Below are 107,029 nucleotides of genomic sequence, written 5' to 3'. Positions count from 1 at the left end.
CACGTCTGTAAACTTAGGGTCGTATTCATAGACATTCTTAGTGCATGCTTTCGGTGGATGATCAGCGAACTAACGTTTTTCGTATTCATAAACCAGTGTCAGCGATATATGATATGATATGATACGAATCCTGTTTAGCACGCTCGTAGCGCGAGCTAGCGAAATGTCTATGAATAGCACCCTAAGGCTTTAGAGCAGAGCTATCCCTACAAAAATTTGAAAATATTTCCCATCATTGTGATAGAGAGGAAGAATTATCAATTAAACGCTAGGCCTACACTATGATAAACGCGTCCTTGCATGGGCTCTTTAACTCCTGCATGGTTCAATGCGGTCTGCCTTTGCCGTCCACCTACAAAGAATGAGTAAAAACTCGAATATTTGATAAACCAAACTTGAGACACTCCGCAAGATGGGAGAGCTTTGCATACTGACTATAGCGTCAGGTGTTCAATAGCAATATACATCCATTTTGAATCTTGCGTACACTACTTTTAACACTTGAATATAAGTAATTGATTAACTAGCGGACTTACTCGTGTTAATTATGTAAGTTTGTGCGGCTTACAGCTGTTTCGGTGCTTCATCACACCATCCTCAGAGCCTACTATACAAGAAATACATCACACTAACATATGAAAACAAAAGCGCACATAAGATCGCTTCTTCATTCAGAAAGCAGACATACAACATAGCATACAGAACAGAAAACACACTACAAAGACATCTCAACACACAAAAAACACAAACAAATAAATACAACCACACAGGTGTATACAAACTCACATGTAATAGCTGCGACAAGTTCTACATACGACAGACAGGCAGATCATTCCAAACATGCTACAAAGAACACATTAAAGCAATAACCAGAGGACACAATACATCTACATACGCCGATCACATAACCAATGCTAACCACACATACAATAACATAAATGCGGACATGGAAATCCTACACATACAACCCAAGAACCAAAAACTCAACACACTAGAACAATACGAAATATACAAACACACTAAAACACACCCCGATCAAATTCTCAACACACAGATCAATTTCAGTACACACACACTATTTGACTCCACTTTTCAACACCTTTCAACAATCAAATGCGCCCACATAACAGGCAGAGAAGTTCGAGTTGATGCCGAGATCTAGTAGGGTCTGAGGATGGTGTGATGAAGCACCGAAACAGCTGTAAGCCGCACAAACTTACATAATTAACACGAGTAAGTCCGCTAGTTAATCAATTACTTAGCAATATATAATTTCTGTTTTTCGTAACCAGTTATGCTCGACTCTAATATAGAATTTTTGTTACGGATTATATTTCGTTATTGTGTATAGATTTCTTTTATCTAGTAAATGTATGAACAAGTCACCATACAGGTTGCAAAAATGAACTCACAGATTTTTTTGTAACACATTGTAGCTCAAGATACCTGACCTTTTCTTGATGTGTGTGTCAACACAACTTTCATTCTTGTTGAAAAAAAAAAGCTGAAAGACAAATTTATATGAAGGAGGTAAAGGAATATGAGAGAAACAAAGTATTTTGTTGTAAATATTGTAAAATGTATTTACATCAGCAGTAGAGAAGAAAAATTATCTTTCAGAAGTTCTCACTTGAGAAAATACTGTAACAATATAAGATCTCACCCATGTTTCATGAAATATGATTCTTTAAAAGTGCATGTAATAAAAATGATGCAGTAAGGACGTTGATTGAAGCCAAAGTCTTCATAAGAATTCACTTATAATATTGGCACTCAAGTTGCAGGAGAATTAAAAATCACTTGTGGATGAGCATTATTTTTGGTGAATAACTCCCGCCGATGGATGAATAGAGATGAGGAATAACACGTGATGTAATAGCAGGCAAATGAGAGGTAAAACTGGATGGCTTTCATGTCTTCTTAAAATTAGCTTGCATTGCGTCAATTGTTATCTTCTGGCAATTAATTATGCCATTTGTAGTGTCTCAGAATTGAAACCGAGTGGTCTCACACACACGCACACAACAGACTATTTCACTTCATGTTACATGTTTCTCCTTTACTTTCAGTAGGAACATTAGTGAATAATTTTTACAATTGTTTACATTGTGTGTCTAATGCAACATGTGTGATCTTCAAGTTCTGAGTTCTTTTTTAAGTTATTTAGTGTAAATTACGCTGTTAAGGGGAGTTTTTTTAATAACAGTGAAATATTGATCTAATGAAAGATATGTAGCAACATTTAATTAATCAAAACTTTTTTGTGTCTTTGTATCTAATGTTAGTACGAATTTTTTAATTGCATATCTTAATAAACTAGGTATCTCCAGTTCTACACACAGGGTGCTCTAACAACTGAGCTACGCCAAGGCTCAATTCACAGCACCGGATCGAATCTTTCTCCTTTGGTATTTTCCCTTGGTGGCCTTACTCCATATTCGACATACCGTACATATTGACACATTAAGTGCTATCGATTGGGTCTCGGCATAGCTCAGTGGTTAGACCATTCAGTGCATAGAACTGAGGGTTCCGGGTTCGATCCCTGGCATCAGAGCGAATTTGTCTCTATTAATAACCAATGGTAACCATAACAGATAATTCTGTAGGACCAAAAAATTAATCTTTACGTAGGTATCCATAGGGTTTTTTTGTCTTAAAAGAGATACTAGATGCACCATCATTATAATTTCGTCATAGATATTATTATTATTATTAATTCTTTGCACAATTATTTATCTCGATAAAATATTTACTCTCCAAACTTTGCATTTGTTTTCACTTTGTACGTCTGAAAATAAAATATTGTCTTTTTATGATAAAGTTATTGTAATAAAACTGATAACTCAATTAACATCAATGTACTAATCCTCTGGTTTTTGTCATTTTTACCAAAGCAAATATTGTGACGTATGGTTCAGAGCGTATTTGGTAAATCGTGTATAGAAAACAAAAGGTGAACAAGATAATGTGTAGGACACACAAATATGTGCCCATAATTGGTATTTATGTGAATTTTAAGTAATAACACAAATCTGTATCTTTGTTACAATATACAAATTAATACAGCGAATTTTAAAAGTTTGCAATTTAAGCATTGTATTGCAGAACAACAAATATTTAATGCTTTCATAATCAGATTGATCAGGGCACTAGAAGGAAGCGAGTATTTTGAACTAATCTTCGGCATCTTCAGCCCTGGGATATAACCCTGATATTAATTTAATAAGAGCTCAAAGAAGCCTATTGCCATTCTCTTTTCTTTTTCTTGGGTTCGAACTTTCCTTCTTCTTTATATAACTAGTATCTCTTCTGATTTGTAGAGCACCTTAGTAATGTACTGGTACCATGTGAATTTGAACTATTTTATGTACACCTGTGCCACTATTTAGGCCTACAATGTGGTTAAACAATCGTGCTAAATTTATTCTGTATTCATATGAATATGATAAAGATTTTAAACAAAAACATACACCATCATAAGAATTTCTCCCCCTTTTCAGCAGTAATTTACAATTGTTTCCAGTAAAAACTGAAGATACTGAATCTGCACTTAAATCAACACTAAGTCATGTAGGTTTAGAAACATGCCATTATGTGTTTTGGTATATTTTACTAAATTTAAGATTATAGATATATTTTTAAAAGATTGCTCTATTATTAGAATACTCATGTTTTAAAATGTAAGGCAGTAACAGAAAAACAATATAAATTTGACGTTAAAGACGAGGCATATCACAAAAACAATTTAGGCACTCATGGAAATATTAATGCTTTAAAACTGCGTATTACGAATGAAAAAAAATATTAATTTAACATCCATGAGCTACTAAGAAATTACAAAATACTTAATACTGGCATTTCTCATACTTTGCTCATATTAAAAGTGGAATAAATGTAAACTTGTAGAAAAAAAAAACAATAATAAAGAGTGTGGCAAAACATCCTCCCTAATTTAAAGTTTAAATAAAGAACAGATGGATCAAATTAAGGAAACTGTATTAATATGAATTGTATCTAAACAGTGGGAAATTTAGGTTTACATGTGTTGCCATAGCGATATGAAATGACATGCGCAAAACAACAAGAATTGAATAGGATATTGAATACACGGAATTGACATTCAATTATTACAAATTGTAATCTGTAACGAATTCCAACTATGCCGTGGACGGGTGGAGAACGTGCTTACGCTGTGGTATCGTTTCTGGTAAGTGGTAATTCCGTTGTCGCTGCTCAGATGTTTCCCGGACGCTTAATTTCTTCACGTGGCGACGTCCCCTGGCCAGCACGATCACCAGACCTTGCACCCTGCGATTTTTTTCTATGGGGGCAACTTAAGGCTGAGATGTTCAAACATCGGCCGAGGACTTTGCCAGACCTAAGAAATGCAATACAGGAAGAAATTGGTCTTATTCCTCAAGAAATGCTAGTTAGAGTGATGCAGAATTTCCGAAGTCGCATTCAACAATGCATTGATAGTGAAGGACACCACTTGAGAGACAAGTTATTCAAAAAATGAAAAATTCCCACTGTTAAGATACCATTCATATTAATATAGTTTCCTTATTTTGATCCATCTGTTTTTTATTTAAACTTTAAATTAGGGAGGATGTTTTGCCGCACCCTTTATAATTATTACTAAGTAGAGTCCAGAATTTCCCCCACATAATAATAATCATCACATTGCTATGTTTTTTAAAGCTATGCTTCATTAATATTTACAGTGCAACAGCGCTTGACAGAAAGTAGAATTCTGCAATTTGGTTACGAAATAGAGTTGTTGCAAATTTCATAGGTACTGGTACTTATATTTTCTCTATAATGTGAACGCACTTTGTACATTAGTGAAATGTATGCAACACTCTAATATTTCATCTTCCTGCAAATATTTTATGCTAAAAATTCTGATGAATTTGTAACTTCCAAATTTCTGACTACCGGTATATCATTAATTATAATCGAAAGATTTATAATCCTAATACGGAATGTTTACGTAAGCTTTCCTATGTAACAAGCACAATAAATGTAGAATTCAAAAAGCGTGTTGGAATAGAAATTTAATGCAAAGTCATATGGCATTAATATTAATCAATACTTCTTGTTACATTTTAGTAGTAATTATGAGAATTTTCAATCATATTTACTATTACCTATGTGAATAGTAATTTAGACATAAGTTTCAAGCTTGTTTGTTTATATAAATGACAAAAAAATAACCTAGTATAGCCTACCCTCATAGTTGCAGAAACCTGTAATTTGTAGTAAATCTTATTATAATTACAATGAATAAAAATTGAAGTCGCATAAGCATTGGTCCAGAGTAGTAAATATTTGAGTTTGATATTACAGTTGAAAGAGACATATTAAAAGTTGCAGCTTAAGCTATTCAAATTATTTATATAAAATGAACACGAGCCAAATTTTAATTACTTAACAATTTGCTTTGTTTATGTGCTTCATTCATTAATTAATTGCATGTTTACGAAAAAAGTGTCTCATTAATACTTCTTGTACAAAGCTGCTTGAAATGTACTGCTTCTCTGCTTGAATGCATTTACTATTCTTTATGTTTCCTTAAAACACGAAGGTTGTATTGCTTAAGGTTTGCAAATGCATATTTGCTTGATAATCCAAACATCTTAAAAATACTTTACCGGTACCTACATTGAAATGTCTACCTTCATCACCTTGTACACAGAAAATGGTGTAAATTATCAAAGTCTGAAAGCATTATTGATATTTATTACATTAAAATGATGCAAGGAATAGTCATTTACAAATAGAATAATTGTTTTTCAACATTATGCATATTTTTATATCAGTATTACGACCATAGGTCTGCATCGGACGTTTTCGCTCGAGCGCTAAGTAGTTCATAGTATAATCTGATAGGTAGCGCACATGCATGATGGGTAAAATTGTCGCGAGCGATAAATCCTCGAACGATATAAGCCGAGCGTTAGACATTCGTTCTTGTTACAGTGATGAACTGTATAGTAACATCATGGATGTTTATCATTTCAAAACTTGCTTTAAAATGTAATATAAATGTTGTAGGTAAATGCTTTTTTTTCCCCCCCACACAGGAGTGATTTTGTTTTTACCACATCTGTGTTATTGGATGTAAATGTAATCATTACAAACGGAGAACACAATCACGATAATGCAAGAACCGTATCAAGTTTTCTAGTAATAATAATAATCTCTTATAATTATTAGTGTATCAATCTTTGCGTCTGTAACAGTTGTGCAGCATGATTATTCGTTTTATTATATTTTCTGTGACGTTATCTCTGTACTAATATTGTTATTAATCTACTGCTATATCAATAATATTTTGTAAAACGTTTCTACATTGTCACAGAATATAGGCGGAACACTATGTATGGATCATAATACTATATATGTGGTAAATCAAATATTGAATAATTGTTAATTAGCAATAATAAATGTATATCGAAATTTTTCATACTATTTTATTTATAATTTCATGTTACTGTTTTGGTACGTTCCATTAGACTGTTCTATTAAATGTTTGTCATAAACGCAGAAAATAAAGCCTTATTTTTACCGTATCAGCAAAACATATGTGTATCTTATCTGTCGCCTTTCATACAAGATAAGACTTGTCGGTGAGATGACCTTGTACTGTGCTTCTATTTATTACGAGCGTATCACGACCGATCTTATCTCATTCGAGGGTGCGACACTCGACCGAGTTCAAGCAAGCAATTTAACTCTAGTGCACCACTCTGATTACGACACATTTTAAAATTAAATACGAATAATTGCATTAAAGACCTATCCAGTTCATTTCTGAATTACATACGCTATTCTCAAATATCCTTATAAATTACAGCAGGTTGCGAAAGCCTTAAAATGACCTCTAGCTTTATGAATACATACCAGTACGCATAAAGAAAAAAAAAAGGAAATAGTATTTAAGACACTACATTGCTTTTAATTATAGTGTGATATAAAATGCAATCAGGCACGAGCAGACAAGATGACCTGAAAATTTGGCAGCTTCCTATTTATTCACTTTGATTTGAGGCTCGTTTATGCTCTTTCTAAAAGCAACAATTCACAAACCAATGTTGATTATTATGCTGGGAGTATTAAGATTTATTCTCTCCAATAGTACTCTTATATAAAGCTCTACCACTGCCTAATCCTTTTTCCTTGCTGACATGTGTAGTATAGCTTTCCAGACTGCTTAAAATTCAACTGTATACTTTATTATTTAGGCACTACGAAATATAGAAAGGAATAAGCACTATGGATGCAATTATATTTACTGGTTTACTCCCTTTAAGAGTGCTAAACCAGCTACGTAGTATTGGTAATGATTTGCAGTTATTTCTGCATTTCTACATCTATTGTATAATTTATAATATTGTAAACTTTTTATTGATTATGTGAGTAAAATTTCAATTCCTAAGCTAAAATGTTTCTATCACCTTCAATGGTGGTGCTACAAAGTATACAGCTTAAATATTTTCAGTTTCAGAAATTTTGATAAATGCTATTTGAGATATTCTATTTTGAAAGGCAAGTGTTGGATTAAAGATACAGACTAGCACAAATTGTGCAATTTCAAAATAATCTGTCAACTGTTGCAGGTAATTAAAACTATTGTAGAATATTAAACATTATTTCAATTCTTTCAATGAAGATATTTTTCTTTTAATTCATGATTGCTAATATTTTGAAAGCTGTCTCTGTTTCTATTAGTACGAGAAGAACTTAAAATGAAGAATTACAGCTACAATGTTTTACACAGCATAGCATGCGACTGTTTTTAAGGTTAACTTTATTGTGTTGTGATAAAGTGGCATTAGCAACATTTTCATATCTAGACAGAGATGCGTTACAGCAATAGCAATATATTTTAAGATATTGTGATGTAGACGTATCTATTTAATAAAAATATAGATTAATTACCATAAGGCAAGTCATAAATATTATATTAACACGATTAAAATTTTGTAGTTAAACATTATTACAGCAGAATCCCTCTTATCAGGCCAATTCCAGATACGAGATTTTGCCAGATAAGTGAATAAATACCTGTATATACAAAAAAAAAAAAAAAAAAAAAAAAAAAAAAAAGTTCGTATTTCATGGTGCCAAATGTTGAAACTACAGTCATGTGAAGCTTATTTTACTATCACGTGCTCACAAGTGAATAAATATAAAAACTGTGTGCATTTTCCTTATTAAAAACACATCACACAACACAAATATACACTAATTTTAGGTTCGAATATTCACTGAAAATTAAAGTTCGTGCGAACTTCCTACTATGCCAACATTGAATGCCCGAACATAAGTAAATAAACATAAAAATTGTGTGGATTTTCCTTATTAAAACACATCACACAACACAAATAATACATTCATTTTAGGTTCGAATATTCACTGAAAATTAAAGCTCGTGCGAACTTCCTAATGTGGCAACATTGACGGCCTGAACACAACTAACTAAACATAACTAAATAAACATAAACATTGTGTGGATTTTCCTTATTAAAACACATCACACAACACAAATAATACATTCATTTTAGGTTCGAATATTCACTGAAAATTAAAGTTTGTGCAAACTTCCTAATGTGGCAACATTGACGGCCTGAACACAACTAACTAAACATAACTAAATAAACATACAAATTTTGTGGATTTTCCTTATTAAAACACACCACACAACACAAATAATACATTCATTTTAGGTTCGAATATTCACTGAAAATTAAAGCTCGTGCGAACTTCCTAATGTGGCAACATTGACGGCCTGAACACAACTAACTAAACATAACTAAATAAACATAAACATTGTGTGGATTTTCCTTATTAAAACACATCACACAACACAAATAATACTCTAATTTTAGGTTCGAATATTCACTGAAAATTAAAGTTTGTGCAAACTTCCTAATGTGGCAACATTGACGGCCTGAACACAACTAACTAAACATAACTAAATAAACATACAAATTTTGTGGATTTTCCTTATTAAAACACATCACACAACACAAATAATACATTCATTTTAGGTTCGAATATTCACTGAAAATTAAAGCTCGTGCGAACTTCCTAATGTGGCAACACTGATGGCCCAGACTGTGGCAATCTGGCAGTTTTAAACTTTTTTTTTAGCCTAGCCAAAAGTGCCATTGTTTTGGTATTGCCGGTTATTTGGGTGCCGGTTACGAGGGATTTTACTGTAGGCCTACATTATGAACTTTGTGTTTTATTTTGTAATATTTAAATTTTATGTGATAATTAAAATTTTGCACTCAAAGATAAGTTCTATTGTTCCTATTCTTCTAGTATTGAAGAAAGAGAGCCACCTTTCAAAATAGGAGTGTAACTGAAGATTAGCTTTTATTTTTTATAAAAGAATGAGATTTTGATTGTTAAATTCCAAGATTTAATTTTTTTCTTTTAGTAAGTTTTATAAGTAATCATCTACATCCAGATCAGAAAAGGCAAGAATCCCTTACATACTCCTTGATAGGAAGATTTTATACCTATGAACTATATTCGCAAATTTTCACTCTAAGCTCTGTCGTAATTTGTTGTTTAAGTGTTCTGTACTAGGACCAATACGCTACTGTTAACTTGGATTGAGATTCGAGAATTAAAAGTCTATATTAATTAGTATTAAATTGGAAGATTTAAATCCTAAGGTATTTCTAACACTATTGTTAAAATTTAAATGTATTTCAAGTTGTAATATTTGAGAATATTATAATAATTGTTTATTGTATTACTATAAAGATATTAAGAGAGATCAAATACCCACTACATGACTAGAATTGACTTCAGTTAATAACTGAGATATATCACTATTCATCTTGAAATTTGAAGCAGTAATTTTGATAAAAATATCACACATGTTCCGTTCTTACATCTTCTTAAAACCATTTCATGGGTGCGTCACTATTACCTAAAGAATGACCTCACTTTCACAGAAACTGAGATCCAATGATGAAAATAATAAAATATGTGTTATTAGATGCAATTTTTTTTTACATCTCCATAGTGGAAAATCCTGCTATCATTTAAGGAAATTTTGGATTAGGTATCGTACTAAAAATTTGATTCTTCATTGTTCGGTAGACACTTTTAACACTTGTATAATCACTGATTAACAATATAATATTAACATAGTAGAGAAGTTTTTATTAATCAGTAAAAATTTGGGAATTGAGTAATCTGTAAAATATTTATGTAAATAATTTTTCTCCGCAACTAAACCAATTGTACTACACAGACAATGTGTACTGTATATTTTGGGCTTGGTTTATGTTAAATAGTAATATTGCTTATTTGAATCCCATATGTACAGTTATTACGATTTCGAAACAAGAATTGTATGTACATTTTTAAACTATCACAGATAAATACAGATGCTTATATTATGAACGTGTGATGGAGTATGAAATTCACCATATTGACGTTTTTTTGTAACTTAAAAACCATCACTTCTCATTGCACATTGTAGTGGTTTTATAATACTCATATAATTTTCGTTTTTGTGGTTAATTGCAGTATTTGAGTGCAGCAGTATTGTTAAAGAAAATGGTAATCAGCTAATATCTTTATTGGAATTTTCAATGAAGTAGATTATATTGTTAGCAGAGTATAATTCCAAGTATTTTCATTGTGATAAATGGTGTATATGGATCTAAACACAGAACAATTTTGACACGGACAAGAAAAAGTGGTAAAATTTTTCAAAGCATTCTCTCAATCAAGGATTGGGTTTTTGTATGTCTTGTGAATTTCTCCGAGTCCCTTAATGAATAGTACAATCACTCAACTTATTCTGTACGAACATAAGAAATATTATGCAAATCTAATCTTTCAGGTAAGGTTTCCTGTAAAGCAGAGTTGAATAATTTCAAGGGAAAAATTGTTCCGGGGCCGGGTATCGATCCCGGGACCTCTGGTTAAATGTACCAGCGCTCTGCCAACTGAGCTACCCGGGAACTCTACCCGACACCGTCTCAACACCGCGCTGGTACGTTCAACCAGAGGTCCCGGGATCGATACCCGGCCCCGGAACAATTTTTCCCTTGAAATTATAAGAAATATTATTTTTTTTTGTAGTATATTTGGTATTCTTGTGTTGAAAGAAATTCAATAACCAACACAGTCTTTTTCAGTCCTTTGTAAGAAACTTCATTTCTTATACTGTTCCACTACAATTTTATCCTTTCCAGAATAATTATTTTACAGTTCTGTGCCATAATGTCATGGTCTAAGACCCAAATCATCATCCTTAGAACTTAAATTATAGAACGCATGCTTGTTCGAATGCTCACGGAGGAAGGAATTTTTTCACGAAATTTCGGCCAGTGTGTGAGATTGTTGCAGCTATGATAGGTACAAAATTCAGTTACAGAAACCAGCTACATCGGCTTGGAAGATCATCATGCTAACCACATGAGACCTCCGTTTTTTTAGGTTATTGTTCACCTCTGCTGAGGCATGTGAACGTAAGGCCATTCAGCCGGCTGGTTGGCTTTGACCCTTCATGGGCTGTCATTCCATGGATTTTATTTTTTAATCAGAATTATTTTGTACATAATAGTCCACAGCACTAATAACGTTTTTAGTATTTTCATCACTGTAAAGTTCCACTTTGGTGTAATGTCATTGGTTATTTCCATGCCCTGCCTTGGAAAGTACATGAATAACTTGGTCCAAATTATATAATGAAAGACAACCAAGGCTAGGGCATGGAGTAAAACTCGAAATATTTTGAGGCGGTAAGAAACTCAATGAAGTCAGGCAGCCCCAAATTGTTTCCACAGTATATATTACCGGTATATTATTTGTCAATATAGTAGTTACTATCCCAATTCAAGTGCACTGTGATAAATCGTAGTGCAGTTTAAAGTCTTGTATATTTGCAACGTATATGTTATATAAATATTGAAGTAGGTCCAACCATCAGTTCTCCTACTTATTAAACTATTTTTTACGAACCAACATACCTTTCAATAATAACCCAATGCTTCAGGTAATGAAAATATATATTAAGAAGGTAAGCACTGAATTCCCCTTCGTTAAATATGTTCATCACCTCCTTGCTCGCATAGTTTTGTACTAGGCTGGTAGTAACAAATGTGCATATTTTGTGTAATAATGTGTTGTTAAATGTGATAAAATTCATATTTGTGGCGTTTACACGTATCAAGTGTACAACAAGGGATCTGTGAGTCAAAGACCAGAGTTCACAACAAGCTGCAAGATGCAAAAGAAAGTAAATAAAATTATATTATAGGCTAACACAATTTTGTAATCATACATCCAAATTTTCAGTATAATTCCAGTAATGCATGATCCTTAATTAAAAAAAAATAAATTCTTAAGCAAGTTCTGCTGTATTAATAATTACACTATCGGTAATGGAACTGCAATAAACGGTACAAATAACAAAAGGAGGAACTGGGTATGGATTACATCATTAATAGCATTAAATACTATGTCAGTGAACTTCAGAGTGATGTAGATTGAATCTGAATTCTAAAAACAGGCAAGAGTATGAATCTCTTCACAAATTTTTCTTCCAAGATGCCCTAAGACAAAGTTTTATAACTCTTGATACAATCTCGCAGATCTCATCTGTGTTCAAAATATTATTTTCCACTCCCACTGCCGTAAGTATGCTATTATTAGCTTGTTTTTACCGTGATAGTGTTGGTTTCTATTGACAACGGGACATGTCACATTCCCTCTCTACAGTGGCGTATGCAGGATTCTGTCAAAGGGAGAGTCATTATTAAAATTGTTTACAATTTATACTATCAGTATTTAAAACGTTGTATATTATTATTATTATTATTATTATTATTATTATTATTATTATCATCAGCTGAATTTTTATAGGGGGATGTGAAACTAGTTCCGGGAAGAATGTTCGCAACTACATCGTCACACTGTGGCTGCGAAGGAACATTAACCAATGTGAAATTTTCAATAACCTCGCGAGAATCACTATGCGATGTTTTGCTAAAAAATTGTAAAATTGAGCTTTGCGGTAGTTAAGATGTATCAAAGAACCAGGAACAACAATTTGAAGTTTATATTATAAGAACTGTCAAATGTACAAAACGTTAAACGGACATGTCACAAAGTCAGAACTCTAACGAACTGGTGAATACTGCTCTTAAAATGAATTTAAAAACGACAATGCACAATATTTAACAACATCTGCACTGCAGAACTGTCAAAACAATATTTTCAATATGGTTCACAACAAGTTAAATTTCATATTTTGTCGGCTTCATTTTATTACAAGGTCGGTACTAGGCAGTTGGTCTCTCTATAATAAAGATTACATTGTTACAACTCGAACGTGACACAGCACCAAGTATAGATTATATAGAAGGAGGGGTAGGAGGACTATGCCTTATGTCGATGTAGATTTTGTTACTCTGACAATGAAAAATTAGAAAAAGGGAAACGTTTTCGAATAAAAAAATACTCAAATCTAAATATCGGTGACTAACTACCAAACAGGCAATTTTACAAGGAAAAAAACAGAGTTTCAGAGTCAATTTAAACTTAGATTCTTGCTTCCCTTGTAAAATTTCCTTCTTGACAGATAGCAGGTTTACACTCTAAGCCAACGATTTTTTTTTTAAGTTCAAGAAGGAGGGTCTAAATCCGGTAACACCCCACTCCTTGCATACGCCCCTACTTCTTTAGGAAAGTCATCAATCAATCTTCTTAATGATCCAGCTAAGTGAAGATATGTTTCATTCAACAGTAACATAGCAACAAATACAACTCGACGACCAACAGATCGGATATTAAATCATGTAAAATGAAGAAATATATTTTTATGAGGCCTACATAAAATGCGGGAGTGGAAAAAACATTATAGCCTATGCAATTCGTGAATTAAGTAGAATTTACTAGCAATCTTGGACTTCTTAATTACAATCCTCGCTATCGTTCAGGCGCAATACCATCCTCGACTAGTAAATACTAATTACCTCTCTTAATACATAAACAACTATTTTTGTTGTAGTAGGCTAATTGTAATTGTAAACTGTCTGTTATATTATAAAGAGTTCTTAATTTTTTAATAGATGTTATTACTGTCCATCTGAATGGTTATGTCGCATCCTCATTTTTACCTCTCCCATTTATGTTGGCCCTTCTTTAAAGGCTTCTGGCTGGCCAGTCTTAGCTATTTCCTGAAAACATTTGCTGTTCGGAATTGGACGTCTACGTAATATTATACAACTGTTTAAAATAATTTAAAGAAAAGGATCCCGTTAAGTAATTAACTGTCACAGTGTCACGTGATTTCTCCCATTCTGTTGACCATGAGACATAACCACTCGAATGGACAGCAGACGATTATTTTTGATAGTAGGCTAGTACGAGAAAAATAGAGGTTAGAAGATGTTGCGAAAAGGATAATCTTTCGAGGCCAGTGAGCGTTACTGCAGCAACGTAAGTAACATATTTCTCTTTTCAGACCAAGCGTTTCAGTACACTTTGATGGTGTTCAAAGGAAGAGTATTGTGAAACGTGAACTTATCGAGATATATGTTATCCTGCACATCTTCCTTTTCGCTTAGGACTTAAAAACTCATTGTAGTTCATACATTATTACTGTATGTCAATTGGACATACTGTGACTGTGACTGAAAATAGTTAATATAGATTAAAGTTATAGGAAGAATCAAGATTAAGAACTTCATGAGATCATGGTGCAGAATTTATACAGCATATCAACTTGCACTGGCGAAGAACGTTTATGTCATAATAGTAAACTATATTAATTTATGTGTCTTTTACACTTTCTTAATGAGTAATACACTAATCCTACCTTTTTTAAATATCGTTCTTAAGAAACATACTTAGGAACGAAACTTCATAAAAGTTACGTAGGACGTCAGAAATATTTCATTTTAATAGACCTGAGGGAAAGAAAATATCTCAAGTATTTGACTCACAATCCCTGAATCTTTGATAAATGAATAAAAATGATGAAAATGGAAATTTTTATAGTCCATGATACTGACCAATAAGTACAAATTATACTGATTTATCCTTACCTTAAGATCATTGAAGCAGTTTAAGGGTTCATTTACGCAAACTTGACATGACTCAAGAGCGAGTTGAAGAATAAATCTTTGCTTATATTGAGACGGTTCCTCGTATAGGATAAGGAGATTTTCATTAGATTAGTATTTCGTGTTAATATTCTCATATGGATAGTAAGAAGCATGGACGTGTAAGTTAGTTTCAAAATCTGAGACGGAAGTAACAGGTGGACAGGAAGGCCGAACCCAAGCTAGGGGGACAGGAAACATGTGTCCAGGCGTGGAGTTGACTGATGAGGGAATGTATGGACTTTGCCTGCGGGTGGTCAGTAAGATGACGCCAAGCCAGGTTCCAAAAGAGATGATCTGGTATATGTCAGAGAATGGTCAGGACGCCGGAAGTAGGAGATGTTCTAGTTAACGAACAATTTTTGAAGAACGCGTCTTAAGTGACGTAAGTGTAATCATGGCCAATCAGGATTCTTAATAGAGACACGTGATATATAGATAGGAGGGCGAAATTCTATGTTTGGTGGTTGAAAGTAGGGGATAGATTTGGCAGATAGACAGAAGGCAGATAGACAGTGTTCGGAGAGGTCGAACTCCACATATTCTCGGCAAACCTAACTCGGAAGTATAACAATTTACGGACTTAGAATTTTTTAGTGGGTGTAATAAGAAGTCGTGTGTTGCATTATTATTATAAGTCTGAATTCTTTCCTCTCATCACGTTATCAACTGTCCGTTATATTACTGGTGTTTTATAGTACAAAATATATAATTACGTGAATTCAGAAATTAGTATACCAACTTGCGGGAAGTGAGAGCGAGATATTATACACTTGGACGCGCATTTCTGCTAATCTGAAACGAACACTTAATAATAATAATAAACGTTTTCATAGTTCTTACCAACAACTTCTGGTGTGCGCCTACATCATTTCAACCTACGAGCACGTCTCCCAAACCCCATGTCCCGACCGTTTTGCAGCTGACCTGGGAACCTCATCCTCTACCGAAGTAATCTCGAGGAGGCTGGCGCCCAAATTAATCAGTGTACGTAATTAATTATTGAGATCGACGTGCATCCTCGAGATACTTTCCATATTTCGGAGCTGGCAGCCGAGGGCGACGACGACTGTTACATATTTTGGCGTCCCAACGTCGGGCTCGAGATGGCAACAATGACCACGGCGGGGATCGACGCGAGAGCCGACAGCCGACGCAGGGTTAATGCGGCTCGAGATGGCAACAATGACCACGGCGGGGATCGACGCGAGAGCAGACAGCCGACGCAGGGTTAATGCGGCTGATGGCAACAATGATCGCAGCGGGGATCGACGCGAGAGCCGACAGCCGACGCAGCGTTAGTAGAGCAGCTTGCAGTGTCATGCAGTGTCAACGACCGACGGCCACAACACCGTGCAGACCCGAAACAGCTGAGAACAATGATGGACGGTGGGGGAGACGATCAACCAGGCGTACCCTTGAAGACGTCGATACGTAAGCATAAATGGCTTCATTTCAATTGTTGTGTCCATATATATGTACATGTGTGTAATTCATTTTGGTAGGGTTTATTTTGTTTTTGAGTTTAAGGGGAATTGTTGAAGATATATTATATATTACATGTTGCTAAGGAGCCAGACTAGAAGTAAAAAAAAAAATGGAGACTACAGCAGGGACGAGTACTAGCCAAGATAAAGAAAGTTCGCGAGGTTCGGACAATGTCATGTCGAATAATGTGTTAGAGCGGATATTGGAGCAGATGAATCAGATGAGGAACGAAATGATAGAAACTAGTAATAATTTGAAGAGTGAGATGGCTGAGAATAGTAGCAGGCTAGAGAGCCAGTTCGGTAATTTGAAGAGTGAGATGGGTAATTTGAAGAGTGAGATGGCTGAGAATAGTAGCAGGCTAGAGAGCCATAGTAGCAGGCTAGAGAGCCATAGTAGCAGGCTAGAGAGCCAGTTCGGTAATTTGAAGAGTGAGATGGCTGAGAATAGTAGCAGGCTAGAGAGCCAGTTCGGTAATTTGAAGAGTGAGATGGCTGAGAATAGTAGTAGGCTAGAGAGCCAGTTAATGGAAAGTTCTGACGTATATCAAGAGCAAATTGGTCAATTAAGAAATATAATGAACGAGAGATCTAATAGATTGGGAAATATGATAGAAGAGAGCTATAATAGATTGGGAAATGTACTAGCCGAGAACAATGATGAAGTGGAAAGTAAATTAATTGAGGATATTAGTGAATTGGATAATAAGATAGCTGAGAATAGTAATGAAGTGGAAAGTAAATTAATTGTGGATATTAGTGAATTGGATAATAAGATAGCCGAGAATAGTGATGAAGTGGAAAGTAAATTAATTGAGGATACTAGTGAATTGGATAATAAGATAGCCGAGAATAGTAATGAAGTGGAAAGTAAATTAATTGAGGATATTAGTGAATTGAATAATAAGGTAGCCGAGAATAGTAATGAAGTGAGAAGTAAATTAGCTGTGGATATTGATGAATTGGGAGATAATCTAGATGAAAATTGTAATGTATTGGATAATAAATTAGAAGAGAATATTGATGAATTGAATAATATGGTAGCCGAGAATAGTAATGAAGTGGAAATTGAATTAGCTGTGAATATTAATGAGTTGAAAGAGAAACTAGATGAAAATAGTACTGAACTGAAAGATAAGTTAGCTGAGATTATTAATGGATTGAATAATAAGAAAGCAGGAAATAGTAATGGAGTGGAGAGTAAATTAGCTGAGGATATTAATGAGAATATTGGGGAATTGAATATTAAGGTAGCCGGAAATAATAATGAGGTGGAAAGTAAAATAAATATGGATATTAATGGATTGGACGATAATCTCGATGAGAATAGTAATGAATCGGAGCATAGGTTAACCGAGAATAGTATCAGTCTAGAGAGCCAGGTGTTAGAAAATTATAGAGCATTCAAGGAGCAAGTAAATAGAGTAATCGAAAAGTTTGATGTTTTTGGGACCGATACTGGACTTGTGAAAACCATCACAAACATGGGGCGGAGGGCAGAAGAAGCCTTCCCACCCCATAGAGGGTACAAAAGCAATGACCATAATGACGGTTGGAGCAGGGATCGGCCACACAGTGCTGGCGGTCATGGTTTACAACCCTACAATAATGACACGCGGTATTTTGTGAACCGATTTTCTAACAATAGGAAGCGGTACTGCAACGATCAAAGAAGTGAATATAGGAAGGGCTATTGGAGGCCTCATTTTTCTGCAGGAGGAGAAAAAGTTAAGTGGAAGCATGCTGGTAGATTTAATGTGAGGAGAAGTGTGTCTCCACGTGTAAACTGTCAATTTAAGAATGGCACAATGACATATGAGGAAGGCCGCAGACGATCCCATTCGGAGAATGACGATCCGATTCATGATAGACATCCAGGCGACGTACCAGGTTAATAAACGAGAATTTGTGTAAAGTTGAAAATAATATGATTTTAATTATAAGAAAAATAAGAATGTGTTTGTTTTGTGCATGTAGTATTTGAGCGGTATAAGCAACTAGAACCAAGAACTAATGTCAGTGCTGAAAATTTTAACCTTGTGAAAATTTTGTTACTTTTGTTTTCTTTTTGCCACCTTCAGAATTAGTTGTTTTTGTGTGTTTTCTTATAAGATCATGCGATAAGTAGTATTCCCTGTGGCAGTAATTTAAAGATGATATTAATAAGAATTAATAATGATTAATAATAATGATAGAATATTTTTTTTAATTAACTTCATTTATGTTCATTCATTTGTAGAGGTTGAATGATTCGATTTGAATATGTATCCATTTTTTGGAATCAATATTAAGTGCCAGACCCTCATTTTTAGTTCGAGACATAAAGTTGTCCTCTATATTGAGGGGACGTTATTCGAGATGTGTATTCGAGGTTGCAGCTTGTGAATGAGATATGATAAATAGAGTCAGTTAGTATTTCAGAAGTATTATGTATCGTTTGGTATAATTTTGATTCTGGTTAATAATTATTTCGGTTTTATGAATGTAAATGTGTTTTCAAGGCTGAAGCTAATGTATGAAGTATGATATAAAGGGTTAATTGGTATTTTAAAATGTAGTGTGTATTGTTTAGTGTATTTTTTTTTTATTGTGGTTCATAATTCTTATTTCTATGTTATAAGTATAAGTATGTATCAAGGAACCGATCATGAATGTGAGTGAGAGAGCGCCATTGTATTCGGATGTGCCCTGAATGTTACGATTGGATGCTGTATATATGTCAGGTAGAAGTCAGTTAAACTGACGTGTGAGGTGTAAGCAGGCGTGAGGTGTGTATATAGATTCATACATGTGAATAGTTGTAAATATGTAATAATTGTAAGTGTAAATTTGTACATTGTTTATAAGCATAGCAAAAGGTGTATCCAAGTGTGACTAATTAGGGGACACCGGAGACTAGTAGCGAAGGTATTATTTTGGGGCGTCTCATAACAACAAATATTCCCTTGGGAATATTCTTTGTTATGAGAGGGCATTTGAGACGGTTCCTCGTATAGGATAAGGAGATTTTCATTAGATTAGTATTTCGTGTTAATATTCTCATATGGATAGTAAGAAGCATGGACGTGTAAGTTAGTTTCAAAATCTGAGACGGAAGTAACAGGTGGACAGGAAGGCCGAACCCAAGCTAGGGGGACAGGAAACATGTGTCCAGGCGTGGAGTTGACTGATGAGGGAATGTATGGACTTTGCCTGCGGGTGGTCAGTAAGATGACGCCAAGCCAGGTTCCAAAAGAGATGATCTGGTATATGTCAGAGAATGGTCAGGACGCCGGAAGTAGGAGATGTTCTAGTTAACGAACAATTTTTGAAGAACGCGTCTTAAGTGACGTAAGTGTAATCATGGCCAATCAGGATTCTTAATAGAGACACGTGATATATAGATAGGAGGGCGAAATTCTATGTTTGGTGGTTGAAAGTAGGGGATAGATTTGGCAGATAGACAGAAGGCAGATAGACAGTGTTCGGAGAGGTCGAACTCCACATATTCTCGGCAAACCTAACTCGGAAGTATAACAATTTACGGACTTAGAATTTTTTAGTGGGTGTAATAAGAAGTCGTGTGTTGCATTATTATTATAAGTCTGAATTCTTTCCTCTCATCACGTTATCAACTGTCCGTTATATTACTGGTGTTTTATAGTACAAAATATATAATTACGTGAATTCAGAAATTAGTATACCAACTTGCGGGAAGTGAGAGCGAGATATTATACACTTGGACGCGCATTTCTGCTAATCTGAAACGAACACTTAATAATAATAATAAACGTTTTCATAGTTCTTACCAACAACTTCTGGTGTGCGCCTACATCATTTCAACCTACGAGCACGTCTCCCAAACCCCATGTCCCGACCGTTTTGCAGCTGACCTGGGAACCTCATCCTCTACCGAAGTAATCTCGAGGAGGCTGGCGCCCAAATTAATCAGTGTACGTAATTAATTATTGAGATCGACGTGCATCCTCGAGATACTTTCCATATTTCGGAGCTGGCAGCCGAGGGCGACGACGACGGTTACAATATTTAAATATGAATACCATGAACACAAAATGTAATATTAAACTACCAAAAAAGTATAAAAGTATCGGTGTATTTGGTTTAGCAATGTTCTATTTTCGCACTTCAACTTCGGACATGTGCATTATGCACTGCCTGCTGGATTGTGGCATTATGTGCAATGAACAAAATCAGATGTCATAGCCCTCATACTTCATATCAGAGCCACCTGTTGTTCTATTTATATCCGCAAGGGAAGAGATAATAAAATCATATGTCACAGATAATATCTTACCTTGACAATGAACAGGAGAATAAAAATCTGATCACATTATCGTAATATGTTTTTTATGTTTCAACAATTGGATTATGAATTTAGAGATTTCCAACAGAAACAAAAATACAGTGAAAGTTCGGTACAGAATATTTATTTACCCGAGGCAGTATCTATACTTATGCTCTTAAGTTATTTTATTTCGAAACTGGGTTTTCGAAAATTAAGCTATGTTTGCATAAATGAATCCTTCTAGTTTTTATTGCTTATCTTTATTATTTCACCAGTATAATCAGCAATAATAATATTCGTAAGGAAATGATCAGTAAAACAAACGTAATGTTTCTGGACCATAAAATTCATGAAATTTCCACTGATCAATATTCTCTTTATTGACGTTTTTTTCCGTAAACACGAGCACTGCATATTTGAACCGTCACTGCGTTCAGAAGGACGCGGTGGTTTTGTAGAGACCCGTATATCCACATAGCCGCGCCCTGAGGGCTGGCAGAAGTAACGCTGCGGACGACAGATTCTCCAGGAAGTTGGAACACTCACACAGGAGGAGGTACATCTTGTCACCACTAGAAATGGACTTGTGTAGAGTGATGCGTCGTAAACCTGCTGACTTCGGCAAATAGCGGTACAGCATTCTAGCTCCTGAAAGTTTAGAAATGACCAAATGTACATGATGAAGCATTTCATTTATCAACGAAAATTACGGAGGATTGTGTTGGAACGTGGGTGAAAAAAGAATGATGTTGAAGCTGATCAGGAAGAGAAAAAGGAATTTGTTGAGTCACTGACCGAGAAGAAACATCATGTGTTGATCTGAATGAGGGGTTGGAAAGCAATGGTGGATCATTAATGATTAGGTGATGGGTTTAGACTTTTTCCATTGCTGGTTGTTACAATCAAAAAATTAAGACACAACGTTTCGAAGGGTGGTTCTCCCTTCGTCTTCAGGTGGAAGGAAGGAGAGAAAGGAAAAAAACCTACTGTTGGGATCGTTACGTACAGCTATTCTGTATGACTGATCCCTTCCTTCCACCTGAAGACGAAGGGAGAACCACCCTTCGAAACGTTGTGTCTTAATTTTTTGATTGTGACAACCAGCAATGGAAAAAAAGTCCAAACCCCTCACCTAATCATTAAGAAACATCGTACTGAAGGATGCAATGGAAGGAATGGTGAACGGGAGAAAAATTCGGGGCAGAAAAAGATATCTGATAGCAGACGACATTAGGTATATAGATTATATGCAAAAACTAAGAGGAAGGCAGAAAGATTGGAAAATGCTGTTTTTGCAGTAAAGACCTGCCGTTGGGCGGAAAACTATGAATGAATTAATTCATTTAAACTAAAACAAATACCGTTGGTACCTAGAGCGTCGCTTTTCCACGCTGGCAACCCGAGTTCGAATTCCAGCGAGTCCACGTGGACTTTGTGGTTGACAAAGATGGTGCCTGATCGTAAATATTCGCGGAGTAATCCCGTTTCCCCTACCGGCAATCCACCATTGCTTCACTAATCACAATACGGCGCTATATAGTTCGTCTCCCATGGCACACCGAGGACAACGTTTTCGGTGGCAAAAAGAACTAATGCTTCGCTTTCTAGATGCACGTGCGTCGTCCACTACCGTAAATATCCAATGATACTTAATTTTGTAGCCTCCTGGGTCCAAGTACAGTCTCTCATTATTATTATTATTATTATTATTATTATTATTATTATTATTATTAGACTATTATTATTATTATTAAGGTCCTTACGAAAATATTTGGGGCTAAGCGGGATGAAGTTACAGGAGAATGGAGAAAGTTACACAACGCAGAACTGCACGCATTGTATTCTTCACCTGACATAATAAGGAACATTAAATCCAGACGTTTGAGATAGGCAGGGCATGTAGCACGTATGGGTGAATCCAGAAATGCATATAGATTGTTAGTTGGGAGACCGGAGGGAAAAAGACCTTTGGGGAGGCCGAGACGTAGATGGGAGGATAATATTAAAATGGATTTGAGGGAGGTGGGATATGATGATAGGGACTGGATTAATCTTGCTCAGGATAGGGACCGATGGCGGGCTTGTGTGAGGGCGGTAATGAACCTCCGGGTTCCTTAAAAGCCGTAAGTAAGTAATTATTATTATTATATTATTATTATTATTATTATTATTATTATTATTATTATTATTATTAGCCTACTAAATCAAGAAGAGGCAGCTAAGGTCAGGTGATGAGCTACAACGGAAATTGGTTGAAGATAGGTAAAATGGGAGAAGTTACAGAAGACTTCTCATTCAACTCTAGAGACCCCACTTTGTTTCTCGGAGTAGCCTATAAACTGGTACTACTGTCCGACCGAGTGGTTATGTTGCATCTAGATTTTCCCCACTAGTTTCTTCTAGCTCTTCTGTAAATGTTAGTGGCTGAGCTGTTGCTGTTAGGCTCTTTCCTGAAAATATTTGCTGTTAGGAATTAGAAGTCTACGTAATATTACTCAATTGTTTAAAGAAAAGAGCCCAATAACATAAGTAACTGTCACGTGACTGCGACATACTCACCTGTCCAGTACAGCCAGTTCTTCTCGAACTTCTCCCCGTCGTCTCCCTCGAACACTTTGTACACAGATATGATGTAGCCCGTGGTCGTGGAATGGGGGCGCTTGGAGCTGGGGTCGAGCGGGGGCCTCGCGATGGTGGCCACTTCGTTGAACAGGTCCAGCGTGTGCGCGGCCGTGTACCTCAGGTTGCGGGGGTCAAACTTGCGCAGCGATGCGGCACGAAGATTGCGGAAAAAGTCTACAGGATCCGTCTGGCTCGTGTTGATCACGTAGTAAGAGATGAAAGGAAACTGCGCTGTAAAATTACAACAAAGTATCCATGGAAACCTCATTTACAAATCTGTATATTAACAAAGATTTATTTCTTTTGTGTGTAAGATAAATTTAGTTTAATCCCTGGTCACATATGTAACAGATTGATCAGCTTAATGCACTTTAAAGGCAACCAGCTTTTGTCAGTATCACTATGCTGCCATCTAGCGACGCAAAAGAAATCATGTTATAAGGCTGCTGTTACACTATCAAAGTTCTTTGACAAAGAATATGATAAAATATAATATCAAAGATCTTTGATAAAAAATAGGATTTGGGGTATATTACACTACATAAAGTCTTTTATAAAAGATTTGATGAAAGATAACCTAAAATTAGGAAAAAAAGCTCTCCTAACGTTTATTTCACAACAGTTAATACGTGTTCCGAGGATTTGTTGATACTAATATTTACGCGTTAAGTTTATAACATCATGAATTAAGAACAGTATTATGCTTGTTTAGCTACAATTAGTTCAATTATTACAATATGCATGTTACTGAAAAAAAAAAACGCCTGTGGGTTAAACCGTGGATTGCAAAACGCGGTAAGAGAGGTAGGGGAGAGTCGGGTAGTATCGGACAGTGCGTTTCTTTCATCTAGCACCATATGGTAGTACCTGAATGACATGGTTACATTTCTCTATGCGACATCACAGAAACGTAACCATGTCAATCAGGTACTATCATCGTGTGGTTGATGAAAGAAACTCACTGTCCGATATTATCCGCTGTCCGATACTACCCGACTCTCCCCTATACCTATTCCTCAGAACTTATTCAAAGAGCTACAATGCGAAGACTTGAAAAGTTACACAAATTATTATTATTATTATTATTATTATTATTATTATTATTATTATTATTATTATACAAATTATTTATTTACAACATTTCATTTCCTTCATACTCCGATATCAGAATTTTTGTGGTAGCAACAGTCCAATTATACTCGTATTTGCGTTTCGCCATATTTGTTTCAAGGTATAGAAATCTTTTATCAAAGATACCAAGATGCACTTACATTTTATAAAAGATCTTTTATCAAATAAACTTTTATAAAAGAAAACCCATTACATTATCATATATTTTACATAACGGTTAGCGCGTCTGGCCGCGAAACCAGGCGGCCCGGGTTCGATTCCCGGGCGGGACAAGTTACCTGGTTGAGGTTTTATTCCGGGGGTTTTCCTGAACCCAATATGAGCAAATGCTGGGTAACTTTCGGTGTTGGACCCCGGACTCATTTCACCGGCATTATCACCTTCATCTCATTCAGACGCTAAATAACCTTAGATGTTGATAAAGCGTCGTAAAATAACCTATTAAATAACTTCCATCTAACGGTCGTTATCAAAAATGCCTTTTCGACGGTGGAGGCTCTAGTGGTTGTTCTCATTTTATGTTGCCATTTCATTATTTATTTTCCAATAAATTCTTATCGTATCGATAGCTACCACATCTTGTTGCAGACCATTAAATTTTTTTTAAATTTTATTATGCATATTTCTAACATTAATTTGCATTCTTTTTTGTTCATTTGAATTGATTAGGATGCCGACATTTTAAATCCAAGATTTGGACGGTTATCAATATGATGATACTACTTATCACTGCATTTAATCGAAACATTTCAATATTTCCCATCATGAGCAGACAAATGTCATGTTTATCGCTCTTCTGCGGATTGAATTTATATACCTACCGGTGCAATGCCTATTATTATAGTCGCGACGCTGTTATTGCCGGCGTAACTCCTCCTCTTTGCTTACACGTTAGAAAGTGAAGGCTCTATAAAGTGTAAATAAGTAGTATCGTTCGCCATTTTTGTTCTTTCGTTGCCGAGCTACCAGCCGAGGAATCTATTTGCCACACCGTTAAACATTATCATATCTCCTATGATAATAAATCAAACGCACTGTAATTGAGCAAATAATTGAGCGGCAAATAACGTCCTCGTGGGCTTTCTGCGAACGCCAACGAAAGAGCCAAAATGGCGGACGTTTATATTAAGTATTTATCGAGCCTTAGGAAATGCATAACGCCATCAGACGCACACGTTTAAATGTAGCCGACCTGCAACGTGATTGGCTGCCGGAAATAAGAGCGACGGGACTATACATGTAGGCCTAAAAAAAAAAAAAAAAAAAAAAAAAAAAAAAAAAAAAAAAAAAAAAGACGAAGGATAACAGGGTTTTGGAAACGTGTATTTCCGTGAAAATATGGAAATCGATTTTTATGCGGCATCATGATTTTTTCTCTTTATATTTCGTAAAATGAGTAAATTAAAGAAGAAATATGGAAAAATAATACCGAACAATACTGTTCTGTTTCAATGAAGTTAGTAGCACTTCGGTCTACATAACAGGTTTGAAAGACACATAAAGAAGTACAGTACCATTCTTCTCCATGTTGGCCAACAGCATTCCTTCCATCGCTGTCTTTGCAGACCCCACCTCTGTAAGGAGATCGCTGGCTGCAGTCTTTTGTTGTGCCAGCGGTCGAGCCAATGGCGATTCGAGAACGGGTTCAATGGGCTCCATAGGAGTCATTAGATGCAACAACACACACAGCTTGGGATCATCCACCTCCAACACGTTGAGGAAGCTGGGACCCTTTTCTGCTAGCGGCATCTGTAACAATCAACACGTTCTGAAGCGAATTTATTTGAGTCAGTGTTTAGTACAGCGAGTTAAAACAAAATTACATATTTAATGTGACTATTACACTTCTACTACGTCATACTACTTTTGACCAATAAAACAGTACGGAACGACGTGTTTCAACCAATAATGGCTACTTATCACTAATGTTTGTTTATTTTTGTCACCTTCCTAGCATTTGTTTCTTTGCAACACTGATTGCACTTTCAAACCTTCTAAAATGATTCGTGTTTATTTCATCATCCTTAATTAGAACTGTTTTATCATTTATCTTGTTTATATTATTTAGGTTATGTTATAGCTTCTCTGTATGAGATTGTTTAATATATTATTGAAGTACAGTAAAATGCAACTGTTTTAATAAAAATGAAACAATCAACAAAGCCTTCTTGACTAGTAATCGTCCATAGAGTTCCATGAAGATTGTATAGTTGGCACAACTGGTAACAAGAGAACAGCTGATCATAAATACTACCATCTAGCGGAATATTTGTAATGATGCGATGGTACAATAATACATTTTCAAGACGCTTTAGTATTTTAGTAGGTCAATTAATATTTTATTGTATTAGAATACTTCATTTCTTCTGTCTTTAAATACTTTTTTTTTCTAATCGTGTAATAGTCAATTAAATCCCACTCGAGTTTTGATTTTCTCTAGATAAAACCTTTAGTGAGATTATTGTAGGCCTAGTTAAAAATTAATGACAATGTGGGAAAACATCCACGATCCTAAAATAGGGAAAAGAGCATATAATGCTGTAAAAATATCTCTTATTGCAAATAAAAATGGGTAGAACTGAAAAAAATGTGAAATAACAGTATAAATTCGGTTCCGTGCAGGTACAGTCAATTAGAACCTAGATTCCTTTTTTTTTTTTAAATAATTTTTAGATCGATGAGCGCATTTAGCGCTATACAGACCGCTTCTAAATTAAATACAAATACATTGTATAATACTGAATTGAGGGCAGACTAGATTGGGCTCTTCAGTGAACAAAAATTGTTAATAGGTGATATACATAGGTTGATGTGATGATAAATTTTGATTACAATATTAGGTACATGGGAAGTCGTTAATTAAAAGGTACACCATTTTATTTTATTTTAATAATAACAATAATAATAATTATTGTTATTTTTATTTACTATTTATTTATTGATATTTGTGCGCTGGTCAATAGGCACTGGCCAATTATAGACCAGCACATTAATACAATAAAAACAAATAATATAATTGCTATAGCTTAAATACAGATAATATTAATAGTGATATATTTAAATTATAGTGTTAAAGCTTAAATACAGATACAATATTAATAAACATTAAAATGATCAGTCTTGAATTAATAAAGAACCATAACATGCCAAAATTTACAGATTATATAACGCAATTAAATTATTTATCAATTATTAGTCACTATCATACATTAAATGGATCGAAATCACAACAATGCATATTGGCATTTTTTTATGCATCCAGAGACCGGAGATAGAGATTCAGAATTTCTAGTATAGAAAATTTTGTGAACTTTAAATTCTTTAGTAGGAATACGAAAGCTGAAATAATAATAATAATAATAATAATAATAATAATAATAATAATAATAAGAAGAAGAAGAAGAAGAAGAAGAAGAAAGAATGGAGGAAGTTGCACAACGCAGAACTGCATTGTATTCTTCACCTGACATAATTAGGAATATTAAATCCAGACGTTTGAGATGGGCAGGGCATGTAGCATGTATGGGCGAATCCAAAAATGCATATAGAGTGTTAGTTGGAAGACAGGAGGGAAAAATACCTTTAGGAAGGCCAAGACGTAGATGGGAGGATAATATTAAAATGGATTTGAGGGAGGTGAGATATGATGATAGAGAATGGATTAATCTTGCACAGGACAGGAACCGATGGCGAGCTTATATGAGGGCGGCAATGAACCTGCGAGTTCCTTAAAAGCCATTTGTAAATAAATAAATCAATTAATAATAATAATAATAATAATAATAATAATAATAATAATAATAATAATAATAATAATAATAGGGGCACAGATCTTTACATCCCTGCACCTCTTAATTCCGGCCACATATAGGGCTATCGGTTATATTAAATTAATTATTTATGTATAATTTTATATTTGACGTACGAGATAGAGGCACTATTTTAATATAAAATGTTAAAGTGAAATATATTCAAAATTAATTTTAACGATTCTCTTTTAATTTAATGCAAAATGCCATAGGTATTTTAATACCAAAACTTCTCTTTCACATACATAGTTTTGTATTTATTTTAATATACTCGTATGGGGACTAATTTCTCAAGTTTCTCACATCCAAAGGAAATGTTATTAGAATAACAACAAATAATAAGATAAAGTAAACAATTACGGATTTTTACGATATTCTGCCAACGACGGAAATTGAAGTTCTTTTTGAAAGAAAGCAAAAATCTAAGATTATAACCATTCAAAATGTTTCCGCAGTCATACTCGTATATCTTTCTATGGTTTTAAAAGCTCGAAGAATCTACCTCACAGGGAACAGAGCCAATTGAGATATCAACTGAAACTGTCAAAATGTCAGATAAAAGGAAGAAAAATATGGAAAAGCTTTGGCACGAGTTCTCACGTTTTAGATTGTTTGGATCCACAGAACGATCCATTCTGTCCTTTTTACGTAATAGAGAGATTTAGAGGTTTGATGTGTCACCAAAATTGACACTAAATTACACAAACGTGGCGTGTTACATAGGTTTCAATGCTCTATTCCGCGTTTGAAAGCTGCAGTGATAAGGGAAGTACATCTGTCCCCAATAGTCTGAATGGAGGCCAGGGATGAACAACTATTTTAAGAGAATGACACCGTCAACTGTTACTAATTCGCAGCCATGCGCCAGGCCAGGTGTTCCAGCGTGTCACGCAGTCTATCGTGTGCTACACTGAAGTCGACTTTTGATACAGGATCAACGAAAACGAATTCACTCACTGCACAAGCGCAGTGATTGTATTCAGAATATGTACAACTTATTTACATACTCTTAGAGTAAATTTAACCCAATTTAAGAGGACACTATGGTCAAATACTTACTTACTTACTTACAAATGGCTTTTAAGGAACCCGAAGGTTCATTTCCACCCTCACATAAGCCCGCCAGCGGTCCCTATCCTGTGCAAGATTAATCCAGTCTCTATCATCATACCCCACCTCCCTCAAATCAAATCTCAAATCCTTATTCCTTTGCTGTGGTCGTGCCAGAGAATCAGTCCTATTCCGAGGCTTATTATAGGGATACGTAACAAGCTGTTTTTTACGGTGATGGGTTGTTAGCCCTTCGCCCAACCCCCAAGCTGGAGGACCACCCCTTATCGGCTGTCCACGACTGCTTATTCAATATATTCGCAGCTACCCTCCATATCTGGAGGCCGTCTCTTCTACACTATGGTCAAATAGTGTCCGTGGCCCTTAAAATTAAAAATATCTGATTCTGATTTAGGCTACATAAGCTACATTCATTTCCTTACAACTGTAGCCTATACGCCAAATAGCGCGCGCTGGAATAACAATGGCTGATTTTTCGGCATTTCCAGCGCAAAGAATTGCGGTACTCTGGATATCCACGGACTCTGAATCCTAGTGAGTTCCAGCGCTATCTTCTGGTTTCTTCTTGTGGTGAGATGTGTTCATGATTGTACCGAAAAAGGTGTGTGTTCTGAAATTAAATTCATTGTCGAGGATGTGCTGTGATGTGTTTTTGTGTGTCTGTAAATTTCATATTTTTCTAGCGTGCCGAGTTTCTAGTTTTTTAGCAAAATAATAATAATAATAATAATAATAATAATAATAATAATAATAATAATAATAATAATAATAATAATAATAATAATTGACGTTTATTGTTACACATATTAATGTTATGACGTCTTCTAAGGAAAAAAAAAAACAAAACCACTCATAGTGAGTCTGGAATTTTACAATAAAAGAATGGATGAGATATCACGTCAAGGTACTGTAGATTAAAACTTTCATTTCAGGAGTCGAATAAGCGTACCTCATATTCTAGAAGATCAATTTCCACAATAAGCAGAATTCGTAAGGACAGCGTAATATGTGGAGAACGCTATTCAACTACTCCTGGAAAATGAAGAAACCGTTCTGAACACAGAAATGTGCATTGCGATGAATTCTACAAAAGAGTGATCAGGAATGTGATTCATGACTCCTATCATGGAGTGCTCTAACGTTAAGGCGAATAATAATGTTCAGGGAAAGGATTTATATGTAAATACATATTTACTTATAAAGCTAATATAATTTATATTTTGCATTATCTTTATGTTTCACAATGTGTAGGGTTGAAAAATCCTACTTTTATTTTCCATATTTTTCCATATTTTAGAGTTTAGTACATATTTTCGTTAATTTCCATATATTTTCCATATTTCATATAAAACAGTCCATATTATATTAGGTTTAACAATAAAACAAAACAAAATTCCATTAACTTTTAAAAATACATTTCAACAATAGAGATTTAAACACATGTTCAGTAATCCCTTTAACATCAGAGTTATTTGAAAATTAGCAGTCCTATCAACAATGGGAAAGTAAGTTACAAAACTGTATTAATTTAATTTAAAATTTTTAACAGACTTCAGTTGTGCAGCTCAACAGTTAAATGCCAGTCAGAGTACACATAGGTTCAGTTTTGTAAATCATACTATAAAGACGGTAAATATGCCAAAAGTACGTCATTCAGTCAATTTAAAATCAAAACTAACAAGTTACATTTCAGAATTTAAAGAAGATGGTTTATCAACTGACAATAAAATATTATTTTGTAATTTGTGTCAGTGTGCAGTATCATCTACACAAAAGTTCCTGGTGCAACAACACATTACAACTAGTAAACATCAGGCCAACAAACAACTAAATTCCAAGCAGAGACAATTGTTTTTAACACAACCAACAACATCGAATGTAAGATCTGAGTTTAACATCGACCTGTGCCGTTCTCTCATCTCTGCTGATATTCCTCTCTACAAACTAAAGAATAAGGTCTTCAGGGAATTCCTTGAAAAATATACTCAACATACAATCCCGGATGAGTCAACACTTAGGAAGACGTATGCTCCATCCATCTACGATGAGACAATACAGAAGATAAGAGATGAAATTAAAGATAGTTCAATTTGGGTTTCCATTGATGAGACTCCCGACAAAGAAGGTAGACTTGTTGGTAATGTAGTTATCGGTTTGTTAAGTGAACAATATTCTGAACGAATTCTTTTACATTGTGATGTTCTAGAAAAGTGCAATAACAAAACTATAGTTAAACTGTTCAACGAAGCTATGGGTATCCTGTGGCCAAAGGGTATTATGTACGATAATGTGTTATTCTTTATTAGCGATGCTGCCCCTTATATGGTCAAAGCTGGACAAGCATTATCTGTTGTATATCCTAAATTGACTCATTTTACTTGTGTGGCGCATGCATTTCATCGTGTGGCAGAAGTGATCAGAGACAATTTCCCTAAAGTAGATTTGTTGATTTCATCAGTGAAAAAAGTATTTCTCAAAGCTCCCAGTAGAGTTAACGTGTTGAAAGAAATGTACCCTGAAATTCCATTGCCACCAAAGCCAATTTTAACTAGATGGGGTACATGGCTAGAAGCAGTTGAATATTATGCCGAACATATAGACTCTATTAACAATGTTCTCCTTGCATTGGACTCTGAAGATGCAGTCTCAATTGATACTGCGAAAACAGTTACCTGTGACATAAGTGTGAAGAATGACTTAGCTCACATTCAGCATACATTTTCATGAATCATAAAAACGCTCAAAAGTCTCCAAAATAGGCACCTTTCACTATCTGAAAGTTTTGAAATTATAAATAGTACTGTGGAACAACTGAATCGTGGTAGAGGTAAAGTTGCAGATGCAGTAAGAGCTAAGGTGGACACTGTACTTTCAAAAAACCCTGGATATGAAGAACTACAAAAGGTTGTTGCTGTGATGAGTGGTGAATCAACAGTGAAGATTAACTTGGACTTATCCCCAGCAGACATTGTGAAATTGAATTATGTACCAGTTACTTCTTGTGACGTCGAACGCTCTTTTAGTCAGTATAAATCTATCCTCAGAGACAATAGAAGAAGATTCACTTTTCAGCACTTGAAAGAAATGTTTGTAACCTATTGTTATGGTAACAGACAATAAAAATTGTGTTTTGTTGAAACTACATTGGAAGATAAGGTACGTCCATTATATTTTTTGTTTAGTTTGATTAAAATGTACCAATATTTAACGTACATAGTCATTTTTTTATAATTTTAAGTCCATATTTAATTCCATATTTTGGTAAAAATCCATATTTAATTCCATATTTTGGTAAAAATAACTACATATATATTTACATATTTCATATATTTTTAGTCCATATAAATCCGTTCCCTGATAATGTTATAGTTAGGAAATAGATTACTTACTTACAAATGGCTTTTAGAGAACCCGGAGGTTCATTGCCGCTCTCACATAAGCCCACAATCTGTCCCTATCATGTGCAAGATAAATCCGGTCTCTATCATCATATCCCATCTCCGTCAAATCTATTTTAATATTATCCTCCCATCATGTCTCGGTCTCCCTAAAGGTCTTTTTCCCTCCGGCCGGCCTCCCAACTAACACTCTATATGCATTTCTGGATTCCCCATAGGTGCTACATGCCTTACCCATCTCAAACGTCTGCATTTAGTGTTCTTAATTATGTTAGGCGAAGAATACAATGCGTGTAGTTCTCCGTTGTGTAACTTTCTCCATTCTCCTATAACTTCATCCCTCTTAGCCCCAAATATTTTCCTAAGTACCTTATTCTTAAACACTCTTAGCCTCTGTTTCTCCCTGAAAGTGAGAGTCCAAGTTTCACAACCATACAGAACAACCGGTAATATAACTGTTTTTATAAATTCTAACTTTCAATTTTTCTAAGAACAGACTGGATGACAAAAGCTTCTAAACCTAATAATAACAGGCATTTCCCACATTTATTCTGCACCGAGTGTCATTTATATTTGTTACTGTTGCTCCAATATATTTGAATTTTTCCACCTTTTCAAACGATAAATCAATTTTTATATTTTGATTTCGTGCTATGTTCTGGTCACGAGACATAAACATATACTTTGTCTTTTCGGGATTTACTTCCAAACCTATCTCTTTATTTGCTCCAAGTAAAATTCCCGTGTTTTCCCTAATCGTTTGTGGATTTTCTCCTAACATATTCACGTCATCCGCATAAACAAGCAGCTGAAGTGAACCATTGAATTCCAAACCCCCTCTGTTATCGTGGACTTTCCTTACGGCATATTCTAGAGCGAAGTTAAAATGTAAAGGTGATAGTGCATCTTCTTGCTTTAGCCCGCAGTGAACTGGAAAAGCATCAGACAGAAGCTGGCCTATACGGACTCTGCTGTACATTTCACTGAGATAAATTTTAATTAATCGAACTAGTTTCTTGGAAATATCAAATTCAGTAAGAATATTATATAAAACTTCTCTCTTAACTACTTAAGTCATATGCCTTTTAAAAATCTATGAATAACTGATGTACTGTGCCCTTATACTCCCAGTTTTTCTCCAATATCTGTCGAATACAAAAAAATCTGATCAATTGTCGATTTATTGCGCCTAAAACCACACTGATGATCCCCAATAATTTCATCTACATATGGAAAGGAAATAGGTTACACATGGAAAAATGCAATAATTGAGCCGTTCAGAGCAAAAGTGGTGTAAGTCAAAATTGAGTAATGAGGTTTAAAGTAAAAATTCTGTAAAATACAGCGCAAAGTAGCAATTAATATGGCCTTCTTGCTATCCACTGACTACTAATAGTTTAAATAAATTGAATATTAATTGCTACTTTGCGTTGTATTTTACAGAATGTTTACTTTAACCCTCATTACCCATTTTTACTTACACCACTTATGCACTGAACGGCTCAATTACTGAAGGATCCACTGGAAGGAATGGTGAATGGGAGAAAAGTTTGGGGCAAAAGAAGATATCAGATAACAGACAACATTAAGATATATGGATCATATGCGGAGACTGAGAGGAAAGCAGAAAATAGGAAAGATTGGAGAATGCTGGATTTGTAGTGAAAGACCTGCTCTTGGGAAGAAAACTGTGAATGAATGAATGAATGAATGAATGAATGAATGAATAGAAAAGTGTTAATTGAGAAACTATGTTATCGTAGCTTCCGTTAACGTTAAAAGTGCTCCACGCTCGTTGAGTATACAACAACCGTTGTTCATGAAAAATATTGATAAAATTTATCTACTTTTTGTATGCATCCGTGTACATGACAATGATAAAGGCCTAGTGCGGGCTGCATATCTCCACTCTTGCCAGCTCGACTGCTAATATGTAATAAAGACAGTAATTACATCAACACACAATGCCTGGATTATAAATAGTAGTAAATTAGCACCAAGTAGGTTATCTGAGACGGATGTTTTGTTTATACACACACACACACACACACACACACACACTTACTGAATTATGTATGACAACACTCACACAAACAATAACATTTGCATGAAATGCAAAAATATTCATGTCATAAAAACTGAAACCATAAAATTCGGCCCAGACAGAGCTCGAGGGTCGAACGGCTTTCCCGTAAACGGCATTGAAGTTAACCCCCCACAGATTCTACCAGATTTATGAGGAAGGATTTCTCAGAGTACTTCGGTTTTGTTGTTTTTGCTTCCTTTTTGAGATAAAAACTGATTTATATAAAACATGTCACAGCGTGTTTTGGAAAAGCCATTGGATTAATTCCCAATATTCTCAGTCAATTTACGAGAGCAGTGTATTATGATAACACTGGTCTACAGTGATTTTGCTACTGAACAAAAACAAATGTACCAACCCTAATTTGAGTGTGCTGATTACAGGTCTGAAGTCCGTTTTTTTTCTATCACGTCGCAATTTTAAAATAATAACATTTTTAATTTTTAATTATGATGTGTGACACTACGTTCAGGTCAGAACTGAATGTTCTTGAACTCGAAGCTTGGGGCACATTTGTACTAGTGTCAACTAGGTTTTCAGGAAATTATCGGGCTGATAATAATTATGCTGAGTTAGTATATAACATGCTTACAACATTTCAGAATCTAGGTTGTTGCATGTCTTTAAAAATGCATTTTCTTCATTCATCAAATCTCGGCGCTGTAAGTGACGAACATGGTGAGAGGTTCCATCAGGACTTACCAACGATGGAATCCAGGTACCAGGGTCAATACGGTCCGAGCATGATGGGTGATTTCTGCTGGTTCCTACAGCGATCAATCACATGCCAACATAACGGAAAATCAAAGGTCTCAAGCACTTTTAACAGAGTTTTTAGTGCTTACTATATATTGTAATAATAATAATAATAATAATAATAATAATAATAGGCCTAATAATAATAATAGGAATAATAATAATAATAATAATAATAATAATAACCCTTGACGCTACAGCCCGTGAAGAGCCTAAACAGACCAGCCGGCTGCTGGCTTCACGCCCACATGTCGAAGCAGAGGTGGACGATCATCCAACCAGAATGGAGGTATCGTGTGGTTAGCACGATGATCCCCCCAGCCGTTATAGCTGGCATTCGCAAGCGGATTTCGCTACCTATCGTAGCTCACCAAGTGCATCACGATGCTGGGTGGGCACCGGTCCCATACACTGGCCGAAATTTCATGAGAAAATTTCTTTCCCCATGAGGACTCGAACCAGCGCGCATTCCGTAACGCGAGTCCTAGGCAGGTTATATATTGTAAGCGTATTTAAAATATTATAATATAACAATTTGCAAAGAATATATAAACTAAACTCAATTTATATCTCTAACTTTACTGTACAAGTAGGCTATATAACCTACTGAATAGTAAGATTTATAATTAACGTTACAGTTCTATAACTCAAAAACCTGACGTGCTGTGATAAATCTGATTACAGATCTGGAATCATCGCATCACTTTCAGTATAGAGCACTTGAAATTTCCTCAGTAGCAAACAAGTTTTTTTTTCTTCTTTGTAGACCAGTATAATATTGAAAGAATTTTAGTTTTGTGCTTTAATTTAAATGTGCGGAAATTTGATCCGAACAAATGTAACATTTTAAAATTCCTATAGAACAAAAATTTACATTTGTTCGGAAAAAATTTCTGCACATTTAAAGAACAAAACTAAAATTCTTTCAATCATTTATTATCATAATACATTGCTTTCCCAAAACACGGATTGAAATATTTGATATAAAAAATTTTTATCTCAAAAAGGAAGCAAAAAAAAAAAAAAAAAGAGCAAAATTGTATTAAACTTTTTTGTTTGAAATATCTCAAAGAATAACACCATGGAACTAATGATATCACTTACAGTTTATTATGTATAAAATTAGTACTGTATTTACATTATAGGTTGACAGAGGCCTACGATTTATAATCCGGGACTCTCCCTAAGAGTACCAGATGGATCGCTTTATTCACTCGAAACAATGAGTCACGTCCCTTTGACCTTCGCTCAATGGAAGCTAAAATTCGTAAGTGGCTTTTACCAGGACCTCAGACAAGTTTTCCTGGCCGCTCTCCAACCAAGCGGGTTACTCCAAACGGTGTTTCTGTATCAGGAAAGACGCTAATGATATAATCGATATTGAAAATGCAACCAGTTTCTAGTTTACGTGACAGTTATTCTCAAAAGCATTGTCACCACACTCAGAAAAATGTAGATCTACTTAGTTTTAAAGGATTTCTGATTCTATTTAAAAAGTAGGGCATCTTGCAGGAGAATGTTCGGAAAGGATGCAGGTGGCAGTGGAAAACCGCTTGGATCTGGTTCTGTTTCTTTTAACGCGTCACAGATTTCTTTTAGCTTTTCGTTAATTCTCTAGCCACCCACTACAACAAAAGCCAAAAACAATATAAAACAAAGTAATAACGTAAATAATTAGACAAAAAGAATATATGTTGCAACGAGGCAAAAATTGACTATTCTCATATGTTTATCAAAAACATCACTTCTTGTTTCCTAATTAATTAACTATTTTAATCTAACAAGTAAACGTTCTGATGGGGGCAGATAAAAAAGTTAATTTTTTTTTTCTTCCACCATGTTAATAATGTCAAAAGAAGTGCTTATACAAATTTTGGCCACTCGACCGCAATTACGAGTGCCGTAAAAAAATAAATTCGCCAGGGGCCGTTAACAGAAAGAAAAAACACAATTTCATTGGACAAATGTATTAGAACGGACACAGCTTGTTGAGCTATTTTTCAACACATTTTCCATCGGAATTGAGACATTTCTCATATCATAGGATCGACAGAGAGAGGTGCAGACGCAGTCAAACCACAGTCTACTATATACAGTCGCGAAGCTTGAGGTGATTTTTTGCAAATCTCGTGATAAAGCGCTCCAAGCGGTTAGCAACTAGAAACAATAGACTGTCCACGGTCGACTTTGGACTGTGTCGTATTTCCATCGAGTGCTAGCTTGTTGCGTATTTCACATTGATGCTTGTGAAATGTTCGTTATTGGTTGTAAAGAAAATGTTAATGGCTAAAATATAATAATTGGAATAATAATATTTTACTAGAGACGTAGAAAAATTAAGTTTGTTTTAATGAAATTTATTGATCACGTTTTATTTTCAATTCTGGTGGGATTATTATTGCTTAGGCCTACTTTTTTTTTTCAAAGGTTATGTTTTTAATTATAGCTGTTAATTTTGTTGTTATTTTTATTTGTTACTTTACTAGAGACGTAGAAAAAGTCTGTTACAATAAAATTTATTGATCACGTGTTATTTCCAATTCTGGTGTGATTATTATTGCTTAACCTCATCCCAATTTGTTAACTACGTAGCCTACACTACAAGTACCGGTACACGTAAGTTACTCCATTAATTCATATTTCCATTATTATTGTTGTAAAGGGAAATGCAAATTAATATTTATTGGTTTCATAGTTAATTATCGCTATAATCTTGAATGAGTGAAACGATTATAGTAAATTTCAGTTCGTTTTGCACAAACAAAAATAATATTAACCTATTTCTTGCAGGTATCTTCGAGTTTATGGTGGAATTTAATATACTTTATTAAAATAATAAAATTAACTTTATGCATTTAATATTTCAATAAGGGAAGGAAGGTGTTAATTTTTCCAAAAGAACACAAAGAAAGTGTAACATATTTTGTCGTCTACTAGGAGAGAGATCTGCGATGATGGGGCGATAGTAGCGATCCTAGTGGTGGGCAACTACCCAAGTTTGCATTTTTACTACATATTGAGCTTCGCGACTGTATATAGTAGACTGCGGTCAAACGCTGGTTCCGATCTGAGGCGGCTGACTTCTACGACACAAAAATTGATCCCATGGCATGAAAAACGTCTCAATTCCAGTGGGGGATATGTTAACAAATAGCGCAACAATTGTTGTATCTGTTTCAATAAATATTTCCATGAAATTGTGCTTTTTTCTATAAACGACCCCAAGGAAAATCACGTTCTGGACGGCCTCGTAATTGCGGCCGAGTCGGCAAAATTTGTATAAGCACTTCTTTTGACATTATTAACATAGAGGAAGAAAAAAAATTAACTTTTTTATCTGCCCCCATCAGAACGTTTGCTTGTAAGTACGGCACTAAAATCAACGGTAAATATAAGCCTATAATTTTTAGAAGCTAAATTTACTTAGTAAAACTTTAACAGTAGTCCCCTGTCTTGTCAAAGAATCTTTATAAAACCCACACCCCATCTCCACCAGGGGTATAGGCAAAGGGGGGAGGTTACCGGATTAGTCACCGGCATAGCTCAGTCGGCTAAGTTGCGTTCGGGCACGGGTTCGATTCCCACTTGGACTGATAACCTGGTTGGGTTTTTCCGAGGTTTTTCCCAACCATAAAGCAAATGTCAGGTAATATGGCGAATCCTCGGCCTCATCTCACAAAATATCATCTCGCTATCACCAATACCATCGACGCTAAATAACCTCGTAGTTGATACAGCGTCGTTAAATAACCAAGTAAAAAAAAGTTACCGGATTTGAACCTCATTGAAAATACATATTGAGACATAAAAATAGGGGAATCCTACAAAAAACCTTTCTGGTTTCGAACACATGTAATTTACATTCTATGAATCTGAGGGGCATGAAAATATACCAATGGAAAGAGAAACCCAAAAAGTTTAGTCCTTACCTTAAAGATGTTCAATGTGTCCCCTTTGGTAACACGGCACACTTAAAGCCTATAGTCAAGTTCCACGTACTGTCGGTGACTCAGGAGAAGACGAGAGCGGACTGAGGAGGAATGGATGTGAACAGATAACGTACGACAACACGTGCAATATTTGTACTGCAGTAAGCGGAAACATTAGGTCTCCTTCTGTTCAACTTAACTTTAATTTCCATACGCATTTTTACTCATGTTTCCTGCACGAATAATAACCTGGCTACTGGGATGCTTATCTGAGCGATGTTTATAATAGTCAACAGCGATAGTCAAGAAGGTCACATTCTTTCCGCTCGTCTTCTCCTGAGTAACGGACAGTAGGTACGCAGGTTTTCCGACCCCCAGATTCTGAGGTTATGTCTGTTCACCTTACCAGAAAGATGAAAAGTGGTTTCGTCAGAAAACACCGTTTTCAATTAAAGTCTTCATACTTATGCAAAAAATTTCTTCGTAGCATTTTGTCCTCTGATTTTAGGGTTTGCAGCAACTGTACTCGATACGGATGAAACCGCAACCGCTTGCGAAGAATCTTGCCTTAAAATCAGTGTACCATTTACGGGTTGTAGGTCCACTGGGTGGATCTGCACCAAACTTTGTTCGGTAATGTCGTTGCACATTAATAACCGACTGGTTCACATGAAAATCAAGCTTTTCTGTCCTATAAAGCAGCCATTTCGCCTCAACAATGAACAAATTTGTTTATATGCGCTATTATGAGGCAGTGTGACCAACTAGGAAAACAATGTTGTCGTAACTAAACGTTTTGAGTTTCTCTTTCCATTGGCGCTATTTTCATGCACTTCAGATTCATAAACGTAAATTACACGTGTTCAAAACCGGAAAGGTCTTTTGTAGGAGACCTTTATTTATCCATAATCATTTTCCCTTATCTAATTTTTCACTGGTCAGAGTAACAAAATCTACATCGACCTAGTCCTACCCCTCCTTCAATACAACCCCTGTGTTTGGTGCTGCGGCATGTTCGAAATATAACAATGCTATCTTTATTATATACAGACGTACCGTCTAGTGCCGACCTTGTAATAAAACGAAGCCGAAACAATATCAAATTTAACTTGTTGTGAAACATATTGAACAGGCTGTTTTGACAGTTCTGCTGTGCAGATGTTAAATTTTGTGTATTGTCGATTTTAAACTTATTTTAAGAGCGGTATTCACTCGTTCGTTAATTTTAGTTCTGACTTTATCGTGAAACGTTTAACATTTTGCGCATTTGACAGTCATATTTTAATAATAATAATAATAATAATAATAATAATAATAATAATAATGATAATAATGGGAATAATAACAATGAGAATAATAATGGGAATGATAATAATAATAATAATAATGGGAATGATAATAATGAGAATGATAATAATAATAATAATGAGAATAATAATGAGAATGATAATGGGAATGATAATAATAATAATGGGAATAATAACAATGATAATAATAATGGGATTGATAATAATAATGAGAATGATAATGGGAATGATAATAATAATGGGAATGATAAGAATGAGAATAATGGGAATGATAACAATGAGAATAATAATGGGAATGATAATAATAATGGGAATGATAATAATAATGAGAATGATGATAATAATAATAATAATAATAATGAGAATAATAACAATGATAATAATAATGGGATTGATAATAATAATGAGAATGATAATGGGAATGATAATAATAATGGGAATGATAAGAATGAGAATAATGGGAATGATAACAATGAGAATAATAATGGGAATGATAATAATAATGGGAATGATAATAATAATGAGAATGATAATAATAATAATAATAATAATAATAATAATAATAATAATAATAATGAGAATAATAATAGGAATGATAATAATAATGACAATGATAATGGGAATGATAATAATAATGAGAATGATAATGGGAATGATAATAATAATGATAATGGGAATGATAATAATAATGAGAATGATAATAATAATAATGATAATAATAATGGGAATGATAATAATAATGGGAATGATAATAATAATGAGAATGATAATGGAATGATAATAATAATGGGAATGATAATAATAATGAGAATGATAATAATAATGAGAATGATAATAATAATAACAATAATTTATTTATTTATTATTAATATTTGTGTGCTGAACAACAGCCAGAGGCCAATTATAGTTCAGCACAATACACAAACAGAAGATATAAAGGTGCAAAAATATATAAATGATATCTTAAAACAAGAAAAAAAATACGTAAATAAAGCTGAGAACATGAACAGTAAATATTAATCATCAAAATGAAACTATATTTTAAAAGGATCTAAATCGTGCCCATGAAAATTGGCATATTTTATGCATCTACAGACTGGAGAAAGTGATTTTGAATTTCTGTTATACATTTTTTTTTGAAATCTTAAATCCTTTGTAGGAATACGAAGGCTGATATTGTTTACGATAGACTCACAATCAATATCACCCTTGATAACTTTGCAAAAAAATTGATAATCAAGATTTTGACGTCTAGAATAAAGGCTACAAGAGTTAAAATATTTACAGTAAGTCTCATAATTAAAGTCAGAGGAATTGGGTATGAATCGAAAAGCACATAAGGAAATAAATTTTCTTTGAATATTTTCCAATTTCACCGAATCAGTTGAAGTAATAATAATAATAATAATAATAATAATAATAATAATAATAATAATAATAATAATAATAATAATAATATAGAACATTTAAAATACCGATAATGTAAATTGTAAATAATTTAAATAATGATCCCCCTCTCTTGGCAAAATTCTACGTAAGCCACTATTCTCACCATATTTTTTTTGTAACAGGAAGTTCCAGATCGATAAAAGAGTTGGGATTTCATCACTTTTTTGATTATGTTGACACTTCAAACATTGTTATGAAAAAAGGTTAATTTAACTTTGATAGTATAATACATGCAACCTCTCCCCTACTCCCACGCCTTGCTTGAAGTCTTCAAAGATGGTACACGTCACGAAATAATTTTTGGACTCATAGTACATTCGTTCGGTATTTTATTAATAAGCCTTGTGTTTGTAAGGTAAATCTACTTTTGACAAGACAAGTTGAAAAATGTTCCGTATTTACGTAACTGTTTGATTTTCATTTCCATTTTAAAACGGCCCACAGACGGAACGAAATATTGTAGGTTACGTCGTACTAGAAGTTGGACATAAATCATTTTACTAGGTATAGGAAGGAAGAAAAGTAATTCATTCATTTACGTACACTAGGAAATATCGCTATTTTGAGTTTGATAATTTTCATTAGGTTTTTGTTTAATCAAAATACAGTACTGTGTTAACAATAAGTGTTTTTACTCACGAACTGAGCTATTCATTCGGACGTATTCATTATGCAGTGTATATTATACTGTGTACAGCACATTAGCGTACAATATAGAGAATGAAGTTAAATTGCAAATAATAATCATAATATGGATATTTAAACACATTTTTGATACAGGCTTCAGTTCTTTTGTGCATATTATCGCACTATAGACTACTACACCTAATTCCAATTACCAGTTTCGTCCTTCTTACTAGTAACTCATGTTGAAATAATTCTGTACCTACTCTATAAAAGAGTATCTTACGTATTGTAAATTCAATCTTCACTTCTGCCCGATCCGAAAAGATAAAATTACTCAGACATGCTATCTACTGTCCGTCCAAGTGGTTTTGTTGCAGGGTCGTAGAAAGGAGGGAAATCACGTGACAGTTAATTACTTAACGAGGCCCTCTTATTTAAGTTATTTTAAACAGTTGTATAATATTACGTAGACGTCCAATTCCTAACAGAAATTAATGTTTTCAGAAAAGAGCTAAGACAGCCCAGCCATTAGCTTTTACAGAGGGGCGAGTAGAAGCGGGTGAGGGAAACCGGGATTCGACGTAGGCTAATGAACGACAGTACCTGTGCGAAAATATGATTCAATATTGAAAACTCTTTCGTCACTGGAAAACGCGAACATATTTCTGGAATGTACTATACTCACTAACTCGGTAGTGTTTACTATGACTGTAAGGCGACTTTGACTGCATACGCGGCCTTGGTTTTGTTGGAAGTTTACTAGTAGAGGGGGTGGGAGTGAGGTGCATTCAAAAACTCAGGTACAATAAAAATTGAAGTAAAAACAAAATGATGTCTCTGTATGCTTCAAAACATGTTTCTTCACGTGTTTTATTCGGAAACGTGCTTGTCCACGTGTTTTACTTGCTAACTTAATAAAACAATTCAGTAATTTGTTACGTTAAGCTACTCTAGGGGAAGATTCTGCATAATCCATTGGAAACTTACGTCATGCTACTGTGTTGTCACAGAGGTTGATGGGAACAGACCTGCAATAAATATTGATGAAGGTCAGAGTGGACAAAGAGTCCCCGTGCACGCTACTGGGCAGAGCATTAAAATTCTGTTGTTACTGACAGCACTCGTGGAAATAGAAGAACAAATCTGAACTCAAAGGCAAAGGCAGATTAGGAAATTGCTTTGAGTGGACTAACGTGTACCGTCTACAACGTACATTATTTAACGAGGACGTTAAGTCTACACTGGTGTGTGATTAAATGTGAAGGAGAAAGCAATTGAAATCGCAGACACGAAAGTGATATGTTTAAAATTAAAACAAATTCTGATCAAATACAATACGATTAAAAGTTCAATGGCCGCCCAGAAGAAAGCTCTTTGGGAGTTTACCACATGAGAAAACCGAAGTGCTGGAATCGTTGATCTCAATCCCTGCGGTGAGTGAGTGGTCACATAGCTGGCCTATCACGCAGACGGCCAGGGTTCGACTCCCGGTTAGGTGTGGGATTTTTCATTGACACTTGTGGCGGACAAGGTCGCAACTTGGGGTTTTTCTCGGGGTTCTCCCGTATTTCCCCATATTAGGTATTTACATCATTCCATCTTGATGTGGAGTGTGGCATTGTATGGGGCAGAAACATGGACATTACGACGAAGTGAAGAGAAGCGACTAGAAGCATTTGAAATGTGGATATGGATGGGTCAATAGTGATAAGGGAATTCTTACAAAAGAGCTGTATTTTCCAACGGTCTATGATCGTAATAAATGTAAAGTAATAACGCCAAATTTCGTACTGACACAGTTTTTGACTGGGCATGGAAAATTCGGGGAATACTTAAATAGATTCCATATTAAAGACGATGCAACTTGCATTTGTGGGGAGGAAGCTCAAGATGTCAAACCTGTATTATATGATTGTCCAGTCTTTTGCCGTGAAAGATACGAGCTTGAGTTGTTACTGAACACTCTAAATTATACATTTACCAAACCGTTAACCAATATACTTACCAACTCCAAATCATATAAGTATTTCATGTCCTTCTTGAATAGAATATTCGTGAAACTGTACAATGTTAAATTATTCCGGGGGGGGGGGAAATCGTATTAGTTCTAATCAACTATAATGAAACTGTAAGTCTTCAATTTCGCATACTATAATATTGTACTATTGGTTTTAATTTTTATTTTAATTAGGCATTTGATTTCTAATTTTGAGCCATTATTGCCAATTGTTGTTATTAATAATCAGGGAAAGGATTTATATGTAAATACATATTTACTTATAAAGCTAATATAATTTATATTTTGCATTATCTTTATGTTTCACAATGTGTAGGGTTGAAAAATCCTACTTTTATTTTCCATATTTTTCCATATTTTAGAGTTTAGTACATATTTTCGTTAATTTCCATATATTTTCCATATTTCATATAAAACAGTCCATATTATATTAGGTTTAACAATAAAACAAAACAAAATTCCATTAACTTTTAAAAATACATTTCAACAATAGAGATTTAAACACATGTTCAGTAATCCCTTTAACATCAGAGTTATTTGAAAATTAGCAGTCCTATCAACAATGGGAAAGTAAGTTACAAAACTGTATTAATTTAATTTAAAATTTTTAACAGACTTCAGTTGTGCAGCTCAACAGTTAAATGCCAGTCAGAGTACACATAGGTTCAGTTTTGTAAATCATACTATAAAGACGGTAAATATGCCAAAAGTACGTCATTCAGTCAATTTAAAATCAAAACTAACAAGTTACATTTCAGAATTTAAAGAAGATGGTTTATCAACTGACAATAAAATATTATTTTGTAATTTGTGTCAGTGTGCAGTATCATCTACACAAAAGTTCCTGGTGCAACAACACATTACAACTAGTAAACATCAGGCCAACAAACAACTAAATTCCAAGCAGAGACAATTGTTTTTAACACAACCAACAACATCGAATGTAAGATCTGAGTTTAACATCGACCTGTGCCGTTCTCTCATCTCTGCTGATATTCCTCTCTACAAACTAAAGAATAAGGTCTTCAGGGAATTCCTTGAAAAATATACTCAACATACAATCCCGGATGAGTCAACACTTAGGAAGACGTATGCTCCATCCATCTACGATGAGACAATACAGAAGATAAGAGATGAAATTAAAGATAGTTCAATTTGGGTTTCCATTGATGAGACTCCCGACAAAGAAGGTAGACTTGTTGGTAATGTAGTTATCGGTTTGTTAAGTGAACAATATTCTGAACGAATTCTTTTACATTGTGATGTTCTAGAAAAGTGCAATAACAAAACTATAGTTAAACTGTTCAACGAAGCTATGGGTATCCTGTGGCCAAAGGGTATTATGTACGATAATGTGTTATTCTTTATTAGCGATGCTGCCCCTTATATGGTCAAAGCTGGACAAGCATTATCTGTTGTATATCCTAAATTGACTCATTTTACTTGTGTGGCGCATGCATTTCATCGTGTGGCAGAAGTGGTCAGAGACAATTTCCCTAAAGTAGATTTGTTGATTTCATCAGTGAAAAAAGTATTTCTCAAAGCTCCCAGTAGAGTTAACGTGTTGAAAGAAATGTACCCTGAAATTCCATTGCCACCAAAGCCAATTTTAACTAGATGGGGTACATGGCTAGAAGCAGTTGAATATTATGCCGAACATATAGACTCTATTAACAATGTTCTCCTTGCATTGGACTCTGAAGATGCAGTCTCAATTGATACTGCGAAAACAGTTACCTGTGACATAAGTGTGAAGAATGACTTAGCTCACATTCAGCATACATTTTCATGCATCATAAAAACGCTCAAAAGTCTCCAAAATAGGCACCTTTCACTATCTGAAAGTTTTGAAATTATAAATAGTACTGTGGAACAACTGAATCGTGGTAGAGGTAAAGTTGCAGATGCAGTAAGAGCTAAGGTGGACACTGTACTTTCAAAAAACCCTGGATATGAAGAACTACAAAAGGTTGTTGCTGTGATGAGTGGTGAATCAACAGTGAAGATTAACTTGGACTTATCCCCAGCAGACATTGTGAAATTGAATTATGTACCAGTTACTTCTTGTGACGTCGAACGCTCTTTTAGTCAGTATAAATCTATCCTCAGAGACAATAGAAGAAGATTCACTTTTCAGCACTTGAAAGAAATGTTTGTAACCTATTGTTATGGTAACAGACAATAAAAATTGTGTTTTGTTGAAACTACATTGGAAGATAAGGTACGTCCATTATATTTTTTGTTTAGTTTGATTAAAATGTACCAATATTTAACGTACATAGTCATTTTTTTATAATTTTAAGTCCATATTTAATTCCATATTTTGGTAAAAATCCATATTTAATTCCATATTTTGGTAAAAATAACTACATATATATTTACATATTTCATATATTTTTAGTCCATATAAATCCGTTCCCTGTTAATAATGTATTTAATTCGTAAATTTTAAGCCATCTCTTAGTATAGCTATTTATTGCTTCTAAAATAATATGTTTAATAGCTATTATATATATATATATATATATATATATATATATATATATATATATATATTTCTTGCTATAACCATTAGATATAAATATAGAGACATGCCTTGAGGCTTTATGAAATGATCCATTCTTTCATTAAGGTTCATTCTTGTACATAATTCATGTGAATTGTAACCTTGACCACAATTTTGTATTATAATTTTATTATTGCTTATAAAATATGTATTTTGATACCAACTATAATCCTAATATACCTCAGGGTGAAATAGGGTTTATTTAATTGGATAATAAAAAAAATGTGAATATGGAGAAGAATGGAGCGTGTGAAATGGACAGACAGAATAAGAAACGAAGCTGTGTTGGAAAGGGTGATGAAGAAAGAATGATGCTGAAACTGATCAGAAAGAGGAAAACGAATTGGTTGGGTCATTGGCTAAGATGAAACTGCCTTTTGAAGGATGAAATGGAAGAAATGGTGAACGGGAGAAGAGTTCGGGGCTGAAGATATCAGATGATAGACGACATTACGATACGTAGATCATATGAGGCAAAGAGGAAGGCAGAAAATAGGAGAGACTGGAAAATGCTGGGTTTGCAGTGAAAGACCTGCCCTTAAGCACAACACTATGGATGAATGAATCATTCCGGCAACATATAATCATTCCTATAGGATTCCCCGATCGCCGGCTGGCGACGCACGGAGGGGGCTGGTCTATGACGAGGAGGGTTGCAGCGAACCTTAGTGTAGTCAGCCGAAGCGGGTTGGGGAATGTGCCTAGCTTGAAAGTTAGCGCAATAGATCGGTGCTGAGCCATAATGCCCCCCTCCCGTAAATTCCATTTCATTCCATTCCATCGCTGATCGCAGGAAGATGCACATAAATAAATCTACGAGATCTGACAACGTAATCGGAAAGTATTGCGACGGTGTAAAACCCTTTCCACTTCTCGTTCTACAAAGGAATTTTACAATGTCACATTTGATCGGATCAAATTTCTTTACATTTAAAGGACAAAACTAAAATTCCTTCACTAATTTATTGTCATAATACATCGCTCTCTTAAGTTGACTGAGCATATTGGGAATTAAATCAATGGCTTTCCCAAAACACGTTATGAAGTGTTTCATAGAAAACAATTTTTATCTCGAAAAGGAAGCAAAAACGAGCAAAATTGTATTAAAAGTTTGTATTTGAAATATATCAAAGAATAACCCCCTGAAATTAATGACATTACTTATGATTCACTCTGTATAGTTAGAGACTGATGTTGAATCAATTGCCAATGCCATTCAATATTGAATTTCGTTGATTTTATGAAACCTAGGCCTACACTAATCTTCGACGATGTCATTGATGTCCATTATATTCACCAAAGTTTTCTACAGAATTATCTAATATTCTTTAGTAGGTCTATTGATATAAATTGGAAATTTATTTTTTGAAGAGGTGGAAAAATTCAAATGCCTGGGAGCAACAGTAACAAATATAAATGATACTCGGGAGGAAATTAAACACAGAATAAATATGGGAAATGCCTATTATTATTCGGTTGAGAAGCTTTTATCATCCACTCTGCTGTCAAAATATCTGAAAGTTAGAATTTATAAAACAGTTACATTCCGGTTGTTCTTTATGGTTGTGAAACTTGGACTCTCACTTTGAGAGAGGAACGTAGGTTAAGGGTGTTTGAGAATAAGGTGCTTAGGAAAATATTTGGGGCTAAGAGGGATGAAGTTACAGGAGAATGGAGAAAGTTACTTAACACAGAACTGCACGCATTGTATTCTTCACCTGACATAATTAGGAATATTAAATCCAGACGTTTGAGCTGGGCAGGGCATGTAGCACGTATGGGCGAATCCAGAAATGCATATAGAGTGTTAGTTGGGAGACTGGAGGGAAAAAGACCTTTGGGGAGGCCGAGACGTAGGTGGGAGCGTAATATTAAAATGGATTTGAGGGAGGTGGGATATGATGATAGAGACTGGATTAATCTTGCTCAGGATAGGGACCAATGGCGGGCTTATGTGAGGGCGGCAATGAACCTCCGGGTTCCTTAAAAGCCATTTGTAAGTAAGTAAGTAAGTAAGTAAGGTCTATTGATATTTAATTAGTTTTTTCTTTCTCCTGAAAAAATATGCTCTGTACTGTCACATAGGAGGTTTCATAGAATCAACGATAGTTTTGTTGCTGAATGAAAATGGGATACACAATTACAGTGCATTATTTATTTAACTCTGAATGGTACAGTTTACAACCGCACTTTTGACTTTCCAGAACAGGCATCCACCATAAATCAAAGCGGCAAAGTTTATGGTGTGAACTTTTATATTCGTCAAGCGGTTAAGTTACGACATAAACAACTATTTTGGTTGCAGTCAAAGGAAAGCAGAATTAGGTATAAAGTAATTTATCTCTCCTGTTCTAGGCCAGGAGAGCTTGACGCATATAGTTCAGGATCAATGGAAACAAGAAAGGTGTGCGGTGGGTCCTTACTGCTAATTAGTGTTATTCTTGTTGACCGCCCAGCTGCCTTGACATCCTGACCTACTTAATAAAATGATTTAGCGGCGGTGTTACGCGTTGGCTTCAGTACTGGACACCCGAGTTTGATACCCAACGTCGGCACTCCTATGAAATAATTTAAAATAGCCCATGTCCAATTATTCATAATTTTTTCTTATTCTTTAAATCGTAATAACATTTTACCACATTATCGATGTAGGGAAGAAGTGGGTATATTGAGACAGGGAGAACAGTAAGACTTTTTTATTAGATGGTAAATTTTGATGTTGAAATGTTTGTAACAGTGGAGTTGTATGTTGCATGAGTAAAGTAACAGTATTTTCATACTCGATTTGATTTTAGTTATAAAGGTGAGTGATGAAAAAATAATTCGTAATTTTTCACTCTAGAAGTAAAATTTTGGCTTGCGTTTAATGAAAGTTATATTGGACATACAAATTAAATAGAAATATGAATGTTTTGTTACCTAATACTATGGTATTTGACGTTATGTTTGGTAAAGTTTCGTGTTTCTTGTTTTGATTTTGAAGTGATGTCGCCATTTTTAAACGAACTATACGTAAAGGGAACAGTGAGACATGCCATTACAGGGTACACTGAGACGTCTCACTGTTCCCATTTACCAATGATTTGCAAAAATAAACTGTAACTATATTACATTTACCGGTAACTAACATTAAAAATGAACATACTAGTAACCAATTTAGGAATTATAGCTTAAAATAATGGCTACATTGCATTTTAATGGTTTCTAAAACAAATTATTCACAAAATTTAAGAAAATATTAAAAAACAATAAAGAATTAAATTAAATTCTTATAATTATAAGCTTTGTTGTCACCAAAAATTCATTTTATTTTTTCGCAAAAGTTTGAAAAGTCATGGAAAATTCACTTTTCCAAATGTTCCAGATGTTTCAATGGTTTCGAAGTCAAACATCAAAATGATTCTAAATAAGTCTACAGAATATGGCAAGATAAAGAGACAGCAAGCTTTCTTTTCTTTTGAAATAAATGTAAATCATTTAAATGTCCGTTAATAGACACTGTGGTGTCTCACTGTACCCCCCTGAATGGGAACAGTGAGACATTTGCATTTTTTTTGACAAACACGCATTGTATATTATGTCCTTTATCTATTAACATTTCTGTTTATGTATTATTGTACTCCATGTTTTATTGTATTGCACTTGATTTTAAAAATACTTGAAATTTCACTTGCATACATGTCTTAATATTTTGTGTCTCACTGTACCCACTACTGCCCTAAATAGCGCCGAGAATGTATTAATTAGAGCAGTTAATAAATAATAGGTTTATTAAGTTTTTATTTACGACACATTAGCTAGGTTCCCGTTATTGCATAAACTGCATGCGCTTCGCCGTTTACCTTTTTAACTTGGTTATTTAACGACGCTGCATCAACTACATGGTTACTTAATGTCGATCGGATTGGTGATAGCGATATGATATTTGGCGAGATGAGGCCGAGGATTCGCTATAGATTACCCGACATTCGCCTGACGGTTGGGGAAAACCTCGGAAAAATCCAACCAGGTAATCAGCCCAAGCGGGAATCGAACTCGCGCCCGAGCGCAATTCCAATCGGCAGGCAAGCGCCTTAGCCGACTGAGCTACGCCTTGAAACTGTGAAAATTGGTCAGAATCATCATAATAATAATCATAATAAGCAACAGATCATCATTATCCTCATCACAAATTACACCCTAAGATGTTTCTATTACGTGTCTAACTGCTGCCTTCATTTTATGGCAGCTAGCCTACTTCTTCGTTTCTTCGTCATTGTAGGAGGTGTTCTGGGCATCTGATCTACCATTGCTTAGTCTTCACAAGTGCTCTGGGCATCCTGTCATTGCTCATTCTTCACAAGTTCTCTGGGCATCCTGTCATTGCTCATTCTTCACAAGTGCTTTAGGCATCCTGTCATTGCTCATTCTTCACAAGTTCTCTGGGCATCCTGTTATTGCTCATTCTTCACAAGTGCTTTGGGCATCCTGTCATTGCTCATTCTTCACAAGTGCTTTGGGCATCCTGTCATTGCTCATTCTTCACAAGTGCTTTGGGCATCCTGTCATTGCTCATTCTTCACATGTGCTTTGGGCATCCTGTCATTGCTCATTCTTCACAAGTGCTTTGGGCATCCTGTCATTGCTCATTCTTCACAAGTGCTTTGGGCATCCTGTCATTGCTCATTCTTCACAAGTGCTTTGGGCATCCTGTCATTGCTCATTCTTCACAAGTGCTTTGGGCATCCTGTTATTGCTCATTCTTCACAAGTGCTTTGGGCATCCTGTCATTGCTCATTCTTCACAAGTGCTTTGGTCATCCTCTTATTGCTCATTCTTCACAAGTGCTTTGGGCATCCTGTTATTGCTCATTCTTCACAAGTGCTTTGGGCATCCTGTCATTGCTCATTCTTCACAAGTGCTTTGGGCATCCTGTTATTGCTCATTCTTCACAAGTGCTTTGGGCATCCTGTTATTGCTCATTCTTCACAAGTGCTTTGGGCATCCTGTTATTGCTCATTCTTCACAAGTGCTTTGGGCATCCTGTTATTGCTCATTCTTCACAAGTGCTTTGGGCATCCTGTTATTGCTCATTCTTCACAAGTGCTTTGGTCATCCTCTTATTGCTCATTCTTCACAAGTGCTTTGGGCATCCTGTCATTGCTCATTCTTCACAAGTGCTTTGGGCATCCTGTCATTGCTCATTCTTCACAAGTGCTTTGGGCATCCTGTTATTGCTCATTCTTCACAAGTGCTTTGGGCATCCTGTCATTGCTCATTCTTCACAAGTGCTTTGGTCATCCTCTTATTGCTCATTCTTCACAAGTGCTTTGGGCATCCTGTCATTGCTCATTCTTCACAAGTGCTTTGGGCATCCTGTCATTGCTCATTCTTCACAAGTGCTTTGGGCATCCTGTTATTGCTCATTCTTCACAAGTGCTTTGGGCATCCTGTCATTGCTCATTCTTCACAAGTGCTTTGGGCATCCTGTCATTGCTCATTCTTCACAAGTGCTTTGGGCATCCTGTTATTGCTCATTCTTCACAAGTGCTTTGGTCATCCTCTTATTGCTCATTCTTCACAAGTGCTTTGGGCATCCTGTCATTGCTCATTCTTCACAAGTGCTTTGGGCATCCTGTCATTGCTCATTCTTCACAAGTGCTTTGGGCATCCTGTTATTGCTCATTCTTCACAAGTGCTTTGGGCATCCTGTCATTGCTCATTCTTCACAAGTGCTTTGGTCATCCTCTTATTGCTCATTCTTCACAAGTGCTTTGGGCATCCTGTTATTGCTCATTCTTCACAAGTGCTTTGGGCATCCTGTCATTGCTCATTCTTCACAAGTGCTTTGGGCATCCTGTTATTGCTCATTCTTCACAAGTGCTTTGGGCATCCTGTTATTGCTCATTCTTCACAAGTGCTTTGGGCATCCTGTTATTGCTCATTCTTCACAAGTGCTTTGGGCATCCTGTTATTGCTCATTCTTCACAAGTGCTTTGGTCATCCTCTTATTGCTCATTCTTCACAAGTGCTTTGGGCATCCTGTCATTGCTCATTCTTCACAAGTGCTTTGGGCATCCTGTCATTGCTCATTCTTCACAAGTGCTTTGGGCATCCTGTTATTGCTCATTCTTCACAAGTGCTTTGGGCATCCTGTCATTGCTCATTCTTCACAAGTGCTTTGGTCATCCTCTTATTGCTCATTCTTCACAAGTGCTTTGGGCATCCTGTCATTGCTCATTCTTCACAAGTGCTTTGGGCATCCTGTCATTGCTCATTCTTCACATGTGCTTTGGGCATCCTGTCATTGCTCATTCTTCACAAGTGTTTGGGCATCCTGTTATTGCTCAAAAGCGAGACGGAAATATGCATAGGCTATAATGTCAAGTTATTATTATTATTATTATTATTATTATTATTAATAGGGTCTATTACATGTAAGAACTGTAACTGGTAAAACAGGTGTTAATATTATTTCCAGATTTAATCATGATTTACTGCCTATTTTTCGTTATTCTGTAAATGTTAATGATTTCAATAAATATTAAATTTACATATTACCTATATGAATTATTTAATAATTAATTTTGCTTGATGTCTATTCAATTGGCAACGTATTATTTAACCTATTCTGTGGTCAGGTATATCGTAACATAATCAGATATAATTAAAATCTGATTTCGCACGAAATTATGCGTTATTGTATATCTGTAATTTCCATAGTAACAGGAGTAATTAATTTGGAGTCCAGAATCGATTCGCACCTACAACGTATTGCATGCCAATTACAATCCTGGCCGTTCAAACTATAATCATCTGCATATTAATCATACTGGAAATTACATTTCTTGCAGATTCTTTCTCTCAATAATTTGGTCAACAGAGTCCTATAATATACTATAAACATATTCAGAAACATTTTTCTTAACGTAATAATAAATTTGATTACCTATATGCGGTCACTTTGAATTATTTTTGTAACATTAACAATTCATAAGAAACCTATTTGGTTGGATCCCCTGTAGTAACGTCACAAGAGAGTGTGAGATTTGCCGATAAATCCACGACCGAAGCGAGTGGATTTATTTGGGAGACCTCAGATCTCGAGTGACATTTATTAGGACTATTTCGTGAACAAAATAAAAATAAAAATGTAAATAATATATACCTAAAATTCGCTCACAAAATGTTAATAATTATATATTAATGAATACTTAACCTATTCAGACATTGCGAAGTCGAAATAGATGAATAACGATTACTGCAATAAAGAAATTGAATGTTATTCAGTAATGCCAATTGAGAAAAACGAAATACAGCTTTAAAATGTGTTAATTACAAGTACTACGCTTTTCTCTTGTTGTTATAACAGAAATACGTTTTCATTATCTGCTGAAATCATAATTTAATTTAAACATTTTATAGTATAATACAAAGAACCTAATTAATACATTAATTAAGTCAACAATTGTTATGAAGGAGTGCCATTTTGTTTAGACACAATGGACCTGGAATTAGAAGATGAAGATGTAGATGTGGAAGAGGATTGCCGATTGTATTATCTCTGACATACTCATTGTATCACTACATTATGACCGTATAGGCATACCAGCGAATAGGGATTATAAAGAATGGACACTGAGCGAATTTTCCTGTATTTTGTTTCTCTGTGCGTCAGCGTATAGTTCCAATTTCAAGCGCTAGAGGTTAGTGTAATCGAGCATACGCTAAGATAATAATTGAGAATAGAGTTGAGACACAGGATCCAAACATCGCCTACCTTACTGCATAATCCAATAACGCTTTGCTTCAAATAAATTCAAGTTAACAGCTTTTCCTTATTTCTCAGTGACAAACTAGTTGTAATAATAATATTTTATATTTCAGATATCATAAATTATATTATAAAAAATATAATACATTATAAAATTAAGTATCGAATTCGTTTAATATTTGTGTATAATATAATATAGGTATATGGTTTTACTTCTCGTAAGAGTTTTGTTTTTCCATTTTCAGTGCTATCAAATCATTACATATGTTAATTGTTGTTGGGGTCAACGTCTCAACTCTCATTATAAAGGAACTCTAGAGTCTAGACATTACAGTTAATTACGGATTTATTATTTTATGGATCCAATTTATTTTATTTGAGTACATAATGCACCTAGATGTATTAATTATATGTGTTATATTTCCGCTGTGTCGACTGCTAGCTGGTGTGATGTCAGCGCCAACTCTAGGGAGAAAGCAGAATCTGATGCTTTAGCTGGCTTGAAGGTCACTGATATCAGTCCGGCTACATCAAAGGTACCGACGCGAAGTGTCCATACTTCATTATCTATACGCTGGGCATACCTCGTGAAATTCAGGCTTTAAAACACACTGCTAGGTTTGAGCCCGCGATCCTCCCACCCGATGACTAGCACTAGACCACCGAGGACGACCGAATCGCGTCTAGAATGACTTTTCATCACAGGCTAGTATATACAGTCGCGAAGCTCAATACATAGTAAATATGCAAACATTAGGTAGTTGCTCACCACTAGGATCGCTAATATCGCCTCATTACAGGCAATGCAAAATAGTACCGTCACAGTCTATTGTTTCTAGCACCCTCAAAACTCAAGCTTCGTGACTGTATATAGCAGACTGTGTTTTCATGCTGCAATGTTTTTCAATTTAATGAGTTCGTTGCTTCTCGCATTATCAAAACACACGTAGTACATTTTTTGGCACCCACAAGTATGTCATAACCGTTCTAGTCTATTGGGCGGGGTCCAATTTTGGAAAAAGGGGATGAAGGTATGCATAAAAATCTCAACGAACTTCGTTGAAATTGGCAATCATTGTTGGATTGAAAAGTAGTAATGGTAATAAAGCAACAAATTTTATAGGGTGAAACGCTTCATAGTCTACCTTGTCGTGTTATGATGTATAATTATTACAACGTAAGCAACATTTAGCAATATTCGGCAAACTTACAACTGGCAGAAGTTCCTGGCACAATACTAACTAGCAGTCGACGCGCTCTCGAGATCACTTCCGCTTCCGCTTCTATTGTCAATTAACAGCAGGGACATATCAACATTAAGTTCAACGTATGATTTATTTTGGGAATTGCGTTAACTAATTTCATTAACGCATACCTGCTGGAATTCGGAGAGTCTTTGGAAAAATTATAATGCACTCAACCTGAACTGAAGAACAAATACAGTAGCCTATATGCTATTTTTATAATATAATGTACAGAGACCGGAAATTTAGGCATTATGAATCACTAAAATAGGCAGGCAAAAACGCATTATAAAGCTAAGATGCTCAATAAAAGGCAATTACAAAAACCTTGCACTTTCTACAAAAGGATTTCGGCAGCAAGAAAAGCTTTACATAAGTCGAATGCAAATTGAGATTTTCGACTCGATGTTGCAATTACTGTTGGAAGCAAAGAAATCTTCTTCCCAGTAGCCTTGGAAAGTGCATTTTGTGTTTGGTTGTACTGATATGTTGCGATATGACATATTTAGCTGGCTACAACAACGTCGCAATGAAAACTGAAAGAAAAATAACCGTTAAAAATAACGTTACACCCGCACTCATTGTTGCCTTGTCAAATAAACACAAGCGATAATTAAAACGCTTACTGTTATGCATTTCTACACGGCAGCACTCATTGTTGCAAAGAGAATATGAACTGACTGAAAGACAATAATATACATTCGGTGAAGTCACTTTCATTGTAGCGGTTATAGAAATAAATTAAAATATAACTGTAGGCAATTTTTAATAATAAATTAATAAATAATAGATAAATAATCAAATAAAGGCAAAAAAGCATTTATTTTATAAATTAGGAATTTATATTAAAAAAGGCAGAAAAGGGCAACATAAAACTGACGTTTCAATCACAAAGGTATAATTCGTACAGATTTACTTTCAAAATGAAGATGGATTTAACACATTTAAAAAGGCATTCTGCCAAAGTTCTGGTCTCTGATTTAAATAGAATGAAAAATACATTTCGGGAAAGCATTAAAATATAACACATTATACATAGGATTGAATATCAAAATAGAAAACACTCGTAATTTGTAAAGCATTGTCCACAACTAAACCTAAATAAAATATAGTCTAATAGTGAAATAAATAATGAATAAAATGTCAAACTTTTGGGAAGAAATTTATGATGTTTCTTATAACAGCTACGAGACGGATACTTCCTTACGGCTTTTAAGAAACCCGTAAGTTCATTGCCGCCCTCACATAAGCCCGCCATTGGTCCCTATTCTGAGCAAGATTAATCAGTCTCTACAATCATATCCCACCTCACTCAAATCCATTTTAATATTATCCTGCCATCTATGTCTCGGCCTCCCCAAAGGTATTTTTTTCCCCCTCTGGTCTCCCAACTAACACTCTATATGCATTTCTGGATTCTCCCATACGTGCTACATGCCCTGCCCATCTCGAACGTCTGGATTTAATGTTCCTAGTGATGTCAGGTGAATAATGCAATGCGTGCAGTTCTGCGTTGTGTAACTTTCTGCATTCTCCTGTAACTTCATCCCTCTTAGCCTCAAATATTTTCCTAAGCACCTTATTATCAAACACCCTTAACCTCTGTTCCTCTGTCAAAGTGAGAGTCCAAGTTTCACAACCATAAAGAACAACCGTAAGAGACGGATTTTATGAGAAATTTGAGGGTTTTTTAATCATACTTATAAATAACATTGCTCAATCATGTTTACTAACACTTTTTACACGACTTTAAATTTTTAAATACCGTAGACTTACAGTATATCGATGGAAGGCCTTTCGATTTCTAATTTTTTGGTTTATGTACAGGTAGATAATCACGACAATGTTCCTTAACGAATCCGCAATTCTGGATTGATACATATTCATTCATTCAGTCATTCATAGTGTTCTGCCCAAGGGCAGATCTTTCATTGCAAACCCAGCATATACAAGGTGAACCGTAAGTAATATAATTAATTCCAGGGGGTTATTCTTTGAGATATTTTAAAAAAAGTTTAATATAATTCTGCCCGTTACTGCTTTAAAGAATTTTAGTTATGTCCTCTAAATGTGCAGAAATTTGATCCTAACAAATGTAACATTTTAAAATTTCTTTTCACAACGAAAAGCTATCGCTGTTAGTTCGGTTATGACCAGTTTATGGTCGTATTACAGACCTACCAACTTTTCTGCATAGCCTAAATACGAGAGTCTCTCGCAATCAGTCCACCACTTTCGCTCCTACGTATTGATACAATAATCTCTGGAATTTAAAGGTGACTTTCAATTGTTTTCGTCCTATTGTTTATTTTAGTTAGTTATTTAACGACGTTGTATCCACTACTGGGTTATTTAGCGCCGATGGAATTGGTGATAGCGAGATGGTATTTGGCGAGATGAGGCCGAGGATTCGCCATAGATTACGTGATATTCCCCTTACGGTTGGGGAAAACATCGGAAAAAAATCGAACCAGGTAATCAACCTACGCGGGAATCGAACCCACGCCCCAGCGAAACTCCGGATCAGGAGGCACCATTGCTGTCACTACCGAGAAAACCTGTCTAACAGTCGCTAAGTTCATTACAAATCTCAAAATAGCTATTAGAGATCTAAACTCTACAGTTCACCCGTTTTGAAGGCAGCTGTTTTCGACATATTTTTGTTTTAGTCACTGAAAATGCAGTACACATTAAATCAACGGCTCTTCCTTGTGAAGCAATACTGGATTACGAATTCAATTACAGCTACTCAAAGGGCATACCAGAGAGAATTTGGTGTTCGTAATCCCCTTCAAAGAAACACAATACTGGGACTGGTAAACAAATTGGAAACAACTGGATCTCTAAAAGAATAATTATTTTGATGACAATAAATACACAGAATAAAGAATAAACATATGCACATCAATTGACAGGGAATCAAAAACTCCTACTTAATATGACGTTAAAAACTGGTCATTAAGTGAATTTACAGCCGAATAAATAAATCATTTTCAACATTTGCTATAGAGGTTAGTAATCTCCCAAAGATACTCTACATTTGAGGTATAACAAATTGTGGCTAGCATCATTCGTTTTGAAATAAAGAAAGAAAAAATTGTGTTAAAGAGCATTTCACGTTAAGAAAAAGCATTGGTTTTATGGGCCTTGCCTAGTACATTGTAGGAGCTATAGGTGTTTCTATGGCAACTGGTCATTTGATGGAACAGCCCCATATGCTCAATGCTTTTTTCTTAACGTGAAATCCTCTTTAGTTCTATATAAATTACTCTGTATGTAAATCTACGACAGTTACTTCCTTTCCGAAAGAGCTAGAAGCGTATATCGTCTTTTACCGGAATTGAAGCCACGAACATTGGATATATTGACAAATACTGTACACTGGTGGCCATAATTCTGGAAACTTTTTTTTTGTACTGAATTATTATAACATTTGTATTAATTCACGGATTTATACAATTGAAAATGTTATTCATGACTGATCCGTTAACTTTGGGGTTGTAATAAAGATATTATATTAAATCCTGAATATTTTAACAATAAATAATCATTACTATGTATTATGTTCTTGTCGTTTAAGATCTAAATATTAATTTCAGATTTCATTATAATTTCCCATTATTTACAGTAATAAAAACTGGTCCATTGTTGATTTTAAGATTATTGTTGATCAGTAGAAGCATTGTTGAGCACTGTTGGCATAAAATATGGACATTATTAGTTTGTTTCTATCATTAGTCTGACTTAAGATTTTGTTAGGTTAACACCTGATTGCTTTACAACAAATTTTATTGATCCTTTTATCACAATGGCTCCACGAAAGGATTGGAAACGTTCTAGGGCAGTCACACTTCGAGAAGAGGGCTATACATTCAAGGAAATTGCAAGGAAATTTGGTAAAGGTGCTACAGTGTCCGGCGTCCAGAAGGTATGGCAGAAGTACAAATCCACAAAATCTTGTAAAACAACACCTAGGACTGGTAGAAAACCTAAAGTAAGTCCAAGAGATGTGAGACAGATTTGTCGATTAATAATAATTAATACAGGAAATAATGAGAAATAATAATGAAATCTGAAATTAATATTTAGCTCTTCCCATAATTAACGGATCAGTCACGAGTAACATTTTCGATTGTATAAATCTGTGAATCAATGCAGATGTTATAATAATTCAATACAAAAACAAAAAGTTTCCAGAATTATGGCCACCAGTGTAACCACTCGACCACCAAGGATGACTATGACGAAAATGGAGCAATAACTGAATTATGGTGGAAAGAGGACATGCAAAGCTAAGATAACGCTATCTCAGAGATAACATGTTCAATACAAATCTTACAGAATCTGACTGGAATCGAATCCTTATTCCTTAGTCAGATAGTCAGCTGACTGAGCTATGGCTTTATCTACCTTTAACTACTGCAAGCCGTCTTAAACTAATACAAAGATTCCCTGAAAGCTGTTAATATCGAACGCAAGTTATTTTTATGCTTCCGATCAATAGTGTATAACTTATAACCTTTATGGTTCTAAGCCAACTGACTGAGTAAGGTTTAAAGCTACGGTTTGGCTACGGCGATCTTCGCTGGGATTCTGTCCCGTTGATTTGAATGTGCATGGTTTCTTTACGGCGATGAACGTCAACGAACGTCGCTGGGCTCGACGAACATCGGCGGCGTTTGCCTTGGAGGCAAAAACCTGGCGATCATCGCCGAGAAACCAACTGTAAAATTACAGTAGGTCATGAATTAAATCATTTAATAACATGTGATTTATACATCATACATACCATAATGGCGGTAAAACAGAAATCTTTCTGCATTTTCTGCACTAATGAAGATGAGATATTAATTGATTAAGCACAAATCCCTGTTCGACATTAGCCAAAAAGAATAACCAACGTAAACAATAACAAATCTATATTTTGCAACAACCAGAACTGTTAATACAATTGAGTAAAGTGATTCATAATTGAAGGATACATACACGATGTGGCAGATTTAGCTACTGAAGCAAAAGTTAGAGTGTGAAATAGTAAGTGAAGTCGAATTCCGAGCAAAGGAGAGAAGTGCAAAACCTCCTCACATTATTTCTTTTATTTGTAACATGCCCTAAATAAATGCTCCTAAATGAAAAAAATAACATTGTAAAAAGTAAAAATAAAGTGTTTACATAATTGGTTTTTACCGTAAAGTTATACTTATCTTTCAGCTGGGCTTTTTGTTTGTGAATAAATTTTGTGGATAATTTTACAATATCACTTTCAATTGAATTTAAGACAAAATGAAATTGTTCGGAAGAAAGTCTGAAATATTCCTTAAAATTGGTGGGTTCATTTTCAAGATGTCTTAATACCAGTGAATTAAAAGACCCCTCTGTATATCTATTTCTAAACATGACATTAACTGCCGGTACTTTAAAGATCCGTACTTGTTTTTCAAGGCAAAACTTATATTATAACGTTATCATATTGTCATCCACCTTATCACTGAGGGACAGAGTTCCAAACGAAGTGCTACAAAAGATGGCAGCAATTGACGATCCACCACTGCAAGCCACCAACATCAAATGGAAGTGGGGAGGCCATGTTGCACGACTTAGAGACGGAAGATGGACGCAGAAAGTCACACTATGGGATCCCCGCATTGGCAAGAGATCACCCGGAAGACCACGACGAAGATGGGCCGACCTCTTCAGTGAACGAGTAGGAAGCCATTGGTCAAGCAGAGCAAGACATAGGGAAGACTGGAAAAACATAAGACAAGCGAACGGCGACTAAAACAAGTGCGACAGAAACAAGCGAACAACACCAAAGTGTGCAGAATGTGAACCAAGTGAACAATTCCACTCTTACGCGGAGTAGCTCACCGCGTGAGACAAATAGAGCTCTCCCTCTATAGCAGGAGGCCTTTGCCCTTAACGGGACATTTTTTAGGCTAATCATTTCATTTCATTTCATCATTTCATTGTCATCCACATATATTATCAGCTGATCAGGCATAGTCAACTATATAAAACAATTTACTATCCATCTACGAAGTTCGCCGGTAAAGAAACCACTCTCTGACGATGACCGCTGGCGATTCCAATCGTCGGCGATGTTCGTTCGACGAACATCGTCGTAGCCAAACCGTAGCTTTAGAGGACTGGGCAGTCGAACGTCCGAGTTTGCAGCCCGGCGCGAACCAGCTGATTTCACTGGATTGTATCTTTAGTTTAGATCACGGAGAGGCGACCGTAATGTTGTCTAAAATAAGCCAAGGCTGTCCTAAACGCTGCTCTACAATCCTTGTCACCGTCAAGTTCCGCGCCAAAATAACTGCATGTAGCAAAACTTGTCAACACAGAACATTACCAAGACAGATTACCGAAGTCGACAAAATCGTATTCAGCTTCATTTGTAACGTATAAAATATTTAAATTTGCTATTGAAGGTAGGATCAAGTAGGGCTACTATGATACAATAAAAAAAGTTGGGCTAATCTGATACAGACTTTAAAATGTACCAAAATCTAAGGTTAAAAATGTTTAAAACCGTGATTATGGAAGTATATTTTATGTTCTATAAGGAGAAATATTGAACACAATTAAAAATAATCGTTATTAGACTAATAAAAGCATTTAAATGAAGGTAGATTTATATGTTTAAAACTTTGATATAGTGCTCGATTACTTTTGTTACTGCTCTTGAATAAATAAAGATAAAGATATGATAATTTTAAAAATTTCCTTTTATTCAGAATAGTGTCAGCTTATAGCATACATATTTTTTATTAGGATACAGGACAGAGAAACTGCTAATTTATATTAAGTACTAGTCGTACCCGTGCGCTCCGCTGCACCCGTTAGAAATAAATATAAAGTAATTACATAATTACAATATGACGTTTGATCCAGGGAACATTCGTGTTTGATAGAAGGATAAATCGTTTAATATGTTACTTAATTTAAATTGCATCCAAATAATTAAAATGCGATCATTTTGGTCCAGAGACACTCATTTGGTGCAATGACAATTCCTTTAACATGTTTCTTAATTTTTATTACATGCAACCATAGTTTAATGAACATTGACATCATTTAGATTTAATGTGTATACTTTATTTTACTTGTTATAGGTTTCCATTGAATTATGGTAATAACTTAATTTTAACCCTTGTTTTCTACGTATTCAGTAAATGGCGCTTGGCCCACTATGGTTCTGAACCCTTCAAATAACTTAAATTATATTATATTATATAATATTACATATTATACTATATTATATTATATTACATATTATATTATATTATATTATATTATATTATATTATATTATATCAGAAGTTACTGTAATAACATTGTATCATTATGTCCATCTAGAGAAACTACATTTTCAAATGGTGAAATAATAATTAATTATACAAATCGGTTAATTTAGCTTCCGATATTATTTCATACAAACATATAAACATTCTCTGTAGGCTATGTTTCATAGCTTTCGATTGTTGCTGACCAAGGCCCCTTATAGACGAAGTCATTTGTTTTTTAATTCATTACACGGCCTTAGATGGCAGTTATTTTAATTTTAAAACTCATTTATCTCATGAAATATCAGTCCTATCAAAATTTTTTGAGGAATAAAACTTATCGCAAATTATGTGTAAAGAAACTTTTGTTATGTAACATTTAAAAAAAAAAATCAATAATAAGCGAGATATTTCGATGTATTTAATTCAGGCCCCCTTATAACCCCCCTTTTAAATAATGTATTTTGAATGCCATATAGCGTAAAATCTAAGTTACAACGAACTTAATTTATATTCCAATTTTCATCGAAATCCGTTCAGCCATTATCGCGTGAAAAGGTAACAAACATACAGACAGACGTACAAACAAAAATTTCAAAAAAGCGATTTTCGGTTTCAGGGTGGTTAATTATATATGTTAGGACCAATTATTTTTGGAAAATCGAAAATTACCAGAAAAATTTCGGCTACAGATTTATTATTAGTATAGATTAATTCAAGGTATCACTGCAGTCAGCCAAACTTTTACGAAACCACCTATATGGACTCTAATCCAGTGTACTGGAAAAACTAACGCAACATTATCTTTTTTCTTTCTCTTATTAGCTTTCATTGCTTCTTTACTTGTAACATTTTTTATTCTGTAAATTGCCATTGTTTGTTTGTTTGTTTGTTTGTGTACTTGTTTACTTTTTTCCGTACTCTGTTATCTTTCATCATTTATATTGTTTTGTATGCTTTGTCTAATGGCAGCCTCTAATTTGAGGGAGCTCAATAAAATAAAAAAAAATAATGTCTTAACCCTTAAATTGACAAAACTTCATTTTTCACACTACTTTATTAAACCTTGTCGGACTGTAAAGAAAACAACTATCGCAATGTCCATATTTTATAGGTTATACAATATTATAGTATTGTGAAATTTTAATTTTCCTACCAATTTTTTTCTATTGTTCTATTAAAATTATAGCATATATCATATTAACTTGTTGTATCCTATAGGATACTTTGTCAATTTAAGGGTTAACAGGCCTATTTGCCAAAAAGGTTGCCATAAAAATAAAAATGATGCAAATGTACAAAAACGTCATATTGTTGTCTTCGTGGCTAACGGAAACACAGGCTACGGCGCGACGTCACATTCTTAGTCATAACATGGCCAACATTGAACAAATTTATATATAAATGCACGTTTAACAGGAGTTTAATATAGCAATTCCTTTGTTTTATAGAACTTTGAACATGTATTTATATTATGCGGTTGTCAAGATGGCCATGACTAGATCATGATAATCACGTGACAGCGATTCGTGCCGAAGACTACATTTGCTAGCCGACAAGCAGGAAATTCATCATGTGGCGGTGACGATGACTGAACAATGACAGATGGAAGTACAGAGTCATCATTTTATTTTTACTAACATTTTTAATATTAACCTTGCTATACCTTTAGAGAACCGGAAACACAGTTTGCTACCCCCCTTCCACGACTGGAGTTCGATGATACTGGCGTAAAACACAAAGAAATGATTTTACTGGGTATAGGAGGGAAGAAAAGTAGTTCATCCATTTACGTAAACTAGGAAATATCGCGATTTTGAGTTCGATTATTTTCATTAGGTTTTTGTTTAAACAAAATCAGTACTGTATTAACAATAAGTGTTTTTACTCAAGAACTGAGTTATCCATGCGAACGTATTCATTATGCAGTATATATTATACTGTCTACAGCACATTAGCGTACAATATAGAGAATGAAGTTAAATTGAAAAATAATCATAATATGGATATTTAAACACATTTTTTAAAATGGTGGCCGTTCATTTCGATACAGGCATATTATCGCACTATAGACTATTTCATCTAATTCCAATTACCAGTTTCGTCCTTCGTACTAGTAACTCATGTTCAAATAATTCTGTACCTACTCTATAAAAGAGTACCTTACGTACTGTAAATTCAATCTTCACTTCTGCCCGACCCGCACAGATAAAATTACTCAGACATGCTATCTACTGTCCGTCCAAGTGGTTATGCCGCAGGATCGTAGAAAGGGGGGAAATCACGTGACAGTTAATTACTTAACGAGGCCCTTTTATTTAAGTTATTTTAGACAGTTGTATAACATTACGTAAACGTCCAATTCCTAACAGAAAATTAATGTTTTCAGAAAAGAGCTAAGACAGCCCAGCTGTTACAGAGGGTCGAGTAGAAGCAGGTGGGGGAAATCGGGATGCGACGTAGGCAAACGGACAGTACCTGTGCGAAAATATGATTCAATATTGAAAGCTTTTTCGTCACTGGAAAACGCGAACATATTTCTGGAACGTACTATACTCACTAACTCAGTGCTGTTTAATATATGCGGCCTTGGTTCTGTGAGGAGGACAGTTGGAACTTCATTAGTAGAAGGGGTGGGAGTGAAGTACATTCAAAAACTCAGGTACAATAAAAATTGAAGTAAAAATAAAATGATGTCCTGTAGTATTTCGTAAAATATGCCTCAACATAATCTTCGCCTGCCATACATTTTTTTCCGGACTCGTTGGAATTTGATCACGAGCCTCGGGCTTGGAAAGCCGGTTCTCTGATCGAGATAACGATGCTCCATCATGAAGTATGAAAATATCCCGCATGGTGCGATAAGCAATGAGGCATTAAAATGCACTTCCAATGAAAACAATTTCACTTCAGTCAAGAGATTCATAACGAGAAACAAAGCGTTTGTTCAATTTTAATTCGCACTAATTTGAGTGCTGCAATGCGGCGTAGCGTTACTAATTATTAAACTTCGATCAATGTCAATATTGAGAGAACGTGCATAAAACTGGGTCGAGAACAATCCATTCGCAATAGTCCATGTTAAGTGTTCTCTCTCAATCGTAATTATAAGTCAATTGTATTTTTATAACCTTTTTATCTAGCTCTATGTATTGCGATGTTCAATTTCATTTATCACATAGTACGTATATATACTAAGTAAATAATAAAAATTTTTAGACATAAAATACGATTTCACCATTGCAATTTCAAAAACAGCGTCATGGGCCAAAAGAAGAAATAACAATTAATTCTACTTTATCTCTATATTAGTGACCATGTAATGGTGGAGAAGTAAAAATTTCATAATGAGGAAATATTTTAAAGAAGTAAAAAAGTTACAAAAAGATTAAGCGACCCTGCCAGGATTCGAACCTGGAATCTTCTGATCCGTAGTCAGACGCGTTATCCGTTGCGCCACAGGGCCACGGAGTCAAACGTCCACTAAGTACGTGTGATATTGATGGAACTGCATCGGCCGGCGGCCTAGGAATAATTTGCTGTTAAAGCACATAACTATTTCTAATACTTGGTAAATCGTTATTTTATAATTTATATTTATATTTATTAAAAATATAGAATGGACAGATCCAGGATTTCAAGACAAATTCATTACTTTCCTCATGTCAACACGAGAAAGGCTGATGAATGACGATATTGAAAGTGAAGGCATAATAATATGACGATAGTTAAATGTACTTACATGATAGTAATCGGTTTTATGATTACTCCAGGATTTACTTCGAACTTCGCTGGGAGGGGAACTAAATTTGATAATATTATTATTAATTTATACTAAGAAATTCTGAGGAAAGTTCAAGAAAATATTTCGTCAGATAAATGTATTCTGTATCTCTACAACATCTAGCGTACGTAAGAATAAATAAATGTTTATTTTTTTTAGTAGGTTATTTTACGACGCTTTATGAACATCTTAGGTTATTTAGCGTCTGAACGAGATGAAGGTGATACTGCCGGTGAAGTGAGTCCGGGGTCCAACACCGAAAGTTACCCAGCATTTGCTCATATTGGGTTGAGGGAAAACCCCGGAAAAAACTCAACCAGGTAACTTGTCCCGACTGGGAATCGAACCCGGGCCACCTGGTTTCGCAATATATGTTTATCTTAGGTGAATATCCCACATTAAGTACCATAACAACGGTCAGCGCGTCTGGCTGCGAAACCAGGTGGCCCGGGTTCGAGTCCCGGTCGGGGCAAGTTACCTGGTTAAGGTTTTTTCCGGGGTTTTCCCGCAACCCAATACAAGCAAATGCTGGGTAACTTTCGGTGTTGGACCCCGGACTCATTTCACCGGGATTATTACCTTCATATCATTCAGACGCTAAATAACCTAGATGTTGATACAGCGTCGTAAAATAACCCCAAAAAATGCATAGTTCATACATGCGATCTCTTCTGTCCACTTGAGCATCTTCCATAAAAACTTCAGATATTTGTACAGTACGTAGATCCTAACCAATTTGGAAATTACGATTAAGAAAAAGTCTCTTATTTATCAGAGATCGAATCCGCTGTCTATAAACAAAATCAATGGATATTTCAGTGGTTGTGAAGCCGGATATTAATGAAACTGTATAAATTGCAAACATTGCTTGCTCCATTCCCTCATTCAAGCATCGAGTTGTCAGAATGTGTGGTTGCTTGGCAATTGCAACACGCATTACACATGTCTTGTACCTAATTGTCGGTCGGAGCGACATGATTATAGCAACGTAATAGAACTAGGCCTATTACTTTTTCATAGATCATTGCCGTGGTAATGACTGCAGCATTTCTACCTCATCTTTACAGGATATTGTAGATACTGGTTTACACAGTACCTATACGGTGGAAATAAGGTAACATTCAAACCCTATGATACGTTGAAAGAAATTTGTAACATTAACTGGTAATGCTTCGAGTTATCGAAAATTCGAGATATAGAAAATATTCAAACGAGAGGGCGAACCCTAGCTCTGCAGCTATGATAATTTTTTTACGCTGACCCCAAACTAGACGCATTCCCAACTCACACTATATACCAGCTGGGGAATTTCCTAATACCCAGTACTCGTTAAATAGGTCGTTTTTATGTTTAACATATTTAGTATAACTTGTTGCTTGTGGGCCAACAGAAACCCCGACCTCCACCCGTAAGAGCGCCAGTCCTTATATACCCGTCAGTCAAGGCCTTCTGACAAATAAAGCAATTGACAATAGATATATCAGTCGTGACAACCTCATAAAATATCCTATCAATTGAATAATCGATCTTGCTACGTACAACATAATTATATTATATTATTACATTATCACCTTTGGGTTGAAGGTACGAGTTACATTTTATAATGTGTTCTTTCTTGTTTTAGGGGGCTCTGCCCCCTAAAAACCCCTGTTGGGGACTTAGTCCCCAAACCCTCATACAATTAATTTATAGTAGTCTAATAAACCGGTCCATCACCTTTGGGTTGAAGGTACGAGTTATATTTTATGATGTGTTCTTTCTTGCTTTAGGGGTCTCCGCCCCCTAAAAACCCCTGTTGGGGATTTGGTCCCCAAACCTTCGTGCAATTAATTTATAGTAATTAACCGGTCCATCCCATTTGAGTTTAAGGTACGAGTTACATTTTATAATGTATTCTTTCTTGTTTTATGGGGCTTCGCCCCCCTACCCCTGTTGGGGACTTGGTCCCCAAACCTTCGTGCAATTACCTCATCTTTACAGGATATTGTAGATACTGGTTTACACAGTACCTATACGGTGGAAATAAGGTAACATTCAAACACTATGATACGTTGAAAGAAATTTGTAACATTAACTGGTAATGCTTCGAGTTATCGAAAATTCGAGATATAGAAAATATTCAAACGAGAGGGCGAACCCTAGCTCTGCAGCTATGATAATTTTTTACTCTGACCCCAAACTAGACGCATTCCCAATTCACACTACATACCAGCTGACTACACTAATGTCCGCTAAGTATCCAGGTTTCATCCCTAGACTAATTCTTCCGTACCTCACCAGCCGGCAATCGGGGAAAGCTAAGGAACAATAACGGAACAGAGATGGGATGAAGCGATGTTTGTGCCTAACGTGGGGAAACGGAAGAACTCCGGAAAACCCCAATTGCGACCCTGTCCGTCACAGTATTATTACGTATATATTTTCCAATGAAAGATCCTATCGTAACCGGGACTCGAACTCGGACAGCCTGAATGACAGCCACCGCAGGGAGTTTATAATTTTTAAGTTATCACTAACCCTACCAGATAGTTTACAGAGAATTTTGCAGGAATCAGACGATTTAGAGAGACTAGGTGCAAAAGAAGACAAAAGTGTGTAGGAGCGACATGTCTGATCCAGAAAACCTTTGACGGTGTAACTCTACGTGTACAAGAGCTTTAAATAAAGCTATTTATTTTATTTTTATTTTTGATGTAATAACATTAATTTAAAACACTGTACGCCTATTAGTCTTGGACCAAATTATAACTCGAAATACAGCCTGAATTTTCTATATTTCCTGTTATTAAGTTAAAAAAATAATTAATCAATTGGCTTGCCTGCCGATCCGGAGTTATGCTCGGGCGTGGGTTCAATTATCACTTGGGTTGATTATCTGGTTGGGTCTCTTCCGAGGTTTTCCCTAACCATAAGGCGAATGTCAGGTAATCTATGGCGAATCCTTGCCCTCACCTCGCCAAATACCATCTCGTTATCACGAAAACCCATCGACGCTAAATAACCCAGTAGTTTATACAGCATCGTTAAATAAACAACTAAAAATAAAAAAAAATAAAGATCTACTTACTTACTTACTTACAAATGGCTTTTAAGGAAACCGAAGGTTCATTGCCGCCCTCACATAAGCCCGCGATCGGTCCCTATCCTGTGCAAGATTAATCCAGTCTCTATCATCATACCCCACCTCCCTCAAATCCATTTTAATATTATCCTCCCATCTACGTCTCGGCCTCCCTAAAGGTCTTTTTCCCTCCGGTCTCCCAACTAACACTCTACATGCATTTCTGGATTCGCCCATGCGTGCTACATGCCCTGCCCATCTCAATCGTCTGGATTTAATGTTCCTAATTATGTCAGGTGAAGGATACAATGCGTGCAGTTCTGCGTTGTGTAACTTTCTCCATTCTCCTGTAACTTCATCCCTCTTAGCCCCAAATATTTTCCTAAGCACCTTATTCTCAAACACCCTGAACCTATGTTCCTCTCTCAGAGTGAGAGTCCAAGTTTCACAACCATAAAGAACAACCGGTAATATAACTGTTTTATAAATTCTAACTTTCAGATTTTTGGACAGCAGACTGGATGATAAGAGCTTCTCAACCGAATAATAACACGCTTTTCCCATATTTATTCTGCATTTAATTTCCTCCCGAGTGGCATTTATATTTGTTACTGTTGCTCCAAGATATTTGAATTTTTCCACCTCTTCTAAGGATAAATCTCCAATTTTTATATTTCCATTTCGTACAATATTCTGGTCACGAGACATAATCATATACTTCGTCTTTTCAGGATTTACTTCCAAACCGATCGCTTTACTTGCTTCAAGTAAAATTTCCGTGTTTTCCCTAATCGTTTGTGGATTTTCTCCTAACATATTCACGTCATCCGCATAGACAAGAAGCTGATGTAACCCGTTCAATTCCAAACCCTGCCTGTTATCCTGAACTTTCCTAATGGCATATTCTAGAGCGAAGTTAAAAAGTAAAGGTGATAGTGCATCTCCCTGCTTTAGCCCGCAGTGAATTGGAAAAGCATCAGATAGAAACTGACCTATACGGACTCTGCTGTATGTTTCACTGAGACACATTTTAATTAATCGAACTAGTTTCTTGGGAATACCAAATTCAATAAGAATATCATATAATACTTCCCTCTTAACCGAGTCATATGCCTTTTTGAAGTCTATGAATAACTGATATACTGTACCCTTATACTCCCATTTTTCTCCATTATCTGCCGAATACAAAAAATCTGATCAATAGTCGATCTATTACGCCGAAAACCGCACTGATGATCTCCAATAATTTCATCTACGTACGGAGTTAATAATAAAGATCTACTTATAAATTATATTTAAATTCATTCTATGTATACAGTTTTTATGTTCTTATTTTTTCTTTTGTTTTTTTTTTATATTTCTATGTATTGGCTACTGTATTTATTGTAGTAGATGGAACTACACTGGAACACGAGTTTTGCTCATAAGGGTGTTCCTGACTTCTTATGCTAACATTTAATTTAATATAAATAAATATTAAATATAAAATAGATAAAAACAATATTATATCATTCAAATAAGAATAATTTAACGACAATGTTGACTCACTGGACAAGAGATTCTTTTGCGATTATCTTGCATGCCACATTACGGAAAAATATAGCAACGCCGCTTAACGGCAATATTTTAAATCTGGTGCACTGTTCTTGAGGCAATTTATTCCGTATTACATACGTACATTGATATCTAAATTCAGTTTTCATTGATAACAATTCTTCCTTGTTCGAGTAGAACATAAACTATTAGCCAATAATATAATTCTATTGAAGATCACATTCAATACAAGATACATGTACACGAATGCAAAATGTATTATAATCATATTAATTATTAATTATATTTCACAGTATAACTTACATTTTATTTGGGATGGGGATAGGATGAAAAGAATACAATAGAATATACAGAGTGTCCCAAATTGATGTATACACATTTTGAAACACTATTTCTCAGCAACGAGATGGAACAGAAATACAATTTTTGCGGTTTTGTATTCCTTAAGCTCGTACATTTTCGAAATGACCCCTTTCTGCCACAGTACACTCTCAACAATGACATACAACAGAGCGACATACCAACTGGATTGTTCCTAATGGAATATCATTACAGGCATGTTCAATCTGAACTCTCAATTCCTCCAGTGTTAGTGGTTTTGTGGCATACACTGTGTCCTTTAGAGTTCGCCATAGGTAGAAGTCTGGAGGGGTTAAATCCGGAGATCGAGGTGGGAACTCCGCGGCACTTCCACTTCGTCCTATCCATCTCTGGGTCGTCCTAATTTAGTGCGTGGACAAGTCTCGGAATGTAAGGCTTCCATTTTTGAGCTTGCAAAATTTGATGAACACTGACTGGATTTGCTGATACCAATCTCACGAGAACATTGCCTCATTGACTTCTTTGGGGATTGTGCAAAAGCCTGCATGACTGCATCAACACTCTCGTTATCGGTGGAACTTCTCTTACTTTCAACACCGCCCTTTCAACACATTATCTTGCACCGTTCCGTCGACTTCAAACTTGTCTCGGATTCTTGTGATAGTTAACCTTGTTGGTTGTTGTGTTCCAAATTCAACCCTCCAACGTCGTTGAACCTCAACAACATTCTCCACTTTCCAATAACATTTCAGTACATTCACTTATGTTTATCGAACGATAATTGCATCGCCATGTTTGTTTATAAACAGATTAACATGTTTCCATGCTTTTCACTGCCTTCTGAATCATAAATCGCAAAAATCGTATTTCTATCTCATTTCTTTGCTGTGAAATAGTATTTCAAAGAGTATATACATCAATTTGGGACACTCTATGTTATAATTTTGTAGGTTGTACAGCCACTGGTTGTTGTCTCTCGCCACTGCGAATTTCTTTGCTTTATTGTAGCTAAACCTTTATTCTAATCGCCCTGTTCCGGTTTTGAGGGCTTCATAAAGTTCAAACCCATCCTAGTGGCTGCGTGTCTTACCTCCATAGCTTTTATAAAGGCGTATTTATAGGGTGAATAAGTTCTTCTCTACGTAGTCTATTCGCTTTAAGTATATTCTGAATGCTTAGCACTGTTCATCCACTTCACCGCCTTCTGGACGCTTTAACGATGTTGAAGTTTTTAGGATCTTCGCAACAATGCCAGAATTTATACGAGTAAATTCGAGCATCAGTTTTTTTTTACAAATATCTATGTTCCCGAAGGAGATTTGTTTGACGTGAAATGGCAAGCGTTACTTTTGTCTCAAGCAGTTTTTAGTTAGCTACAGCAATATTTTACGTGCTGTAAATATACAACTTATAACCCCGACTTTATTTTCCTTTCGAAGAAAGTCATGCCGAGTCTCTATCTCTTTGAAAAGTCACCACCTTCGACAAGGTATGAATTTCCGAACAGCAAGCTTGGTAGCCTAATCATTAAGACCACCGAGGACAACTTCAAGGGAGAGAAACGTATGCCTTTTACCGAGGGATACAAACGTATCAAGCTGAAATTCTTATTGAAGTTCGCTGAAACTATTTTATTCAGAGAATTCACATATACAAAGGGAATGTCATAGCAACAACGACTGACATGTTTCATTGTTACAGAGAATAGCTGGGATATAGCAAAGCTTCTAAACTTCTCATAGGTTGCATTAGTATCGAGCTTGTTGGCGAGGGATCGACGGGGAAAGGAGAGCGATTCTGACGTCACAAGATAGCTGAGCGCGCCAAAGCTCAAATGCTTCAAAGCAGTATCTCGTGTTTTTTCTTGTTTATGTTGTTTTGAATGCATTATGCCAGGTCAAAGATGTGCTGTTGCGTTATGCAACGATTCTAACGATAAAAATAAAGAGTTGTCTCTCTTTACCATTTCTAAAGATTTAGGAATTAGAAAAAAAAATGGGTAATTGCGTTCAAATGACAGGATAAATTCAATCCTGATACAAGCAGATCATGCTCTGATCATTTTAAAGATGACGATTTTGTTCCTGATTTTCGAGCAGCTTTAACAGCAGCATAGCAAAGGGGTGTCAGAATTTTTATAAACACAAGACTGGAAAATCAACGGCAGACACTGAGAGCAGACGAAATGTTAAGAAATACAGAAAAATAACGCAGTGACAAGTTTAAGTATAGCTTTTATACACATGGTATAAACAGCGAATAGGGATTATAAAGAATGGACACTGAGCGAATTTTCCTGTGTTTTGTTTCTCTGTGCGCCTGCATATAGTTCCACTTTCAAGCGCTAGAGGTTAGTGTAATCGAGCATACGCTAAGATAATAATTGAGAATAGAGTTGAGACACAGGATCCAAACATCGCCTACCTTATTGCATAATCCAGTAACGCTTTGCTTCAAATAAATTCAAGTTAACAGCTTTTCCTTATTTCTCAGTGACAAACTAGTTGTAATAATAATATTTTATATTTCAGATATCATAAATTATATTATAAAAAATATAATACATTATAAAATTAAGTATCGAATTCGTTTAATATTTGTATATAATATAATATAATATAGGTATATGGTTTTACTTCTCGTAAGAGTTTTGTTTTTCCATTTTCAGTGCTATCAAATCATTACATATTTTAATTGTTGTTAGGGTCAACGTCTCAACTCTCATTATAAAGGAACTCTAGAGTCTAGACATTACAGTTAATGACGGATTTATTATTTTATGTATCCAATTTATTTTATTTGAGTACATAATGTACCTAGATGTATTAATTATATGTGTTATATTTCCGCTGTGTCGACTGCTAACTGGTGTGATGTCAGCGCCAACTCTAGGGAAAAAGCAGAATCTCACGTTTTAGCTGGCTTGAAGGTCATTGAAATCAGTCCGGCTACATCAAAGGTACCGACGCGAAGTGTCCATTCTTAATAATCCCTATTCGCTGGTATAAACACTTTCAACGTACAGTAGAACTTGGTTATAACGACATCCAAGGGACCTTAAAAATTATGTTGTTATAAACGAGTGTCGTAGTAACCAAGATTCACATTATCAATCTAGTTAGGTAGAAAATGAAAAATAACAAACTTAACAATTATACTTATTTCAGATTTATGTATTGACTTTTAAGCCTATCATGAAGATAATAAAATACACGTAGGCTTACAATTATAAATAAAGTATTCTGTATTAAAACAGTTTGTTCAGTACTCACCAAACTACTTTACTTAAGAGTGAAGTAATCAGTGATTTTACTCTGTTGTTTCTTACTTGTCCAATACACACTTTCTGAATTACGTTCTGTGTTCATAATTTCAGTTGCAATTTCACTGCTTCCTTCCTAGCTTCATAGAACATGTTCATAATTCTAATGACTTCTAAAGCGACACTCACTTCTTTTAGTGGCCATACTGCGTTAAAATGCGTGCACTTAGTGAAAACTTCCTGTCGAAACTGATCTAATATCGCATGAATTCGGGCAGGTTACAATGGGGTGGGGAATCCGCCTGCATTCCAGAGGTCTATGACAGAAGGGGCCAGATTTCAACAAAATATTTCTTAAAATACTTTGGTTCTTAGAAAATCTTATTCCAAATTGAGGTTGAAAATGACGTTATATGCGAGGTAGACGCATATACGTTTGTCGTATTAAGCAAGGTAGGAAAGCTTATGTCTTGAGGGGAATTAGTTGGGACCACAGAATATTTGACGTTATAGGCGAGGTGTCGCACAAAACTAGGTCGCTATAACCAAGTTCTACTGTATTTATATTGTGCCATGATACGTATACAATTGGTTTATACCCACTGTAATGTTTTTATTTCAGGCGGTTATGTTTATAATGTACGCTGATCTCGCTATGAATTTGAAAATAAAGGACCAATGAGCATTGGACTCTTCGCGCGTCATCAGCCAATTAGCCATTTGATTGGCTAATGAAAAATGAGATAACCTATTGACAGTATAGAAGCCTTGGGGATATAGAGGTTTTTAAAATTAAATTTACATGAAATCGTCCACAATACTGAAATACACGAGACGGATAAATTATTCTTTATTAGTTTTCCTATTGATATGGACAAAAATCACGGTTCTACTCGCAGTAGTTACCGAATAAGAGGCTGTTAAACATTTGAGAAAAAAAAAACTTTTTTTTTCTGGAAAAACTATTAACGTTCCACCAATATGATGATATAGTTTTTTGTCGTTGCCAAACTTTCAGAACGGCCCCGAAGTTCACTCAGCCTCCTATAAAATTGAGTACCGGGTCTTTCCCGGGGGTAAAAGGCGGTGAGAGCGTGGTGCCGACCACACCACCTCATTCTAGTGCAGAGGTCATGGAAAGCACGGGGCTCTACCTCCATGCCCCCCAAGTGCCTTCATGGCATGTTACGGGGATACCTTTACGTTTTACAACATGAGCTATTAGCTCTGGAAATCTGCAAGGCTATTTCACTTCCAATCTGTAAAATATATAGTCAACAGTTATGATAGGTAGGCGATAGGCCTCTTTATAATAATAATAATAATAATAATAATAATAATAATAATAATAATAATAATAATAATAATAATAATAATTTGTATAAACAAAATCCGTCCTAAATAAGGGTTCGATAGATCGGCCTACTAATCAATTCACAAAGAAAAATAAGTAAACAAAACAATTTTGTGACACTTGGAAAGAAAAAAAAAACATTAAGATAAGAAAACATAGGAAATCACTTACAATACAAATTTTGTTGGGTACAAATGATTACTAATTATAGCTAAGGATGATTTTAACACGTGAGATCCTATGGCATCAATCGTTGCATCAGAAATTTTATATTGTTTAAGTTGATTTAAAGTTTCTCGTGGGATCGTGCCACGGGCACCGAACATGAGCCCAGAAACTGTCCAATGTGTGATGTGGTATTGTGCTCCAAGATGCTGACAACAAGGCTCATATATGACTTGTTTTTCACGACACACCTCTTGTGACTGTTGCTCATGCATCTCGAAACGGACTGTGAGATCAAGAATGACACCCTTATCCTTCTGCCGATCAATTATGATGATATCAGCACGTCTAGTAGAGCCATCAGAAGAGATGCAACCAACCTCCTCATAAACCTCATAGGAAGCATTCTGACGGATTGAAGCTGCGATGAGAGAACGAACCGTATTATGTCTGTTGATTCGGAGCAATTCTCCATGATGGCAGAAACCCAAACATAATTCGAATGTGCCGAAGCACCAAGCACAGGGATTATATTGAAGGAGGGATAGAAGACTGTGTCTTATGTCGATGTAGATTTTGTTACTCTGACAGTGAAAAATTAGAGAAGGGAAAACCATTATGGATTTTAAAAATTCTCAAATCTAAATATGTAATTTCTTTTAAGTTCATGTGGGGAGTTTGAACCCGGTAACCCCAGTTGGGTACGCCCCTGCCTATATTCAAAGCGTACAACTACTATCATTAAAGAAGTAGCTATTGAGTCACTGAAGCTATCAATTTACATCCTACGACATCATCTTTATCCCATGTCCTGAGCTATCTTTCTAGTACCACTTTCTTATCCTTTTACCACGTTAAATTTTATGTTGATCACTATTATCATGCTTTTAATCATTTTCTGTGCATTTTGACAAAATATTTAGAAATGTGCGGTTTTGTTTGGAAATATGATAATATGATCTACATCACACAGTAATACAAAATAAATACGGTGTATGCAAAATTGCAAAAGTTTTGTCAGATGACAAGTGCGTTTGTTATAAACTTGATGTAGAAATGAAATTGATGATGTGAAATATTTTACATATGCGCCCTTGGTTTCAGCCGATGTAGAACGCAGTTTTTCCGCATAAAAGGTTATACAGGGACATCATTTTATTTTTACTTGCATTTTTATTGTACCTGCATTTCTGAATGTACTTCACTCTCACCCCTTCACTAATGTCCTTGCTCCCGTCAAACACACAAACTTACGGCCGCTGTTGCATTCGAAGTCTTCAAGCAGTGAAGTAAACACTGCAGTGTATAGTGTGTTTCAGAAATATGGTTGCGTTTTCTATAGAAGAAAGAACCTATATTAATAATACCATACTAAAAATTATATTCAAGAAACGATAAATTCAATTTCAGAGAATATGCTTCAAAATGTTTTTAATAATATGCGTACTGAATTGAAGCCTGCATTGTAATGAACGGCAACCATTTTCAGCAACTTGTTTAAAAATTCGGATTAGCTTATTTTGAATTCAGGTGGCTAGAAGCAAAGGAATGCTAGTGACATTTGTAATAACATGAGTTAAGTGCATCCAGTGTAAGCAAAAGTATCTAAAATTTTAGTGGCAAAGAGATATTTTAATCGCATCACACATTAAAATTTAAATAAAAATTTCACCGATTTTACGAAAGCTTAAATATTTAAACCCCATTTTCTCAAAAGTAATTTAAGTGCACTTACAGCCCTTTACTTACGACCCCCTCAATTTAAATGCACTCTCTATATTGTATGCTAACATCAATAATTAATATGCTAAATAAAGTAGACATTACATAACGAACATAGCCGCCTGAAAAGTTGAGTTTTTGAAAAAAACATGTTACTACTCTACTGTATTTTGATAAATTCCGTAAAAGTGATGATCAAACTGAAAATCGTAATATCGTATTTCCCTACAACATAAATGGATACACTACTTTTCTCTCCTCCTATACTTAGTAAAATGATTTGTTTACATATTGCACTAGTAACATCAAACTCCTGTAATGGAAGGGGGCAACAGTGTTTCCGAGTATAGCCAGGTTAATGTTAAAAATGTTGGTAAAAATAAAGTGATGTCCCTGTACTATCCGACACTCGGCGGTCATTTTCATTTGAAACTTTGAAAATGAATGTTGTTGTTTATTGCAGCAGAAACCGAAACCAGGCGAACAACATGCAAGAAAAGTAAGATACGGAATAGATGTGATAAATAAATTAATATAACAGATATAACAGTTAAATATATGGAAAACAAAATTGTACGCCATATACGTTTCCGGTATTCTAAAACTGTAATGCAAAACTCTAATGGCCGGTTTTTCCAAGTATTGTTACAAAATTTAACGACTGTTAAACTCTAAACAGTTTGTTAATGAATAAAATTGTATGTTTTCAACACCAGTTTGGTTTAACAGATTGTTAATTTTAAATGTAGGATTTCGGGCAGTTAACTCGTTTAACAGTTAGTTAAATATGGCCGATGTCTCCACAGCTGTTCGAACAGAAGTTACCGTACGAAATTAATATTTTGTGTCTCTCTGTAGGGAATGTTTAGCATATGACTGGTAATATAACATTTAAAAAATACTTTGAACTGTTTAAATACATCAGTGTTATTTTATTTCTTTCGTATTTCGTATCCATAATAGCAATGAGGAAATATAACCTTACTTTGTAATTATTATTCAGCACGTCACCTACAACTTTCATTTGTCAACTGTTTGTTTATGGAGCGTGGCCTACTATAACAGGTCGTCATTTTATGCAAGTTTCATGACTCACTCTATAATATAGAATTTAAAGATTAATTTTAGCCAATCAAAAATTGTCTTACATGTGTAGAATCATTACCAACTGCTGTTGAGTAGTTAAAATAGTGCTAACAGACGTTATATTTAAGTGTTGGTTATCTTAATAGTACATTATGCAACGAGCCTATAATGATAGTAATTAAGAAGCGAGTGTGGATGTTTATGAAACGAGCGCAAGCGAGTTTCATAATTTTCATACGAGCTTCTTAATTACTATCATTATAGGCTAGTTTCATACGACTTTTTATGCTCGACCATATTTCTAACTTGAAATTATTCAGATGTATACATTTTATTTGTATCTGACAAGATCGGAAGTGACCTTGTTCTAGGTCGTGAATTGTGAGATGTGCGCAGACTCGAAAGTATTGATTTTTTTCCGAGGAACAATAATGTCATTGACCTTGGTGTAATCCCGCTAAACTTGGTATAACCTTGATTATTGAATTCGACATTGAAAAACGAGATGACAAATTGAATTTATTTGAATATTATTTACAATTAACGCTAATTATTATAGTAACAGAACATAACCTTCTGCGACAGTATTGGATTTCTAGCCTCCGTGACTTTTCGCTAATTCTCTTTCGATTGCATATCCGAGAATAATCGATACTTGCGGTTTTATAACGGTACAAAGCTGACTTGTTATTGGCTGAAAACACCTGTACTTTAATGAGTAGGTGTACTTTAATGACATGCATTAAAGGACTGCTACCAGGTGTATAATTAGTACATTTCCGCATGGTCGAGCATAAACAAAATTATGTTGAACAAATGGAAAATACATTAACAAAGCGTTAAAAACAAACAGACTGTTAATTTAACATTCGTTAAGCAAAATTAAACATTACGTGGACAAACTGGCCATAAATATATATATATATATATATATATATATATATATATAAATATAAAAAATATATATATAAAATATATATATAATATATTATATAATATCTTTTCAGACTTATGCTTTACTACTCTGTGACAATTTAAGTATTATTTCCAGCAATTATTCTCAACCTCACAAGCATTTTAGATCTTTTCGATATTAATCCTTATTATACAATAATTGTATTGTCTTGATTTTATAACACGCAATAATCGTATACAAAACACGGAACGTGCTTGCTTAGGCGTGTGTCAAATTCGCTTCCGCTGTCTGTACTTGAAACGCCGACTACATTCTGTCCGGCGTCTTATGTTGACTTCATACACATATACCGCTATCACGGCCCTAGTCATTAATAAGTCATAAATTCGTGGTGTAATATTATAGATTAAAAATATGACAAATATTCCACATGTAACCAAAAACATTTAGTGACAAATTGACAAGAGTGACAAATATTTCACATGTGACAAATATGTATATGACGAATTCGGTATGACCAATAATAGACGTGTCTGATAGAAACGTGACCAATTTTTCTAGAATAATTTTAACATACTGTTTCTTATGGAAATGACCGAGTTTGAATAAAAACAGTAACATATTCAGAAAGATGCCTCTCTAAACACACCGAAACCATAAAAAAATCTCATTTTTTGTTTTCGGTGGAAATTACCGGTTTTGTTTGCAACCTCCATATGTCGTTCTTTTGGGAACACAATACACATCGTGCAAATTGTAGTTTACCTTCTCATTTTGGTTATAGTAAACGATTTCATTTCCGTGTTCCTTGTAAATGAAAGTGAAATAAAATAAAAACTTACTTACTTACTTACTTACTTACTTTTAAGGAACCCGGAGGTTCATTGCCGCCCTTACGTAAGCCCGCCATTGGTCCCTATCCTGAGCAAGATTAATCCAGTCTCTACCATCATATCCCACCTCCCTCAAATCCATTTTAATATTATCTTCCCACCTACGTCTCGGCCTCCCCAAAGATCTTTTTCCCTTCGGCCTCCCAACTAACACTCTATATGCATTTCTGGATTCGCCCATACGTGCTACATGCCCTGCCCATCTCAAACGTCTGGATTTAATGTTCCTAATTATGTCAGGTGAAGAATACAATGCGTGCAGTTCTGTGTTGTGTAACTTTCTCCATTCTCCTGTAACTTCATCCCTCTTAGCCCCAAATATTTTCCTAAGAACCTTATTCTCAAACACCCTTAATCTCTGTTCCTCTCTCAAAGTGAGAGTCCAAGTTTCACAACCATACAGAACAACCGGTAATATAACTGTTTTATAAATTCTAACTTTCAGATTTTTTGACAGAAGACTAGATGACAAAAGCTTCTCAACCGAATAATAACACGCATTTCCCATATTTATTCTGCGTTTAATTTTCTCCCGAGTGTCATTTATATTTGTTACTGTTGCTCCAAGATATTTGAATTTTTCCACCTCTTCGAAAGATAAATCTCCAATTTTTATAGTTCCATTTCGTACAATATTCTGGTGACGAGACATAATCATATACTTTGTCTTTTCGGGATTTACTTCCAACCCTATCGCTTTACTTGCTTCAAGTAGAATTTCCGCGTTTTCCCTAATCGTTTGTGGATTTTATCCTAGCATATTCATGTCATCCGCATAGACAAGCAGCTGATGGAACCCATTCAACTCCAAACCCTGTCTATTATCCTGAACTTTCCTAATGGCATATATTTTAGAGCGAAGTTAAAAAGTAAAGGTAAATAAAAACTACGAACAGTAATATTTCTGTAACATCACACAGGACTGAATTGTCAAGAAGATCCTAGCCTATGTCTCATCTTCGTTTCAATAAGTGAACCTGAGGACTTACCGGCACGCCGGCGGGCAGGAAGCGGTCCAGGCTGGCCACGGGGATGATGAAGCAGTCCCTGTTGAGCGTGGCCAGCGTCACGGGCTCCCTCGTCGCGGGAGGCTGCGTCGTGGCGTTGGGGGGTGACGCGGCGCCCGTCCCGTAGGCTCCGGCACCCTGTCGCGCCCCGCTGCTGAAGCTGACCTGCCTGCTCGCCGTCGGCGTCGGCGTCTCCGCAGGTGCGTTGTCGGTGCGTCCACTAGGCTTCCTCCGGTTCCCCCCCACGCCGCCCACGGCCCACTTCATGAGCGTCACCGAGGGCCGCCGCTGGGTCATGGGCTCTGCCTCCAGACATCCCTGGCAGCCGCCTCCTGTAGGACTCAGGAAGATGTGGGTCCGGTAGTGGTGCTCCTCCATGACGGTGTATCCCGACTCCCTGCTTCGCTTCCCGTGCACCCCCTTGTTCCCCTTGCCGCCCACTTTGCCATAGCCTCTCTCGGGTTCCGCGTGGAAGTGTTTTCGGAATAAAATATTCATGGCCGCGGCCGGGACTCGAAACTAGGTTTCACCGCGGGGCGTCGCGATGCGACTGGCGAGCGTCGTCCACTCGTGGCCGCGGTCCCACTCGAGGGGCCCCTCTGTGGGGACTCGCGAGCCTAAATACACGCGCGTCGCACGCCGCTATTTACGGAGCCTTCCCCTCCCCGGCGGATCTCTGTCAATGCGCTCGATACCTCTCGGATCTCAGGTACGACTTTGACGCCGCGCCGGCAATCAGGGGTGTCAGAATCTGAGACATTTACCAGATCTTACTAAACTATACTTTATTAGTTATTTACGTTACAGGACCGTTACGTAGAACTTAACTAAACGAGCAACGTTTTATGGTATTTTGAACGGTATATCTTAAGAAAAAGAAATTAATAATAATTGCATTTCTTGGTGAACCTTCTTACTGCAATAGTGTCATAAAGTTTTTCAAATTAACTGGATTATTTGACAAAATTGCTTAATGTTTACTGTAATGAATTCTGTGGTCGGGAGGGAAAAGGTCTTAAGTAAAAATTTTATACTTTTCAGGAGAGCAGTAGGAAGATTGAAATTGGTGTCAATTATAGAGTTCTTTTAATTACGACGTTTTCCCTGGATATTATTTGTTTATATTTCTTCTAAAATTGGTAATGTTGCTTATTTAAAAATTTTCTTGATTATTCCCAAAAATAGCCGCACTTAAGTCCTTTTAAGACTACAACCCAAACTGAGAGGAAGGGACTATTTAAACGTAAGGCCTTTTTAATGTCAAAATAAATGGGAAATGTAAATTACTAGGAATGCAAAATAGGACTGTTTACCCTGGTGCTTAAAGTTTTAAAAGGAAAGGGCATCAGTATGTGATAAAATGACTAAAATATAAGTTAGACCTTTTTAATAGGAAAGCATGGAAAGTAAACATGTGATGGTTTGTAAGGAATAAAGTATTAAATTTAATATTCTTAAGTCCTTTATTCTGTGTGTGCTCGATTCAAAAAGTACTTAGGACATTTGGTAACGCTCTATAAATCCAGTCAGGAGTCTTATTTGACTTTAACCGTTTTACCAGATTGTAGAGAATTGTTTCCGATTTCAGAATATATAAAAATCTCATTTTCACAAAAAATTAACTTAAGACCTTCTTCCTCCCTGCTAAATGTTATGTTATTGTTAAAATAAGTTTGTGTCGCGATATGACTTTTGTATAAGTTAAAGCGACAATGAATGAATGAATGAATGAATGAATGAATGAATAAATAAATAAATAATTGCATTCTGTATGTTGTTGGAACAGAAATTATTGAGAATTTTCAGATAAAGTAACAATTGAGAAACGTCTTAATCATCTTAATCAGTTACTATGATAGGCTAGAGAAAACGTCATAATCGGTTACTATGGTAGGAAAATAAAACAAAAGTGTTTACTACAAAGGGGAATTTTCGAAGGAAAGAAGTATAATTATATATAGTTAAAATATGGTCTGTATTCGAAATTTTGACAAAATATACATAATATTAATACATAAATAGACAAATTATTATTTACAGTAAAATCTTAAAGAAATTAACATCTAATTATATGTACCATAATAATAAAGAAGATATGAAAGTGAAAAGAAGCAACTACAGATGGTTTTGTCTGAGATTAATTTATAGAAATAGATTGCATTGAAATTCCTAACGAAATATTGGTAGAAGCAGAACAAGCAAGACAAAGAACTATACCAGGAAAATCGCGAGATCGATAATATGAGGAGCTGTCACTATTTAATGAATGGCGTAAAAAGAAGGCGGGGAGTGATAGTAAAGTGTAAAATAAAAGATGCTAGCCCGTTAAGTCGTACTTTAAGTAAAGGGTGCGTCAGAAAGAACGGATGGATTTCAAACTATCGATACGCAACGAGGAGAGAGATATAGTGAGGGGGACCACGACTGTTGGGTCAGCCATAGAATGCAGTTTCAGTTGAGAATATGGTGTTGGTCTGGTGTACAACGTGCTTTCATCGTAGAGACATTTTTGAAAAATGAAGAGTCTGTGATCGCCACTCAGGACTCATTTCGACATCGGATGTCACGCTAGGATTTCAACTCGGAATACAATTTTGCGGTGGGTGGCTTCATTTCGTATCACAGGTTCAACATTAAAGAAGAAATCACCTGGACGAAATTCTATTGCACTGAGATTGTCCGAGGCTACGGTAAGATCTCGCGCCCTGCGACTTCTTTCTTTGGGACCATTTGAAGGCGTAAGTTTGTAAACATCGATCACATACACTGGACGAACTGAAGACAGCGATTCGTGAAGAAATCGTGGCAATTGCACCAGCTATGACTGTGAAAGTGATGGCGAACATCAGAAAACGCCTCGATGCCTGTATTGAAAGCCAAGGACATCATATGGATAATGTTGTTTTCCATAAATAAACTGCATGTATTGGTGAATATGTTGATAACAATAAATTTTTGATTTGATGAATCTTTACAATTTTCTTGCCATGTGAAATCCATCCGTTCTTTCTGACGCACTCTGTACATAGATGCACCTCTGTTAAACAATCTTCACGATTCAAAGCAACTTAAAAATATTTACAAAAGTTCATAGAATATCCGATAGAGGGAAAGAAATCGCTATATAATATAACCTGCCTAGAGACTTTCCTTGTAAATCAATATAGGCCTATTTACTTCAGAATAGTTGAATAGCAATATTTAGCTGTAAATTAATTTTTTTTTGCTGTTATTTATACTCGCTTTAACATCTCTAGTCAATCTTTTGGGTGAAATCCGAAGGTCTATGTACTATTGTTTTGAACTAGATGGCGTCTGTAGATGTATTACTGTTGTTATGAATATGATTTTGGCGATGAATGAAGCCGGTGATGTTCAGGGATGTTGTCGCCCGAATTTCATGGCATTTGCCTTACGGTTGAGGGAAAACTCTGAAAAATCTCAACCAGGAAATTCAACCCGACCGGAACTCGAACCCGGGCCCTCTGCTTAAGAGATCAGCATGCTGATCCCTACACCACAGAAGTGATTGCTGTAAGTTAATTAAGAGTAAAACTACTATCGACAAAAGTTTGTAAGTTTTTTTTTTATTAATGATGGTTACTTGAATTTTCGTTATTCATCCATATGAAGACAGTTATGTAGACAAATTTCAGGACAGAGTCGTTGCTCAAGGTGCATCATAGGAGGCTGATCTACGCTACATCGCGATCAGATGATGACGGAGATTTGTTGGAATGTCACGGGGGAACCGGAGCTCCCAGAGAAAAACCCGTGTTATCTGGACCACGGGCTTGCCCCACACAAGTTATAAATCGGGGGTACGCCGGAGATCGAACCCGGGTTCACAGGACTATAAGAATTTAGGAAATAAGAATGTATAAATGAATTAGTCTGAAGTTTAAAGGCGGTGGTGATTATATTGACGATGATGGTAGTGGTGATTGTGGTGATGATTATGTTAATGGTGACAATAGTAAATGAGAATGATAGCAGGGGTGATATTGGTGGTAGTGATTATAATAGTGACAGCAGTGATCATGTCAATGATGATGGTAATTCTTTTTTACGACGTTTTATCAACTGCTATGGTTATCTAGCGTCTGAGTGAGATGAAGGTGATAATGCCAGTGAAATGAGTCCAGGGTTTAGTGCCGAAAGTTATCCGGTATTTGCTCTTTGCCGGGAAAAACCTCAACCAAGTAACTTGTCGCAACCAGGATTTGAACCCGGGCCCGCTCGTTTCAGGTCAGGCATGCTAACCGATACTCAACAGCGGTGGACTAATGATGGTAACCGGTGATGATGCTGTAAAGACAATAACATGGTGATAATTATGATGTTAATAAGATACATGGACGAATTTCTGATCATTAAGATTTTGAGCACACGATTGAATAAGATCTGTTCATTTCTGGGGATCTCTGAATTTTTCCGTCTAGGAGAATGGGATGTTTGTTGATTTAATTTCCCTCTCTAACATGCGCTACATTACGGTTTGAGTTCTCTTCCTGCTGCCGACTGTAGCAACATATTAGCTGCTTCGTGCTGAATGACTCTACTGGGTGTTCATTTCAAAGTGTGTCATGACGTCACTGTTGTGAATCAGCGATTTGAAGCGAGTTTCAGCTTTTATGTCAGAGAAGTAGCCTATTAATCAAGGCGTTCAATCTGAACTTGAGAACGTGTACGGTATAACTTGAATGTCGTAGCAACAGATGGCGGTCTGTAAAGTCTGTGTGCTACCATAACCTCTTTCAAACTGTGTTTTGCGCGGGCAAGTCGTACGCAGGGTATTTGTTATCATCGATTGCGTACGGCAACATTCCACAACACAAATCAAAATGCTCCTTTTCCATTAATTAATTAATTATTGGGTTATTTTACGACGCTGTATCAACATCTAGGTTATTTAGCGTCTGAATGATATGAAGGTGATAATGTCGGTGAAATGAGTCCGGGGTCCAGCACTGAAAGTTACCCAGCATTTGCTCGTATTGGGTTGAGGGAAAACCCCGGAAAAAACCTCAGCCAAGTAACTTGCCCCGACCGGGATTCGAACCCGGGCCACCTGGTTTCGCAGCCAGACGCGCTGACCGTTACTCCACAGGTGTGGACCTCCGTGTCCATGTTGACCGTCCAAGTTAATGTCAACAAATACGTAAGTAATCGTCTTAACCCTCTCCCCATATCCCGACAGTAAGAAAAAAAAACTCACTTCAGTACGAGTTTCCAAACAGTTCACATTCTTGCCACTACTGGCGTTACCGTACGTATCGGTAAGTAATCTTCAGAATGAACGCCGTACTTGCTCGGCAACTTCTCTCGCATTTAGGTAATACGCCTCTGCGGAAGTGTAGGAAGATTGAATTCTCTAGGCTCATCGGCTAGCCACATGACGACATACAGCGAGCCATGACACATTTTGAACTGAACACCCAGTAGTTTCGGTTAACCTACTTCTGAGAGCTTTCACAGAATTTACTGCTCTCGTAGCAATAAATGAATTGGAAATGAACGGTCCGCGCCAAGAAAATAAGCGAAACGGAATCTGCCCTATACATTTTGGGAGTTTGTTGAACTTTATATAAGTGAATGTTGTTACAATTGCTTCTCAAGTTCCGTTTCAGATGTATGTGCAAAAATCGCTTTAGTTGCTTAATCACGTTGGCATATTAGATAAAGATTTTATAATTTTTGCAAAGGTTTTTTCTGTAGAGTTCCAGTTCAAATCCCGGGAAATTGAAGCTGAAATTATGGTGGGCCAAAGTGATATTGTATAAGTGTCTTTCGGACACTAATATTATTTCACTAGTACTCTATTATATTTCCAGGATTAACGTTTTAAATTTGAAATTCTTTTCATCAGAGAAAGACAGAGGATCTCTTTTTTTTAATAGGAAAACGATCTTGTCCAGCAGCGAAACCATCGATGATGATGATGATGATGATGATGATTATTATTATTATTATTATTATTATTATTATTATGAGGAGGACGAAACTACTATGACAATAATATTTACCAATGCGGAAAGATTTAGGGAAATGTGTTTATTTTATTTTATAGTATTACAGAGAAAATGTGCTTCCAGAAATTGTTATATTGTACTTTACTAATAACGTAACGCATTACTTTAGAAATTTGCAACTGAAATCCCAAAATAAACAAAATAGTTTAAATCTAAATTTAGAGAATAGTTTGAAGGATTCTGTGATTGGAAAATTGCCCAAAGCACGGCGTCAAATTTGCAGTTACTTAAGAGACAAATTCACTTCCACGTGGTGTGTTGTTTTATTCATCAGCCTTAACTATGGGCAGGGAGCCAGGGCGGAGTCCGTCTATTTGGAGGTTATCTTGCATGTAAAATCTACAACTAGCATATACACATATACACAATTAACAATATGAATTTCTTTATTAATTTCGAGGGCCCGTCAGCTGTGTCCCGTTACCTTACTCTGTCTGACATGTTTCTCACTTTGTTTCCTGCTTAGCCCAGTTTCACCAAGCTTCGTTAAAATAACGCTAACAGCATGTTAACTAACTTGTTAAAAAACAAACATCCTGTTAGTGTAATGGCCGGTTTTTCTAAGTATTGTTAGAAAATTTAACGACTGTTAAACTCTAAACAGTATGTTTTCAACACCAGTTTGGCTTAACAGTTTGTTAATTTTAAATGTAGGATTTCGGGCAGTTAACTCGTTTAACAGTTAGTTAAATATGGCCGATGTCTCAACAGCTGTTCGAACAGAAGTTGCGAAATTAATATTTTGTGTCTCTCTGTAGGGAATGTTTAGCATATGGCTGGTAATATAACATTTAAAAAATACTTTGGACTGTTTAAATACATCAGTGTTATTTTATTTCTTTCGTATTTCGTATCCATAATAGCAATGAGGAAATATAACCTTACTTTGTAATTATTATTCAGCACGTCACCTACAACTTTCATTTGTCAACTGTTTGTTTATGGAGCGTGGCCTACTATAACAGGTTGTCATTTTATGCAAGTTTCATGACTCACTCTATAATATAGAATTTAAAGATTAATTTTAGCCAATCAAAATTGTCTTACATGTGTAGAATCATTACCAACTGCTGTTGAGTAGTTAAAATAGTGCTAACAGACGTTATAGTTAAGTGCTGGTTATCTTAAACAAAATTATTAAACAAAATTATGGAAAATACATTAACAAAGCGTTAAAAATAAACAGACTGTTAATTTAACATTCGTTAAGCAAAATTAAACATTACTTGGACAAACTAGCCATTAGTCTATCAGATATCTCTTTGATTTACTAAAAATTGTCCTACAGACACTTCCGTAGTTTTAATAGATATGCTGGCTCTTGGTTTGGTTTTCAGAGGGTCAAACTCTGGACGAAGTCTGAACGAGATGAAGGTGATAATGTCAGCGAAATGAGTCCAGGGTCCAGCGCCGAAAGTTACCCAGCATTTGCTCTTAATGGGTTGAGTGAAAACCCAGCAAAAAACCTCAACCAGGTAACTTGTCGCAACCAGGATTTGAACCTGGGCTCGCTCGTTACACGGTCAGCCATGCTGTTACTTCACAGTTGTGGACAATTTTTATTAATTTATATACTTAATATATACGTAAATAAATGAACGAATACACAAATACAAAATAAGTAGTACAAATTAATAATAATCTTAACAACCAGATCTCTAATCCTTTGGAAAAGAAGTACGGATGCATGGATTATCAAAGTTGTTTGCGAGTAGAATATGTGCCAGTGGGCGTAACAATTGATCGGCAGCACATTGTCTAGAGTAGCGTCACGCAACGCATGCGCACGAGGTCTCGAAGCAGCATCGAGATCGCAAAATAAGACTGGGAAAGAACCGTTTACTAAAAGAGTGTCCAGAGTTCTGAATCACGCCTCCCATTGCTGCTCACAGATACAGGGTGTCTCAGGAGTTCTAGCTGATCGTAGGTGTATTTAGACAATGATCCCCTGTCTTCAGTTGCTGAGTGGGGTGTTGTAGCTGTTCCTCTTTCCACGAAGTTCCCTGGTTTACAGATAAATGTCTTTCCGGGGGGCCATCGGGGCGACCGAGAGTGTACGGAGTGGGTTAAAAGTCGCTTTCCCCAAACACTTCCTTACATTTAATTATATTGAATTTACATTTGACTATACAATTCTTTACAGATTTTGTACAAAATGAAGGCAATGCTTCTCGATACACAATCCACAACGTTTAGACATTGATTTACAGATGGCAGAACATAACTCACGATTTTAATCGATTTTCACGAATGACTGTCCGATCACCTGTCGCAGCTGATGCAGATCCTGCGGTTTCTGAGCAAAAACATTTTTGAGGATACCTCACAGCATGGGCGGAGAGAGAACAGTTTTCTTGGGGGGGGGGGGGCAAAGCAAAACTATAGAATCCTGATGTAACGATATTTTGGGGGACATCATTTAGTAGTAGCTCATTTTACGACGCTTTATCAACATCTTAAGGTCCACACCTGTGGAGTAACGGTCAGCGCGTCTGGCCGCGAAACCAGGTGGCCCGGGTTCGAATCCCGGTGGGGACAAGTTACCCGGTTGATGTTTTTTCCGGGGTTTTCCCCTCAACCCAATACGAGCAAATGCTGGGTAACTTTCGGTGCTGGACCCCGGACTCATTTCACCGGCATTATCACCTTCATTTCATTCAGACGCTAAATAACCTGAGATGTTGATACAGCGTCGTAAAATAACCCAATTACAAAAATTAACATCTTAGGTTATTTAGCGTCTGAATGAAATGAAGGTGATAATGCCGGTGAAATGAGTCTAGGGTCCAGCACCGAAAGTTACCCAGCATTTGCTCATGTTGGGTTGAGGGAAAACCCCGGAAAAAACTTCAACCAAGTAACTTGTCCCGACCGGGAATCGAATCCGGGCCACCTGGTTTCGCGGCCAGACGCGCTAACCGTTACTCCACAGGTGTGGACGACATTATTTATCTTCTCCCCTCATTATAGAATAAAGGTATTGTAAAATAAATTAAAACTGTTACAAAATATACAGACAATTTTACTTCTTTTTTCCTCTTGCAAGGAACAGGACCCGAAGGCTTGCACTGCAGCCTGAGGCTTATTGTGAACTTAACCCGGGCTATTGTATGGATGATGTGTGAATTAATGATGGCGAAATGAGTCCGAGGTCCAACGCTGAAAATTACCCAGCAATTCTGCTTCAATTGGCTGAGGAAAAACCCCTACCAAGTAACTTGTCCAAACCGCTCGTTTTCACGGCCAGATGTGTTAACCATTACTCCACAGCGGTGGACCAATTTTATATTTACTTTAATATCTGTTTATTTAAAAGAGCAAGATATCATATGAAATGTGAATTCTAATTATTTTATTTAATCTCGTCTTTAAGTTTAACCGGGATCACTTTTCTTTTTTCTGCATTGTTGTGCAGTATGTTATTCATATTTCTTCAAGGGCTGCTTGAACACCTACAGAGTTCTAACACATCAGTACAGGCTGTTATAAAAAATTATAGTGCTTCCATTCCTCAGATGAGGTGTAGAAATTCTTATACATTCAGAAATTTATAATTAATATTATAGTCCAGACAAATAGTCTGAATACAATAATTCGTCAATTTAAGCACAGAAACTTAATCATAAACAAAAACAAGAAAAATCTTTTGAATTCAGTATTTTTTAACGTTAATAATATAAAAAAGGAGTTCGGTCAAGTTTGAGGGGGCAGTGTCCCCCATGCCCCCTATAACTCCGCCTATGCCCCTCAGCGAAAAATCACATGGCATCAGGTCACATGATCTGGGTGGCCAGTCTCTTGCGCCACGACAGCCAATCCATTCATGAAATTGTTGGTTTAAGAAGTTCCTCATTCATAGACCAAAATGAGGCGGTGCTCCACCCTGTTGTCATAACAACCGTTTTCAAGACATGACATCGGAAAAACAGTTGACGCATGAACTTGGTTGCTAACCCACCACTTATTACACTAGCTATTCGTTTGTTCAAGTGATGACATCTATATATATGTGGAAGTATGAAACCTAAGAACGAATATTGGGGAAAGCGACTTTTGACCCACCTTGCATATAGCCTATGCCTCTGAAATACTTCTTCTATAAGATATCAGAGGCGTCTTCACTAAGAAACCAGGAAGGAAAATAGAACGTGTGAGTGCAGGCATAGTAAGACAAAGGGCTGCGGTATATCCGAGGATCGATAGCTGACGGGTTCTCGAAATAAAATAAAATAAAATAAAATAAAATAAAATAAAATAAAATAAAATAAACGACTATCTCTCTTCACATCTTATGTGAATATTATTATGATTTAAAAGGGTAATTAATTAAAACCATTAAAGGAGTAGAATAAGGGTCGTTCAGAAAATTGTGTTGGAATATTAAAAAAAAAAGTGATACTAAATTCTAAGAAATAAGTAAATAAAAACACTTGAAAGTGGAAGAAAGTAAATTACATTGATGTAAAGATATACAAATAAATAATTAATCTACAACGACACATAAAGGACAGTCAATCTACTTTATGAAGAAAACAATAAACCTTAGACAAATGTGTAGGAAAGTACTGTCAAAATGTTGTTTTACAAAACTACAATACGTGTACGGGTAATAAACTACTTCAATATTCTCAGTTCATAAAACATTTGCGGTTGATGAGTTCATTCGGGTTGTAAGAGAAAAGCTGTTGTACCACACAATATATTATATGGTGTATAAGTTTGCCAGTACAGTAATGTTTTGTTCTAATCAGTATTACCAACTCGATTTTTAAAAACTCGCTAAGATACAATACAAAAACCACTAAATTCCTATATTATCAACAGTAATCTCACTAGAGGTTTTGATTTATCTAAAGAAAATCAAAACTCGAGTGGGATTTAAATGACTATTACACGATTATAAAAAGTATATAAAGATTAGAAGTAACGAAGTACCGTACTCTAATACAATAAAATATTAATTAACTTACGAAAATATAACTGTCTTCAAATGTATTATTGCACCATCTCAACATTACAAATATTCGCTAGATGCATGCTAGATGGCAGTGGTGTGTTATGATTATGTGATATCAGGTGTGCCAACTACAGAATCTTCATTGAACTCTGTAGACGGTTAGGGCCTACTAGACAAGAAGGCTTTGTTGATTCAATTTCATTTTTATTAAAACAGTTGCATTCCACTTCAATTATCCGTATCCCAGTAATCAACGTCACTTTACAGATGATTTTCAATAAATCTTAGTATTAAACAATCTCTGATTATGTGACTATCTATAATATCATATAGCAGAAGCTATAACATAACCTAAATAATATAAACAAGTGTTACAAATTTTAATTAGGAATGATGAAATAAAAAACAAACATGAATAATTTTAAAAGGAATAATTATTGAAAGTACAATTTTTAAATTTGAATATTTTAGTGGTTGGTGGTTCAGATGATGTTATATTGGACGTGTGCGTAAAAGAAGTGAACTCGTTGATGTACATGGTGTATTCCTCAACTTATTCAGGATTTCCGAAGGGCGCTCTTCATTTATTTCTAAATAGGGTTTCAGGGAAGATGCATAGCTATGGCAAGTGATCTATATAAATTCTTGTTCTTGAATGCCAATGCGAGTCATATTTTAAACTTCTGTGCATCGACTGGAGTGGTTTGTAATTTTCTGTTTTTTGACGTCCAGACCAGTGCAGTTTGAAATGTTGCAAACTTACTTACTTACTTACAAATGGCTTTTAAGGAACCCGAAGGTTCATTGCAGCCCTCACATAAGCCCGCCATCGGTCCCTATCCTGTGCAAGATTAATCCAGTCTCTATCATCATACCCCACCTCCCTCAAATCCATTTTAATATTATCCTCCCATCTACGTCTCGGCCTCCCTAAAGGTCTTTTTCCCTCCGGTCTCCCAACTAACACTCTATATGCATTTCTCGATTCGCCCATACGTGCTACATGCCCTGCCCATCTCAAACGTCTGGATTTAATGTTCCTAATTATGTCAGGTGAAGAATACAATGCGTGCAGTTCTGCGTTGTGTAACTTTCTCCATTCTCCTGTAACTTCATCCCGCTTAGCCCCAAATATTTTCCTAAGCACCTTATTCTCAGACACCCTTAACCTATGTTCCTCTCTCAGAGTGAGAGTTCAAGTTTCACAACCATACAGAAGAACCGGTAATATAACTGCAAACAGAGAAACAAATGCTAGGGTAGTGATAAAAACAAACAAATGCTAGGGAAGCGATAAAATTAAACGAATGACAGTGACGCGATAAAACTGTGCGATAAGCAGCTATGATTGGTTTTATTGATCAAAAGTAATATGACGTAGTAAAAGTGTAATACCTCATTAATACAGGGTGATTCAGACCACCCGTAACAGTAATTTATTTCGGAAACTAATGCATTAAAATTTTCGAGAAAAAAATATTTATTACTAAACCATATGTTAACTTTCACTTGAGCTTAATTTCATCAATCAGTTCTAACAGGAAGCAGGGTCAGTGGCGTATCACTTTAAAATTTCAAATGGGAGTATGAGGCAAATAGGATACCATTTGATAGAGCTCTTCAAAACAAACAACTTTCACAGGAAACGTTTTTATTAATTTCTATTCTGTCAATTAGAAAACGTACGAAAAGGCAATGGGTGATTCGGACCACACGTAAGTCATTTATTTCGGAATCTAGTGCATTAAAATTCTCGAGACAAAAATATTAATTACTAAACCATATGTGAACTTTCACTTGAGCTTGATTTCATTAATCAGCTCTAACAGGAAGTAGGGTCAGTGGCGTATCACTTTAAAATTTCAAATGGGAATCCGGGTCAAATAAGGTACCATTTGATAGAGCTCTTCAAAACAAACAACTTTCATAGGAAACGTTTTTACCAATTTCTACTCTTTCAATGAGAAAACGTACAAAAAGATAATGCCATCAATATTGAGAAATGTTAAAAGACGAAAATGTAAACAAGACAATTAATGTTGACATTTTACTGAAAGACTGAACAATTCCATTAATTTTTATACATTTTCAAACTGTCTGCCGTTTTGAGCAGCACACACCCGTGCTCTTCTTCTAACACTGTCAGTGACTCCTAACACTTCGGCGTGGTCAAGTGACTGGCAGGTCTCCCGGATTCGCTGTTTTATATCATCTCTTATTGCGAGACAGTCTTGATAAACAATGTTTTTTTTAACCGTCAAGTAAAGTGATACGCCACTGACCCTACTTCCTGTTAGAGCTGATTAATGAAATCAAGCCCAAGTGAAAGTTCACATGTGGTTTAGTAATAAATGTTTTTGTCTCGAAAATTTTGATGCACTAGTTCCCGAAATAAATGACTGTTACGTGAGGTCCGAATCACTCATTGCCTTTTCGTACGTTTTCTCATTGTAAGAATAGAAATTAATAAAAACGTTTCCTATGAAAGTTGTTTGTTTTGAAGAGCTCTATCAAATAGTACCATATTTGACCCGGACTCCCATTTGAAATTTTAAAGTGATACGCCACTGACCCTACTTCCTGTTATAGGTGATTAATGAAATCAAGCCCAAGTGAAAGTTCACATGTGGTTTAGTAATAAATGTTTTTGTCTCGAAAATTTTGATGCACTAGTTCCCGAAATAAATGACTTACGTGTGGTCCGAATCACCCATTGCCTTTTCGTACGTTTTCTAATTGAAAGAATAGAAATTAATAAAAACGTTTCCTATGAAAGTTGTTTGCTTTGAAGAGCTCTATCAAATGGTACCATATTTGACCCGGACTCCCATTTGAAATTTTAAAGTGATACGCCACTGACCCTACTTCCTGTTATAGGTGATTAATGAAATCAAGCCCAAGTGAAAGTTCACATGTGGTTCAGTAATAAATGTTTTTGTCTCGAAAATTTTGATGCACTAGTTTCCGAAATAAATGACTGTTACGTGAGGTCCGAATCACTCATTGCCTTTTCGTACGTTTTCTCATTGTAAGAATAGAAATTAATAAAAACGTTTCCTATGAAGGTTGTTTGTTTTGAAGAGCTCTATCAAATGGTACCATATTTGACCCATACTCTCATTTGAAATTTTAAAGTGATACGCCACTGACCCTACTTCCTGTTAGAACTGATTGATGAAATTAAGCCCAAGTGAAAGTTCACTTATGGTTTAGTAATAAATATTTTTTCTCGAAAATTTTAATGCACTAGTTTCCGAAATAAATGACTGTTACGGAAGGTCTGAATCACCCTGTATATCTAAAACTACCCAGATGAGCATTTTCTTGAGTAGACGGCGGATAAGACAAAAGGCGTCTAGGCGCTACGTTGTTGATGGACCGTTGCCATGACAACAGTCCTGTTTTGTTTCAGCTCGGGGACATTAGCGCTGCGGCAGGGGCATTTGGTGCTGATTGTTGTCGCCGATAGAGGTCCGGCTGGTATTATTAATGAAAGACACGTGTATTGTGTGTGGCCGGTCGATCGCCATCTGCCCCGCCCTTCTGGGGGCGAAGTTTCAAGGTCGGAACACACTAACACGGAAACAATCTTCTTCCACAAACGTAAATATCGATTCCATTCCGATTAATCAATAGGGGTACCGTATTTCGTGTTGCGGCATGGCACACATCTCCTGAATTAGTGATATGTACTGAACACGCAAAGTTACAAAATACACGATGCAACTGTTAGGTCGCGAGCTGTAAGTTACGTGCAACTCAAGGTCAGGGTGCAATTGTGCTCTATCAAAAGTTTGTCGTTATTATTAATTTTTATCCTTATATCCATATAAATTGAAATGTATGTCATATGGTTGTTTAAAAGTTAAAACACTTTTAAAATTGCTGACACTTTGTAAAATATGGATTACATAATAATAAAGACATTTCATTCACAAAGGGTACGTCACGATATTGTTTCCAGTTGTTTCATTTCGATTCCTTTGTCAACGTCTCATTTCGAAATACACAAAAATAAGGTGGGTGTCCCTGTTATGGCCATGTTCCTGATATGGCCACCCCCCTATTGTGACTTAGTTAACCAAAAAATCCGCTAAATTGAAGCAGCATCCAGTGAAAGGGCATCCTGGTATGTCACTTGATCGTTTTCCATCCAGTCAGGTTGAGCAATATGGCGTCAGTTGCCTGTTTTGCGGTTTTCATGTGACCTCTTCTTATTTTTCTCTAGTAAGTCTCCTTTGTTTTATGCATGTTTTTCAAATACTTGTTTCATGAAAATCATAGTATTCCATTCAGTTTTTAATGTTCTGTTGATTGGTGTTGTAGTTTATGGCGTATCTTTTACGAGTTTTCATAATCAAACGATTTTCGTGAAAGCTTACCTGCTTTTGATATGGCCATATCAAATGCACCATGGCCATATCAAGTTCATTTCACTTTTATTTTTTCACCTGACAAATTTAAATGCCTTATAGCAGGGATTACGCAAAAATTTTGTATTTTAAGAAAAACAACTTAATTTTTATGGAAAAACCTGTTTTGACTACACTTTTGAATTATAAAAAAGATTATTAAGTGTCATTTTTATTCATTTTACACCAAAATTATTTAATTTTAACACAACTGCGCTATCAAACTGAAAACAATCACGATTTGTAGAACATGGAACAAGGGTGGCCATATCATGTGCACATGTTCCTGATATGGCCACTAGGTAGACTTTTGGAATTTTGGGACTTTTTGGACAATTAAAGCTATTTTTATGGGGAAAGGAAATTGTTTTAAGAAAGTCCATTAGACTGAGAACGAGTAAGAAAAAAGTGGTTTACATTTTTTTCCAAAATGGCGGCTAGAAAAATTCTCAAACCTTAGCATGGCCATATCAGGGACACCTACCTTACATAAAAACATCATTCTATTCAGATTATTCTTGTATGGGTTACTGAGTTTTTTCAAGATTTGGCGGTCGGGTGGCTCAATTGATAGAGCAACTAGCTATAGACTGGAAGATCCGGGGTTCAATACCGGTTGCCCAAACTTCCAAGTCAGCCTCCTGCAAATTGAGTGCTGAGACTTAACTGCGAGTAAAATGCGGTCGGAGAGTGGTCGACCACACCACTTCATGGAGCCATGCATCTTCATTGCATGTAAAGAGATTACCTATCTTTTCTAAGAAGATTTAGAACTTTAAATAGTTTAGTGTGGATTATGTAATCTTTAATTCCAAAAACTTGCGAGTTACTTTGTAGAGACCGGTTACGTCATGCAGGGGTTTCCAACCGGTGTGTCGCGCAATCCCACGGAGTGTGTCGTGAAATTTTGGAATTGAAAAATAAACTTTATGAAATCCAGAATTTATTTTGAGACAGACTTTACCAATAAGGTTAGTAACATACCTTAGGGAAAACTACATTACTTTCAAGCGTAAGAAAAGCAGTATAAGGTTAGATTTAGACATTAAGGAAAAGAGATATGAACAGAATCAAAGCAACGGAAATGAAATTTCTCAGACGAAATACTCTTTTAGATCGAAAAAGGGATAAAGAAATATTGGAACAATTAGAAGTAGAGTCAGTAGAAGAAAAAATAAACAGATACAAACTAAATTGGTTACACCATATAAAACGAATGGACAATTTAAGAATCCCAAAATGATGATGCAATATCAACCCAGAGGACATCAACGGTTAGGAAGACCCTTTAGAAGACTGCTAGATGGGGCCGAAACAGGTTTACACAGGCCTAATTCGTGACGGATGATGATGAACATGATGATGACTTTACCAATGAAATGTGAAGACCTGCAACAATGTTCAGTTCAATTTTTCTGCCTGGTGATAGTTCAAATGAGAGTGAACACCTGCAACAGTGCTTAGTAATTCGTTTATTCTTCCCACTTAGTAATAAACACAGTTTAGAATCGTCAGAATATATTGGTCAGATTCAGTATATAGTAGTGTGAGCGGGCGATAAAACATTTTCGATAAAATAGTCGCACTATTTAGATTTTATCAACAGTAATCTCACTAGACGTTTTGATTTATCTAGAGAAAATCAAAACTCGAGTGGGATTTAATTGACTATTACACGATTAGAAGAAAGTATATAAAGATTAGAAGTAACGAAGTACTCCAATACAATAAAATATTAATTGACTTACGAAAATACAACTGTCTTCAAATGTATTATTGTATTATCTCAACATTACAAATATTACGCTAGATGCATGCTAGATGGCAGTAGTGTCTTTATACAGACACTGTAATGATTACTATTCAATAAATCTTAATATTAAACAATCTCTGATACGTGACTATCCATAATATCATATAGCAGAAGTTCTTTTTATCCTCTCAGAGCAGAAGCTATAACATAACCTAACTAATATACACAAGTGTTAGAAAAGTTTTAATTAACGACGATGACATAAAAAATAAACATGAATAATTTTAAAAGGAATAATTATTGAATGTACAATTTCCAAATTTGAATGTGGTTGGTGGTTCAATTGATGTTATATTGGACGTGTGCGTAATAGAAGTGGAACTCGTTGATTTAGGCCTACAGGGTGTATTCAACTTATTCAGAATTTCCGAATGAATAATTTTAAAAGGAATAATTATTGAATGTACAATTTTCAAATTTGAATGTGGTTGGTGGTTCAATTGATGTTATATTGGACGTGTGCGTAATAGAAGTGGAACTCGTTGATTTAGGCCTACATGGTGTATCCAACTTATTCAGGATTTCCGAAGGGTGCTCTTCATTTATTTGTAAATCGGATTTCAGAAGATGCATAGGTATGATCAGTGATTTTTTTATTGATTCTTGTTCTTGAATGCCAATGCGAGTCATATTTGAAACTGCTGTGCATCGACTGGAGTGGTTTGTAATTTTATATATATTTTTGACGTCCAGACCAGCGCAGTTTCAAATGTTGGCAAACAAAGAAACAAATGCTAGGGACGCGATAAAATTAAACAAATGCTAGGGACGCGATAAAATTGTGCGATAAGCAGCCATGATTGGTTGAAATACGTCCTTTCGTACCGTTTTTTGGTCAAAAGTAGTATGACGTAGTAAGAGTGTAATAGTCATGGATAAATTCTGAATTCGAAAAAGATAATCTGAATCGAGTTCTGGGTTATATCACAGCAGAGATAATTCAAATAATGTGAGTGAAAATTCCCTCAGAATTCACCAAAAACGTATTGCGTTTCGTAAATATAGGGATGAATACTTGCAATATGGTTTCACGTGGCGTGGAGATGAATATAAACAAAGTCTCGAGTGTCTTATATGCGGAAATGATTTGTCAAATCAGTCGATGGTGTCTAATAAACTAAAAAGGCATTTAGAACTGCCGTTTTCGAAGTCATTGTGATAGGTTATTATTATTACACTAGCCGTACCCGTGCGCTCCGCTGCACCCGTTAGAAATAAATATAAACTAATTACATAATTAAAATAGGACATTTGATCCAGGGAACATTCATGTTTGATAGAAGGATAAATCGTTTATTATGTTACTTAATTTAAATTGTATTTAAAAAATTCAAATGCGATCATTTTGACCCAGAGACCACTCATTTGGTCATAAAAATTATTTTAGGAAATACAGGAAACGAATGCCTATCAAGTTTTTTGTGTATAAGAAGCTATTTTAATTTTACCTGTCCTCGATTCACTCAGAAGTTCTGTAATAACATTATAGCATTATGTCCATCTAGAGAAACTACACTTTCCAATGGTGAATTAATAATTAATTATACAAATCGGTTAATTTAGCTTCCGATATTACTTCATACAAACACAGAAACATTCTCTGTAGGCTATGTTTCATAGCTTTCGATTGTTGTTGTCCAAGGCCCCTTATAGACGAAGTCGTTTGTTTTTTATTTCATTACACCGCCTTAGATGGCGTTGTGATTGTAATTTTGAAACTCATTTATCTAATTAAATATCAGTCCTATCAAACTTTTGCATGGGATAAAACTTATCAGAAATTATTTTTAAAGAAACTTTCGTTATGTAACATTTTTCATGAAAATTAATAATAATATTAATATTTATTTAATTAAAATAAAATATCTTGAATGCCATATAGCCTAAATTCTAAGTTACAACGAACTTAATTTATATTCCAATTTTCATATAAATCGGTTCAGCCATTATCGCGTAAAAAGGTAACAAATATCCAGACAGACAGACAATTTCAAAAAGCGATTTTCGGTTTCAGGGTGCTTAATTATATATGTTAGGACCAATTATTTTTGGAAAATCGAAAATTACCAGAAAAATTTCGGCTACAGATTTATTATTAGTATAGATTAGTATTATACTTACTTACAAATGGCTTTTAAGGAACCCGGAGGTTCACTGTCGCCCTCATATAAGCCCGCCATCTATCTCTATCCTGTGCAAGATTAATCCAGTCTCTATCATCACATCCATCCATTTTTATATTATCCTCCCATCTACGTCTCGGCCTCTCCAAAGGTCTTTTTCCCTTTGCCCTCCCAACTAACACTCTATATGCATTTCTGGATTCGCCCATGCGCGCCTAATGCCCTACCCATCTCAAACGTCTGGATTTAATATTATTACTAATAAAAAACAAATAAGTGTGTCGCGATATCGTGGAGGTTCGGTAAAGTGTGTCGTCAGTCAAAAAAGGTTGGGAACCACTGACGTAATGTTCAAAAAACGTTCTAGTAAAACAGCAATGTTAATTCAGGCGCAAACACATAAGTACCTGAAGCAACACGCGTGGTATTTTCCTTTCAAAGCTTGAACGCAGGAAAAAGAGGAATGGATGTAGGTCAGGGCTTTATTTAAGGAAGAATACGGTAATCCGAAGAAAGCTAAAAGGAGCGTCATTTACAACGAATTCAAGGCTACAGGCTTACTATGGTACAAATTGGGATTCGTGCTCAGGCGTGGGTTCGAAGTCCGCTTGGACTGATTATCTGGTTGCGATTTTTCCGACATTTTTTACAAGTGTAAAGCTGATGTCAGGTAATACCACGGCAAATCCTCGTACACATCCCGTCAAATATAATTTCGCTATTCACCTATTCCATCCATAGATAACAATAAAGTTGAAACAATGTTGTTTTAAAAATAATTTATATAACAAATGCAATCCTGACTGGAATATTGATATTATTACATGAACATGGATGGAGATGATGCTCAATTTAAGAAATTGTAGGTTCCCCTACGATGAATGTCCCCATATGAATGGCCTCCATATATTATCAGATATTTCATTCCTGAAGAAACTCTTTGTTATGAGACATACACAATTCGACTCCTCCGGTTTTTTAATGGCGCTATAGGCCTATCAATTGCACAGTTACATAGCGCCCGTGAAACTGATGATAGTGAGAATGTATTTCGACAAACTGAAAATGATTCGCCATAGATATAGTTGGAGAAACTTCGGAAAACTAAACAAGATAATCAGCCGATGACTTGCTTCTATTTAGACGTCATTACGACAGATGATAATCCTAAGTACGCGATTTTACAAACATTTCAGCATCATCAGCTGACTCAGAAAATCCATACATTTGTTAGGATTTTCTACTGATTGCTGCTCAGAATCTTAAACCAGATGCTATTAAAGTTTTGAAGAAAAAAGTAAGGTCTCATAGCTCATAAATAAACCCTGTTCTTTTGTGAATGGAATAGTGTTTTTATTCTTATGTGCTGCCTATCTTTAATAAAGGTTTAACGTAGAAGGAATGCCGAATATGAGTGCAATATTTGTCGATATTTAGTCATAGATATTTGCTCACAAATGAATGTCAGTGGAATGGATTAGCTACAGCTAAAAGCCTAGTTTCAAATGACCCATCACTCAGTCAACTAACATGATATTTCCATTATTTTCTGTGCCATTTTTTTCATTATAATCTAATGGACATGTTACATATACTGTATGTTCTTGTAATGTGATACTACGTGTTAGCTACCTGTAAGTACATTTCACTGTTAAGTACATTTGAGATATTTAATATTTTCATGAAATGAACAACATAATTTTGCAAATGATTTGCGTTGTAAGTCACAAATGTCTACAGTAGCTACTTGAACAGAAGCTCAATGCCAAGAGAAACACAATCGTGGTAAGGTGTAACTACAGTCCATTATACAGTCACGAAGCTTGGGATGATTTTTTGCCAGCGAGTTGCATTTCTCGCGATAGTTGCTAGCCGCTTGGAGCGCTGTGAGTACTAGGAACAATAGACTGTGTCACTGCCATTGTGATCTAATACAGGCCATGTGACTCGCTTAATCCAATCACGAAGGGCGGCGTTTCAACCATATAAATTAATTGTAATGCATAAAGAGTAACATATATTTCTCTAAAATGTAGTGTAATTGTATTAATAAAATTTAAAACAATGATTATGAGACACTTCAGACATAAATCACTTGCGAGTTAAGGTGTAATATTATTTTTGGTGTGAAAATTACGTTGTTCGTATGTGTAATAGACCTACCTACCTTCATTTCGATTAAATATTGCGAAATTCTTGTACATTCATTTATGCACGATTCAATAATTTTCAGTTGCACCGCACGAATATTTAGATATGTTGAAATTATAGGTTATGTTTACTGTACCAGTTGCACCCGTCACATTCTATTTGTCTGTATTTTAATACTACAATAATTGAGTACTGAATTATTGTATTTATCTACTACCTAAGAGACGAAGTAACACAATTGTACGTACACTAATTTCATAGGAGTGGTATGGTAAATTTTCTGTCTACAATTAAGGAAGGTAGATGTGCTAAATTATAATCACAATATAAATTCGTTTTTATTGAACCTCAAAATAGCTTCCATTCTAAACCTGAAATGTTGACGCGAACAGATTATGTTAACATGTAAAATTCTCTTCACATTAAAATAACACAGTTTTGTAATTATTATTTCTACAACATATTATGCAACAAGAAGTAAACGGAACTTATGGACAAATTACACTAAATAAAGCTTAGCAATGATAAGCAATAAAGTTATAATATAATATTTCACTGAGCTCCATATACTGAAATAGAAAACCCGAACAAACATTACGGCCTGGTCTAGATCGAAAAAGTATTGTGCCGTATTTCGCATTTTTGTGAAAATGCTATGTAAACTGTGAAATGTTCGTTATCGGTTGTAATAACTGTAAATGGCTAAAATACAATAATTTGAATAATAATATGGGACAAGGAGACGTTTGTAGTAGCTACTATAAATTGTAAGAAAAATAGGTTAGAGTTATCCTTCTTCCGAAAGATCCAGAAAGGTGAGTTTATAGAATATAATATATATTTTATGAAAATAATATATAAACCTTATGTATTTCATATTTCAATAGTGGAAGGAAGGTGTTAATGTTTTCAAAAGAACACGATATCGAAAGTACAATACATTTTATCGTCTGCTAGGGAAAGAGTCTGTGATGAGGCGATAGTAGCGATCCTGATGGTGAGCAACTATCTATGGATGCATATTTCAACTGTCTGTGTTTGCATATTTAGTAAGTATTAAGCTTCGTGACTATATATAGTAGACTGTGGTGTAACAGTATAAGCTAATAGGAGGAACCCCAAGTAATGGTATTACTTTCATGGGGTTATTCTTTGAGCTATTTAAGATAAAGTTTAATTCAATTTTGCTAGTTTTTGCTTACTTTTCGAGATAAAAATTGTTTTATTTGAAACATTTCATAGCGTGTTTTGGGAAAGCCATTGTCCCAATATTCTCAGTCAATTTAAGGGGTTAGGTACAGCTTACAGCAGTAACATTTTTGGAAATATTCAACATCTTTTTCCTCCATTACTGTAATTTGTACAATAATGAAAATTGGTATGTGTAAAACACTGTCCTGCTATATGAAAAAAATATTTTTTAAGATTTAAAAACATTATTTATATATTTTTTTCAAAATTAAAAATAGTGCCAGTTTATTGGGCAGTGATGAAGCGTTTTCCTCATAACTCATAAACTTGTTAACTTTTCATTTTCTCTCTCTTTTATTTTATTGCTGAAACTCATGTTTACAATATCATGCGCTTTCAACTACATTCCTTAATAAATAGTATTTTCTTTATTTTGTGTTACAAGACAATACTGATATTTGATCACTTTAAATGAATTTATTTTTTATCAGACAATTTATCAAAGTAGAGAAGTGATCTTGCATCATATTGTAGATATGACATGCATAAATACACACAAAAAATTTTATCACAGAATGTTGGATAGTTTTTGAGTTATGTGAGAAACGCTTCATCACTGTACAGTGAACTGAATTTTGAAAATGAATGTAAATAACTTTTTTAAATCGTAAAAATATCTTTTTCATAAAACAGAAGGGCAGTGTTTTACACATACTAATTTTCATTATTGTTCAAGATGCAGTAATGGAGGAAAAAAATGTTGAATATTTCCAAAATTTTACTTGCTGTAAGCTGTAACTAACCCCTTAAGAGAGCAGTGTATTGTGATAATGAATGATTGAAAGAATTTTAGTTTTGTCTTTTAAATGTGAAGAAATTTGATCCGAACATATGTAACATTGCAAAATTCCTTTTCAGACCTAAAAGTTACATTTGTTCGTATCAAATTTCTCATTATTTAAAGGACAAAACTAAAATTATTCAATACTTGATAAATTCAGGACTTGGAGTCACCAAGCCCTTAAATCCTATATCAGAATTGGAGACCCGTACTTCCCCCAACACTTCACCCTAGCCTATTTTTAACTTGGCCTAAATAAGAGAGAAACAGGAGAATTTAGAGGAAACCCTCTGCAACGTGTGCTTTGCCTACCAAAAATTATATCACCATCAGACTCGAGATCGATTCCGAAGCCGCCAGAATGAAAGAACAATGTGCTAGAGCAGAGCCACAGATACGGAAAGTTCAGT

General features: G+C 35.5%; 1 protein-coding gene and 1 non-coding gene across 2 annotated transcripts; both read right to left on the bottom strand.

Moving 5' to 3' along the window:
- Positions 1–20,664: 20,664 nt before the first annotated feature.
- On the bottom strand, positions 20,665–84,025 carry LOC138708811 (uncharacterized). Its single transcript, XM_069839006.1, has 4 exons — positions 83,082–84,025; positions 26,189–26,423; positions 23,481–23,774; positions 20,665–21,569 (listed from the first exon to the last, which is right to left on the bottom strand). Exons 1-4 carry the CDS (start codon positions 83,595–83,597, stop codon positions 21,355–21,357), a joined length of 1,260 nt encoding a protein of 419 aa, XP_069695107.1. The 5' UTR covers positions 83,598–84,025; the 3' UTR covers positions 20,665–21,354.
- TRNAR-ACG (transfer RNA arginine (anticodon ACG)) lies at positions 67,368–67,440 on the bottom strand. The gene has a single exon. It is a non-coding gene; the product is annotated as a tRNA-Arg (tRNA).
- Positions 84,026–107,029: the final 23,004 nt, after the last annotated feature.

Source organism: Periplaneta americana, chromosome 11, assembly GCF_040183065.1.
Source record: "Periplaneta americana isolate PAMFEO1 chromosome 11, P.americana_PAMFEO1_priV1, whole genome shotgun sequence".
NCBI lineage: Eukaryota > Metazoa > Arthropoda > Insecta > Blattodea > Blattidae > Periplaneta > Periplaneta americana.
Note: the sequence above shows the minus strand (reverse complement) of the source record. Positions and strands in the feature narration are given on the sequence as shown.

Coding starts and splice junctions, on each gene's coding strand:
- LOC138708811 (XM_069839006.1), bottom strand. CDS start 83,597: ATGAATATTTTATTCCGAAAACACTTCCACGCGGAACCCGAGAGAGGC. Junction 26,424..83,081: donor TCCTGCCCGCCGGCGTGCCG/GTAAGTCCTCAG, acceptor TGATTGTTACAG/ATGCCGCTAGCAGAAAAGGG. Junction 21,570..23,480: donor GAACTGGCTGTACTGGACAG/GTGAGTATGTCG, acceptor CTAAACTTTCAG/GAGCTAGAATGCTGTACCGC.